A 121,896-nucleotide genomic window follows, 5' to 3' on the forward strand; every position below is an offset into this window, starting at 1 on the left:
GACAAAGAAGTTATTATAAATATATTCAAAGAATGAAATGAAGATATGCCCAAGTCATTAAGGGAAAACATGGTTTAATGAATGAGAAGAAATAGGAAATGAGAACTAGAAAGTGGGAGTGTATAGATGAAAATGGGAAGCAGTTGAGAGTTGCCCCCTACGCCTGATAACTACATTGTCCCCTAATGCAAAGTAGGGGCAATTCCTCTCTAGGACTTTGGGTCTTACTAGGAAAGACTTCATCCACTTAAAAGACTACCTCATGGTTAACAACAGGCTACAGAATATAGATTTTGGAGTAGAAATCTCTACCATCCCATCCTCAAACAGACCATACCTGGCTCAGCTGATGTAGGAGCCCAGACTTGATTCCAGCTTTCAGATTTCCACAATCTTCAATTTATCAGAAACTCCTTTTCATTATACTATATGAGATAAATAAGAATTACTTTATTTTCTTATATTTTATTGCATATAGGCATGTATTCTACTGTGTATTATTTATATCTTCAATTATGTTTTATTATAATGTGTTAAAATTATGTATGTGCCAGGTTACCTTCTGATATATTACATATTATTGTACCAACTATCATTAATCACAGCATTTTCTATCTCAGGCTTGGGGAAAAACAAGCCTGTAACTGAAAATGGGCAGAGAATGAAACAGTCCCAAGAGCAGGCATAGTGAACAGAGACAAAGAGAATCTTAATTCTTAGAAACTATGCCTTTTAGCGGGTCAGCATAACAGGCAAGGAATAATATTATGATTAGTAATAAGTAACTCAAAACTTGAAGCAAAAATAATAGAATGCATTCAACAAATACCAAAAAGCAGAGACTAGAAAGGCGGTTTGCAGAAACTGAGGGGTGGAGGCAAGAGATGTTGATCAAAGACTTCCAAGTTTCAATAATGCCAGATAAATAAGTTCTGGAGGTCTACTATACAGCATAGGGTCTTTGATTAGCTGTGCTGTAGTGCATCCTTAAAATTTTACTTAGTGGATAGATCTTATGTTACAAGATATTACCACAAAAGGAAACAAAACAACAAAAGGGAAGGGGAGATGAAAGGAAACTCTTGGAGTGATGGATGTTTGAGGAATAGATCTTGGTGATGGTGTATGGGGGCATACTTACACATCAAGTTGTGTATATCAAATATCTACCGGTTTTTGTATGCCAATCATACCCCAAGAAAAAGATAATAGTAGGACTAAAAGGCAAGAAAATGAATGAATGAGTGAATGAGTGAATGAATGAATGAAAAACAATTTGCAATGGCCGGGTACTTATCAGTCAAATTTGCCTCCTTTGCCTACCAGCCTTCCCCTACCCCATTCAACTCACTCTCCAGTCCCCACTCCTTTTCTCACTCCCTTCTTCAACTATTTCACCAGTCTCTTTCTCATCATCCTCTGGTGTCCCTTAAATCATTTCTCCAATCTCCCTATAAACTTTCACTCTATCCTCCTTTGAGTCCAGGCATTATTTCTTAGAGCCTGTCAGGCCCAAGTTTATAATGTGACCCCTTCCACAGAGACCATCTGATCCCACAAATATAAATCTGCCATTATGAAATAAAGATTTAGATTTTAATCCTGCTATTTTTTTTCTGTTTCTGACTACTTTGTAATTTGGGGTTGGTGAATTCAAATGATGGTATATAGCTGCCTTGATGTGTTGTTGTTCTGATGGACTAGAGAGCTACAAACATTGTATAAATAACCCACTTCATCTTGCTGGCTTTTGAATTCCCCAGATGTCAGGATACGAGTTAAAATAATTTCTGATGGCCTGACCCTGTTATCACTTGAGGCCTCCAGACCAGACCTTTGCAAATCAGTCAGCAGAGAAGACAGTTTATTATTCTCACATTTTTAAAGCTTTCTTCTGTTAATATTGCCTGGCTGGATTTTCTCTTACTCAAGAGCACGAGATCAGTGCTGAGAGATCTAACAACAGCTTTTCTTCCTGGTCCCCAGGTGTCTGGGGAATTGATTGGTCAACTCTGCCCATGTCTGCTCCCTGTCAGACACTGCTTTCTATCGCTGCCTCCAACTACTCCTCATTTTCAGCACCAAGAAAGGATGGGGTGGGGAGTGGGTTGGCAAGTATCTCCTTTCCAATCTATGTCTCTTTTTATTTCTTTTCTGGGCAGCGTGTATACACCCACTTTTAACTCATTTTTAGCTTTGCTCTCAAATATTTACAGAGTGTCTGCTATGCACAGGCATCAGGCACCAGCAAATCAGAGCTCACAGTCACTTGGGGGTGCGGGATGGCAGAGAAACATTCAGCAACAACTAATCGTTCATTTAATGATTACATTAGAATTGTGAGACGAGTAGCTGGGGAAGATGCTAAGAGAACATACAAGTGATGACCCAGCCCTGTCTGAAATCTCAGGGAGGGCTTCTGTGAAGAAATGATTTTGAATTGAATGGAAATTGAGGGACAAAGTGGCTATACGAGACAGAAAGAATGAGAGGGGCAGGTCAAGAGGTGGGAAGCACATGGCCCTTGCAGGGACCTTATCAGTTTCCAGGATGGTGGTGCAGGGAAAAATGGCAGAGTGCCACAGATGAATGCAGTCGAACAGGCAGGGGTCAGTTTTCACACTGGCCAGCAGGCCATATTAAGGGTTTGGGGCTCTATCTGATGAGTAATGAAATCTGAAAGATTCCCAGTCATCCATATCATCAATTTCAAAGTCAGCTCTCCAACCAAAGAAAACAAATCCACAGATATTGAGATACTGCATGAGTCCAAGTCCTAATACTACTGACAGTTTATAGAGAAATCTAAATCCTCCAGTAGTACAGTTCTGAGGCTCTGGCTGCCCAGGGATGTTTCCAGTTCTATCACATAACTGAAAAGGCATAGAGAACCTCAATCCTATTAAACTGGCTCAGTTTAGTCCCACTTTGGACAGAGATGAGCTTCTGCCTTCATGCCATCATCATCCCTCAATAAGTCTAGACATCTAATGTACAGCATAGTAACTATATATATATATATATATATATATATATATATATATATATATATATAATCTGGGCTATAGATTGACTGGAGAAATCTCAGCATTCTATTCCTATCTTCGGCCAATAACTGTTTTTTTCCTGCTCTTTTGGCAGATTTTGATTCAGACTCCCTGGTGACTGACCTGTGTAGGCTTTCAAATAAGCCCAAGGAACTTGGTAAGTGCAGTGTAAGGAGAGACACACGAATGACAGATATAGATATACAGATATATAGAAAAAGATTATTATAGTATTGATTACTGGAGACTGGCTAAGAGAATAGACTGCCAGATCCTCTTACTATACAGATATGCAAACTAATAACTATATTAGGTGATATATAAATTTGCTTGATTGTAGTAACTATTTCACTGTGTGTGTATATGTACATACACATATATCAAATCATCATGTTGTACATGTTAGATGCAATTTTTATTTTTAAAAATTAGATTTAATTTTTAACAAAAGAGGTCTAAGTCCTCCACATCCCATGGGCATGTACAAGGGAATAGGTGTTGTTCATAAAAACTGGGCAGATGGAGCATTAGACAGAGGCTCGCTGTACAGTAGAATATGGCTGCAGATGAAGCGTGCATCGGGCATTGGGCTGACAACTGACAATGGGTGGTCCTCTCTGGGTAGAGTGAGAGGACCTCAGGCTGCCTGGCTCCAAAGCAGCAACGTGGAACAGGTCATCTTGCCTAGACAAAGACGCATGGTTTCATAGTCTCCTTTCACAGTCCCTCTCTTCTCTCTAGCCCGTAAGGTCCCTGATAGATGTCTTCCATCCCCCACTGCAGATCCACTCTCCATCCTCCTCCACAATTCTGGAAATCAGAAGTTTGACCCCATCTGAACTACGTCACAAGCTCCTTTGCCCTCTAGTTGAAGTCAGTCCACAGGAAGCACTAGCAGGAGAGAAAAGAATGAGTGTGGGCAACTATTATTATGCTTCTGCTCTCTTAACTGACTATACCGTCAACCAAAGGTCACAGCTCTACAGGTTACCCTCCCATACAGCTGTCCTCACCGGTGCAGTAAATGCTTCCTTGCCTGCTGCTTCATGCAGGAACCCCTGGTGTTGCTAACCCCTGGGATATTGCACTATTCCTTCTTGTTCTCCCTACTCTCTACTCTCCACTTGTAAATAGCACCTTTATGACACTCCCAAGGGTACCTAATTTAAGGCTGCCAGCCCATACAGCTCCAAAGTCAGAATGAAGAATTCTCTGCATTCTATTCCAATCTTAAGTAAATGACTGCTTGTTTTCTCTTATTATTTGAAAGATTTGATGCATGACCTATGTAGTGCCTCACACAAACTAAAGGAAACTGATAAGTGCAGAGTAAAGGAGACACATGAACTACGCTTGCTCCTCCCCTCCTCTAAAAAGCCCTACCTATCTGCCTCCTCTACCTGTTACACAGCAATGGGCTCACTGCCCAATGTGCACAGACCAGATTATGACCCCAGGGTTTGAGAAAAGAAAAAGGCTTCATGGTAAATTGATTAGCCAATTTGACGGTAGGAAATAAATTCAAATCTACCTCCTAGATTAAGAAAGGAACTGAGGTGATATAGGTTTGGTGACCAGGGCTGGGAACAAAGGAGTTAAAATTTACTGGCTAAGGAGAAACTTAGAGGCAAAGGAATGTGTATTTGGCTGAAGTTCATTGACTAGCCATAAGGCAGTTCATACATGAGGAAGTAGGAAGAGGCTTTTCTTCAGATAACCGGTGTTTTGAATTTCTGTTGGTGTAACCCTTGCCTCTAGCAGCCCCTTCCTCTGTATTGGTGTCTCTCAACTCCAACAAGCGTTGGAGCTCAGTTCAAGTTTAGTAGATAAACCTCCAGACTCCCCTGTATCTTTAAAGGTGAGTCTTAGAGAAAATTTTAGATGTTTCTTTATCTCTTTTTTTGTGCCCTTAGGGTCTAAGACCAATTTAAGCATTTAGCCTCAATTATAACCTCCATCCTCCAGCCCCACAGGTCTCCTGGCTGTTCCCTGAACACATAAAGCACAACCCACCAGGGGCTTTATATTACCATCCCTCTGTTTGTAATGTTCTTGCCCCAGGAACATGGCTCACTCCCTTGCCAGCTATAGATCGTTCATTTAGTTGTCATGTTTTCAACTGGACTTCTCTGCCCTCCCTATTTAAAATTGTCCCCAGCATCCCCACTGCCTTCCTTCCCTGCCTTATGCATTTCCATACCTTTTGTCACTTTCTAATACATTCTCTAAGTATTTGTTTTCTTTATTGATCATGTACACTCTTGCATGAATGCTCTAGGAAATGCCCCATGGAGGCAGGGATTTGGTCTGTTTTGTTCACTTTATAATCCCAATAACCAAAATAGAAGCTCATGTGAAACTTGTTGAAAGAATAAAATCCTGCTTCCAGAGAGAAATATATATAGAAGGGACTTCACACCAGGGACCATTCTGGTCCCCAAACTTCTGATCAGTCTCTGAGTGTTGCTCCTTCCTGCCAACTCCCATCTTTGGCAAGTATCCTCCATGACTTTCTGCATAACAGAGAACATGAGTTCAGCTAGGTGGCAAGTCTGGTTACATCAGTTTAGCCATGTTCATGGGAAGCTAATGAGTCACTCTTTCCCATCTCCATTTCAGAAGTTGAACACAGCACTGGACAACAAAGACCCCCTTCTCTGAGAAGATGACCCCATTGATGGTAGAGTAAGATATACACTTTGAGCAGATATCTCCAATCACAATCTATATTCATTTTGAAAGTTTCTGCTACATTCTCAGCTTTGGCTTAAGCCAAGAAAACAAAGATGAATAAAATATGGTCCTTTCCTACCAGGTGTGCTGACATATGCTGGAATTGTACCAGGTAATAAAATGAAAAACTTTCTTCTCTGTACTGCAGGGTCAACCCACAAGATTTTGCCATCACCGAGCAATGCAACATTTCTAAACACATGGAGAAACTTTTCATGCCAAGAAAGCAAGGTATGGATCTACAGGTTCTGCTAAATCAGAAACAAGGTCTATTCCAACATGAGGCCCAGAATGAGGAAGCCCAGAATCAAAGCACCACATGCCAGACTTGCAGTAACACAAGCTTCCAGAAGCAGAAACCGAGCCAAAATCCTATTTCAGGTCAGCATCTGTCAAGTCCCTGGCAAAGGAATATTTGTTGAGTAAGAGAATAAGTGAATGAATAAGAAAAAAATGAAGGAGCTTAAGGGTTACAGGTAGGTCCAATAGTTTGTACATGATCCAGGCTTCCTAAAGTATAACATCTGTGGTCCCGGTGTCCATAGGTTTTCTGAGAGTTCACTGAAACTGGTAGGGTGAAGGTCAGAGCCCTCAAAATGGGGATTCAGTGTTGGCAGAATAAGCTTGCTGGTTAAGATTAGAAACAGAACAAATCAGTAAATTCAGTTCTGGATTAGTATGTGGACCCTCAGGTGTCAGCTGAACATTGATTATTCATTAGATAATGCAATTGCACTCGACAAAAGGCACAGCAAGAACCCTGGATGGTTTTAAATAGCAGAGTTGGCTATTTGTACCCTTCAGGCTTGTGCACTCTATGAGAGACTAAATGTAGTTTCTCTGGAATAATGTCCAGACATAGCTATTTAGGATAGCTGTCAAAGTGGCCCAAACATATCATGCTTTCCATATGCTTTCCATTAAATTTCAGTAACTGTCTCCAGGGGCTACACTCCAAGAACCAGAATCAAGGGTGCAGGCTCCAGGATGGCTAAGGGGCAAGAAGTGGGTCACCAGGATGCTGTGGACAATGAATTAATTATCCGAATGATGGGCCTGGAGGCTCTGGAGGGCAGGGCCCCACTGGGGCCCCACTTAGGGACCGACTCTGACCAGCTCCCAGCTGTAGCATGATGGTTCTGCTATTCAGATGGACTGACAAATACTCTTGTTTCATGCATCTCAAGTAGCACCAGGAACCTAGTTCTAAAACAACTTAGTGTAGAAATAACAATTTTCCAAGCAAAGCAGATATGTGCTGCTTCAGCCATTTCTCGGGCAAAAGCAAAACTTACAAGGTGTGAAAACCTCAAAACCTTTCTAAAAAAAATGCAGTTTTTGAATCCTGTTCAAATATCTAAGATGATGGTTGGCACAGTCTTTATGCAATTGATCCTCGAAAGCTTCTATCAAGCCCTCTGCAGAAGCTTTCAGTCCCAAGTATTTCCAGAAAGAGAGGTACTTTTCTTTGAATAGTCTGCCAGCTGGTCTGAGAAGAGCAGGTGCAGATCTGTTTAAACACCATATGTACCTGCACACTTTCCCAGCTGCCCTCCCTCCCTCTGCCACAATTTTGAGAAAGGGGTTGTTTAGGTGGGTTTATTTTCTCTTCTACCTAATGTCCCCCAAGTCTACTAGGGTCAAAAGCAACAGCTATAAAAACATCAAAACGTGCTAATATTAGTGATTTAAACATGAACATGGATTTTTAGCACTTTCTACAAGAAATTCTGTCTGTGTATGATGATCTTCTAACCTAGGAAGTCTTGCAGAGACTTCAGTGGAGAAGGGAAGAAGACATTTACCATTATCTCATGGGACAAGGTGGCTGAGAACAGCACTGTTCTGTCTGCTTCCTGTGCTCCTCTCTTCTCACAATGACTGACACAAGGGGCTGGCAGAGTATCTCTCTTTGGTCCTGCCATGGCCACTCCCCTGTTTTCACCACCATCACATCAACAACGCTATCCTGCCATCACACTCTTCCATGTAGTACAGGAATAAAAATAAAATTGCAAGCTCCTAGCTGTCTTGGATACAAGCCTAGAATAGCAACTAGAGGAATAAACAGATCCAACACCTCACTCATTGCTCTTTCAGGTAGAATCCTATTACATTTAAAAGTATCCTTTGAAATTCTGATTAGTCCAAAGCCTTTGAAAACAGAGAGTTATGCAGCAGCCCATCTAAAGCTCAAATCTCCTGCTACCTGACAGCTCCCCAGACTTCTGACCCTACACCTTCTGAAAGCCTGTGGTCAGCTCCTCCTCCACAACTAGATGTTTTAGATTCATTGAAGTACAAGCCCTAACTGATGAATGTGAAGCTGGGGCCAGAGGGCAGAGTCAGTCATGTTAGAAAAATAGTTATGCAAATTGATCTAAGAGAACAGAAAGCACCAATATAAATACAATCAGAGGGACAAGGCCGCCATTTATTCATTCACCCTACAAACATGTTTGGAGCACTTACTACAGGGCAGTTAGTGGGCTGGCTGCTGCTAAGGATACACGATGGTGAGAAAAGGAGAGAGGGCCCTGCCCTCTAGGCACTGGTGGGGGAGACAGATATTAGCCAAATAGTCCCATAAATTATGATCGGCAGCTGCTAAGGCCAGTGTGACAAATGGAGGTCCATGAGATCCTGTGACTGGGCCAAGAAAACCTGGACAGCTTCCTGAGGAAGCTTTCACCTGAGATGCAGATGATGAAGACATAAAGGAGGGAAACCAGAGAGGTCTTCCCAACAGAAATTGTCCTGGTCATCAGTGCAATCCCCCTACACAGACTCAGGGAACCTGGTGTTGGTCAAGCTGCCTTGCTGGGGTCATTGCCTGCACTGCAAGTGGATTATATGTCATTTCATATTTTCTGAGTGTTTGTTCTGGGTAAGACACTGCTAGCCCATTTTGAACATCATCATATCCATTCTTTGCAGCATCCCTGACAAACAAAACAAGTGCAGGACTGTATGTGGCCTGTGGGCTACAGTTTGCTATTCTGGTCTGGAATGCCTATGTGATGACTGGAGTGAGGGCAGCTACATTGCACCATGAGGTGAAAGTATCTGCTGAGGATGGCAGAGAATCAAGTTAAAAGGAGCCTGGTTCCCATCCTATAAAGTTGCCCTGTGAACTAGGAACTAAGGCACAGAGTGGTGAAGCAACATGCCCAAGATCCACCAGCAAGTAAGAGTCTGTACCAAAATGTGAATTCTAGTCTGTGTGATTCTGCAGCCTGTGTTCCTCCCACCACCCTGAGCCATCTCAGATCGGAAACTTGGCACCTTCACTTCAGCTTCCCAGTCTAGTAGTTCATCACTCTGAAGGCTAAGATTTTCTTCTTTGGGTCTAATTGAAATATCTCTTATTTGAAAATAACCTGTTGCTCCCACTTCTTGAAACACAGGCAACAATTTGTGCATGTCTCATTATCTCTTTAAGTATCATGTTCATGCCTGCACACACACACACACACACACACACACACACACTTAAATGCTGGAAGACAGAGTGTGGGCATGTTGCCACTGAACTTTCTCTTCTCCAGGAATAGCAATCCCAAGCCTCCCCTACAGCAGGAGCCCACCCCCAGATGCTGTAACTGCAGCATTGCTTGGAGCATGAGAGGAGTGGATGCATCTCCCAGCAAGGGATCAGTACAGACATTCCAGTAGCTTTAGGGAAGGAAATATTTTTGAGGTCAGAGCCAAGTAGCATGTTTCTCCACAGCTCTTTTATTTTCTATTACCTTGTCATCCTTTCAGTTTACAAGACTCCCAAATCTTCTACAGACTGGAGTTTCCCCCAAGGAATTCAATAGTCAATCCCTCAGCAACAAGAAACTAAATCATTGCAAGAATTAGCAAAGGGCACCAGAGACTCTCCCTATAGTACTTATGCCAGAGACAGGTTCCAACTGACAGTGTGAATAAAATTTTTAAAAAGTGCTAAAACTTAGCGAACTTGCATTTACACCTTGTAAATCTCATTAGCATGTGTCTGAGTGCCGAGTTCCAGGGTGTGGAGCTGGAGAGACAGCCTACTATAGGGCATGATGCCTTCTGTCAACCCCAGGGTGCTGTTTCATTGACTTTTCTGCCTGTTCCTCACCATCTTCTGGGTCACACAAACAAACAACTATGAACCAGAGACACTCTGTGGGGGGTGGGGTGCGGGGAGGGGAGGAATTGCGGTCAAAATAAGGGGGTCGCAATTGTATGGGGAATATAAAAATAAAATTTATAATTAAAAATAAATAAATAAATAAATATCAATCACAAAGTTTTATTTGTGGCCTTGGTTAGCTGAAATGGGTGGAAACTGCCCAAGGTAGGCAGAGTAAGGAATGTGCACCTAGAAAATGCATGCTTCCTCCCTAGCTAGCGCTTGACACCACCTTCTTCAATAGTCTCCCACTCATGAGTCAGGCTTAACCACACATGAATGGTATATTAGTCAGGATTAGGCTCATTTGCAACTGACAGTAGCTTAAGCAAGACAGAACTTTATTTCTCTCACGTAAATGAAATCCAGAAGGCTCATGGGATGGCTCTATGATGACAGAGACCTGGGCTCCTTCTGGCTTATTTCCTGCCATCCCCAGTTGACGATTTCCACCTCATGATCCAAGACAGCTGCTCCCCATCAGTGACTACCATGCACGCTAGACCAGGGATGGATGAAACAGCTCTCTCAAGCCAAATTCAATCACCACCTGTCTGGGGGCACAGCCACACCCAGTTGTTCATGTATAGTCTGTACTGCTTTGGAAGTTCAACAGCAGAATTAGATAGTTGTAACAAAGACGATATGACCCACAAAGTCGAAAATACTTATTAGCTTGTCCTTTGCAGAAGACATCTGCCAACTCAATCTAGACAGACAAAGAAAGGAGGACACATAAGAATACAGCACCCAAGCACCCCTCATGGCACAGGAATTAATGTCTCAGCACTATCAAGCTATTGCCAGCCACTGCGGCATGAGTTCGCTCCCAGGCCAGGGAGCAACAGACCTCTCCTGTCTCGCCCACTGCTCAGCAGTGTGCCTGTTCTGCTCCCCACTCAGTCTCTAGTGAATCCTCTCACCCCATCCCCCCATCTCTGGCCTACACCCCAGTTGTTGTAGGCATAAATAAATAAAAATAAATCTTCAAAAAAAAAATCACAGTACCCCAGGCCATTACCCCCAAATCACTTAGGACATTTCTGCATATATCCCATTTTCAGAATTTAATCTCAAAGACATATCTAACTTCAGGGAAGGCTGAGAAATGTAGTCTTGATCCTAGCTGGGTATGTGACCAGCTCAAACTTCAGAGTTGTATTTCTAAGGACCAGCTGAAGAAGGAATTTGAAGAGTCAGTTTGCTGTCCAGGACCATTTTTGTGAGACTCAGGGCCTGAATAGACAGGCTAACCGGCTTTCTTGTTCGCTGCCCCAGGTCCACAGGTTGATTTTGGCCCTGGGTTTCAGCTCTCAGTGGGAGAAATCATGGACATACCTGAGTGTATTTGAACCCACTTTATACCAAGTATGGCTGAGCTGGCCCACACACCACTCCTTGCCTCCTTTGATTTGAGTCACTCTACAGAGAGGTTTCCAGACCCATTCTATCATATCAGCCACATGGAAGGAACAAGAAGTAATAAAAAAAGGATATGAGTTGAGAGTCAGAGGCAGAGATAGTCAGAGATGTAACAGAAAGGCCTGCAGAAAGCTCTCGGGCAGGTATAAAACTTTATATACAAATCCAGATGGATAGTTCTTACTATTCATCACTTAATTTTCTTCATTAAATCCAATGCTAAAACACCATCCTGCTGGACTCATAGAAAATTCACTGTAGTCAGTACTGGTGCTCCTCTCTCCAGAGGTAGCAAAGAGGGCAGGGGTCTCTGCAGCAACCCCTCCCATCAATGAGTCACACCATAGAGCCCCTCCAGGAGGCTGAGCAACCCAGAGAGCCAGATTCACTAAAACCCCTGGCGTAGCATACCTATTTCTTTACTAACAGAGAGAATACTCCAATCACACCCCATTCACACCCCCAGAGTGTACCCTCCTCTCTCCTTCCCCTCTGTCTCATCAGCAGTCTCTATGTCGTGCTCAGTAAAACATACTCAAGGTAATACCAAGTGACTACCTATTTGGTATGGAAAGTAGTAAAAAAAAGAATAAAACTTAATGAGAGAGAGATTGAGAGAGACCGAGTTTAATATCTGTGTTAAACATCTGTGTAGTTCCTCCACCCTGCAGCCTAGTTGCATGTTTGTGAATCCCTTTAGGTCTTGGCCCCTGTTGGGGGACAACGGGGAACCTAACGGAATCTTTGGGAAGCTCCGGAGAGACTCCTCTTGAGCGCCCCCTGGAGGAATGTCAGCCTGAAAACTGCTTTGATAATAATCACACCTAAATTTAAGCCTAACCAAAACAATCATTTATGTGGCGGTTCTAGCTGTCCCGAGAAATTGGCGATTGCTAAGTGGAAAATATCCAGGCACCATGGATGAATAGAGATGGATATCCACCTGTGCAGAGCTAATCAGAATAGGACAAGCAGAGTTAATACTCAGCCACCACACTAAGAAGGCTGTGCCAGTTGCTCAAATACTAAAATACTGCCATGCTGGCTGGCGAAAATCCACGAATAGGATCTCCCAAGTGCTACCCTAGCCCTTTCCTACTTATTTCCTGTTTCATCAATTCCCATGTTTCATCAATTAAACTTCCCATGTTTCATCAATTAAAGAGTCAAAGCCTGCCTTCCAGGAAGCCTACAGATCCTGCTCTTAGGTGAAGGCCAGTGTCCATTCTAAAGATGTATTTTATTTTATTTATACAAGCACTGGGTACAGTCAGAAGCGCGGGAGGGTGAGAGAATTCACCAGAGCCAGAGCGGGGAGCAGAACAGGCAGAAGGACCGAAGTACACTGCTGAGGGGAGCAGCGGGCGGCAGGAGAGGTTTGTGTGCCATGTGGGACCCTCGCCCGATGGCCGGGATCAAACCGGTGCTGCAGAGGCAGCGGGCAGCTTCGCAACCCAGCGCTCAACCGCTGCGCCACAGGGGAGGCCCCGTGTCCATTCTAAATGGTCGGTGCCTGTGTCACACCAGCTGCGGAATGTTTTGAAATCACCCGGATGACAAAATTTTGAAAGGGGAGAAACACAAAGAAAGGCAACGCGCGCTTTGGGAGGTGCCCATGCACGGTTGCTCAGTCTGTTTGTAACAGGACTGTTACATGTTCACTGAAATTTCTCCTGCCTAAAGAAGCCAACAGGAATGGAATTCCAGTCTGTGTTCCGCCTGCCAGGCCACGTGCCCTGGCATGGGCTTGCGTCCATCCAGAGGTAACTGAGCCTTTTTCCAATGTGAACAAAGCTGTCCTGTGTTCTAGCAGTCGGTTTACCACAGAAGCTACGTCAATCCTCCACACTTGAGTAGAAGAGGCCTGAAATAGAGCGGGGCTCGCAGGCTGGGGACTCAGAAATAGATGTAAGAGACATTTGGGGCCTAACACAACCTTAAAAAAAATAAGATAAAAAAAATACCTGATGCATTAGAGGGAATGAGAGAGAGAGAAACAATAAACCTGATGCCTGCCTGGGAACTGAGAGACAGTGTGCTACTGGAATGTGGGGGAGAAGGGGGGACCAGTTAGAGAAGTGATGGGATGAATTTTGTTTCCTGCCTGCCCACCGAGAAATTATGATTGGGTATTCAAATAAAATGTCCGGCTTCCAGACAGAGCCGAGCTCAGGAGAGGGTTTAGGGATAGAGGTGGAAACAACTACATACTTGAAAAACTGGAGGGGCCAATGAGAGAGGCCAGGGGAACCAGAAGAGCAGATGATCCCCTTGAGGTCCAGACAGTTGTGACATTGGGGTATAGCTCCACAGACGAGAAAGCACATGGGTCTTGGCACCATTAGAATTATATTTAAGTCAAACTCAAAAAGTGACCTATGAGAGCTGAGTACAGCACTGTGGCATGGGGGCAGGGGCGGGAGGGGTGAGAACAGGGAGAACAAGGAGCACAGTGGACTGGGTGATGGACTAGGGGTGCTCTTTGCGGATGGGAGTGCTGCAGTAACTACACCTGAAGGGGGGGTAGGCTGACTTCCCAGCCTATGACCCTCACCTATACCTCCAAAATACTAACAACGATGGAAACCAATGGTATCTCAATACAAAATTTAAACAAAAATAAAGTAAAATAAAACACATGTGCCTAAAGCAGCAAAGATAGAATTAGATTAAAATTCTTCCTTGCCATTAACCAACTAGGTGCCCTTACAGACATTATTTAATTTCTTTGAGCCTCAGTTTCTTTGAAAATTATCATAATAATACCTAATTTACAGAGCTATTGAGAGAATTAGTATAGGAACTAGCACATTGTGTGGTGAGAATAAGGTACTAAACACCCATAACTAGTATTAGAAATATTATTGCTATTATTATCAGCAGGGAGCCGCAATCTAAGTCTTAGAGAACATCTAAAGAGCCAGCCAGGACATATTAAAAAGTATACGGTAAGTAACAACCTTCCCAAGGTGTGTTCTGGAATCTGCCCCTTTCCCCTAGAGACAGAACTTACTTAATGTATGAATGTGATTTTGGTAAATGACATGTAATGTGGGTTTATCTTTGAATGAACTAGAATTGTATCTGAGCTGAGTTTGGCATCAGGTGAACTGAAGTCCAGGAAGGAGTGATGCTCTAAAGGCCCTGATGAAGAAGAAAGATTCAATGAAGGCCACACCCCAAAGTTGCCTTGACCATCCTGGAGTTGAACAGGTGGGAATCAAGCATCTTGTCTTAGGAAATTCAGTCCAGGAGCTCAGAGAAGAGAGACCCAGTGTTCCCAGGTAAGGAACCGAGAGCCTATAGAACGGTTGGGATGTCACTCCAGTCTGGAATTGGGGCATTGCATCTGGCTTTGTGATTTCCTAACAGTGTTGACCAAGGTATGGTAGCCTCCTGCCTTGGCTGTGAGATGCCCATATTGACCTGAATGACTGGACAGTGCATGTGTCCTGGCCACCACTCTCCCAACCCACACTTAGGAATTAACCAAGAGTGCTCCACACATGGCCATGGACAGAGAGCCAATATGGTAGCCCTGCTTTGTAATGCATGTCCAGCCTCTAGACTTTCATGTCTCCAGCTGGGATAGATCTACCCCTCTTCCTTTTTCACTGTCCCCTACCTCTTGGATCAAAGGTGCCAAAAATTTTCACATGAACTTCAGGGCCTGGCCTCTCTTGCCTTTCCTCAGTTGCCTGAAGTTACTACCCTCATCATCTCCCACCACAATTCTCTGCAAAACTAGCTGGATATTCCTTCGGTGTAAGCTTCCCCATAAGCACTCTGGCTTAATGTATCACTATGCTTTACAGTATGTTCAGGGCTTCCTTTTGTCTTAGAAACCTCAGCTCAACTCTGAGATGGATGGGTTAAGAATGACTTCACTTTAGGGTCTCCCCAGTGGCGCAAGGGGTTAAGATGCAACCTATGAAGCTGTACATAGCCACTGCAGCACGAGTTTGAGCCCCAGCCAGGGAGCTATCCACATGGCACGGCAGACCTCTCCTGACTTTCCCGCTGTTCCCCTCAGCAGTGTATTTCAGTCAATCTGCCTGTTCTGTTCCCCACTCTGTCTCTGGTGAATCCTCTCACCCCCCCCCATCTCTGGACTGTACCCCAGTTCTTGTATACATAAATATATCTTAAAAAAAAAAAAAAAGAATGACTTCACTACACTCATTTGGAATCAGAGTGTTTAGACCAGGGAGCAAACATGGCAAACTTTGTCTCCTCAAACTCTCTAAATTCTTTTTTAAATGACTGTATTATATTATGCATTACCTATACCTCCCCTTCTGAAAAGATATGAAATTATATTTATCACTAACAGGAGGTATTTTAGTCCCTGGGTCTTGTGGATATTGGTGGTTATAAATAGATCTTTGGGGGTTCACAACAGCAATTAATTCCTTTCAAGTCCAACACTTGGCCTAAAATAGCTCCTCCTTTTCACAAGTCATTTCACTGCCTGAGTCATCTCCTCCCCTTCATAATTGAGTTCCTAGAATCAAATCTCACCTTGGCATTTGTCACTAAATTTATCACTATTTATCACTAACCATAATACACTAAAGCTGTGCAATGGTGTGGCTGCCCTCTCCAAAGTCTAGAGGGCAAGAGCTTGTTCCCCAGCACCTCACATTGTGAATGGCACCCACAATAATGCACTAAATCCTTCTGGGTCAATTCTCCCTAAATATTGCTCATGATAATCCTTCAAAAAAAAAAAATAGAAACTTCATTCTCCAGTCTTCTCAAATTGTCAATATCCATACCATGTTGTTCTCAATATTTGCTTAGCAGTCCTGAGTATTTCTGTTCATATAATTATAAACTCCTAAAAGGGAGAAGATTTAACCCAACTATAAGACATAGTTGCATGCTGTGAAAGTTGCTTAGTAAGATGTTTTTGATCCTGGTAGTCAGTTGATGATGGTAAAAGTAAAAGCCATTAGGACTGTGATTAATGAAGATACTTTATGCAAGTTTTCCCCAAGCACAAGCAAGAGTACAGGAAATCCTATTACCAATACTCCATCTTTCATTCTTTGGGGATTTTCTCACCAATTAGTCTGAAGCTATAATTTAGCCTATATTTTAAGGAATGTGTCATATGAGGACACTTCCAATTCATTCTGACCTTCCTCGAGTTTAGAGGCATGTGTGCCTTTGGCCGGCATTTTTCCCAACTGCTATTTCCCTGCTGTCAAAAAAAAAAAAAAGAAGAAGAAGAAGAATGATGGTCTGTCCAAGACTTAAGAAGGGCAGACAAGCTCACAGCACACGCCCTGGCACACAGCATGTCTAAATATTCTGCTGCCCCATTGGCCCTCCCTGTTCCCACAAGCCCTCCTTCTAATGCCCAGGCAGAATGAGCTTTGAATTACATTACCAAGACGCTGAAATAGGCAGAGAAATGTAAGCAGAAGTAAAGTCTGTCACGTCTGGGTGAAAACTTTAAGAGCCAATGAACAATTTGCTGTATGCCCTTTTCCTTCCGTCACAATATGGAGAAAGTTCCATCAATCTGGGTCCCCAAGTGAGGAGAGCATACAGCATATTCTCCAGTCCAACTCTACTGGACATGTAGATGAGGCAAGAAATATACTTGTTGTTCTATGTCAGTAAGATCTGGGGGTTGTTTGTTGCTGAAGCAAAACCTAACCTGGACAATTATCCTACATTAAGGACCTTCTACCCCATACTTTGAAAGTGCTGCTTTGTTATTGCCCCCTCAATTTCCCCTCAGTGGTCTCCTTCCTCATTGACCTCCATGAACAGCCCTTCCAGTCCCTAAAGATGACATATCTCCTTATCATTAGAATCCCCCTCCAAAACAGTGTACTCACAACATTCCACTCCTGGAAAAAGCTATACTCCACTCCTTCTTTTCCAGAAGTCCAGAAATAGCCTCCAATGGGTTTTGATGGAAAGGTGTGTAATCTAGCACACATCCTATATTGTTCCCTCCTCCCAGCGTCCAGCCCTGAAGGATGCAGGGCCCGGGAGGGCCCCCTGGCCACTGAGGGAACAGGAGTCACCCAGTCGCCATGTTCTGACAGCTTGTCACATTATTTTTCTCTGTGGGGGCTCTGATCCCTCCATCGAACCTTCTTCTCAGTCCCCTGTGACCATGGCCTCTATACAAGGCTCCCCAGGCAAAGCAAAGCAAGATTGATGCCCTACAAACCACCGGCCGTGCCCGGGAGGGCTCTCGGTTCAATGCATGGAGCGGCCCATTCTTCCTCATCCCAGATTCCCACACTGGACACCAAAGCGGGAGCAAGGAGCCAGGGCAGCACGAATTCAACCTTTATTCAACCCCAGACATAAATGATCTGCCACACTCCCCTAATCTCCCTCTCCCCTAATCTCTCTGGCCCTCTCACCTCACCTATTCAAAATCTTTATGAAGGTGCCTCAGACCTTCATCAACTAACATGTGGTTCACACTGGCCTTTGAACAGAGGAGCCGGAATCAAGAGAAGGTTCAAAAGAATTTGGTTGTCCTATGGGGGGAAACACTCATTTAAATATTGGCCACAGAAAATCCCATTCATTCCCATCCCATCCATACATCTCTTTCCCCAATTACCCCTCTTAAAACATAGTGTTTGAGGACTGTAGGTTGGGTAATGCTGCTAAAGAATCATAAATTAGCATTAATGCTGATTGTTATTTGCATTCATGGCTCCCCACATGCGCACGTAAAAGCCTCCTAAGGGTTTAGCCCTAAGAGCTGTGCAACGGGGCTTTCCAGGGGCTGTCTGGCAATACATTTAGATTTCATCTAAATTCCCTGAGAGGTTTCACAGACCAAAGCACCTCTGAAGGACAAAAAGACAACTGTAAAATTACCTGAAAATAAATGTTTCTCAAGTGTTCGGAAAGAATCCAGGGTGAGGGGAATTGGGAGGCCGATAACTAATCCATCAGCTCTTTTTTTTTTTTTTATCCCGCAGTTTGACTTTTTTTTTTCCCAAGGCCACAGCCTGTCACCATGCAGTTTATCAGCCGTCACTCCATCTCGATTCTGGGTGACATGAGATCAATGGCCTAAAACTGCTCTCAGATCTACGGAGAAATTTATAACACCAAGCTCCTCCGTGCCCTGGTGGGCTGGGTCCCGGGGCTCCAAGGGTGAGGCTGCCATGCAGACTTCATTTCCATTTCAAAAGTGGAGAGTGACCCACTTGGAGCAGGAGAATTCAAGTCACCAGATGTGGAGGAAGGTCTGAGTCAGAAGTTTTCCCGCACTTACAGAAGAACAATGACTTTGAGGGAAGAAAGAAGCCAGCTAGTCAAAACCCTCTCTGCACTGAAAAGGCTCCGGCTTCCTGATTTAATTTCTTTTGAATCATGTGGGATTTATTATTAACAAAATTCAAAATTTGCAGCAACGTATTTTAGGCTCCAAAAGCAATTAATCCATCCAATTATCTAGCTACAGAAGTCTTGTGCATGGCTTGAACAGAGATTTGTGGTTCTTTTGCTCCTCGCTGAGGGCTCAGTCGGTTACATACAACCTCTTTTTCCCCATCATGAACTCTGTAATATATCCTAATTCTGCCTCAAAGTGCCCATAAACAAGGTCCTAGGAGCTCAGATCACAACCCCTACCCCATTTCCAACCAAACAACTCCAAGGAAATACTTAATCTCCCCCACCCCCCAAACACACACACACACACACACTCACACACAGAGAGAATCCTTTAGTGAAAAGGAAACCTAAACCTCCATCTCTGTCCACACAACCAAGCCACTGCCAGTAGTAAAAAAAACTCATCCACCCCCGCCCCCCACCTTGCCCACCACCATTTGTCTTGAACAGATACACCCAAGGAAAGACATACTGAGGTGACGCCCTGCTTCTGGCTGAGCCCAGGGAAAATAGCTTACTCGGTAAAAAGGAAAATCCTCCCTCCCACTGCTGTCCTCTTTGGATAGCATTCTTTTTGGACCCAGAACTCAAGACCCAGGAGGAACTGCATTCTCCAGAGAACAGATCACGACTGAGCATCACCAGCCAGCTCAGCTACCCCACTTGCTTCAGCAACCCCTGACTGGTGAAGACAGGACTGACACATCAGAAACGCAGTCCTTTGGTCAAACCCAGAGACTGCAAGTGTCATCTCAACGTGCACTTCTGTGCCCTAAGTCTCTGGGGATTCCACCAGATTACTAACTAGCTAGTCACTGTTCCTTACTAGTCACTAGAAAGGGTGACCCTTCACCTCCCTCCTAGGTTAAAGTTCCACCAATTTAGATTTTTTGCTCCACTTTTCTTCCTTGCCAGGTAAAAGGAGCACTATCCTTCCACAACTCCTCATTGCCTGATGGATAAAATTGGAAATCCTTGACATGGCCTATATAACACCTACCTGCTCACCCTAACTTTCTTCACTCCTGTGCCCCTACCACTTCCTGTAATGCTCTTACACGCCGGCTCTCAAACCTAGCACCACTGACCTTGTCACTCCTGCAGATGGGGAAGTCCTTTCATCTCTCCCCTTTAACCCTGAGCTAATTTCTATTCATTCTTCAAAACAGCTCAAATGTCACTTCTGCCAGGAAGCCTTCTCTGAGCATCCCCACGCCTCAGTGCCTCTCTGCACTGCTGCTTTTGACATGTGCTATGTGTCCAGGTATTCCATTCCCCTCCAAAACTGCGGGTAATCACCCACAATCATCAGCAGCATGGCCTTCATGAAAGTTCTTCTCCCACTTAATAGGGTCTCTATCATCTTTTTATTTCCCCTGGCTCAGGGCTGTCAGGAAGAGTGTATAATTTCTTTTGTTCTTTTTTCTTTTAATAAAACTTTTATTTTGAAGGTTTAGATTTACAGAAAAAAAAAATTGCAAAGATAATACAGATTTCCCATAAACTCTATACCCAGTTTCCCTTGTTATTGCCCTCTTACATTCTTATGGCCTATTTGTCACAAATAATGAAGAATAGTGATATATTGCTACTGTCTTAAAATTCATCCTTCATTCTTATTCCCTTGGCCTTTCCTTAATATCATGTTATTTTTCCAGGATAACCACTACATTTGCTCATTGCATAAACTCTTTAGGTTCCTCTTAAGTGTTACAGTTTCTCAGACTTCCCTTGTTTTTGTTTGAGGTTGACAGTTTTGAGGACTAGTGGTCAGATATTTTCTCCTTGAATTTGGGTTTGTCTGCTGTTTTTCTCAGGATTAGATTTGGGTTATGTGTTCTTGAGATTGAGTGCCATTTTCATCACTTCTTATTAAGGATACACATTATTCACGTGACCAATCACTATTGAGGCTGACCTTGATCACCTGGTGGAGGTAAGTGTTTTTTTCAGGTTTCTCCATTTAAATTTACTCGTCCCCCCTCCGTCTTTTCCATATTATCCTCATTGGAAAGGAGCTACGCACAGCTCTCACATAAGAAGTGGGGAGTTATAGTCATCCAACGAGAGTGGAGAGTACATATATTCTTTGGTTTTCTTCTGCATGGGAGATTTGTCTCCCATTTACTTATTTATACAATCATTTATTTATGTCAGTATGGATGATTTTTGTAATGATCTGTTCCCACAGTGCCTACCACCAATTCATTAAGTCCAGCACTTACAAATTCTCAATAGTGTTTGTTGAGAAAATGAATGTATGAGGACTGACTTGGGTGACTTTAAAATTCAGATGTTGAAGCCCAACCCCTAGTACCATAGAATGTGACTTTGATTGGAAACAGGGCCTTTAAAGAGGAAACTACAGCTAAATGAATTCATAAGGATAGGGGTTCAAATGCAGTAAGACTGATGTCCCTCTAAGAAGAAGAAAAAAGATTAAGGGGACATGCACACAGATTTTCTCTGGAAAAGGCCCATGTGAGGAGGCAGCAAAAAAAGGTGGTCATGTGCAAGCCCAGTAGAGAGGTTTCTGGAGAAATCAATCCTAACAGCATCTTGCTCTTAGATTCCCAGCCTCCAGAATGGTGACAAAATGAATTTCTTTGTTTAAACCACACAGTAGTCCATGGTATTTTGTGAAGGTAGTTCCAGCAAACTAATATAGGGGAGAAGCCCAGGGGCAAATATTTTTACATATAAACTCTGTATATGTCACACAAGGTCACATGGTGCTCCTGAGCATCCTAGGAGGGAATGTCCCTGTTCTCCCAGAATTATAGGTTATTGTCCATTAAATATTTGTATCTGTAGGTGGCTTCAGTCGTGATACATGGCTTGTGTAGAAATGGGTAGTGATAAAGTCTACCGGAAGTTTCCTTTTGTCATCGTCTGATCTCAACCAGAGAGTAAGATACCAAAAGACTTTGAAATGACAGGAGGGAGGGCATGAAAATTACTTGAACCCTCACATGACCATTTTTTCCTTCCTTTGGGATTTATGCACCTATCATTATATCATTGTTTTCAGAAGGGGGGGGGAAGGAATCAGAAGGACAGTTGTAACAAAGCAAAGAAGTAGACAGGAAAGGGAGGGTTATTTTTTCTTTCTTTCTGAATAAATCCCTCACCTATAAGAGGCTTGATATTTCTGCCCTGTCCTTTAATAGGAAATTATAATTGACACATGCTCTTGGCCTCCTAAGTGTTATCTTACACAGTCATCTAGACAACCTTATGAAATATATTATCTCCATTTTGTGGGTGAGAAAACTAAGATACAGAGAGCTCAACTTGCTCAGTCACACAGCATATCAGAGGTCACATTCAAACCTGAACCCAAAACAAATGATTCTAGAACCTGCAGTCAACTGCCATGTTTTCTCTCTTAACAGATAAAGCGGGTGTCCTAGAGTAAGTACCCTGACATACAAAAGGATCGTGGCCCAAAACCTGGAAATGGTCCAGGGTTTGTGAGCAGCTGTCACTGGGATCAATGCAAAATCAATGCTTAACCAAGTTAACTTCACCCACAAACTGCCTCATTGTCTGACTGTTGAGTTTGAAGTAGGGATATGAAGGATGTTGCTCTGTGGTTTGGTACTAAAGTTTAAGTCACCATGCCAGTACTGACAGCCCAATGTATATACATACACAGACAGCCCTGGAGAGGAAGCCGCAGTAAAACCCAGTGATTGAGAAATTTCTACAACACGTGCTTTTGTTACAGGGATAAACTGGATGCCCCTGAAAAACAAAAAGTAAAACTGCCTCTGTCCCCAGTTTAGCCATGCACTTGCAGCAAACTTCGTGGAAGGTTCATAGGACTGAGTGAGGTTGTAGGAGGAAAACACGATGGTCCCTAGGCTTTTCTCTTTTTTAACATGAAAGGTTAAAAAAATAACCCCTGTCCCCATCCATCCTTAGAATTACCCTTTCCAAAGAAGTCGAGTTCCCTTTCCTTGTAGATATAATCCTAATTAAAAATAAATTACATGCTGTATAGAACTTGAAACGGAAAAGATAATCCTATTACCCATGAGAATATATCCTGATTTTCTTTCCCGCTAAACTGTGGGAGATATCAGATCTGGCTGAGCCCCCCATTGTCCCCGCTTTGAAAACTTTCCTAGAGCCCTAATCCGTCACGTGACTCCTGTGTCAATCTCCGGATCTGCACGCGAATTCCACAATGCCGGCATTAGATTCGGTAACAGAAACCCAGCTTTGCGAGGGCCCCCAACATTTGCATTGAGAAAACGCCAGTCATTTGTGGGCTGTGTTTGTTCTCAGGATTGAGAGACAGTGGCAGGCGAAGTTGCTAGAACCGAGAGAAAGGAGCTGCTTTGAGCTGGCCCGGGCCTTTGGTATGATAACTAGTCGATTTGAGAGTCTTTTGTGCGGCCGGATCAGCGCCGGCGGAGAGCGAGCGCCCTCCCTTCCCCCGGCCCTCCGGCCCCACCTCCCCGGGCATTTTGCGTCCCCGGGGAGTTGCTGTCGGCGCCGTGGCGCTATTTTAAATCGTATTTCCAGAATCTGGAGGCAGCCGACCCCGGGGTCGGGAGCTCACTTTCCTCGCGTGCCTTCACACCTCCACCGCCCGCCCCGACAGGCCCGCGCGCGGGGGGCCGCGGCGCGGGGCTCACAGCTCGGCCGCCCCGGCCGCCCGTCCCGGGCGGCGCTCGGCGCTTCCTGGAGCCGCCGCCGTGGCTGCCGCTTCCGAGCTGCAGAGGCTCTGTCCGCGGGGGAAAGGCTTCGGATCTGTTACTAGCTGCCTCCTATCCCTCCTCCTGCCTCTTGGCTTCTGCCTGCGCCCCTACTCCTCTTCGCGCCCCCCTCCCCTGTAAGCACGCCTTCGCTGATTTCGAGCGGAGAATGAGCATGATGACGTGCAAGCGCTTTGGGTGAAAATGTCAGGTAGTTCCGATTCTCCGGCCAAGCAAAACGTCAGAACACAAACAGCGAGCGGCCGCACTCCGGAGGTGCAGCCCAGAACGGCTAGGCCGCCCCGTGGGTAGGGCGGGGGGCAGGTCCGGGACGCCGGAGAGAGCGCGCTTCTGGTCCGGCTCCTGCTCCCTCTCAGTGTGCCGCTAGGCAGGTGCCCACTGACGGCGAACAGCTGGAGACATCCTTCCTGCGCGACTCCGCCCTCACGGTCCTCTACCTGCCCCTCCACCCCCGCCCCTACCTTGCTCCGGGGCGTCTGTGCTCAGCGGCGGCAGCTCTGAGCCGGCCTGACCTCTCCAGGTCACGCTCGTGGCCTCTGGGAGGCCGCTGTCCGCCTGCCGAGTTCTGAATCTGTTCGCGTTTGGGTCGACCAGGGAAGGGAGGTGAGGAGGGAAGGTGGGACCACGAGAGCACTAAAGGCCACCAGCAGACCTCAGCACTGTTGTGGGGCTCTGAAGGAAGGCAGAGTGTTCTTTCGGCTGTGCTGAACTTCAGGGAAATGTCTCTTGGGCGCAAATCAGGAGAGAGCAAGACATTAAATGACAGGAGCGGGGAGAGGAGGAAGGAAAGCTGGAAATTAGGCTCCTGTAGGGGGCGTTGGCCCTTCCCAGCCCCTGGGCGGCTGCAGTTGCCTGGGCCCCTTGCTTCCAGCACACCCAAGGCAGCAAGGTGGAGGAGGTGGGGAAGGAAATCGAGAGGCAGGAGCTCTTTGAGAATGTCCCCAACATTCACCGCCCCCGCCCCCATCTTTTATTTATTACCGTCCGGGGCAGCACTTTTTTATTTTTTTTTTTTCACTCTCTCTCTGGCAACTCCGAGCACTTTCTTCATCTTCCCCCAAGGCCCTTTCTCTTCCCACCTCCCTGCTTGGTCTCCCTACTCAGGGGAAACGGTTGCCACTTCTTCGGAAAAGATCCCAGAACATATCCCACGGGTTTGAACGAAAGGAAAATATAGTAAGATGTTGAAAGCAGGACAAAAATCAAATTTTAAAGAACGTTTATTAAAAGCATCAACTCCATCGCCTTTAAAATAAATTCTCTTTCAGTGTATGACTTGACTTGTTTTTGCCTCTCCTTCTTCGCATGTATTTGCATAGCCTGCTCCATAAAACTCCTCAATTAGAGTCAGCAAGAATTCCACCTGTTCCTGCCTGGGGGCCCATCCTCCTGGTCTTCAGGGATGCCGCAGGCAGGCTACCTGTTGGGGCAAGTTAAACGCCGGACCAGCCCCGGGACCCGCCCATCCCAGAGCTTGGCAGTGCCGAAGCTCCACACTTTCGCAGGCAGATGGCTAAGTTCCCCCCAGGTTTCAACGTCATGCTGTGATTTTGTTCTTCTGGAACGGGATGAGTATTGCTTCCCAGAGCGGCCCTATTAGAACAGAAAGAAAATCCTCTAAATAGGCGGAACAAGGCATCAGGAGGGAAAGTTTTCTAAATGCACTTTAATACGAGCCGGGTATTGTGTGGAATTCAGCGCCCATCACAGTTTAGCCAGAGAGTTATGGCAGTGATTGGGGATGAATAGAGAAATATAATGGATACATGTGGCGTTTACTCATTATATTCCAGTTAGCCTAACTCCGCTGTGGAAACTGTTCAACTTTCTCTCCTCTTAGCTTGTCACAGTGAAATAATACAGACATTGGGGCCTCCAGTGGGATCGCCTGCCACGCCATTCTATTTCCACTGCTAACGAGGGCTTCATAAGCCTTTGATACAGTCTGATCTTTGAAACCTTTCCAAATCTCCTCGAGCTTATGCTAAATCCTATTTGGAACTTTTTTTTCCTTGCCTACTAGCGCCCAAGACTTAAGAAAGCCATTTGGACAGTGACATGCATACTAACACAGCGCAGGGCTCTTTGAAAGGGAAGTGGCGGCTCCGATCACCGGGGCTCACGCGAGCAAAGCACAATTGAGTACACAAATTTGAATAAAATCAATTTTCTCTTATCCTCCGGGCTCCTCAATCGAGAGGCTATTCCGAGTGCCACAGGAAGCTGGGAGAGAAGGCGCGAAGAGCCTCGCGGGTCGTTCTGTCACGAGGGGGCTGCGAGCGTTTGGTGAGCCCCGGAGGCGCAAACCGCAGAGCGCGAGAGCGGGAGGGCGGGGGGAGGCCCCAGCCCCGGGGCGCGAGCCCGGCGGGTCGGCTCCGGCCCCCGCAGCGGGCGCGGAAGCGGCACCCGGCACGCAGCATCCCCTGCTCTGCTCCGGGCGCGCTGCGCCCACTCTTCAGCACGCAGGGCGCTGGCAGGAAAGAGAAAAAAGCTGACGGAGTTAAAGAAACAAAGGGAAGATTCTCCAATTTTTCTTTCTTGTTTTCCCCTCCAAGCTTTTCCACATTAAAGGGATTGTCGGGGGCGGGCGGGGGAGCCGCGCGAGGGCGAGGCCGCCATTGGCTGCGGGGCTCGGGTGATTTGCATAGCGGCGGCTATGAAAGCCGAGGCGGCGCTCGGCGGCGCAGCTCCGGTCGCCGGCCAGCGGGGAGCGCGGCGGCGGGAAGGCGGGTCCAGCGGTCCTCGGAGCGCGCCGGAGCCCGGGGCTGCAGCCCGCAGACTTCCGCACCCGGCTTGCAAAGAGCGTGCTCCGCGGAACCCGGGGCTCGCGCTCGCACCTGCAAAGAAGAGCAGTCTCTTCCGTAGCCTTTGGAATAGCACTTGGCGCTGGCGGCATGGGTCCAGGGCGGCGCAGAGGCAGCCCCTGCCTTTTCCCCTTGCAGCTCTTCAGCCTCTGCTGGGTGCTCTCCGTGGCCCAGAGCAAGACTGTGAGGTACAGCACGTTCGAGGAGGATGCCCCCGGCACGGTCATCGGGACCTTAGCCGAGGATCTGCATATGAAAGTGTCCGGGGACACAAGCTTCCGCCTGATGAAGCAGTTCAACAGTTCGCTGCTCCGGGTACGTGAGGGCGACGGGCAGCTGACCGTCGGGGACGCTGGGCTGGACCGCGAGCGGCTCTGTGGCCAGGCTCCGCAGTGCGTGCTGGCCTTCGACGTGGTCAGCTTCTCGCAGGAGCAGTTCCGCCTAGTTCACGTGGAGGTGGAGGTGAGAGACGTCAACGACCACGCGCCGCGCTTCCCCCGGGCCCAGATTCCCGTGGAGGTGTCCGAGGGCGCGGCGGTGGGCACGCGAATCCCCCTGGAGGTGCCGGTCGACGAGGACGTGGGTGCCAACGGACTGCAGAGCGTGCGGCTGACAGACTCGCACAGCCCCTTCCGCGTGGAGCTGCAGACGCGCGCGGATGGCGCCCAGTGCGCCGACCTGGTGCTGCTGCAGGAGCTGGACCGGGAGACCCAGGCCGCCTACAGCCTCGAGCTGGTGGCCCAAGACGGCGGCCGCCCGCCACGCTCCGCCACGGCGGCCCTCAGCGTGCGCGTGCTGGACGCCAACGACCACAGCCCGGCCTTCCCGCAGGGCGCCGTGGCCGAGGTGGAGCTGGCAGAGGACGCGCCCGTGGGCTCTCTGCTGCTCGACCTGGACGCGGCCGACCCCGACGAGGGCCCCAACGGCGACGTGGTGTTCGCCTTCGGGGCCCGAACCCCGCCCGAGGCCCGCCGCCTCTTCCGTCTGGACCCGCGCTCGGGCCGCCTGACCCTGGCGGGGCCCGTGGACTACGAGCGCCAGGACACCTACGAGTTGGACGTGCGGGCGCAGGACCGCGGCCCCGGGCCTCGCGCCTCCACCTGCAAGGTGATCGTGCGAATCCGCGACGTCAACGACAACGCGCCGGACATCGCCATCACCCCGCTGGCCGCCCCCGGCGCCCCTGCCGCCTCACCTTTCGCCGCCGCCGCCGCCGCCGCCGCCGCGGCTCTCGGGGAGGCCGACGCGACCTCGTCGACGGGGTCCGGGACGCCGGAGACCGGCGCCATCTCGGTGGTGCCGGAGGGGGCGGCGCGCGAGAGCCTGGTGGCGCTGGTCAGCACCTCGGACAGGGACTCGGGCGCCAACGGGCAGGTGCGCTGCGCCCTCTACGGGCACGAGCACTTCCGGCTGCAGCCGGCCTACGCGGGCAGCTACCTGGTGGTGACCGCGGCGTCCCTGGACCGCGAGCGCATCGCCGAGTACAACCTGACGCTGGTTGCGGAGGACCGCGGCGCGCCCCCACTGCGCACGGTGCGGCCCTACACGGTGCGCGTGGGTGATGAGAACGACAACGCGCCCGTCTTCACACGCCCGGTCTACGAGGTGTCGGTGCGCGAGAACAACCCGCCCGGCGCCTACCTGGCCACGGTGGCCGCCCGGGATCCGGACCTAGGCCGCAACGGCCAGGTCACCTACCGACTGCTGGAGGCGGATGTGGGCCGCGCCGGGGGCGCCGTGTCTACCTACGTCTCTGTGGACCCGGCCACCGGGGCTATCTATGCGCTGCGCAGTTTCGACTACGAGACTCTGCGCCAGCTAGACGTGCGCGTCCAGGCGAGCGACGGCGGTTCCCCTCAGCTCTCCAGCAGTGCCCTGGTACAAGTGCGGGTGTTGGACCAAAATGACCACGCGCCGGTTCTGGTACACCCAGTGCCGGCCAACGGTTCCTTGGAAGTGGCGGTCCCCGGGCGCACGGCAAGGGACACGGCCATAGCGCGCGTGCAGGCCCGGGACGCGGACGACGGCGCCAACGGGGAACTGGCATTCGAGCTGCTGCAGCAGGAGCCCCGAGAAGTCTTCTCCATCGGCCGCCGCACGGGGGAGATCGTGCTCACCGGCGACCTCTCGCAGGAGCCGCCTGGTCGCGTGTTCCAGGCGCTGCTGGTCGTATCCGACGGCGGCCGCCCCCCACTCTCCACCACAGCCACGGTCAGCTTCGTGGTGACCGCAGGCGGTGGGCGCGGGCCAGTGGTGCCAGTCAGTGCGGGGAACCCAGAGCGCTCTCGCCCGCCCGGCTCGCGGCTCGCGGCGTCGGGGCCAGCGCTACAGTGGGACACGCCGCTGATCGTCATCATCGTGCTGGCCGGGAGCTGCACGCTGCTGCTAGCCGCCATCATCGCCATCGCTACCACCTGCAACCGCCGCAAGAAGGAGGTGCGCAAAGGGGGGGCCCTCCGGGAAGAGCGGCCCGGGGCGGCGGGCGGCGGAGCCTCGGCTCCCGGCTCCCCAGAGGATGCCGCCCGGAGAGCTGGGCCCAGGCCCAACATGTTCGACGTGCTCACCTTCCCTGGCAGCGGCAAAGCGCCCTTTGGCAGCCCCGCGGCCGACGCGCCTCCGCCCGCGGTCGCCGCGGCCGAAGTGCCGGGCTCGGAGGGCGGCAGCGCCACTGGGGAAAGCTCCTGTCACTTCGAGGGGCAGCAGCGGCTCCGCGGCGCACACGCCGAGGTGAGGCCTTCCTTGGGCTGGGCGCCCCCCTCCGTGCTCCGCGGACAGGATGGGGGAAGGGACTGGAGGGGTCCGGGTAGACGTGCGCGGGAGATGCTTAACTTGTTGCACTTTTTTGTTCGTTTCTGGCCTGACCCTTACCCTGCTTCCCCTTTTCCCTGCTGCAGCAGTACGGCGCCTCCCCGGGCTTCAGAAAGGAACCCGCGCCCCCTGTGGCGGTCTGGAAAGGACACTCCTTCAACACCATCTCTGGCCGGGAAGCAGAGAAGTTCAGCGGCAAAGACAGTGGCAAAGGAGACAGTGATTTCAACGACAGCGATTCTGACATCAGCGGGGACGCTCTGAAAAAGGATCTCATCAACCACATGCAGAGTGGTAAGGACTCTCTTCCCAGCCTCTTCTGCCCTGCTGCAGCATTCCTGCTCTCCCTGCCCTGCTGCCACTCTCCTTCCTCCCTCTCCCTCCTCTCCGTCTCTTCTCCCAGCTTCTCCCATTCTTCCCACATTTTCCAGTCCTCCAGTTCAGGATCCTGTACTGCCTCATACAGTGAATCTCAAAATGTCAAGACAAGGCATATACACCACTTGAAAAAAGCACATTCCCATCCTGTTGGGTAGAGGTAAGGGTGACTCTAGCAGTGTGAGCTGGGAGATTCTATCTATCTGCCTATCTCTTTCTTCCAACAAAAGAAGCCCGACAACTCCATATTAAGGTGGCTGGACAGAAAGCAGTGTGTTTTTTGTTTTTTTTTTTTTTTCAAATCTTGAATGCTCATAGGCTTTCCTTTTCAGCCAGCCCTGACATTCTGAAGTTGGCCCTGCGGGTGTACGTAATCTCAATAATGATAGTCATGCACTCTCCCTCTTTCTTTTCTGTTAGGACTATGGGCATGCACCGCTGAGTGTAAGATCCTGGGTCACTCTGACCGCTGCTGGAGCCCATCCTGTGGAGGACCCAATACTCACTCCTCCCCGCACCCACCAGCCCAGATGTCAACCTTCTGTAAGAGTACTTCCCTGCCTCGGGATCCTCTGCGCAGGGACAATTACTACCAGGCCCAGCTACCCAAGACAGTGGGACTGCAGAGCGTCTATGAGAAAGTGCTGCACAGAGACTATGACAGGACAGTCACTCTGCTCTCCCCTCCCCGTCCAGGAAGACTCCCAGACTTGCAGGAGATTGGGGTTCCTCTCTATCAGTCCCCCCCTGGCAGGTACCTATCCCCAAAGAAGGAAGCCAATGAAAATGTGTAATCCCACGCTGCATGTCTTCACACATATACAGGTCACTCCGAGAAGCCCCTAAGTTATTGACCGGTGTCAGTGTTGTATATATAAATATGCAAGATGTGCCTTAAAATGAAGTTGTTGGAAGCTATTTCCAATCACATTGGTACTGTTTGGTATTTGCAAACAAAAATGTAGTTATTGTAATTTTTATGAAATGTGTGCAGTATTTCATTTTTCTTATCATGCTATTGACTTTAATTTCACTTGCAGCTTGCCATTTTCTTAGTGTTTTTAACCTGTACATTGTGTAATGTAATGTTTGTATATAATGAAATTTTGTTATATTTTTATATAATAAAAGCTAACATGGAAGTTATTGCCAAAGGAACTGTCTGTGAGACAAAAAAAAATAATAAAACATGTTGGAATTACTTAATGGAAATTTATCTTTCATCTGAAACAACCTAGTGTTTGAGAAGTTTTGCCTTGCCAAGTTAACTTGTGTATCTTGAGTCTGTGGTAGATTTCAAGTTCAATGTTATTTAATTACATTTGGTTTTCTGTGAACCGTGTCACTTATAAAGCACAGTAATAAAGGATTTGTCATGTGTTTGAAGAATCTGTTAATTGCTTTTCATGAAGTTGCCTACAATCAGACATCCACAAATAATTTGAGTATCAGAGTTAAACCTTCTTTCAAGTGCTAATTATTTGGGCATTATTAATGTCCACGGCCATCTAAAACCTGTGGGATTTCAAATACTGGAATTTCATTCGAGTATTAAAAATATTTGTTGATTTTTATAAAACATGAATTTCCATATGCATCAGGCATGCAAGGAAATTATTGCCCTCATTTATTCACGCAACAAATATTTATGGAACATGTACCAAAAAGTGGAGGAAAACTAAGTTTGACTTTTTCATTCACTAATTAAACAAGCATCTGTAGAGCTTTTACTAACTGTAGTAACTCCTCTAGGAGTGAGGCTCTGGGTTAAGAAGACATAGTCCTTAGCAACTCCTAACATACAGGGATAATAGTACGAAAAAGGCACTAAATCTCAAGTTTATGAGTAAAATGGCAAAATGCTTGGGATTTGCTTTAAGATATTATAGATCAAAACACAGGAGGTGTTACAAAACAAGATTGATTAAATATTGATTATTATTGGTGCTGGCATGGATAACCTGGGGGTGGGGGGGAGGTGGTAATTATACCAGAGATAATTATACCAATCTATGAGTTTGTGTTTAAAATTGTACATAATGAAAGGTTTTTTAAAAGACACTCAAACGACCTTTGTGTGTTATTTTCTATGCATTCATTTCAACTCAAAATGATGATAATAATAAGAGCTAACATTTACAGATCATGAGCAGAGCTTCTTATAAATCAGGCTGCATACGTTATCTTTTTTAACCCTCAAACAACCATGATGAGATGGGAACTCTAATAGCCCCTATTTTAGAGGTTACAGCAAGGCTAAGTAAAATGGCCAAAGGCATACAAATAATAAGTGGTTAGGATAAGATTCAAATCCACATTATTAAAGGCAAACAAAATGAAGCAACAAAAGAATTTTTTTAACTTGAAGAAAAACAAAGAGTGAGGTGGAAAAGTCCCAATGCATTGCTTTTACTGCCTGATTATTGTTTAGCCCTTTATATTTGTGAAGTGCCTGTATTCCTTTATTACTAATTATAGAGTGTGAGGCATTGTAATGAATAGAGGAGCCCTCAAAGCTGCCTGTTGAAGTCATAATTGAAACCAGTGGTGGCTCCAAGCTGAACAGCAGGGTAAGCACACACAAGTACTCACCACCCACAGCCTGTACAAAGTTCAATGGTTTCTGTAGGCAACTGAGCCAAACATGTAACTGGCAAGCTCAGAATGCCAGTCGCCAGGTGCCAGACACCTTCAGAACCATGATCATGACCAGGCCCCAGGGGCGAGTTCACCAGGTAGATCTATTCTGCCATCTAAAGCTTTATTAGTTTTTCTTTTATCAATTGAGGTAATATTTGGATACTCCCATCAAGTATTATCACCACCAACCCACCCATATTCCGCCACCATAGTCCATTATGCTTCCTTCCTAAAGCTTTGTTCTTGAACCAGTCCAGTCTGCTTTTGTCCCTCAAAAGTAAAACAATGTCCTTTTATACTATGCAAGCTATTTTATTAGTCCAAAAATATGATTTTCACATGAAAATGTGACTTCACTGTCATTTTTTTTCCTCAGAGAAATGATCATGAAAAGACCTTATTTTTGCTTGGAACTTTTAAAAAAATCAAACACAAAATTCAGACCTTAAAATTGTTTAAACAAAAAAATATCTAGGGGTGGGGAAAGGACTCTTCTAAGGATCAGCAGCAAAAACTATCAGAAATGTGGAATTAGATGAAAGAGGCTTTCCTCTTTTTTCAAGAAGTACTTTTTCTCAAATGCATTTTTAAGAAAATATATTGTTTTATTAAATCAAATGAAATAACGGATGTGCACAATACGTCCCCCAATGTCTAGCCTGTAGTAAACACCTATTACTTTCTGTCCTACTTCCTCTTTCCCTGCCTCTCTGTGGAGTCAGTGTCCACTAACTATCATTCAGTCCCACCTACTAAGAAGTCAAAACAGACTCAAGCTATCCCGCTTTGCCTTGACATGGGTTTGCTCTCTGTACTTTTTCCTTTTCACTGTGTGGACTAGAGTCTCAGGTATAAGTAAATACTACTACAGACTAATATGGCTAAAGTGAACTTCACAGGCAAACTCCCAAGCCTTGGAGGTTTGTGACTGCACCACAAATACCTCTCCAAAGGTGGGAGCCAAGAACCCTTGGGCACCTTGACTGGAGCACAGGAAGATAGAAAAGCCTTTGGGGAAATGGGAGGTCACCTTGAAAGAGAAAGCTAAAGTCAGACTTTACATATTTCACATTTTTGTGTCTGGCCCCATTGACTTGAATGTCCTACACTTCCTATAATAAAATCTCCATCAAAGAAACCACTTCAGAAAATTAAAATGTAAGTGGTTTCAACATCTACTGAAAAATGCATTCTGAAATCGAGCAAAAACAGGATGCATGCCTCCAAATACAAATATATATACACATGGAGAGAATATATATATAACCAGGATGATTTCCATGCCATAATTAGGTAAATATTTGGCCTATCTCTCTTGGCAAACATAAGCTTTTATCATCTCAAAATTCCATTTAAAAAAACAAGCATATTCACTTTAGTACTGAATTCAATAACAACAGGATAATTGGAAGGCAGTAAGTTTTGAAAGCAAACTGAAGCAAAGTAATACAATACTTGATGGGGCACTGGCTTTGCAACAGCTCAGATGGGCTTTGAAAATGCTGTCTGGTTTTCAACAGCTACACAGTAATTCAAGAGTATTTATTATTCCCTTTCTTCAGAGGGAAATATCTGCAATGGAATTCACCAACAGGTTCAAAGTCAACTAATAAGTGAACAGCAGGTAGAAAGAGACACCAGGCTGTTTTCTAAAATATCTCTTAAACTCCCAGATTAAATATGCTCTTTTAGCAGAGGGAAAAATCTTCACTCATTATCAGAGTACAGGATTTACTCTCACAAAACTTGTTTAAAGAATTTCAATATGTCAAAGTGAAGGCTACATGGTTTAATATGGAATTAGGGAACCATATGACATTTTCCAACCATATGACACTTGGCTGTATCACAACCACAAACAAGGTAAAAACATCAAAATCATACCCGCCTCTGCTGCCCCTGCTACCCCCAAACTATCCCTATGGAAATTCCTTTAAACTCAGTGAGTGAGACTGCAGTTTTTAGTTCAAAACCAAAAATAAAAAAGTCATTTTAAGACTCCACCCTGGGGCCTCCCCTGGTGGTGCAGGCGGTTGAGCGCAGCACTGTGAAAGCTGTCCGCAGCCTCTGCAGCGCTGGTTCGATCTCGGCCACCTGCGAGGGTCCCACATGGCGAGGCAGACCTCTCTTGTCTCGCCCGCTGCTCCCCTCAGCAGTGTATTTCATCAGTCTGCCTGTTCTGTTCCCCGCTCTGTCTCTGGTGAATACTCTCACCCTCCCGAGAATCTGGCCTGTACCCGGTTCTTATATAAATCAATCAATCAATCAATCAATCAATCTTTTAAAAAATAAAAAAAGACTCCACCCTATTTCTTACTTCCTCCTATTCATGTCTACCGATTCTACCTTTTAGATAATGTATAATAGCCCCTTTACCCCACTGTGGCAGATAGTGTTGGGAGGAAAGGATGTCCAGAACAAACTTCACAAACACAGGTTTTATGGGCCCCACACCCACCCCAGACCAAAGAGATCCAAGACGCCAAGAACTAAAATCCCATAATGTCAACACCATCACCACAGAAGGGAGGATTGCTGGGAACTGAGGGTGGAGTTAAGCAGCCAGGCTTGATATAGAACCAGACATGTGGGTCTTGGGGGTGCTTGGTTTTTTGCCAGCTTTCAGCATGCTGTTGGAGTCCCAGTCCAGCAGAACTGGTAGGAGGTATTCACCAATTTATCTCTCTCCCTTTCTCCCTGAATTATTCCTTTCTTCATTTCCCCTTTTTGTAAATAAAATCATTATTAACCTTTCTGTGAGTGCCTGCAGATGAGTCTTATTATATAAGTCCCTTTTAAGCAAGTGGGTGAGGACCCACAGTCAGGCCAGCCCATTTCAGATTGCAGTTGCCCCAAAGCAATAGGACCCTCTGCCCTTGACTCACCTTAGCTTGCACTTCCAGTTGCACCAGGGCATTCTTCAGCTTCAGGCTTGCTGAGGGCTTAAGGATCCCCCAGTCTTGGGGCCATGGAGGTTTGTTCAGCCTGTGCACAGAGCTATATGGAAGTACTGGGGATTGAAAATCTATAGGGGCAACACTCAGACATTTAGGCACAGACATTGCTGGATGAATACCCTGCTTTCCCATTCCTGGAAGGAGCAATTTTGAGTCGTGTTCTACACAGTTCCCCTGAGGGTCCCAAGTGAATTTGAGCCCCAGATCCACAGCAGAAACTCACTCAGTAACTCTCCCCACTGGCTTTCCTGCCTCCCTGTCTCACTTTTGTCACTCAGTCAAGTGTGCTTCCTGCAATCATTTCAGACCCCCAAGTCCTTGTTTCAGTGCCTGTTTATAGGGAGATTATCCAAATCAGGATGGCTGTGTGATAACAAAAATAACAATAAGGATATAATTTTTAGTAATTACTGCTTTTCAGGCACTACAACAAACACTTCACAGTTAATCTCACGAATGTCCGGAGTAAGTACCCTTTAAACTACTTTACATATGGAGAAAGAAAGACTCAGAGAAGTAAGGTAAATTGCCATAGGTCATGCAGCTAGTAATAGGAGGAACTGGGAATAAAATCAAGATGTCTGATTCAGAATAAGGCATACCACCCTGTTTAAACTCTCACTGCCTCATTCCTGCATTCCTGCACAAATCTATCTTCGCTCCCTAGATTCATTACCTGTCCTTCTCCTCTCCATTCTCCACACTGCTGCCATGAAGATCTTTTCTCAGTATCTGATCTTCTCTCTTCAGGATAATACACTCATAATTTCCCATTGTCTTTAAGAAAAAGTCTGCATTGGATCCCACGCCCTTCATGCTCTGACCCCTGCCACCCTTCCCAGGCAGTCCTGTTGCTGCTTTCTCCCCTTCTGCCACCCACACACATTTGGTACTTTAGCCAGAAGGTTCTAATTGTGCTACCCTCCTCCCTCCTAGTCTTTCTGCCTAGAATGACAAAGTATTTTCTCTCCTCTTCTCCCCTCTACTCATTGTCTTCTCTGGTTCTTTTTCTTACCCTTTGTAGGGTAAGTGAGTTATCAGGCTGTTTTCCCACCACTCCCACCACTCCATGCCACCACCTTTGCATTCCTCCCATGATTATGGGCACCTGGGCCCAGGAAGCACAGTGCAGGCATGTGCAAATGCGTGTACTTGGGCCTAGAAGACTCAAGGGAGAAAAGGGCAGAACCACTCTACTATTAGAGGACTATTAGACACCAGAGAGACAAAGATGTTGGGGTGGGGGAATGCTGGGGAACTCAGTTGCCTGCCTGCCTTCCAGCCCCAAGGGCTCCAAGATTCCTTTACCCGTCTGCCCAAGAACTGACAATGAACCTACCCAGCCTGGGATGGCTGCTCAACACCCTTAAAGACTCTGTTCAAGAATCATTTTGCTAGTGATGATCTCTGTGCCTTGTCGTCCCCCACTCCTCCAGCTAGGCCCCAGGGACAGGGCAGGGTGCCTCTCCTGGGTGCTTCCATCACACTGACCAAATGGAGGGTAATTGTTGCTCCACTTATCTCTCTCCCCCTCTGGCCCATGAAATCAAGAACCATCTTTCATCACTCTATCCCCAGCACTGGGACACTGGTACCTTATAAGGATTCAACAAAAGAGTTTGCTGAATGGAATGATTCATGAGCTAAGCACAAATGGTTGTGATTATACACAAAAGCCAAGAAACTCTGCATCTACATGTCAACAGATGTCCCCACAGGGGGTCTGTATTAAATATGCCTCCAAATCAGACATGACTAGCAAATTCAGCATCAGGTCCGCCCCAGCTAGTGAAATGACTGCAAGAGCACTTAGGATGCACAAGCAGCATCAGCACTGACCAAATTTTATAAGCCACCTTATCAACTGAAAGCCAATCACTCTCCATCTTGCAGTCTCAATGAGACAGTATTTCTATATACCCAACTCAAGCAATACCTGGAGTCACATGGTACCTGAAGTCACATGGCCCACACAATCCCAATAACCGTCAAATCACTTTGTTTTAGGCACACAGAGCAAACTGCAAAGTTGATGAAAGCATCATATAGTTTTATATGCTAAATATTGGATATTAGTCTCTTACTGGAATTTTGTCTAGTTGGCCAAATTTTCTTCCTATCAATTCTAGGAAAGTAGTTGGTGAAGGTGAAGGATTTGCTTCTAATGAATTTCACTAGATCATCAGAGTAAGGGCTGGGCTATTGGTAGGGGTGGCTCAGTTGCTGAGAACAGAACCTCAATTTTATTCAGCAACTGACTTTCAGCCGTCACTTAACCTCATTGTGATTCATTCTGCTTATCAGCCAAAAGCCCTGAATTACGGAACGCACTGGAGGTCTGAAAACAAATTAATAAAGATGCTGAAGTGCCACAGGAATGCTAAGGACTGGGTTAGCCATCTTCCTGCATGAAGGAAATTCAATGTCACCACTCTGTCCCTGACGTTTCTCACTGTGCATGTGGTGAGGCATCTCCCAGGTTATGGCCAAATACAAAAGTTAGTGAAAATTACACACTTAATTAACTAGATTTTTTTCAGATACCTCTATGGTATCTGACATATATTTATTTTTTTAAAGATTTATTTATTTATGCATACAAGAACTGGGGTACAGGCCAGAGGTATAAGGAGTGAGAGGATTCACCAAAGACCGAGTGGGGAATGAAACAGGCAGACTGACTAAAATACACTGCTGACGGGAGCAGCGGGCGAGCCAGGAAAGGTCTGCTGCACCATGTGGGTGCTCACTGGCTGGCTGGGGATCGAACTCATGCTGCAGTGGCTGCAGATAGCCTCACAGTTTGCGTCTTATTAACCCTTGCACCACCAGGGAGGAACTGACATATATTTATAAAGCCTTCAATTCCTTACTTAATTTGGGTGATTATCTTAAGACAATTTCCTGAGCAGCATCTAAGCTCTAGAGCACAAATTTGTCTTCTTATGAGGCAAGGGGCCAGCCTTTGGTACTTCGTATCAGTCATTCCTCTGGATATGGGAGGGGGCACATTGCATTATTTTCCATGGTAAGGAGCTCCTGTGAGGTTCCTGTGGGCAGCTGTCCTGGGAATGGGGCCATCATAAGCTTTAGCAACCAGTACTCACAGCAGCTAGGAAGGAGTGCACAGGCTCTGGGTGTGTGTGCCTGGGCACCAACCCTGTTCATTCCAGCAGAGGTTCTCAAATCAGAATCACCTAAAGGACTTATTAAAGCACAGTGCTGAGCCCCAGCCTAGGAGTGTTTGATTCAATAGGTTTGGGTGAGGTCCTACAATTTGCCTGTCTAACAAGTTCCCAGGTGACCCTGCTGGTCCAAGGTCTAAACTTTCAAAACTCTGTGCTATAGAGATTATACAGGGTTGAAAAGACACCCCTCTGACCTATTTTGATTCTGTCAGGTTTTGTCCAGGAGTATTTCAGCTGTAGAATATAATTGTCAACCTCTGTCTCCAGAATTTTTAACTCTGTTGTCACAAACACAAAGAACATGCATAAAACCCTAAAGTAGGGAGGTTCAAAATAGTGACTATGGAAGCTGAAGCTGAAACAGCAGGGTCCTGTCTCATCTGCCAAGACATAATCAACATCATGTTCCCTGCCTTCCTTCCCCCTCCACCACGGCACAGAGGTGAGAGGTGCCAGACGTGATCAAGCGGCATGGAGAAGTCTACTGATATCAGTTCCATGCCGCATCCCAGTGGTTAGGCACCCTCTAAGCATGGTTCAGTTCTGGGTGGCCACCTTGTCAGGGAAATGGACCAAGTGGGGCATGTCCAGAGAGGAAGGATTAGGAGATGAGGGGAATGCATGCAATAATGTTTCATGGGGGAGATTTGGCAAACAATATATAATGATGTAGCTAACTATGATAGGCTAAGTCAAGAAGGAGTTATTCCCTGCCACTGGAAACTTTGAGGCAAAGGCAAAACAAACAGTGGGTGGAATGAGGGGGTAGGGTCATTTGGATTGGAGGTTGCATCAGGTAGCCTTTAAGTTTTTCCCCAAGTCTATTAGTTATTAGCTTACTAGTTATTCATTTGTTGAAACTCCTTGCATGCCCTTTCTTTTACTCTCCAGTTGTTCTTAGGATACTATCTTGTTTTACTGGATTCTCAAATGAGAGAAAGTTTAGTGCTTTAGCTTTTATTCCAGTTGACTTGTAAGAGCTCTAAATTCCTTCCATTTTCCAGAGAAGAGTCAGAAATCTTCCTGCTTTCCTGATTGAATGCTTAGATGATCTGGGAATCTAGCATTTTTATTTTCTATTTTTATGTATAAAGCCCAACTCTTGGTCCTATGAAATAGCCTTTGGTTTGTTGTAAGGTACCTTTCCAAGCCTCTTTCAGTTACTTCTAAAATTTACTCCTCACAGTTGACATGCTCTGAGGACAGATCATCAGAGTTGTCCCATTGTATAGAAAGGCAAGCTGGGGGCAAAAGAATTTCAGAAGCATGTATCTTCCCATCCTTTCTTCAGCCTTATTACTTCACCCTTCTCTTCAATGCTTATTAAATGGATATTTACTCAACATAAGTCTCTAGGCTTATGTTTATTAAATCATTTAAGAACTGAGTCACTGGGGTTGTGTTTTGGCCGACCTCCAGCATTCACTCATCCCAGACCCATGTTGTTGAATACAAAGGCACTATGATTCATTTCTCCTCTTCAGCTTCACTAATCAAAGAAGCCCATTGCTCTTGCCATGTGCTGAGTGATATAATGGGAATTTCTAGGCTGAAGGCATAAGATTCAGACAAACTTTAAAAAAATTGTCAGGCAATCTGATTTACTGTACCTGTGAAGATGTAGCAGGGGAAAAAGCAAAACTGGGTAGATTTTGCTCTCCCATCCTCCTATCTGTGAACACAGAAAAATGCCTATTTTCTTAACCAAGTCATTCACATAGGCACTGCTGGACCACGGAACTCCAAGCAAGACCTGGGGGGAAGAAAAGGCATGGGCTGAGCACAGACAATCAGTTTATAAGGAACATCAAGGTCCCCATTAAATACAACTAGGTCCAGAAAATAACAGTTTCCAGAACTCTCAAAAGGAGTTCTACATGCAGTTGGAATATTGGGATGGGGGAACCTGGCATGGGATGGGGGGAGGTCAGTTGCTAAACTGCCTTCTAAGTCATGAAGCTATCTAGTAGCTGTGTTCATATTTGTTTGCTCAAAGGGACAGGCAAGTTAGGGGAAAGCTGATCTGCTGGGAGGACAAGTAGAGAGTGATTATCTTCCTTAGCTCTATTTTTACAGTCATTCTTCAAAAGAAATGTGAAATGAATATTTAAGGAATCTAGGCTTAAGTAATTTAAATCTTGTTTGTAAAGTTTTACATCTTTTATTTAAATAGATCGACAATGAATATGAAAAACACATTAACATTTGTCAATTCTGGTTGGGAAACCAAGCATTTTTTTTTGTTTGTTTGTTTGTTTTTAACTACAATGAAAGAGCATAGCTTTGAAGGATCATTCCCTTTATTAGCTAGCCCAGAGCATCCATAGCTCTTTATTCCACAATATTACCTCCATGCCATGTCCCCTCTGCCACCCACTTTTTATCCCCACTGAGCACTGCTTTGAACAGGATTCAGATGAGCATATGAGTGGGGACCATAAACAACAACCTGCAGCTATGAATATGTGGAATCTCTGGTCAGAGAGAAGCATACCAGGGTCCAGGCTGTGTGGATAATGCCTCTGGCTGCCCAGCTCTCCTCCGGGACCACCTCTGAGTCAGTGATATCACTCATAGCCCACTAATATGAAGGGCTGTAGAGGTTGGAGATCAACACTTATAGGGCAATATCTATACTATATTGAGCTTGGACCCAGGTCTGGATGTGTGGAGGATGTTAAGAAAGTTCTGACAACAAAGGATGAGCCCTACTTCTGGACACTTTCTTATGAATATTGGTTTTACGATGTTCACACCTAGCCCAGTACAGCCACACCCCTGTGAGTAAATATGGTCTCCCTCTTTTAATTTTGAAGGACCCTATCCTTTCAAGTACCAAATATTTAGCTGCTAGGTCTGGACATAAAGAATTCTGGATGGACTTGAGTTGACTCCTAGGAGATAGAAGATAAAAGTAGTGGTTCTCAAAGTGGATCCTTAAGGGTTCCCTAGAATCTCTCAGATGACCCACAAGGGAAAAAATTTCATCAGAATATTGAGATGTTATTTGCTTTTTTCATTGTGCTGACATTTGCTCTGAAGACACAGAAGAAATAATGGATGCAACTACCAGTTCTTTAGCAAGAATCACCAAATTGATAATCATTATATTTCTTGCACATGCAGAAAAAATGTCCTTAACAGTAACTTTGATGAAGCAGTAAAAATTATTACTTTTATTAAATCTCAACCATCGAATATATACACCTATTTAATATTTTATGTGACAAAATGGGAATTACACATAGAATACCTTTGCTGCAGGCAGAAGTATAATGGTTGTCTCAAGGAAAAGTACAAGTGTGAGTTGCAAGTTGAATTAGCTGCTCTTTCATGGAACACCATTCTAACGTGAGAGAATAAGAAGCAAACTCTAGTTTTTCAGACCTGGGTATGTGACAGAGGTCTCAAAAACTCTAGTTTTTTAGCCCTGGGTATGTGACAGAGGTCTCAAAATGAGCAAAGTTTGTCTGTCATTTTGAGGCAAACAATTGATAGTACTTGTTCCAACAATAAAACTTAAACTTTTAAAGGAAAATTAGAATTTTGTAAAACCTGTAAGCTTGACAGCTGTCTAGTACTTAAAGACTTGTTTAATGAGATTAGTAGTGATATTTGCAAGTGTGAATGTTTCAAAATTTACATGATCTGCATAACTCAGTGAGTGAATCAATATTTTCTAAATGATCAATGCATGATGTTAAAAAGTCATGCATGGGGCCTCCCTGGTGGTGCAAGGGGTTAAGCACCACCGCATTATGAAGCAATCCCCAGCCTCTGCAGCACAAGTTCAATCCCTGGCTGGCCAAGGAACAACCCACATGGCGCAGCAGACCTCTCCTGACTCGCCCACTGCGAGTGTACTCAACAGTGTACTTCAATCTGCCTGTTCTGTTCCCCACTTTGTCTCTGGTGAATCCTCTCACTCCCCCACCCACATCTGGCCTGTACCCCAGCTCTTGTATGTGTAAATAACTAAATCTTAAAAAAAAAAGTCATGCATGGGTAAATGATTCAAAGTGCAAAATGACCACACACACATGATTTTAATGTAACAAAGGATGAAAAGTTCATTGATATGGTTTCAGATTCTATGTTGCAAATAGCCTTTAAGAAACTATTACTTAATAGTTGCATCCAACATGCTATTTTTCCCCACTCTCCTCCGCCACCATTAAAACAGAAACATGTAAATTTAAGCAAAAATATCTTCCATTAAAAAAATTTGCAGTCTGTAGACCACTCAGGGGTTGTCTAGAAATTTAAAATCCCATCCCTTGGATTGTAGGGTTTCTTGTTTTCCCCAAATATATCAGATATCTGATGTTTAAAATAAAAAGTCTACCATTTGTATATTTCTGGTATATCAAAGATAATCACAAACTATATGAAAAGGCTAATAAAATATTCTTTCTTTTTTCAGTTACATATCTGTGTGATGCCAGATTTTCTTCTTATACCTCAACCAAAACAACATATTGCAAGAGTTAGAATATGGAAGCAATTATTAGAATCCCATTATCTTCTGTTAAACCACACATTAAGGAAACTTACAAAAATATAAAAAAAAATCCCTTTCTCATAAATGTTTTTGTTTGAAGTCATTTTCATAATAATTGGGTTATTTTGTTACTAGGTACTGGGTTCATCACTATTATTTAAAATTAACAGAAATAAATAAGCCAATATTTTAAAATTTTTTCTGTTTTAATTTTTCATACAATAAATATATGGACATATAACCCACATGAACAAAAGTTCTTTGGGGTTCTCAAAAAAATTTAAGAGTATAAAGAGGTCCTGAGATAAAAAAATATTGAGAAAGACTGAATTAGGGCACTTTGTGAAGATCGAGTTGATATGTATATATATAATAAAAAGTCCTATTATAACATTAATAATCTGTACATATTTACTATGTGCGCAGTGCTATGAGTGTTCATTTACTCCTCATGTGTATGAGATATTTAATATCACTATCTTGTTAAGAATAAGGAAAATGAGGCACAAAGAGGCTAAGTAACCTACTCAAGGTTGAGTAGTAAAGAATCAGGGTTTGAACGCAGGTAGTTTGACTTCAGAATCTGAGTGCCTGATCCCTATATTCTACAGTCAATATTTGTTAGTGTTAATGTTGATAATGGTTGTAAATTAGATTCTATAGTTTCACTTACTTACTGTAATTATGTTTCTCTTGTTATCTGTAGCCCTTTTGTAAGTCCTTATTTAATTTTCCAAATTAGTCTCAAATGTGCTACAGGATATTAAGGACTGGACGAAAGGGATGGAATTACTGGAGAACACAGTACCACCTCCCATTTCTGTGGTAGAAGCAGTATAAATTCACAAAAAGCTCAAAAGAATCAGGTGAAAATTTCAGTCCAGCTGTCCCTCCTCTTGCAGAGATGTCCCCCTTTTGAGTCATATTGCATTTGTTAAATAAAATGGCACTTTCCCTGAATGTGAACCCCAGCCCTCAAAGAAATGGCAATCTAATTGAAGGGGATAAAACAAACATATGAAATAACAGCTAGAACAGATGACAGTATTTAATTAAGTGCTAAATTAATATGAAAGCAGACTGAACTTTTTTTTTAATTTCTCTTAGATAATTCAGAAATTACTTGGGGGTCTACCATGCCTCTGGGTCATAATTAAGAAGAGTAATTATTATTGTACTCTTGATATCACAGAAATCCAAGTTAAATTCTTTCACTTCTCAGTTTGACAAGCTTTTTTCCTCCACTGGTGATCCTGGATTTGCTTCTCAGTTCTCCTCTACATGCACAATAAAGTGGTTTTTTTTTTTTTCAGGATGTGTTTCACTGTGTTGTCATCAGCCACCAGCCCCACAGTAAGGGAAACTTTTTCTGTGCTCCACTGGCATATTTTTGGTGACTTTTATTACAACATATACAGCCCTTGTTATGGGGGATGCCTGTCAGGTACTGGTGGTGACAGTGATTGGACTTCTCTGAGTTACTGGCCTATTTTTCTTACAGGCACATCATGGATTTTGCGTCTGACCAGGTTTCCCTCCGACTCCAAGTACAGATGTACAGACATTTAGAGACAAGTTTGTGGCTAGCCCATTGCAGGTGGTCTTCTGTTGTATTTGTTTGACCTCACTCTCAACCCTTTTTAAGTTATTTGCTTTCTTCTTTTGTTCCTAATGTAATTTTGCTATCTTATATTTTAGTTGTCCTTGAAATCTGATTTAAATACTTGCAGAAGTAGGGTGAGTTACAAATAGCGGTTCAGTTCTGCTACCAACTATTCACATGGCCTTGAGCAAGTCCTTCAACTCTGGGCTTCTTATCTATAAAATGCTCACCTCCCCGGTTCCTCCCAGCCCATGATATTTATAGCAGATAATGAAGAATTGTGGCCAATAGGTGTTTTAGGGCCAAGTTCACACATTGAAATGTGCACCAGAGAAGTATTTGCTGGGGTCCTTCTTAGATCACTAATCAACAGAGATGTGGAAATCGGTGCAAAGAGTGGAGGATGAATGTTATTGTCACAATACTTCTCCATGAGCTAGGAGCAAGGATGGAGAACAAAATAGGTGAGATCCGGTCCCTGCATTTGAGAAGTTTAACAAGGGAGATAGTTTCAAGGAGTGAGAGGTGAAAGTCCTAAGCGAAGGTTGATTGCAGAGCCAGGGTACCAGGAGCTCCTATGTAGTGCCCTGTGGCAGCATCAGAAAAGCAGCTCTGAGGGGAGCAGCAGCTCACCCTGTGCAGGTGCCAGGGCTCTGCTCATGTGAATCCATAATCATAATAACATCACACATGAGTCAACTTTCTTTCCAGGCTCTACCAAGTTTATGTGCCAGATGGTACATTTGCTTTACTGTAGGGCAGACCAGCTGTGCCTCAGCCCAGGGCAGGGCCACATCTGGCAGCCAGTTGGTAAAACTCTTTCCATCTGACACCCATGCCCTAGTCTCATATTCCCCAGAGCAATTCTCTTCCCAGCTGTCAAGGGTTATATATATATATATAATATATATATATATACATACATATGCTTTTCTCTTCTTGGCTTACTTCTAGGACTACTGTTAGATATCCGTTGGCAGCAGATCTACTTAAGCACCTTTAAGTCAGAGGAAAGTCTCTCACTGTGATATATAAGAAATACCACTACCAGATTCTGTAGTAAAAATACTCATGGATAAACTAAAGAGGCAGGCATGGTTAACAGCACACCCGAGGGCCAGTTGTCTCTTTTTCTGTGTTATTGAAGTCTGATTTTATTTGGAGAAGCAACAAGTTTGAGGAAGAACCTCACCTAACCCCTAACCCCAAAGGATATGAACTGATTGCTCCAAGGTGACTCCATTACTCTTTCTAGTAATTGGTTTCGGAGTGAGGATGACCCAGTGCTGGGTGATACATAAGTGAAAATCTGCTGGGGGGCTCCTGGAAATAGTAACAAAAATAAATTCATTTGTTCACACAAAGACTTGTATCGAAGTGTTCACAGAAGCTTTACCCACATAAGGCAAAAATATGAAATGACTACTCAAACATCTACCAGCAGGTGACTGGATAAATAGATTTGTGGTATATTCAAACAATGAAATAATAATCATCAACAAAAAGGAATGAACTATGGATACATGCAACAACATTGATGAATCTTAACACTGTTAACTAAAGAGTTCCTATTGAGTATTCCTTTTCTATGGAGATCTGGAAAAGATAAGTTTAATCCATAGTAATAGAAAACAGATCAGTGGTTGCTGGGGGCTGGGCTTTGAAGGGGACTAGAAAAGAGCTTGAAGAAAATTTGGGGGTTGATGAAAATGTTCTACATCTTGATTGCAGTAACAAGTATACAGATATACACATATGTCAAAACTCATATAACCATACATTCAAAATAGGTACATTTTATAGTACAAAATTATCTCAATAAACTTGAAATTTTACAAAGATGTAATGAGAAAGTCTGTGTCTCCTCTCTTCCAAGAACATCATTGTATAGGAGTTGAGGCAACATTTTGCAATCATGAAATAATAAACATGCAGTTTCTAAATTATGTGCTGAGGCACCCTGGAGTGCCACAGTGCATTCATAGAGGCATCTTGGGGTACACTTTCAAGAGAAACTTTCAAAAATAGTGATATCCAACACCTGTCAAATATGCAAAGTACCCAATCAAGAGAGTTCATGGTTTCAGTATTAGATTGTGTTACATTCCTCTGATAATGTCATATTTCTACGAAGCTAGGTTTTCAGCAGTTGCTGTGATTTAAAAAAAAAAAAAGTACTTTTTGCAAATCAACATGAAATGGGAATTGAGAGTAATGGTAAGGTTTGAAAAAATGTGCAGTGTCTATCAGGAGCACATATCTCTTGTTAAATAATTGTGATTAGCAATAAATTAAAATATTTTTTCTTTCAATGTATATTTTTTTTCAAATGGCAACTAAGTTGTCAAAACATGCTTATTAAATTGTTTAGACCTAACCCTCCAACAACAGAAGTATTAAGCATCTCTTTCAACTTACTGTGCTGTTATAGAGCAATCCCGATATTAAACGGGTTCCTGGCTGTGGGTCCTCACCCGCGCGCTTTAAAGGGACTTATGAATACCCTACTACAGACACACGCAAAAGCATTAATAAAAGGTTTATTTACAAGAGAAAAAGAAATAAGGAAAATGTACAACTCAGGGAGAAAATAGGGAAATAAAGTCTTTAATGAGTCCTACCCGATCCGACGACCTGGAAACCCAAAGTCACTCTCAGAGCTGGCCAGACGCTGCGAGCTGGCCGAAAGCCCAAAAATGGAGAGCCCCCAAAGCCCACGTGTCTGCCTTTTGTATCCACCTGGCTGCTTAACCCCACCCTCAGGTCCCAGCCACCTTCCCTTTGGTGGTGATGGGATTTGGAGTTCCCAGTGTCTTTGGCTTTGACCTGGGGTGGGGGTGGAGTCCACAAAGCCTATATGGAATTTGCTTTGGGACATCCTTTTCCCCCTAACAATTGCCTTGAAATTTTTTCTGAAACACTAAGGGCACAATGAACTGAGAAAATAACCTTAAGAACAAAAAGTTAACTTTCTGAGGAATGACCAGCAGAAAGAAAGAGCTGGAGTCCCTGCTGGTATCATGGACTTGATGCCCACATATATTCTAGAATATGCCAGACTTCTTAATTAGGTAAAATATGTCCTTATAATCTATGCTGTTATTGTAAGAGAGAAAAATACGAGGGCCTCCCTGGTGGTGCAAGGGGTTAAGTCTCAGCACTATGAAGCTATATGCAGCTATTGCAGCATGATTTCGATTCCCAGACCAGGGACAAAAACCATACGGCACAGCAGACCTCTCACATCTTGCCTGCTGCTCCCCTCAGCAGTGTATTTCAGTCAATCCCCCTGTTCTGCTCCCCACTCTGTCTCTGGTGAATCCTCTCACCACTACACCTCTGGCCTATACCCCAGCTCTTGTATGCATAAATAAATAAAATAAATCCTTAAAAAAATAGTCAAAGAATAGATAATCTACCTAATCTCATGCTGATTCTCCTCCTTGGAATCGAGGTGTGTATCCTTAAGTTCCCCTCCTATGTTGGTATGCAAATAGTTGTAGTTTCTATGTGTGTTTATAACATAAATAAATGTATCTGTTTCATAACCTGGTGTTTTGTTTTTGGTTTTGGGTTTTTTTTTTTTTTTTTTTTTTTTTTTTTGCAACTGCTGCTGTTTATTACGTTGTATGAATGTACCATGCCACTACTGATGGATATTCAGAGGATATTCAATTTTTGAGATAAGCATTGCTGTTGTAAATAACCTTGTAAATGTCTCTTCTACAAGCGCCAGTATTTCTGTAGCAGAGATGCCTCAGAGCGATGATTCAAAGATGTGCAAACTTTCCGCTTTGAACAATACCAAAAGACTGGAGCAATTCATCCTGCCATCACAATGGCGAGAGGACTGGTTTCCTCATATCAGAGGTTTTCTCCCCAAATGATGGAGGTAAGTCCATGCCCCTTTCTAGAAATGGGTGTAGGGATAGGCATGGGACCCAGTTCTAGATTAAAGGAAATCTGTTTGTGGGAACTACTGGAAAGTTTTCCTCACTCCCTAAAAGGGTCACAAGAGAAAGATTTCCCCTTTCTTTGAATATTCTGAGGGCTGGGGGCCATATCTGGAACTGTCCCAACTCTTGCCACCAAAAAGCACAAACTTAGGATAAAATTTGGCAAAGCAAAAGGGAGAGGAAGCTGGGTCCCCGCGCCATCTCTGCTACTGTGGACAACATTAGCTCACCAAGAAACCCTATCCTTGCCCGCAGTGAATTCACTGGGCAGTGAATTTTGTGAAGTAGAAGTTTTTGCTAAAGTATTGAGAGCTTTGGATAAAAGACACAAGTCACTTGTATTATTACAGGCACCATGCCTGAAACTGGTTGTATCGGTAGATTTCGGGTCATGTTAAATACCGAATTCACTGCCTCCTTACAGCAGTTAAGTCTTGTCTTTGCATTACTTCCAGCCAAAAGCTTCCATGTGCCATTATTGAATGGTTTCCTTTTTTTTTAAATTTTCGTCAATCTTATAGGTAAAATTGACATCATATTCTTATTTTAATTTGCATTTCCCTTTTATTAGTAACTTACATTTTTCACAAAGATAGTAACCTTTTGTACTTCTTGTGTTGCAGATTGTCTTTTTCATATCCCTTTAGATTTTTCTATAGAGTTATCTGTTGACTTATGAGTTAAGTGTTACATACATTTATCTTTGGTATATTTTAGATATTACAACCATTTCCTCCCATAACGAAGTTTTGTTTTGGTTTGATCTTAATATAGTCAGATTCATCAATGTTTCCTGAATTTTTGGTCTGTGTTTTTTACAAAAGAAAACCTCCATTTCAGCACAACAGAAAAAAATATATATTTTCTTTCAATAGTTTTATATTTTATGATTATCATTTTAATACATCACTAATTTATTTTTGTATTGGTAGAAGTTGAAAATTAACTGTTTTTTTAATGAATAATAGATGATTTTGCCAACACCCTTTGAACATCATTTCCCCCACTAACTGAAATGTCATCTTTATCATAAAGTTCTGCGAACATTCATCTGTTCCTGATCCTGTATTACTAATCTGGTTTTTTTTTTTTTTTAGTTTTTGAATCAAACACACTGTTTTAATTATTAAATGTTAAGAAGCTACTTTGGCATCTAGTAGGTCAAGTGTTTCTCCTTTTACTTCTTCAAATATTTTTTAATTATTCTAAGTTTAGAATAAGCTTATCTAACAAATTTTTATATGGATTGCACTAAACTTGTAGGTTAGTTTGGGGAGAATAATTGTTTTGCAATGCTGAGTTATTCTACTTCGGAAGTATCTCTCCTTATGTGCAGGGCATTTTTTTTTTATTTTGTAATGTTATCAGTATTATTTCATAGTTTATTTTCATTATCAGTCTTGCCCACTTCTTGTTAGGTTTATCTTATCAGTATTCTTGGTATCCTGTGGGTTTTGTAGCTAGTGCTAATGTGATTTGGATTTTTTATCCTTTCAATTTTCCAATTGATTATTGCATGTATATAGAAAACTATATTAATTTGTGTAGGTTAATTTTTTATCTTGTCATCTTGCTGACCTCCCTTGTTGGTTCAGTTGAGGTGCTTGCACTTCCTAGCTAGCAGGTCATAAAAAATGTTGCTCTTGATTCAATTTAATGCATTTGACCTTGGATTCTTTTACCTGATATTAATATTACCACATTTGCCCTTTTTCGTAGCCTCTTCTTGGGAAATAACTTCCCATTCCTTTATTTTCAGCCTCAGTGTGTATGCATGTGGTGCACGTGGATTCTTTGATTTAGATCGAGTTTCTAAGCAGGATTTTTAAAAAGTCTGTCTTAGAATATCTGTCCACTTGTTTATTCAACAAATATTTGTTGAGAGACTTGGCATTGGACAAAACCAGCCTCTCCCACTGCCTTCAGGATACTTACATTCCAATATTTAACCTACTCACACACTCATTGGGTTCCCTCTAATGTTTGCATTTAGTTTGTTATGTGCTTTCTCATTCCAGGTGTCTTGTTTATTTTCCTCATATTTGCCTTTTATATACTGAGATGTTTTCCTCTTTTTAATGGTCTTTTTTGTATTATTCTAGTGGTTGCCATGAAATTTTGACAATTAACTTTTCCATCAAATGCATTTAGCATCTGCAACTTCTCTCTAACAATATGAGACTTTTAGCAGCATTTCCTTCCCATGACATAGTTATTCAGAATTTTAGTTATTAAGAGTTGTGGATATACTTTTACTCAGATTATAACTTTTAATGATGACTCTGCTCAACATTATTTTCCATATTCTATCTCCCTATTTCTTGTATCCCTTATTTGGGGAGGGGAGATGTTACAATATTTCCTGAGGAATTCTTTCAGAGAAATTCTGTGAATGAAAAACTTTCTAAGTCATTACATATCCTAAAGATCTCTTTTGTCTTCACACTGGAATGCCAGTTTGAATGAACATAAAATTCTAGGTTCAAAATTAGTTTCCTTCAAAACTGTGGAGATTTATCTTACCTTTTGGAAGCTAAGTAGCTAGTGAGAAGTCTAATAGCAATATGATTTTTATTCGTTTGCAGGTGTGTGTTACAAAAACTCAACTCAAACTAGCTTCAGCAAAGTAGTCAACTCATACCTGGGGATCCCAGAGGTGGAGCTGATCTCAAGCATGGCTGAATCCAAACAGCGACACCAGGGTTCCTTTCTATGACTTGTAGATCAATTTGTTTGTTTCTTTCTATACACTGGTTCATTCTGTACTGTTGTGGCAAGTTTCCTCTAGATAAGATCTACACACAGGTGCTAACACCCCTGTAGCCACATAACCCCAAAAGAAATAAACCAACCTCTCTATTAACACATGCAGAAAATTCTGAAGAGGACTGTGAGTGAGCTCTTTCAGATCCTGAGCTAATTATTGTGATTGGTCAGGTCTGGGTCTTTCCCTGCGACCTGGGTTAGGCTGGGGGTGATCCTGTAAAAAAAAAAAAAAAAAAAGAGAGAGAGAGAGAGAGAGAAGGCTCTCCTAAAAAAGAGAAGACATGGGGGGGCGGGGGAGGGGAGGAGAGGAAAGAAAATTGGAAGGGAGAAGAGGGGAGGGCAGGATGAGATGCTCTTACCGGAAGAAAAGGAGAAAGGTAAACAAGAAAGAAAGAAAACGCTACCTACCATTGTTCGCTAAAGTAGATTTCTTTTCTCTCTGGAAACTTTTCAGAACTTCTTTTACTGTTGGGATCTGTTCATTTTACCAGGATTTTCTGGTGTGGATCTTTTTACAATCATTCCTCAGGCTTTTAGTGAAAATAGATGATTATTGTCTCCCATTTTGGTACTGTTTCCTTCCTTCGTCTCTGTCCTCTGAATCTGGAATTCCTTCAATTGATAGTTTTGGTCTTCCCAGATTGAGCCTTTCTGTCCTTTAATTCTTCCCTATATTTTCCATCTCCATGCTCCATGTATTTTTTTTTTTAGATTTATTTATATTTATTTTTTTTATTTATTTATACAAGCAGTGGGTACAGTCAGAAGCATGGGAGGGTGAGAGAATTCACCAGAGCCAGAGCGGGGAGCAAAGCAGGCAGAAGGACCGAAGTACACTGCTGAGGGGAGCAGCGGGCGGCAGGAGAGGTCTGCGCACCATGTGGGACCCTCCTCTGGTGGCCGGGAGCAGCCGGGGATCAAACCGGCGCTGCAGAGGCTGCGGGCAGCTTCGCAACCCAGCGCTCAACCACTGCGCCACCCGGGAGGCCCGCTCCATGTAATTTTGTTCTAAATTCTAATCAGTTTCCTGAGCCATAGCTTCCAGATTACTAATTTGACCTATTCTGTTGCTAAGTCTTAAAAAAATTTTCCATTTCATATTTTTTTTTTTTTTCAAGATTTGGCCAGATGTGCGGGAGCGTGAGAGGATTCACCAGAGACAGAGTGGGGAACAGAACAGGCAGACTGACTGCGGTACACTGCTGAGGGAGCAGCGGGTGAGTCAGGAGAGGTCTGCTAAAGTATGTGGGTTGCTCCTTGGCCGGCCCGGGGATCGAACTGCAACAGAGGCTGTGGACAGCTTCATAGGTTGTGTCTTAACCCCTTGCGCCACCAGGGAGTCCCCATTTCATATTTTTAACTTCATAGAATTATTTCTTGCTCTCTGGGCCCTCATTTTTCAGAGCAGCCCATTTTTTTTATTGTTTTATTTTTTTTAAATATTTAAAGGGCAGGTTTTTTTTTTTTTTTTTAAAGATTTTATTTATTTATTTATACAAGCACTGGGTACAGTCAGAAGCACGGGAGGGTGAGAGAATTCACCAGAGCCAGAGTGGGGAACAGAACAGGCAGACTGACGAAGAAATACACTGCTGAGGGGAGCAGCAGGTGTGGCAGGAGAGGTCTGTCACGCCATGTGGTACACTCGTTGGCGACCTGGACCAGCCCAGCGCTTAACTGCTAAGCCACCAGGGGAGGCCCTAAAGGGCAGGTTTATTAGGGAAGGGATAAAACAGATAAAGACACTTGCATAGACACAAGCAGTCAGGAAGAGCTGCCCCAGAAGGGACAAGTTTGCTAAGAGAGGCCTGCATGGTTGCAGGCAGGTGGCCTTGACAGGTCTTGGGCAGGTAGGAAAGCTGCTGCCTTGCAGAGGGAGAGAGTTGGCGAAAAGAGGCACCTGCATAGTCACACGTGGACAGTGGGATTGCTGCCTTGTTATTTTTTTAATACGTAGACTTCCTTCACAGTTTTTTTTAACTTCTCTTTTCTTCCCTGAGCCATCTCCTTTTCTTCAAGCTCAGCAGTTCTTGTTAGTCATGGTACTTCTCTTATATATTCTTGGTTTTCTTCAATTATCTGATCATCATTAGTTGCCCTTCATACTATGATCAATGTGAGTACTTGTTAAGCATTTCTTCTGTAATTCTGTTGATTGATTTCTCCAAATATCCTCTCCCTCATCTTTGTGAGGGGATATCCTAATTGGAAAGATTGGGTATGGAAAGGTAGACAAGCAGGGGACTCATCCCCAAAGTAAGGAGGGCTCTAGCAAATGAAGAACTTTAGTAATTTCCCTCCTGGAAAGGTCTTTCTTTCTTTCCCCTACAAAGGCAGAGAGAAGTCTGGAGCTGCTTTAATGTCACCTTAGTTGTTTCACTTCCAGGCTGTCCAATCATCAAAGAACCTCTCCCTCATAGCATTGTCTCCTTTGTAGTCACACAGTTTTGTAAGAGGTTAGTTGAGAGTTGCAACCTCACCCTTTAGCCTGAAGCAATTCTCAATTAAGTTCCTAATGGTTGCCCCACAACAATCTCCCCGCTCTTTGTATTTGCTGAAACTGAGCTCAGCATTTCTCTCATTCTACTCTTATTTTACAGTCATTTTCTACTAGGTGAGTCTTGCACTAGATTTCTTGGTTCTTTCGAATCCTATCCACTTGAGGAAGTTCTCGCAATTTCTGATATTAATTTCCTTCACTGCAAAGAGGGAATTACAGAGGGGGAAAAAGTAGCCTCTTATGGTCTGATCCATATGTGCTTCAAAGTATACATTACACAATTCTTTTATAGATTGAATTCTCCAAGGAGCACTGAAAACGGTCAGTTTGCTAGAATTTACTTACTACAAAGGAGATGTGAACCAGCTTTTTAAATTGCCTTTAATATGTAGTGAGTATCAGATATGGTGTTAGTCACTTTTTATACATTTATAATTTAATATAAACTAGTTTTCATTTTAAGAATGTCTATGAGCAAGAGATGAAGGCTGAGATGAGAGAGTTAAACCAATGATACAGAAAAATTGCATAACTTGCCCAAAGTTGCCTAAAACTTTGTGACTAGTAAGTAAACATGACAAGTCCAAAACCCAGACCTCTTCAATCTCAAGAGCTAAGAATACCAAATGATATATATATATACACACATATATAATGATATATATACATACATATATATAGCTGCTGTACTATTATTTAGTGTTTTGCAATAGAGCTTAATAGAATCTACAAAAGAAGACCTTACAAATCTCAGGTATCCTAGGTATAGGAGAGATGGGACATGCAGAGTGTTGGGAATTAGCAATAAAGGAAGATTTTTTTCCTTCTTGGAGGATTGTGCATCTTTAAGTGCATGATGTCCCCTCTCTGCTTGAAATAATTTTTAGTACATGATCTGATGGAAACTAAGAGAAGAAAATTTAGGATGGAAGCATCCCAAGACTAGAAACTGGAGGTGGGAATATAAATAATTAACATAGTAGTTAAACCAGCCACAGATATGAAAAATCCTTAGTTGCCAACTACTGCGGCAAGTATCAAACTTTTATCAAAAGTGTTGGGAGGTGCAGACCAGAGGAGGGGATATGGAGATGGAGACCCTTTGTAGAGAGAATCCCTGGTCCTGACAAATCAGCCTAGTCACACCCTAGAAGTAATTAATTTAACAACAGATAACAATTCCAGAAAGGAATGAACTCCTCCTGAAATGAACACTGTAACTGCAATGTCTGCATTGGCAAGAGGCAGCTCTCCTTCCTGCCCGTGACTCGGCAGGTGCTCTCTCATTCTCCTTTCCCTAATAAACCTGTCTTTTTAAAATGTAACCTTCATTCCCCTGTGTCTGTGCAAGCATTGCCTTCTCCTTTTCTTCTTTTAATGTAATAAACCTGCCTTCTTGGGTATAACCAAAAGTCTCTGCCTCGTGGGGATACTCACCGTGTGCCTCTGAAAGGGAAGCTCTGGTGAGACATCTCTCAGAGGTAACCTAAGTAAGGATCCCATTCACTGAACCCCACATCTCATCAAACGACATCATCCTTCACACCACCTTTTCCATCACTGGTTCTTTCAAACATCACTAAGAAGTCCCCTATCCAGAGAAAAACTCCTGCAACTGCATCTAAGTGATTTCTCCTCCCCCGACACATCTTTTTCTAAGTCAAAACTGTTTCCTCTCTTAACACAACTTGTAATTATTTGGTTTACTTATTTAGGTTGCTGTTTTCTTTTTGTCTGTCTTCCCACTAAATTGTAGGTTCCAGGACAGAAACATATATTCCTTATATCAACCGTATTTGTTAAACTAGTATTTAAACCATAGCTGTTACTAAAAAGTAAAGTGAACTTCAAGTCAACAGGCAGAGAAGTGGTTATGGCTAGGAAAAGGAGGTGTGGGAGCAAAGAACCAGAAAAGCCTATATAATCATTTCATAATCAAGAGTCAAATGCCACACCATTATGTTAATGCCCATTTCTTCACCCCCTGTACATTTTTCTTCCCAAGAATCAGTTTCCTCACTTTCCTGCTAAGACCTCACTAGAAGATGATTAATATAAAAGTCGTCATCTGATTGGACAATTTGGTCAAATAACCATCTTTATGTCTATCTCGTGGTCAATCACAGTTGCCTATTTGGAGGCTCTGGAAATGGGACTGTGGCACTCCTTTTTTTTTTAACTTAAATTTTTTTGAATCGAGGTAATATTGGTTTACATGGGATATTTGACAGGTCAGGGGAGAGGGACATGTGTTTGGTATCTGGGTGAGTTAAGAAAAAAATCTGCAGCGGGGAGCAGAGACCCAGGCTCCACAGGGTAGCTGACAAGGCTCCTGGTGACTTTTTATTTCCTAGATTCAGCCTCATGGGTAACAAATACTCCTTTTTGCCTAAGTCAGCTGGAGCAAATTGTGACCAAATGTTCACTAATTAAGACAAATGTAAAGCGACTGTTATTCCTCACCTCCTCTGTGTGCATGAGCATATTGGGGTCCAGGATAGGTTGAAGGAGGGGTTATTTAACTCCATCCCAAAGACCTCATAGGTAGATAATGGTTTGGTTTTTTTTTTTTTTTTTTTTTTTTACAATCAAGTCTCCTGTGATTTTGCACAGCAACGTAACCTACAGGGTATGATTTTTGAAGCATGGCGAACGTCCTTTGAGCTCCCCCAAATTTCCTCCCCTCTTAAAACTGCAACATTACAGGTTGGTTTTTTGGGCTTAAGCCTTACCACCTGAAAAACTGTACCATGTCCACAACTCAACAGGCTCCTCATAAGCAGACTGGCCCCATTAGTATTTGAATTATTGTAGGGAGGGCCATACAGGAGCCCAACCCACACATACACCTGCTGAAATTAATTAATCAAGTGGGAAAACACGGGCAGAGGACAGGGCGGGTACCACACTCAGCTGTCTTCAACTTCACCATTTTGAGTGAGGTTAGCTGCAATCACAGGTGAGCTATAAAGATGACAGCTACAAAAAATTGGAAAATCCTGCACTAGATGACGGACTCTACATCCATCTTTGCAGTTTCCATTTACTTTTACAAGCATTAATGCCACCTGGCCATATTCATTTAAATGAAGAGGAGCCAAAAGCTTTACATGTTCTAGAAAATTGAAGGGAACAGATGAGAAAAAAAAAAGAAAAATTGCCAGGCAGAAAGTCAGAATTGTCTGAATCGCTCCCTTCTGCTTTCTTTTTCCCACCCTTGCTCTATTTCATAAGTTTTATTGCCATCCTGACATTATCTCTAAATTATGATTTGAAATTCACTCAAGCAGACTAACTCATGGTTGCGTTTGTAAAATTTGAAAAAACAAATTTAATTTCTTTCTTTGAAAAAAATGCAGTATTATAAGTACAACTAAGGGACTATTCATGTGCATCAGTGGCTGGAACAAGCAGATGCATGGTTTTAATATCCATTTTCACAAGCCTGTAGGTTAGTCACCCGACAGTACCCAACAGGATTCCATGTGATCTTTTTTTTTTTTAAAGAGGCATGTATTTTTATTTATTTATTTGTTTATTTTTTTTTATTTGTATGTTTGTTTATACATGCACTGGGTACAGTCAGAAGCGCGGGAGGGTGAGAGAATTCACCAGAGCCAGAGCGGGGAGCAGAATAGGCAGAAGGACCGAAGTACACTGCTGAGGGGAGCAGCAGGCGGCAAGAGAGGTCTGCGCGCCATGTGGGACCCTCCTCCGGTGGCCGGGGAGCAGCCAGGGATCGAACCGGCGCCACAGAGGCCGCGGGGAGCTTCGCAACCCAGCGCTCAACCGCTGCGCCACCCGGGAGGCCCTCCATGTGATCTTTTGAAAGAGGTTTGCTAATGAGCTGCCATCATGTGTGCAAACAGCCTTGGGACAAGGGGAAGGTGTTCCATTTGCTAACAAGAAGATTGAGGTCTGAGGAAGGGAGATGAGTTTTCCCAACTGTACAACAAACCCATAGCGGGGCTCAAAGCGCTGAACTCCCCACGTCTGACCCCCTGAGACAGGTTCCTATTTGAAATGAAACTCCCTCAAGCAATTTATTAAATTCTAACATGGCCATGGGGGTAGAATAAAGATAAAAATTCCACAAATGGAAATAAGCTTAAAGAATATGTTATACAACATCTGAGTACACATATCCGAGTTGAATTTTTTTTCACATGGCTCTTGGGCAAAGGTTTAAGAAAAATCATGGCAGTCTCAGGATGAGTCTTCTCACTAATAGAAATGAGTAGAACACTATTCCACATGGATATAGGGCCCAAGGAATATTTCTTCATGCTATTCTTGGTCTAGCACAGGATATGAATCTAATTGGAACTGTTTTGATTCACATCTAGAATTTTCCAATGAATAGCCCATTGCTTAATTGGCCCCTTGAGTTAGTAAATGGTTGCTATTTTGATGACTGAGCTTTCCTATCTGTAACAACATTTTACTTCATTCAGTTTGACATGTCTATTGGGCAAGAAACAATGACGGATATTGAGCAAGGCAAGAAAGTAGAGGGAAGCTGGAAAGAAAGATAAGTAATATGCGATCTGCTCCCTCCAAGAACATAAAGCCCATTTGTATAAATAACCAACTTAATTTACAATGATGGAAAGAGAACTAGATACTATGAAAGAGTCAAAGATGTCAGAAGGCAGAGGAAGAAACAACGACCGTGACAACAGAATGGCAAGGGGCAAAGGGAGGAAAATTACAAGGCTTTAGGAGGCAGGATTGAGGTAGGTCATGAAGGATGAATAGAACATCAACAAATGAAGATGAAAAGAGTATTCTAAACAGAGGGAACAGAACAGCAAAGGCATAGATGGAAGCAGAAGGACAAAGAGTGGCTGAGTCAGAAGTATGCTTAGGGTCAGACTATAAAGGACCTTGAAATTAGTTCTGTAGGCAATGGGGCTACCAAGCATTTTTAAGTAAGGAGTCAAGAGGTCTCTTGCCAGCCTGAAACAACTGGTTTACTCCAAAGAGAGAACTTAACTATCTTATTGAAAATCACTGTATTTGGGGACCTTTTTGCTACCTCAGCTTAGCCTTACCTTTACCAATAAAAATGCACTCAGGGCCTCCCTGGTGGCCTAGGGGTCTCAGCGCTATCACCACCATGGCCTGAGTTCAATCTCTGGTGAGGGAGCCACACATGGCACAGCAGACCTCTCCTGTCTCACCCGCTGCACCCCTCAGCAATGTATTTCAGTAAATCTGCCTGTTCTGCTCCAAATTCTATCTCTGGTGAATCCTCTCACCCCCTGCACCTCTGGCCTATACCCCAGTTCTTCTACAAAAATATATATTAAAAAAAATTTAAATGGACTCATTTTACAAGGGAGGAATGCAAAGCCTAGAGAAGACCACTTCTTAACCACTGTTCTATTACCAATCTGTTGCAGAACTAGGGCCAGAAAGAAAACTCAGGCAAGGATACTCCTCTGCTTGTGATGATGCAGTGGTGGCAACCATGGTCATCATGACGACAAGGGAGAGAAGGAAAAAGAAAACACTGATAATGATATTGGTGATGATGATGGTGGTAATATGATAAAGATATAGGTTTTTGTTTCCATAAGTTGGTTTTTAGAGATTTTATTTTATATCTCCTATTCTTTACTTTTTCCGATTTTTTTAATGTAAAGTCACAGAACAGATTATCCATGTAACCACTTTAATCAATTATCTATGGGTAATAAGCTCCCTGAAACTTAATTAGCAAAGTTGTTTCTCAGACTAACAATATCTTACAGCATCATCTAAAAGTCACCTCAGAAAGACAGAACAATTCATTAAAAATCGCTAATGTCTGCAGGGTTTAGAGATGCTTAGTGTTCATTTGGAGAACGAGAAATCAACACACACTGGCTCCTGCTGTCCGGGTTTGTCACGCTCTATGTACGTGGGATGACTCACGTTGAAAAAACCCAAGTTTAATTAACATGCTTATTCTATGGTGGTACTTCCATTCTAACAAATTAAATGTTTAAACAGCCAGTGCAAACATTTAGATCTGAGTCAAAATTGTTTGCACTCTGCCAGTTTAGGCATTTAATTTATTATAATCCTTTCCATAATGCATGCCTTGAAAGTCATCTTTTTTGCACTAAAAAATATCGTTAGTATTTCAACCGACAATATTCAATCTGAGACTATCAGAATGTGATGTGAGAATTAGTTTGGACTGCAGACAAGGGCAATAAATAAGATAATAAATGAATTTTCATCTGTCCTGACTTCCCCAATTGACCAGGTGATAACAATGACAGGTGGCCACCCAGGTCTGACTTTTACCCCCCAAATCTCCGTTCTTTACAACTAGATGCTACAACTAGAGGAGACGAGGATCTTGCAAAGTTCTCCAACATTTCATCTTAGGAGCCCTTCCCTAGATTCTGACTTCTTCCTCCCTGCAGATATTTTCTCAGTAGATAGAATTTTGCTAGCTTTTAACATCCTCCCCTTTCCCAGAGCTAAAGAAAGAGAAAATACAATGAAAAGAAAAACAACAGCAAAAGCTCTGTCGAAGCTATTATGCTGGCTGTGCTGATAAAGATCTCGGGCTAGCAGCCAAAGTTAGACAGCCCCAAGCTCCTGAGCAATGACCCTTTGTGACTCCAGGGGACCACAAGGTGGCAGTGAAGGCCTTCTTCACCCTGGCCCTTGCACCACCCCCAAATCCCACCTCGCTCCAAATAACCTGCCATTTACCCACCATCTCCCAAGGAAACAGATGGGTGCACCTAGATCTGAAGAGCTGACACTTTTACATTTTTAATAAAGATACCTCTGTTGTGAATAACATAAAAACTGGAAAATGGCTGAAGAGTCCCAAATTATCTCTTGCCTGAAGAAAATGGAACACTGTTTGGGGACCAAAAAGAAAAGATCAGTGTCACAGAGTCTGGTCATACAGACTCATTAAAACTCAGCTTTCTCAGCCACGGAAGGAGAGGGTTGGCCCTCCTCGGCCTTGAGGTTTCCTGGAGTGATCTTCCAGACAGAGGACAATGAATCAACATACAGGGTGAAGGACAGGGTTGCTATGTGCTGATCAAGTTCGCCCAGAAACTGAAAACCTGAAGCCATTCACACTCTGGCTCTTCAGACTCCTTTTCTGCTCAGAATCTTTTAAGGGCTTCCCCAAAACATTTCACATTGTTTATGCCTGGAGACTGAAATGGGGTCAGATTTCATAATGAGACTAGATCTGCCCCCAAATTGGCAGCTCAAGGAAGAGAAGAAATAGTTGAATCCATCAATTTGTTATTTCTAAAAACAATCAACTCAAGTCAGCTTTGTTTGCTTTTCTAAATAGTTTGGGTTGTTTAGATACACAAGGTTCTCTCAGCACCACCTCCAGGAACTACTCATTCAAAATAGCTCTGTGGGGCCTCCCTGGTGGTGGTGGTGTAGCAGGTTGAGCACAGTGCTGTGAAGCTGTCTGCAGTATCTGAAGCATGGGTTCGATTCCTGGCAGGCCACGGAGAAACCCACATGACACGCAGACCTCTCCTGTCTCACCCGTTACTCCCCTCAGCAGGCTCTGTATCTGGTGAATTCTCTCACCCTCCTGTGCCTCTGGCCTGTACCCCAGGTCTTACATAAATAAATTAATCTTTTTTTAATATTTTATTTTATAAAATTCTTACATCATTTTTCATCTTTGCACAATGTATGCATTTTCATTTTGGATATATTCCCCATACCATTGCACCCCCCCCTTATGTTGACTCTAGTCCTTCCTCTCCCTGCCCCTCCTAACCCCCCCCATAGTGTGTCTCTGGTTTATAGTTGCTGGCTGATTTTGATTTTTACTTTGTATTGATTAGTCTTTTTCCTGGTCTCTTATTTAGGTTTCCTAAATTCCTGCTATGAGTAAGACCATACGTATTTTTCTTTTTCTTTCTGACTTATTTCACTGAGCATGATCCCTTCCAGCTCCATCCATGTTGCTGCAAACTGCATGTGTTTATCTTTTTTGATTGCTGAGTAATATTCCATTGTGTACATGTACCACATCTTCTTGATCCAGTCATCTTAAATAAATTAATCTTAAAAAAAAAAAAGAGCTCTGTGAAACTAGAATGGAAGTCGGCCCCTTAGTTATATGTTTACTGTTCAAATGCCAGAAGGGTTAACTGAGAAATAAAAGACAAAACTCCTGAAAGCATTTATGTTTCAGAGTTTGCAATGTTTTCAATATCTATGCATTGCAACTAAATGAGGCATCAGCTTTTAAAAAATCTTTAAAATTAATCTTAATAATTAGAATTAATTTAGCACTTGCTACATGCTAGGCAATGTACTGCCTCGTGGTTTCTTATCACAAACCGATACATAAGGAATTGGTAATTCCCCCATTTTATACATGCATAAACTGAGGCTTTATGGAGATGGGTCACCTACCCAAAGTCATGGAGCTAGAAAGCATGTATGCATATCGGATACAAAGTCCCAGCTCTTCAAGGCAGGCAGTTTATCCAACTCCAATTCTGTTTTCAGTTTTCTCATAATCCTCAAGAATGAGCCCTCTTTTTTGCTGGGACCAAAAGAATAAAATTCACATAAATGAGACCAATTCTTTAAACTTTGCAGTGGGAAACCCAGACTTCTTATGGTAGAAATGACACTAAGGATCATTAGGGTCGGTCTTGGCCTTTGTGTCATTTGCACATAATGGCTGCTGGTCCCTAGATCTGCTTCCAGTTGGGGCTTGCAGTATCCAGTGAAGGCCTTCTTCCAGGCTGCAGACTGCTGACATCTCACTGTGTCTTCACATGGTAGAAAGGGGGAGAGAGCTCTCCCAGTCTCTTTTATAAGAGCACTGACCCTACTCATGGGTGCTTCACCTTCATGGCCAAACCTCCAAGGACTCCCTCCACCTCCAAATATCATCACACGGCACTAGTTTTTCAACATATGAATTTGGAGGTGGTAGAAAGAAACATTCAAATAGTAGCCAGCAGTTGCCTGGGTTACCACCTAAGGGTCGTCCCTTCCCTTCATGCTCAGTGGACACAGAACAGCCAACTACCACATTGCTTTTGATACTGAATTGAAAACTATCAAGAAAATAGGCAATTCTTAAGCCAGATAGGACATCAAGTGATCCTCTAGTACTGTCTTCTGCTTCCAGATAAAGATCGTATAACTGAAAACAAATTCACAAATCATAAAATATTAATGATAATGGCTAAATTTTCTGAACACTCACTCCCTGCAAAGAGCTTTACTTTGTTAACTCATTTCTCAGTGGGGGAAACTGAAGGATAGAAAGGCAAAGTGACTTTCCAAAGCCATACAACTAGTGTATGGTGACTCTGGGATTTTAATCCACTGCATTCTAAATTTAATTTGCTAAATCCCTGCTCCCTGGGCTAGGCTGATTGCAGGAAGACAGGACAGTGCCTGCAATAGTAGAATCATGGACAAAGTACTCAAATGAGACACACACAGGCCCTGAGAACACTGGCAGTGTTTCCTTAGTCACATTCCTCACCTTCAGAGGTCCCTAAGGATTCTTTTATAACTCCGAAATCTGCAATTTGGATTCAAGGAGGATAGCTGAATTGGAAAAGGAAGCAGGAAAGTAGCAAGTTGGGAAACCAAGGGACCAGCTGGTGGTCATAGGTTCCCAGTTTATTCTGCAGGAACTCTGTGCCCACAGCAAATTTTTCTTTCATTCTCCACATTATGCATTCAGCATTAGACCTCTGTTTTATCTTCAGCGTGTTAGTATTACACATTTATATTTTGCCAGTTATCTCTTCTATTAACCCGGGCACTCTGCAAAATGACTTGTCATTAATAACGTGAACTGGCTTTTTCAGTTTAGACAGAAAGGAAGATATGGAATTGAAGGAACAGTGTTATCTAATGCATTTTCAAAGAGATTTGTTTGGAGAGAGTGCTTGTTAGAAATACCTAAGCCGAGAACATCAAATCTTTGACAAAATATATATTAGAAATATTGCTTAGAGGACTTTCAGGGATTAAAGTCTACCAGCATGCATTGCTTCAAATTTTCTGACAAAGTTTTAGCAGCAGCCATATTAGAATCTTACAACCATTTTCATAAATGTCAATATCTAAATCACAAATACCATCCCTATCAGATGTGGATTTGAGGGTATTTTTGTTCAAGGAGGTATTTCTGACTTTATTATTTAGTTTGCTTGCTTAGTTTTATAAAGAAAAGCACAGAATTTTAGCATTGGGGAGCCCAAGATAGATGATTCCCAAGCCCTTTTTTTGTGTTTTATGAAGAAATTGGACCCAAGGGGAAGAGAGTTCCCCAGGTCAGACAACACCACATATAAGATAGATTCATCTTTTGAATCCATGCCCCTTATGAGTCCCAGGCCCTCACTTTCCCCACAACGCCAGTTCTCAGGTTCCACAAAGGGACAGAACCAGAAAAAAAGGAGTATCGGTCCTTTTAGTCCAGTTATGCCTGCATGTAGCTTACAGGATGCTCATCAGAGCCCAAGGGAAAAATAAATAGATCTGACAAAGGGGACCTCTGCAGGACATAGACAGCCCCCTAGGTCTAAGCTGATAACTGCACCCAAGTACAGGGACCAGCCAGGTGACTCACTTGGGGGCAAAGATTTAAATGGTACAACAATCTTCCCTAGAAATTGACAGACCCTTAATGGACAATACAGTGGGGAAAGAAGAGATATGGGGTCATGGACTTGATTGTGAACCCCAGCTCCGTCTCTCATTGCTGGTTACCTTGGGCAACTAACTCATTCCTCTGAGTCTCAGCATCCCCACCTGCAAATTGAGTTATCTCTGTGTGCTGTGTGACACTATGAATGAGTAAAATTAATATTATGGCTTTCACTTACAAGTTTTTATAATGCAGTGTGCAACTAGCCAACCAACTATGATTTGCTTTCTTTCCAAGGACACAAGCAGCAAACTCTGACTCAGGGACCCAGAGCTGGGCTTGGATTCCCACAACCAGAAGTGACCACAAATTATGTAGCTTCAGCCAGAACCCCCAACCCAATAATTCATCCCACCAGCTGCTCTGCCAGCATTTGCTTAAGTTAACTCAAATGCCATCGAAGTCAGGGAAAAAACACTGCTGATATTGTAAGGGGGACCCAAGACTGGCAGAGCAAATGCACCAAATACCCCACCTGGCCTCTACAGTCGTCCTCTGTGGGGAGGAAGGGCCTGTGGAGCGCTGTCCCCAGCAGATTGCAAGAAGCCTGTCACACCCTGAACTTGGGAAGCAGGAAGCTGGCAAAAGGGGACTGAATGCCCTTCTCAAAGGCATGCAACACTCCAAGGCCCTGCCAAAAGGTCAGGGTACCCCAGAGGAGCTGGGGAGAGCCCATGGTTCTTTAGGACACATTTGCTATCAGTGTGACAGTCTAATAGCTCACCTACTGAAAGCAAGAAGTCTGAACTGCCAAGTCTATGATGAGGTACATGAGGAGAGGAATAAAAAAAAAAGCCAAAGGGAACATAAAACCCAGAAACATCACTGACTAAATAACCCCAGTTTTGATGTGTAAAGAGATAAACTGAGGCATATTAAAAATAGAGCATATTTGAGCAAAAATCTACTTGAATCAGGCAGCATCCAATCTCGCAGGTAGAGAGTTGCTCTGAGCAGCTGGACAAGATGAAAGACTTCTATTGGCAGAAGGGAACAGGAACAAGCTATCCCACACAGATAAAAGGCAGGTTGGTTCTGGCTAGCCTACTTTCCTTTAGAGGATGGCAGGTTTCTATCCTACAGATTACCGAACTAGTGCCAGTCAGGTGACACCTCATTGACTGGTTTCAGAATTTTAACAAGTCAAGCCTGAATTTGTAACAAGTCAAGCCTCACTTTGGTGACTTGAGAACCTAGTATAAGTGACTCCATTTGGAACCACTGTTTTGCTTTTAACAGTTATCACAGGATAATTTTTTCAGTGGAGGAAAACCTGCAGTCCAGTCACTAAACAAACAGAATATAGGCCTCAGATTAACCTCCCATTCTTGGTCTCAGTTTATTTCCTGGGGTCTCAATTTTTCTCTCAGATACAAGTCAAGCTGTCAAATACACAATTTCTTGATTATCTTTCAGCTCTAACACTAGAGCTAAAAGATTTGATTAGAAGTGAAAAGAAACATAAGCAGTAAGTAAACTAAACAAGTTATCTTGAAATATTAATTGTGCTTTTCCTTTTTGTGACTTTTATTGTTCCATTAGAGGCATTCGTGTGGCCTCAGGAAAAATTAGAATGCTTTAGTGGGAATGTAAAGGAAAAAATTAACTTTTTACTTTCAAACTAGCCTTTAAAGTTCCAAGTGAAGCCCTTGGGGAAGCTGGAAAGAGAGTTTTGTCCTAATAATGGATTGGAAAGAAGAGTTGGATGGTCACCAGGTGAGGGTTACTTGCACTGGGATGGCAATCAAGACCCAGTGTAGGTGCCCCATGGGGTTGAGAGAAAGACAGCAGAGCTGTGGGAAGTAACAGTCCTCATAAGCAGGGACCAGGTCTAGGACACCACCTATTGTTGCTCACACCCCACATCCACCCCATCAGGAAACCCAATTCTACCTGCAAAATAAACTCAGAATCTGAAGACTTCTCAGCACCTCCACTGCTATCACTCTGGTCCAGCCACCAGCATCCTGATTTTGGGATCCCAGGGGGCCACCATGCTTCTCTATTTTCTCTCTGAATTCAATCTATCCTCAACACAGCAGTTGAAGGTATAAGCAATGTAAGTCAGAGCACCTGACTCCTCTGGTCAAATCCTTCAAACATTCTTTATCTCATGTAGTATCAAAGCAAAGTCCTTAATAAAAACCTCCAGGGCCTACCATGATCAGTCACTGTTACCTCTGTGACCTACTTTTCTCTTTGCTGTGCCCTGAACACACCAGACACACCTCACCAAGGGCCTTTGCACCAGCCCTTCCCTCTGTGGATTCTTCTCTGCTAACCTCATTTATTATTGTCCATTTCACCCCTTTGGAATATAACCCCATGAGGACATAGATCTATGTCTGCGTTATTCACTGATGTATCTCAGATGCCTACAAGAAAGCCTAGAAGGTAATTGATGTTTGCTGAATGAATGAAGACCACTCCCACCTCCACTCCTGGAGTGGTTCAGGCTATTAGATTTAGTATCTCCCAAATTTTGTTGACCATAGAATCTTTTAATTTTATTTATTAAATAAAATCCCACCTTGTGAGTTTTTTCTCGTAATGCCGTGACATGATGTGATATGCTAAACTGGGAATTGCAGAGGGTATAACAAAGATTTGAAACACCACACCCCAAAAGCAGTAAGCAAGCAAGCCAAAGGAAATTTATTTAAAGACACAAACCAGCTCTTAGGAACAAAGCCACAAAGGTTAAAGAAAGAGGGTAACTCCTGCCAGCAGTGAGCAGGCCTGAGATTTATGCAAGGACAGATAAGAAGCAAAAACAAGCTCCCATGCACGTACATGGGAAGGGTCCTGAATGGGCTGCTTTTGGTGAAAACAACTTTGGGGCATGCTCATGTTTTGGGTCTAGGGGATAAGTCACAGTGATTGTGCAGTTTCTTCATTGGTCAACCTTGGCCAATGTCCTGACACAGAGTAACCAGTGATAGTGTCATGGGTTTTTTTCTTGTTATTGACTTTTCTCTCTTGTTATGTCTCCCTGGGATTCCATGTCTCCCTGGGTCCCAGTCCTTATCCCTCCTGTTATGTCTCCCAGTGCCCTGTCCCTATCTTTTTGTCAAGGTCAAACCCCTCAATGCCAATCACTATACCAAGGAATCCCAAAATTTCAGTATAAAATCTATTCCTTACTCACAGGGGCCATTATTACAATGCAGGTACTAGGGGTCAGCAGGTGCCCATCCATATAGTGATTCAGGGCCCAATTTACTTTCATTTTGTGCCTTTTCCATTATCCAGGACTAAGACTCCTCAGACTCTAAGACAGCATATCAAGAATGGGGAACAGAGAAGCAGGCTTACCCCTTCCTTGGCTGTCTCAATCACTGGTGAGAACTAGTTACACGATCCCACCTGGAAGTAAAGGCGCTTAGGAAATGTAGCTCCTGGCTACACAGCTAGGCTGGTTTATTAAAGGGACAGCATGCATTTTGGTAGGTTGTCTCTACCACATCCAATAGCTAAATATATTCCCTAAACCATTGCTTTTTAACCACTGTGATTTTTTTTTAAAAAATAAGCACGCCATCATTTTATAATAAAATCAGAAAACAGGTGAACAACGGGATTAAACATTATTATATATTACACAGTCACCCACTTAACTTTCATCTGATGACCAAACACTTTGTTTTCATAGTTGTAGGTGCCATGTGAGCAGGGTCCACCCTTCAGAAACAAAAGTGGTTATCAGGGTCCTCCCTAGTGGTGCAGGGGTTAATCACTGATTTTAATCACATCATTCCTTTGTTTAGGAAGCCCCTTTCATTCCCAAAATCCTCTTTCTCCAATTGGCAAATTCCCACTCTAGAGCCCAACTGTAAGATTGTTTGCTCCATGGGCCCTTCCTCATCTTGACCTTATTTCTCTTCTCTGTGTGCCTATAAGAGTTTGGACAGTGGTCATCAAAATCTTGTGCCTATTTCCAACCAGAAGGGGCACTCCATATGGGCAGGGTCTGTACCTCAGACACCTGCAGGTTTCTAGCATCCAGAACCGTGTTTGATAAATGGTAAGGGCTCAGCAAATAGAGAAGGAAGGGAGTAAAGAAAGGAGGAGAAAGGAAGGAAGGAAGAAACTGTAGAATAGTGAGGAATATAGTGGAGATAACACCCCCCTCCAATCTGTTTCCTATAATTAACAAGGGCAAGGGGGCTTTTTATAAACTTTTTTTTTTTAAAGATTTATTTATTTTTATTTATTTATACAAACACTGGGTACAGTCAGAAGCGCGGGAGGGTGAGAGAATTCACCAGAGCCAGAGCGGGGAGCAGAGCAGGCAGAGGGACCGAAGTACACCGCTGAGGGGAGCAGCGGGCAGCAGGTGAGGTCTGTGTGCCATGTGGGACCCTCCTCCGGTGGCTGGGGAGCAGCTGGGGATTGAACCAGCGCTGCAGAGGCTGCGTGCAGCTTCGCAACCCAGCGCTCAACCGCTGCGCCACTGGGGAGGCCCTTTATAAACTTTTTTTTAAGATTATTTATGTATGCATACAAGAGCTGGGGTACAGGCCAGAGGTGCTGAGACAGCGTGGGGAGCAGAACAGGCAGACTGACTGAAATACACTGCTGAGGGGAGCAGCGGGAGCGGCAGGAGAGGTCTGCTGCGCCATGTGGGTTGCTCCCTGGCAAGGGATCAAACTCATGCAGTAGTGGCTGGCAATAGCTTGATAGCACTGTGTCTTTAATACCTGCGCCACCAGGGAGGCCCTTATAAGAGTTTTGTGCCAGTTAGGCATTCAGAAACTAAACATATGCCACTGTAGGCAATTTATGTTCTCATCTTCTTCTCCAAGTGTTTTTTATATATGGCCTTTAACAGTATGCAAATTAGTGACCCTTCACTCTTTCAATCTGAAGATTGATGCTAATGTAAACAGTTACTGGAGATCCATATCTGGATGATGCCTGCATTATTGTCTTAGTCTGAATGTAGTCCAACTGAACTTGACGGTATATAATTTCAAACAGCATAACTAAAACATCCTTTTTTGTAAATCTGGACAAGATTTATTTTTTTAAAAAGAAATTTTCAAAATGCAATTTCACAATCGCCTCATTGGTATTCTATGGATAAAACATTATGCCCAGAGAGGTATGTCAATCTTGTTCCCTGCATGTCAGAGGAAGCACCTGACCCAGGTATGGGCACCAAAGGAGCCCCACCTACTTTAGCCTTTGATGACACAAAAGTTGACGACCCCCTTCCCAACCCCTCCCCCAGGAGCCTTGTTCCTGATTCTGCATTCAGTGTACACAGCTCAAGGGGGCTAGAAACCGCTAAGTAAGCATCTCATCAGGGCTGGTGTTCAGTCAAAAATTAAAAAAACAGGGCCTCCCTGGTGGCGCAGCGGTTCAGCGCTGGGTTGCGAGGCTGCCCACAGCCTCTGCAGCGCCGGTTCGATCCCTGGCTGCTCCCCAGCCACTGGAGGAGGGTCCCACATGGGGTGCAGACCTCTCCTGCCGCCCGCTGCTCCCCTCAGCGGTGTACTTCGGTCCTTCTGCCTGCTCTGCTCCCCGCTCTGGCTCTGGTGAATCCTCTCACCCTCCCGTGCTTCTGACTGTGCCCAGTGCTTGTATAAATAAATAAACAAATAAATCTTTAAAAAAAAATTAAAAAAACACCAGGTCCTGAGTTCAGCTAGGTAGACCTGCAGCATTCCACTTGGCTGGTGGGGAGAACATAATGGTCCTGATTTTGTTAGGGTGAAAAGGATGTCCAACAATTTGTCTCTAAAACAGCATAAACAAGCTACCTTAGCTTGTTCTCTTTGTTTTTTAGAAGGAGTTAACTATATGCTGCCTGATTATGTCATGTATTTACACTGGCCAGCAGAAATCAGGATGAGAAGAAGGGTTCAGAAGTTTTTGCTACCCTACGAGCTCAGCATCTTCCAAATAGGGGTGCTGTGCCACACTCACTCTCCTCTGGTTGTCCTTCTGGCATCTCAGTTATTGCCCATCCACACAAAAATGACACATTCGGAAAAGCTGCCATGACTGGCAGCTGGATCCAGAGCTGATGACCGTGACCAGCTTTGATGGCAGGTATGTGTTTGGCCAGGGTATCATGTGCAGTACCGGTGAGAGTCATGTCCTTAATGCCTGATCCTTCATCTCATATTTACCTAGTTTTGAACAGAATCAGCCCCCAAAAAGCCAGTTTATTCTAGTGTTTGATGGCCTTGTTTTCGGCAGCTTTCCTTCCCAAGACACACTGACTTCATTGATAAGTGTTGCTAGCTCTTTATCTACATCATTTTAGAATAGGTTGTCAAGGCAACAGGATTCAGAAATGATTCTCATTACTGTACATTCCCTGACAAATGAGTGTCTGCATTTATGTGGTCTCAACCAGTATTAGCTCTCCCCTCTCTGAGTTAGAACGCCAACACTTGCAGTTTGCAGCACACAATTCAACATGTAATTATATATTGTCTCCTAATAATTACACATTGTCTTAGTGAACAATACAACTGTGGGCATCCATGCCAGCCCACGTTACACCTCCTACTTTAACATGCTTTCAACTGATGGACCAACAATACATACTCTTAGATGCCATAAAGAAAAGCCAGATATTCACAAGAGTACATTTATAGTTCAAAGCTATATTCTGGTTCATGAACACTGCCTCAGTTTCCATTATGTGAATCCCCGTGATTCCCTGTCCTGAAATTGACTGAACTGTTATTATTTTGCCCATTGGTTTCCCTAAAAGGAAATATCATTATTCTCAGTGTACCCAGGGTTTAACAAAGACCTATGAGGCAATTCAAACTCGGATGGATTCCTGCATATTTTCTAAAAGTATGGAATGGGAGTGAAGCCACATGTCAAAATAGTCTCCAACTCGACAAGGATGCTTCATTCTATCTTCTCTGTACTCATAACTATGAAATTCACACTAGCCTCTTAGAGACACCACATCTTACTTTTCCCCTTTTCTGGGCTATGAAGGAAATCCATGGTGACAGTATAGCTGAGGGGGGAAATTTAAATAATTTAAAATCTCTATGTAGATTATAATATATAGCTCTTTCCCAAACTGCATGCACTTCTCTCCACCCCCAACAAAAAAGCTTTTTAGTAGATAACTGGACTATGCAAGTCTGGGGTGGTGAGCACTGAGTTGCATTTTTAAAAGAATTTGTGGCTGCAGGTCATTTTAATCAAGTTGCATGTCAGCTTGCAAATTTTCCAAATTAGCTGTAGCTGGAGGAGAACAAGATGCTGTTCTTCTTTCCTAAAGAATAAAAACAGATTGTTGTGACATGCTCTCAGTCATAATGACAGATTGGAGCCGCTGTTTGTGGTACAAGTCAGAAAACAAAGTGAGGGTTTTTTTCCAAAATTGTAACACTTGATTGATTTGTGTTGAGATTTGGGCATCTCCCAGTTTGTCAGTGATGTTGATGAAGTTCACAAAAATCTTGAAAGCCAAATGCAGACACAAAGACTGACTTAAAACTACGGTGATACTCACTGGATATTCACTGGAAAAGGAATCCTCCTAGTCTTGAGGACAAGGCTTAGGGATGCTTAGTTCATATACAGTTTAAACGTTACTCCCTTGAAAACAAAGGAGGGCAGTGAGGAAGGGATAGCAACATTCCCACAGCCAGGCACCTCTCTGCAACTGAAGCAGGAATATTCCAAAACATAAATGATTTCAGGCATCCTCAGTAAGGCTAACTCCGCACATGAATCCAAAGGCTCGCTGCCCAGCCAGGATTTGTGTATCCCTCCATGGAAAATCCATCTTGTATCAAGGCCTCTTAGGCCTGGGAATGTTAATTGCCTGACTCTGGGAGGACAGCCAATTTTCCCATTGTTTCTTTCATACATACTAACCTGTCCTCATGGCCTATACCAACTCTAATGATCTTGGTAGAACAAAGATGCACACGAAATGCCTCACGTCATTGGTCTCACAAGGGAGATCATAAGCCCTACACAGGGTATAAGACGACTTATACCCAGTGGGAGAGCAGCACAGACCCTGCCTCAAACCGAAGCCTGCCTACCAGTTCTGGTGGGAGGATCCCTGTACACAAGGTACCCATAATAACCTTAACATGCAACTAATGGACATGTCAGCTTTGTTCTTCAATCTCAAGTTACCATCTCAGTTGCAGGGAACTTATTTGTTCTCACAGTAGCACACCCCACCAGTTAATCATGGTTGATCCTACATCACAACTAGTCAGAATGGCTGTGGCACAGAAGAATGGTTTTCACAAGCTAGACAGGAAGGCTTTTAGAACTGCCATTCATCTTTCAGTAAACCAGTAAATAACACGGCTTAAGACTACAGTTCCAGAATCCAATAAAATGGAATGTTTAATTAATATTTGCATCATGTGAAAAAAAAAAACAGGAATCCAGGGAATGAATAATTATGGACTACACTGAATCAATCCTTTAAAATGCCAAAATCCCCCCCAAAATCAGCTTTTTCCATATTATCAATATTTCAGCTTCCATTACCAATTCTTCTTAAATCCACTCCTTGACCAGTCCAGCCCCCCCTTTTTTTTTTTAAGATTTATTTACTTATTTATTTATACAAGCACTGGGTACAGTCAGAAGCGTGGGAGGGTGAGAGAATTCACCAGAGCCAGAGCGGGGGAGCAGAACAGGTAGAAGGACAGAAGTACACTGCTGAGGGGAGCAACAGGCGGCAGGAGAGGTCCGCACGCCATGTGGGACCCTCCTCTGGTGGCCGGGGAGCAGCCGGGGATCAAACTGGCACTGCAGAAGCTGTGGGCAGCTTTGCAACCCAGCACTCAACCGCTGCACCACCGGGGAGGCTCTGTCCAGCCCTTTTATATGCATACATACCTTTATTAGGTGTAGAATGCAAACACCAAATCTCAAGAGGAATTCAAGGGGTTCCCTTCCTCACCTTTTTAGATATTCACAGTGAATGGTAAATGTGATGGTTTAATTACTTGGCCAAATGGTCATTGTGCTGGGAGCAAGACACTGTACTGGGAGCTAGCACCCATTTTCCAGTCTTGAGGGGCCCAGGGCTTCCACTCACGAGATAGTTGTCTATGACTACAGTCCTTTAATGAAGGTCTTGGAGTGTGAGTGAGTGCTCTAGGCACTGGCATGCCCAGGGACTTCAAGAGAATGAATGACCAGGGACTTCAAGAGAAAAGAGACGTGAAGAGGGTCTGAAGGGTGAAGGTGGAATGAATGACTTGTGTCTATAGAACACCTAGACCACCTGGAGCAGTTTGAGGGAGTGAAAGCCAGAAGACAAGATGGGAGAAAGAGGTTGGATTTAGACCATGGAAGACATTTTCCTATAAACAAAATTACATAAAGTGACCTTTATACGAAGGTCACACAAAAGTGGGGTTTAAAGTAATGCGTAGGCTAGACTGAGCTGAAGTGCCTAGAAATGAGACCAGTTCAAAGTCAAATGTATCAAAGCAGCCTGGAGCAGTGCAGACCTAGGTACAAGCAAAAGTTCTGCAAAAACAAATGTAAGATGGAGACATAAGATGGGATGAAATAAAGAGAAATACATCCAAGGGAGCACACAGGTTTCTGAAAATGTACACTTAGTGACATTTAGCAGACACTGTTGGTAAGAACTGTGTGTTTTTCATTAATTCTCACAACCACTTGAGGTCAGTTTTATTATCCCCATTTTACAGATGGGAAAACTGAGGCAGAGAGAGGTTCAATAATTTGCCCTTTGTTAAACAGTAATGGCAGGAAGAGGTAAAGGGAGGCTTTGAAAATAAACTGCCTGGCCTCAGCCCTTGCACACTTAACCATTCTGTTATACTAACTGTGTGATTTGGACAAAGAATCAGAAAATGATCCACCTTTGCCCACACCCCTTGTGACATTTTGGAAGCCTACTCAGGTGGAAAAATTCTTGGAGTTGTTTGAGATATAAGTTTAGAACTTGGAAAACAAGTCAAAACTAGAGACACCACCTTGAGGGTCACCTTCCTATAGAGGTTAGAGATACAAACTTTCAAGCTTAAGAACAGAGGTATTTTCAAAGGAAGAATAGAACACATGAGAAAAATATCATAAATCCTAAAGATCATGTAGCTCTGTGCTGACAAAAGCATTGAATGTCATGGAGACCCATGGAGGAAAGAACTTCATGGCTGTTAAGAGAGTCCCACATACAGAAATAAGCCAGAAAGAAAAAGAAAAACACTGGATGGTCTCACTCATAGCAGGAATTTAGAAAACCTAAATAAGGGATCAGGAAAAAGACTAATTATAATAAAGTAAAAATCAAAATCAACCAGCAACTATAAACCAGAGCCACACTACACGTGGGGAGAAGGGAGCAGGATCAAAACAAGGAGGGGTGAGAATTTTACGGGGACTATAACCAAGATGAAAATGCATACATGACACAAAAATGAAAAATGATGTACAAGTATATAAAATTAAAAAATGTAATAATAAAAACAAAATAAAAAAAGGGTATCCACATACAGAGCACTGAGTGATGATCTCAAAGCAGCTTGACCATTAGCTAGATAGATCTGACCTTCAGGGAATCCATTTGTGTAGAATCTAGGGAGGTAGTCATTGAAAATTTGAAGGCCCCCAGAAGTTAGAAAGTGGTAGTGACAGATATGCAAGATCAGTAAGAAGTTTACTAGTGAAAAGAAGTAGAAGTTTGGGGAAGCACCATCTTCCAATAAGTCACCAAAATCACCAACACAAAGGGAAAGAGAAGAGGCCCCCACTCTATATTCTCTAGGCCTTTTAGAAAACACAGTTGTTTCTTTGGCCACACACATGTGAATCTACAAGAAACGTGATGTTGTTGCTATCAAGTCACTGTTCAAAAAGGAACACCCCACAAACGTTACCACGGCAAAACTGGAAGCATCTATAATGTTACCCAGCATGTAGCTGGTATTGCTGTAAACAAATAAGGGCAAAATTCTTGCGAAGAGAATTCACATTCATATTGAGCAAAATAACACTCTAAGAGCCAAAATAGCATCCTGAAACATGTAAAAGAAAATGACCAGAAAAAAAGGAAGCCGAAGGGAAAGGCACTTGGGTTCAACTGCAGCGCCAGCCTGCTCCACCTAGAGAAGCGCACTCTGTGAGAATCCATGGGAAGGAGCCGCAGTTGCTGGAACCATTCCCCATGAATTCATGAGATAAAAATGTGGGAAAAAATAAAGGACCTCTGGACTATTAAAAAAAAAAAAAAAGCATCAGAAAGAAGACCTTGGGTTGAGTACATGTCTGGGAGCCCAGAAGGGATCAGTGGAAAGAAAGACAATTCAGCCTGGGGGAGAACCCAGGGTCCAGATCAAAAGGATGGCACCAGGATGGGCTCTGTTGAAAAGAAAGCCCACCTCATCTTCTGAATATGGAAAAGTAGAGGGTATGTCACAGATCAGAGACATTACAGTAGAGAGGAGATGACCAGCCATATGCTGATGAGTCCCAATCCTCTCAGGGAAACCAAGGCAGGAAAATGTGCTATGTTGAGGTGGGAGCATGGAGCACCTGAAGGGAAGGGAGTTTATCTTTGAATACCTTGGGTGGAACAGAATGGAAGGTGCCTGAGGTAAGTTTTAGTATTGAAGGCAGATGGTAAGAAATAGATAAAGAATCAAAGTGAATGTGATGAGAGAATAAATGGATGGAAAAAAAAACCCTGAAAAATCAGCAGTGGGAAATACTCCCAAGCACTCTTACTCACTTCTCACACTGGTCTAAAATGAGGCCACAGTCCAATCAGACCTTCTAATGTTCAATAAGATCAGCAACACGCATCTGCTCCTCGGGGCTCAAGTCCTAGACTCATGCCTTAATGAGTCACCTGCTCAATATTTTCCACTTCAGGCCTTTGGCTTTCTGGGACCTCAGTCCACTCAGCTGCAAAATTGACTTACGGGATCGTGTCAATCGCCAGATGCTGCAGAGCAGAGCAGAAGAGTCCAGCTTCGCAGGTGAACAACTGCCTGAAAGGAAATGAGCAGTGATTTCCCAGGGAGTCTCTCCTGCAATGTCGTTATAATGTCAGCTTTTGACAGCAAAATGATTTTGGTGGAAGACTCTGGAGTATCCCGTGGAAATACCTGAGCCTTATTAAAATGATGTCAGTACATGCTACATTTCATGTCTCACACACATGAAAACCCCACTGGGGGAGAACAAGATACCATGATACCTGGACCCTGGTGTGCATTTGACCTATAGGGTCTCCAATGACCCCTTAAGGACTTTCAGATGGAAAACAATCAATGTTGAGCTCAGAGTCAGCCATCACAGAGGGAAATGTTCTCAGTTTTAGCTGCAAATGACAGTATCTGTGTATCTGCAAAGTTATAGATATTGGAACAGGGTGCCTCTGGGCCCCGTACATTTTATTGAGGGCCTTCTCTGTGGCATCCACGACAAGCTTCACTTGCATTGTCTCATGTCATCTTCATGACCATCCCATGAGGTTGGTGTTCTCATTCCCTTTTTTACAAGTGGGGAGACTGAAGCACAAGGAGATTGGATTACTGGCCATGGTCACATGGTCACACAACCAGTCAGTGAGGGAATGAACTGATGTCTGTGTGGCTTCAAAGTGCCTGCTATTAACATTGCATTCTAGAATGACCAAAGTATGGAGTGTGTGTATGGGGCGGGGGAGTAACCAAGCACTCAGGGCTACATTTCTGTTTGCTCTCTCCTCATAGCCAGTCAACAGCAAGTGTTTGCTACTTTTTTTAACACCTTTCAGGCTATGAGGGAAACCAAAAAGAAGAGAGGGTATATTACCTTCACTGACATGAGAAACAAAGATAAAAGAGAACACTTGGAAGAGGAAAGAGAATTTTTCTTCAAGTCAGGAGCGCGCGCACACACACACACACACACACTCGCGCGCGCCTGCGCCTGGAGGCTCAGTTCTAGTTTGCTTGTTGCAGAAGGGCCCCAGACTGAACAAGAGACACATTTCCAACCTCATTTATTAGAACCTAGGGATTGTCTAAAATTAATGCTTCAAGTAAAGATACTTCAATCCCCTAGATGCAACTTTTAGACACAACTTCCCTGACCATTTCAGATCCTTGTTATACAATTTGCTGCTTCTTCAAATAGTTTTCAATTACTAGATACCAACTGGCTGCTGATATAGGGTAATGTGAAAATGAACAGTATCCATCTTCAAAGGGGGGGTTAAGATTTCTGTACTTGCTAACAATAAGGGATCAAGGAGCTGGAAATAAAAGCTCTGGGTTTAGTTATCTAGTAGATGGCACATGACAGCTCTAGACAAGCACTCTTGTTCTCTGCAAGAGAATACAGCACCCAGCAGCTCTTAGGATGAAAACTCAAATATATAAGGATGTATATACACCACTCATTTTTCTTTAAAGCTATGTTGGCAATTAGTTATTAGGCTACTAGGAGCCTAACCCATGATTTCTTCCTTTTCCCCTTCTTCATTTTCCTCTTCCTCTTCTCTTTTCTCTTCTCTCTCCTCTCTTTCTCTCATTATTTTTCACCTATGATTAGGATAGCCTGGACACTGTACTACACACTAGGGATATAAAATAAAGATTAGTCCTGCCCTCAAGAACTTACAGCCACTGGGAGAAGAAGATACACAGGAAATTCAAATATAGTGAGGAAAGTACAAGGCACTCAAGGAGCACCAAAGAAAGAAGCCTTTGTCAAACAAGAGTAAGACCAGCTCCACCACGACGAAAGCCCCTAAAGAAGGGACCAGCCTGAGGGCCCTGTAAGGGCCAGCTCTCACTTGCTTCATATACTGGGACTCTGGAGCTATACATGATCTGAAAGGGTGCGCAGAAGGCAGAAGTGCAGCCAGCAAGATGCTCAGTGGCATCAGTCAACAACTAAGGGAGTGAGCCAAGCCCACCTGAAGCAGCACCTGACTGCCCCACCGCTCTTGCTTAGCAAGTCTGTAAGAACACTCCTGCTATTTGAGACAGCAGCCTCATTCTTACAGGAAGCCCTTAATGGGCATTGGGAGACTGCAGAGCAAAGCTTCAGATAGCATCTCTTCTGTCTAAAGGAAGTGTGGGAAATTCCACCATGGAAATTTCGTTCTTTCAAATCCAGAAATCTTATCCTAAGTGCAAAGTTCCCTGGAAAGCCCTGCATTCAATGTAAGATCAGGTCCTGCATGAAGAGATGAACAGCTGATAGTAACTTCCTGTGAGATCCCAGAGAGGTCAAAGACACTTGGTAGGGCCCCTGAAGGACATGAAGAAGGACAGGTTGGATGGGAGAAGAAATATATCCTCAGAAGCCAAATAAAACAAAAATGGGGGGAGGGGGAGAAAAGGCATTTTCCTTCTGTAATTTCAAGAGGAGTGGGCATTATTTGTGGTTCTCTCCTTATCTCCATCTGACGCAAATGCAGATACTTCAGCCTCATTGTTCAGAGCATTTCATCCTTTCACCATGCAGACTTTATAGCACACTCACTGAGCGCCAGGCTCTATGCCAGAGGCTGGTGGCTGGAGCAGTGCAGGCGTGTCTGGAGAGCTTCTTCCTGCTCTTGTGTCACCAGTTGAGGTTGAAACTTCCCTGGCGCCCAGGATCAAAGATGCTATAGCTGTGGATGATAAGCTCCTTCCAGTTGACCTCTCCCGAAGGCCATGTAGAGAGTGCCCAGCAGAGAGGGCTGAACAGCTACAGGATGTGCAAACAGCATCCTGTCAAAAGGCTTACCTGAAGCCCAATGCCTGCAGGTTAGAAAAATAAACCAACAGGTGAAATGAACATTAGAGTAGCAGCCTGCCGAGCCTCTTAATCTGTCACTTAAATATAGGGCTTTTAGCTATAATTGAACATCCTACTGTGACTATTATAAAGAGGAGGAGGAGGAGGTGTCAAAGTTGTGGTTTAGGAGGGCAGAGGAAAATAAATTTCCCTTCAAAACTAGTCAATAAGGTGCCTTTGCGTTCAAGGAATGGAGTGCCCGCCTAGTCACTGCAGAGAAAACAATGCATCCGGGGCACTTAAGAGACAGCCGAGTCACTGCCCAGGCTGCCATTATTTTGTGCAAGTCTAGAGGACTGCTGAGCGCTCCCACCACTGGAAAAGCACCGCTGAATTTCTAAAAATTTGAAAAGCAACTACATGATAGATGACTGTAACATATTATCCTAACTGTTCAATGATACTAGAAGGAAGAAAGGGAGGGAAAGAGGGAAGAAGAAAACAAAGGAGTAAAGGAGGGCATGATACCCCCCAAATTAAAACAATGATGGGGTATCACTGCACACCTACTGGAATGGCTACAATCCAGTACACTGAAAACACCAAATGCTGGTGACAATGTTGAGCCACAGGAATTTTCATTCAATTTTGGTGGGATTGCAAAATGGTTGGGTCACTTTGGATAACCGTTTGGTAGTTTCTACCAAAACTTACCATACAGTCCAGCAATTGCTCTTCTTGTTATTTATTTATCCAAAGGACCTTAAAACGTAACCCACACATAAAACTGTACTTGGATGTTTATAACAGCTTTATTCATAATAGCCCAAGATTTGGAATCTACCCCCCCATCCTTCAGTAGGTGAAAGGGTAAATAAACTATAGTACAACCAGCCAATAGAATTACACTCAGCACTAAAAAGAAATGAGTTTTCAAGTCACAAAAAGACATGGAGGACTCTTTAGTACATATTACTAAATGAAAGAAGTTGACCTGCAAGCCCTACATATTTTATAACATTCAGGAAAGGGAAAAACTATGGAGACAGTAAAAAGATCAGGGGTTGGAGGGGAGGGGAACAATGAATAGATAGAACACAGACGATCTGGGGGATAGTAAAATGCTTGCATGATACTATAACAATGGATATATGCCATTATTCATTTGTCCAAACCCACAGAATGTACACCACCAAGAATGAACCTGAAGGCAAACTATGGACTTTTGGTGATTAGGATGAGACAAGTTAGGCATAGCAGTTGGAATAAATGTACCATCTTGATGGGGGTGTTAACAGTGGGGGGAGGTATGCATCTGTGGGGGCAGAGGATATATGGGGACTGTCTATACCTTCCTCTCAGTTTTGCTATGAACCTAAAACTGCTCCAGGAAATAAAACTTTTTCTTTAAAAAGGAAGGAAGGAGAGAAGGAAAGAAAAAAGAAAAAAATTTCAGTAGAATGTAGCATCAAAAATTCCACTGACAAGCTCTTAAAAGATCACAGTGTATGGGGATGGTTTTGTGAAGATCAAATCCTTTAAGGTGAATCACACTGGGCCTCCTGGGAGCTCAAGAGGGAGCAGTGGTGCCTTGCCTTCTAGAACCAGAGAGGATCTTCAAAGCAACCCGTCCTTCTGGAAAGGTAGAGTGATATAAATATATAGGACAGGCAGTGATGGTGTCTGTATTACTATTATTACTGGGCAAAAATGTCTTGGAAAGATTGTTCCCTGACTAAGAGGGAAATTAGACTGAGGGAGTGAATTGTTTCTCCAAATTTCTTCTTTTGAGAAATTGGTCTCCTGGGGTTTAAGAAACACAGTGACAGCCTCTGGCAGATACCTCAGCAGACAGGCTCAATGCATCCTGATCTTCACAGAGAACCAACTTGAGCACTGGATGTCTGACCTTGTGAGAAGTTGGGTGGAACTGAATTTGCTGTAAGTCTCTTCAGAAATGATCAAAATGAATATTGTTCTCTTCACATCAAAGCTTTTGCTAAGAGTGCCAAGAAGGACCACTTTCCCGTCCATCCAGCCTCCTGCTTTTCAAGTGATTAAGATCCTAAAATCATCCTGCCTTCAAGAATCATGTTCAGACTCAAGGCAAGAGGCGTGGTGGCCTCCTTCAAGCTTCCTTTGAATAAATCAGAGCCACTCAAAACACTCCCTTCACTCATCATACCAGAATTACAATCACTCATGGCGTGTGTACAATCCCAGTCTGAATTCTCATCTACCATAACACCTCTTGGCCCCCATGCTGTCAGAGAAGGAAGCTTCCTAAAGGAGTGAATGGGTTATATAATTTGGGTTTAGCCCTTAAAGCACTGGATCATAAAAAATAAATAAGGAGGGCCTCCCCTGTGGCGCAGCGGTTGAGCGCTGGGTTGCGAAGCTGCCCGCGGCCTCTGCGGCGCCAGTTCGATCCCCGGCTGCTCCCCGGCCACCGGAGGAGGGTCCCACATGGCGTGCAGACCTCTCCTGCCGCCCGCTGCTCCCCTCAGTAGTGTACTTCGGTCCTTCTGCCTGCTCTGCTCCCCACTCTGGCTCTGGTGAATTCTCTCACCCTCCCGTGCTTCTGACTGTACCCAGTGCATGTAAAAACAAAACAAACAAACAAATAAAATAAATAAATAAAAACATGCCTCTATAAAAAAAAATAATAATAATAAATAAATAAATAAATAAATAAATAAGGAGACTGGTTGTATTGCATACTTTCCTGCTTAAATAAATAGAGTACATTACATACTTGAAATTTTACAATTCAGGCCATCATCTGCAATGAGAATTATATTGTGTGGTAGTAATTCACACATGGAAGGTAATAAAAGGTTAAAGGTAGTTGTGATTTCTGCCTGTCTGGCTGATATCTTTAATATAACTTGATTTCTGAGGAATTACATAGTATTAAATGCTTATCCATATGTCTACTCCAGGTTTATCAGGATTCATAAAGTGTTAAGAAGACATGGCTCAAAGTGAAAAGCTCTATGACAGAGATTAGAAACTGTGTCAGTAATTAGTTCCCAGCATAGGTCTCATTGAGGGTAACTGAATAAATGTTCTTTTAGATAATGATGATGGTGGCCATGATATAGAGGGACAGTATGTCAGTTAAGATTCTTTAGTCAGCAATAGAAACCAACTTCTGGTAACTTAAGCCAGAAAAGGGATGTATTGGAAGAATTCTAAGTAGGTCCCTGTGTTGAAGTTTTACTGAGCAATCAGACTCCAGGAAGAACTGATTGAGCATTGGTCCAACAAGCTCTAGGATTCTGACATCCATGACTACAGACTCTATATACGTCAAATGCTTGTGTGTCACCACTCAAGAGTCAATTCCTGGGAGACAATCTAATTGGCCCATTTGGGGTCATGGGTCTATCCCTGTGGCCAGTGGGTAGAATTTTTGATGGACAACCCTATAAAAACCACAGAGAATGAAGAAGAGCTATACCCCCTAAAGAAAGGAATGTTGGGCCAATAGATGGAACAGGGGTCCACTGGAGAGAGCTCACAGTTCCAAATCTACACAGTCTCATTTCCTCATGCCTAATTGCTCCTGGTTTCATGTGAAGGTGGCTTCCTGCCTGCACTTCACTCAGAAGCGTTGGTAGGCAGAGTGCACCCCTCCCATGATGTCCATGCCCTAGACCCCAGATTCTGTGAGTGGGGGACTTTGTGAATGTGATTAGGTTTACTGACTATAAAATACACAGATTAACCTGGATTAACCAGGTGGGCCTCATGGCTTATCTCCTCACCAGATGGGTCAGAGAGATGCAGCAGAAGAGAAGTTGGGGTAGTTCTGAGCATGAGAACTTGAGCCCTTGTTGTGAGGGTTGGGATGGGGGATAGTTTCACATAGAAAATATGAAAAAAAATCCAAACAGCCTCTAGGAAAGATCTTTAGCAAAATCAACCTCTGACAGCCAGCAAAGATACAGGGACCTCACACCTACAAAAGCAAGGAACTTGATTATATTCCCCATACAATTCCCACCCCCCTTATTTTGACCAAGATGAAAATGCATACATTTTGCAATAACCAAAAATGATGTAAAAATTATATAAAATAAAAACGCAAGGAACTTAATTTAGCCAATAACCCGAATGAGCTCCTACGCAGAGCTTCCAAAGAGAACCCAGTTTTACTGATACTTGTTTCAGACTCATGAGGCTCAGAGCACAGAGCCCAGTTGCACTTCTGACTACAGATCCCTGTAGTAATAAATTTATGTTGTTTTTAAACCACTAGGTTTGTGGTAGTTTATCATGGCAGCAATAGGAAACCAATACCTCGGTAGGATATGCCACCTACCACAGTATTAACACCAGCATCTTGGGACTTTCCTGACAACTATCTAGGGGTAAATTCTCTGGCTTACCAACCAGGGTATGATTCTTGTTCCACATCTCAGCAATATTAACAACAACAAACAAACAAAGGTATTTATTGAACACCTACAGAGTGACAGGTATTTTATATCCATTATAACCTTCACCAAAAAAAAAAAACCAAACAAACTGTCCTACAGGTAAAGAAGCTATCCATGCCACTGCATCCTAGAACTTGGGGAAGTAATCATGCCAACCTCACCAAATTCTTAAAAGGATTGAATAAGATAAAGAGACGTTGCTTAGGGCCTCCCCTGGTGGCGCAGTGGTTGAGCACTGAGCTGGGAAGCTGGCCGCAGCCTCTGCAGCACCAGTTTGATCCCCGGCCACCGGCGAGGGTCCCACATGGCGTAACAGACCTCTCCTGCTGTGCCCGCTGCTCCCCTCAGCAGTGTATTTTATCAGTCTGCCTGCTCTGTTCCCTGCTCTGGCTCTGGTGAATTCTCTCACCCTCCCACGCTTATATAAATAAATAAAGAAATCTTTAAAAGAACAAAAAAAAAAAAAAGAGATGTTGCTTGACTGTCCCAAATTCACACAAATAATAAGAGATAGAGCTGGGATTAACCCCAATCTGTCTGATCTAATCCCATGTTCTTTCTACCATGCCACATGCCTCAGGAGCTCTGCTGTGAAGCACCAAGCAACACCGAGTCAAGCTGACAGCCAGTTAAGCCTCGAGCCAGAACCTCGAGGTTCTCCAGTTTCTCAGTGGGACAAGCATGCAACCAGGAGTGACCTGGTCAGGTCTCCAGCCCTCTGCAGGCCCTGTGGGCTTGAGGAACACATTGAAAGGTGCAGGCAAACCTCCGTTTCCCTTGGTTTTCAGTTTTCACTCTCTTGGGCCCCCACCTCATGTACACAGCATTTTCTGGTCAGTCAGGAATATGTTGAGAATTTTGCTCAGTCTCTCTGCAGCACTCCTTCCTTTCCAGGACATCCCCCATACATTTCAGGCAGGTCCATCTCTCATTTCATCCAAGAACAAAATCTTGGGCTAGTGAAGTCACAACTTCTCCTCACTTGTTCTCGTTTGAGTCCTCCACTTATAGCCAGCAAAGCCATAGGTTTACACACACACATACATATACATACACACACACACCCCAAACTGAGTCTGTCCTTTCTGGCCACAAAGTTGCTCATTTTCATAGCCAACCCTTAAAACTACAGCTGTCCAAATGAACTGGCGGAAGGGCAAAGAAGCAGCTCTAGACAAGGAGGTCATAGACTCCTGCTGTGCTTACCCAAAAGTTTTTCAAAAATAAAAGCTTCTCAATTTGTTGTCTGCCTTTGGTCAATTTATAGTGCTTTAAATGGTTGTTCTTGACACTTTTCCTAGTTTTAGGCTTGTTTTGTGGAAAGGACTCCCTCACCTCTCATTCTGCCATCACCAAAAATCCCTCCCCCATTTTCTCTCAAGACATGGCCCTGGAGGCCTCAGGAGAACCCCATGGTGGGGCACTTTCACTCTACCTACCTCCTTTTCACTGACCCCAGCAGCACCAAATATCAGATGTCTATGCCCTTCAGAACTATCTCCCAGAAACACCCCTGTCTATCTACCTTTCCCAGCCCTTCCGTGGGATAGGAAAAGCAAGGATTTGCAGCTTGAATCTATTTCTGTCCTATGCATATTATCTAAAATCAGAAAGCATGCAAGTCTGACTGCTGGAACTCTAGCTTCGACAGTCACTCTGTGTTTTTCACTGCAGTTAATGAACCATAACTGTCCCCAAATACTTTGGCTCTCAGACTAGTGGGGCCAACATTCTCAAGTGGGTATCAATTTACCATTGCATTTATAAGACAAGAAGGAGCCTTGTGTGTTTTTTCCCCCTACTAAAGCCTCATTCCTTGTAGCTGAGAGCTTAACCTTGAACCATTTTAGAAAAAGAAAACCCAAAATGTTTTAACCTGCTACACTCTTTACTTTTACTACATTGCCCCTACATTATTATCTTCCATTTGGAACCCTCAGAAAATAAAGGTAACCAACAACTCCCTATGGCAGTGGATGTGAAACTCATCTAGCCAGGTAGTAGAGTTTCTGCAAGCTCATGAATCTAAATGTCATCCCGTCACTATTAGTAGTCTGAGTAAATAATGTGGATATAATCACTTTTTGAATGCATGGACATCTTCATTGTAAAGTGCAGGTATGTTTACAGTAGCTGGTATTATTGTACACTTTCTTTGACATTAGCTATCAAGACTACAGCTACTATATAGTGTTGGAAGGGGGAAAGTCTGACATTTATTGATGTTACAAAGTATTTGTCATTCTCAAAAAGATTAGGAATCATTGCTCCAGGGAAAATGGATCTCTAGCAAAATAACATCTCTATCCCTCTTTGACATAGAAAAGTGGCAATATCGGAGACAATGTGCTCCCCAATTTCCCCCACCTCTGGCTCACACTCATGACATTGAGCGTGGGTGGGTGCGAAGCCCTTGTGGAATAGGCAAGATACTGGTCAGAGAGACTGCACATTCAGCTTTCTTTAACTTTTTATTATTATTATTTTTTAAATCTGCCTTTGGCTTGCTGGAAACTCTTGTTTCCTGTACTTCAATTTCTTGGATCTTCATTTCTTCATCTCTACAATTATATTACTAGATGATGGCATGAGCCTTGTCAGTTCATTCATTATTTAGTTCAACAAATTGTAATTCTAGGCACCTTGCACACATCTTCCTCCTCATAAACCCTTGAATGGCCACAGACTTTTACAGAGAATTGTATTTCCCAGCTAAGTGCCAACGGCTTCTTCATTTTGCTACTGATCATAAAATATCACTCAGTTCAAAGTGGCCAATAACATCAGCTCTCAGATTAAGGAACACAGATAACATCACCTGTCCCAACAACAGTCACCATTCTCAAGCACACACTTTGTGCCAAGCACACTAATATGCACTTTTTATGTATAAATTTACTTGCTCCTGACAAGTCTATGGGGTATTCTATTATTTTCCCCCCTTTTCAGGTAAAGAAACACAAATCCTTCTTTGGTTTGATTTTGATTTTGTGTCATCTTTACATCCTTCAGATCATCTTTCACTCACAGAGAAATAATGTGTGTACCTGTTCTTGAGGTATAATCCATAAACACACAAGTCATTACCACGTGGCTCTCTGTCATGAAATACAGCAGGATTCAGGGAGGAAAATAAAAAGTTCACTTAGCTATTACTATTTAATATCGCCTTCTCTGCAACAAACATCATGCCTATGTAATTATACTTAAGCTTCACTGGGACAGAAAAGAAGTTGGTGATTCAGATTTTGCCACTCCTTTCAGCTAATCTTAAAGGGAGAACAGACAACACAGTGAGGAAGACTTCAACTAGAGGACATTATTCACAGCTGGAGGTCTTCGAAGTTGAGAGATAATCATCACTTCCGCAATTGAGTCAACCAGTCCTAGCCTGAAGCCTTTTGCTAACTGTCTCACCAGCACCCAACCCAAAGAAAACTGGGTTCACCCTCAACACACTAAATTAGAATAGATCTAAGCAATGACAACACAAGAGGTTGTTGACATTGCTGTGAATCATCATTCTCCATCTGGAATCCTTGTATCTGTAATTTATGTCTGACCACAGACTGGTGCAGAACTTTTGGAAAAAATATGAAAAAACTAAATAACTGTTCTCAGCAATCCCACTCCTGAATGTCTATCCTTAGATAAGACAACCATATCCACAAAAAGAGGGATGCATGAAAATGCCCACTGCAGTATTATCTAAGATAGCAAAAAACTGGAACCAACATATATATCCATCAAAGACCCTGCTTTTTTGAATAGTCAACAAACAGTATACCCTGAAACAAATAATACTCTTTCTAAAGAGGGCTGAATAACAAGGCTGTTCTGTCTTGGTTTTGTTTATTTTCAACAATTAATATACTCCCCCTTCTGGCCCTCCTGTATATAATGGGGCTGTAAAATTGGGAAGGCCACCGCATCCAGAATCTTGGATGTGATTTGCATTCCGCCACAAGATGTGTTCACATGAGATTTGGAAGCAGAAAGAAGGGAAGCAAGAATGCCGTCTACATTGTTTCAGCCTAAAGGAACCACACACAACTTCCAAGACACCATAAAAATAACAAATAACATATTTGTGAGTTCTTGCCACCTGCCAGGCACTGTGCTAAGAGCTATGCACACTTAATCATGATTTAATCCTCCGTGAAGCTCTGTGAGCAAAGTACTAGTTTAGGCCCATTTTATAGATAAGAAAACCAAGGAACTCAAAACCTTACCTGAGGATTTATACCCAGCAAATGATGGAACTGCAATCCACTCTAAATCTTTAATCTAGAACCTTGTTCCTAATCGCTATACTATTCAGCTGCAGTAAAAGTTTGCTCACTGGACTGGAAGTGGAACAAGAAAGATGTAATGACAGTCGGTAAACTGTCAACACCCAGTTTTGCCAAATTCACAGATTGTGGAGGTTGGACCTGAGCAACACCAAACAGTGGGAATGACACTGACAACAGGGACCATGATGTGTGTGTGTGTGTGTGTGTGTGTGTGCTCCCATGCGCGCGTGCGCGCGCGCGCACACACACACACACACACAGAGCGGCCTCCTATGCACACAGGAACATGGGGGAGGGGTGTACAGGGGCTGTGTTACTTCTGAGAAAAAGGAATCTTTCTTAGGTAGAAGGTGCTGTTACCATGGCGACCACAAAATCTTAGCCCAATCCTAGAGCAGTAGCGTGAGTTTTGGTTTTTAGGAAAAAAATAAAACAAAAAAGAATGTCTCTCTTGGCCACAGCAACCTTCCACAAAGGAGCAGTGTCTCTGCTGGGCTCAGAACCTAAACAGATGAACCGCAAATGCCTGGAGGCCAATGAAAAACCTTTCCAGAAGGTGAAGCGCCCTTTCATACCTGACAGTATCCCTGCCGAGGCTCAGTGTAGATTTACCAAGGAAACTGCCAGAGTAAATACCTAACGCCTTTCCGACGGCATCCACATGCCAGGCCTGGGCCTCTGCAGCACTCTGCATTTGGACCCTCACAATGCTGGCTTTCTCCCTCTCGTCAACCCTCATTTACAGAACTGAGCTAAATCCTGGCAGCTCTGGGTGCTTTCCTTTCAGCCTCCCTCCATTCTGCCTGCAGCTCAGCACATTGCTAAATGCCTTCAGTTTCAACAGAACCTGGGTTGTAATCCCTCCCAGACTATGGTGCACTTACTCTAAGTTGGTCCCCCAGGCCTGACATAGGGGTCCTGCTGCTGCCACCCTGTTGGTCCAGGTTCCACTGGAACCTATTTACTGTTCCCTCTACACTGCTGTATCACACCTGGAAGGACACTCCCAAGTCCTAGGGTGAAAAAACCAACTGCAAGAATTTCTTTCCCAGTAGGGTAAACCCATGACCACCCCCATGCTATTCCAGGACACAGCCACCACCCAGAAATTATACAGTCTGAGTCCTGCTTTTCCATCCTGTTCCCCTCCACTGAGATGCTCTAATGGGAGTATTCAATACCTAAAAAAAAAAGAACCCATCCAAATTCTATAGTTTCCTACACTATAGAAGGGGTGACGTGGAGCCTAGTAGTTAGAACTCATTGACAAATAAATATGATAATATTAAAATATAGTCGTAAGGGCCTCCCTGGTGGCACAGGGGCTAAAGACAGCACTGTGAAGCTCTCACCATCCACTGCAGCATGAGTTCAATCCCCCGCCGGCCAGGGAGCTAACCCACATAGCACAGCAGGCCTCTCCTGTGTCCCTGCTGCTCCCCTCAGCTGTGTATTTCAGTCAGTCTGCCTGTTCTGCTCCCCACTCTGTCTCTGCACCTCTCTCACCCCCTGCAACTCTGGCCTGAGCCCCAGTTCTTGTATGCATAAATGGATAAATCTTTAAAAAAATTATCTTTTGTTTTTACATTTGTTTTAGTTTCTGCAGAAATTATTGAAGAATTAAACAGAATTCTAAATAAGTGAAAGAAAATATTTATCGTATTTTCAGACCCCATGGGTAAACTACTTTCATTTGTCTATATTCAACCACTGTTGCATTTTTAACTTTCCAGAGAACTTTTGCTATTCTAGCTCATCTCCAGTTTAATAAGCATATTGGAAGAGTTGCTAAAGTGAGCGTCGTTGCCTCCATTCCAGAAAAGAAGCCTGGATGACCCAGGCAGTGTCAGGAACACAGTTGTTCTCTTCAGACGGACCAGAGCACAACTTTAGCAAGTCTTGATCAAGGGCTCTATCCAAGTTTCCAGAATATCATATTACCAGCAGGGCTCATGTCCTGAGTTGAACCAAGGCCTGAGTGGGTCGGGAGATAGGTTTCCTTTCATAACCAGGAACAATGATTGCTTCTAGTAAGGTGAACCGGGAGACAGGCGGTCAGGGTCAGAGGGAGATGATATTTTCACTGTATTATGCCCTTCTATGCCTTTCAGTGGAGTACCACCATAGGCACGAATCAACTCTTCAAAAAATTACCAATACTTAATCTTAAGCATTAGTTTAAATGTAATTTAAAATTTAAATGTAATTTTAAAATTTCTTTTATAGATTGATTTCATTCTACACTCCAAATTAACAGAGTTGAAACACATGGTGATTACTGTGGTCCTGGAGTGGGGTTAGACTATGCCCTGGATGCCCTAACAGCCACAGTCATGGGGAACAGACTTAGAAGGAAGCGCTGGGCCCACGCAGTTACCTCTCTACACCACAAAGGTGTATAGTTCAGTAGAAATAAATTAGCCAGCTCACAGTTATCTGTGTTAGAAAAGGAAAGGTGTGGGGTAGATAATAAAAGTAAAGTTACATTTAATTTGTAGTCTGCATTGGAATGTGTTTGTATACTTTTAAACATGGATGTTTTATTTCCTGAATTTACAACCTTGTAACCTAAACATAGAAACATCAAAATGTTTCCCTCAAAATGTTAGAATGCTTTTGACTGCAGGAGTCAAAAATCCTGACCAAAGCTAACTAAGTCATGAGGAAATCTGCAAAACAGAGAGACCACAGCTCAGGGGTTTGTTGATTCAGCAGCTCAGCCACATCATCAAAGTCCCAAGTCCCCCCATCTCTCTGCTCTGCCGTTCTCAGTGCTGCCTTCATTTTCAGGGTCACAGCAGTGTGGTGGCAGGACTTCCAGGCATCTTCTCCAGACATGATAAGGTGAAGGAAAAAAGAACCAGTTTTTTCATACGACAGGGAACACTCTCCCCAAATTCCTCTACAACACCCCCCAGATATCACTGTATGTCTTGTGTTATCACCCACTACTCCAGAACCACTTACTAGCAGGCGGATAGGATCATTGCAATGGGTTTAGACTAATGAGGCTAAGTGAACAGAAGCTGGCTAGTCAAATACATCTATTGTTTATACTCTCTTTCCCCCCAAAAAGCCCCTTCCTGCAGGCACTTCTTGAGAAGCATTAGAGGGGACTAGACTAAGATTTTTTTTACTAATACTAAGCATCAGTTTACACAGAGATGCCTCTCTCCCATCTCCTTCCTTTTGGGCTTATTCTTCCTGAAGAGTGGTAAGAAGAAAATGTTTTTGGCTTCAAGTTCCTGCTACCCATGTGCTGTAAGTGATGGGGTTAAGTAGAAACAAAGATGATGCTGACATCACTAAGAGGCAAGGTGGATCCAATATGTGTAGTTTGGCAAGGCTTTATAACCCAAATTCACCACGAGGGAACATGACAATGAGCAGCCAGCCCATGTTCCAGGTGAATGTGTCTGTTCAGATGGATATCATGTCTGTTACTGTTATTTCCAGAAATCTACCTGAGCCAAAGGTATTTTTTCAAGTCTGATGATCAGATGAGATATGTAGGTTACAGGTGTCAGGGGAACGTCTCAGTGACTCAAAGCTTCCTTGTGCAGAGGTCTTGCCCTTGGCTACTGCACCTGCCCTGGCAGCTTAGACATGGACACTAGGGGAGTGTTCTTATTAAAGGTATGTGATCCCACAGGAAAAGGGATGCATTGATGTCACTAACATGCTGCGATAATAACCACGTCAGCTGCACAAAGCCCAGTTGGAGGTTAAGAAGAGAATGGCTTACAAGCAATTTATGCGAAGCAGCTAAGAAATAAAACATAGTGTCAGATGCGCCACTAAAAACCAGTGTGGGAATATGTTTCTTTTCTTTTTTCTGGAACAAAACAGAAGGTACAGCCACGGGCTACATTTATTTTTGGAGCAGGGAGAAGGGAAAAGAAGAGAAATAGATAGAAGGAGGTGTAGACATATGGATTGATCTGATTCAACCCTAGAGAAAAACAGCTCAGCATGTCAGGGTTAAGAAGGGCCATACACTGTTACTTTGCCATCATAACTACACAGTTTGGTCTTGCTTTTTAATACCAGAAAGGGCAAGACCCCAGGAGGGGTTCATTCTATAATCAAAAACTAGAAAAGAAAATGCCTGATTGATCTTCCATCTTACATAGCCACACTGTGTTCTTGAGCAGCACTTGTCAAGATTGATGTCTATGAATGACATGGGCACAAGGTACAAGAACAGGTTCTCACTCAGAAGATCTGGGGTGAGGCCTGAGATTCTAACATTTCTAAGCATTTCCAACAAGCTCCCAGATGAAGCTGATGCTGCCAGTCTGGGACCACATTTGGAGTAGCCAGGTTCTAGGCTCTCCATGCTTTATGAAATTAACAGTTGGTGTGGTTTCAAAATATATAAATGTTAAGACAAGAAGGAACTTTTTAAAAAGTCATATTACAGGGATTAATATCCAGAGTATATAAAGAACTTCTATAACTCAACCCAAAAAAAAAAAAATACTATCGTAAGTGACTAAGCAGTGAAGCACAATTGATTGGTGATGGGGACCAGACGGAACCCCTGAGACCAGGTGCCCTATTCCATGTTCTGTGTCCTCAGAATTTTGATGCTATGTTGAGTTTGAATGAAACACAGACATAAAATTGTGTAAGGAAAGGAAAAGGCAAAACTTAGATACTAAGAGTAGTTCTGCCATTTCTGGCTGTGGCACTTTAGACAAATCCTTGATTTCCCGAGGATTAGTCCACTTGTGAATGAAACATAAGACGGGCAACATTCATCAGTAAAGTAAAAAGAATGTCTCCCAAAATATTTTGCTTGGAATACTGGCCTCAAGAGATATCTGTGGGAGAAAATATGGTCTTGTAGTCAAATATTTAGGAAATGCTACAGATTTAATCTCCCTTTTAGATAGTCACAAAGCACATTAACATGTTAAAGGCTCTGGAAAGTTCTGTAGTAAAGAAATCTGTTCAATTTTTTTCTTTACCCAGCTATTTCACTTTGGGTTCCCAAAGCAGATGCTGAGACAAGGATTTGCATGCAAGGAGTTGATTTGGGAGTGAGGGGGATTATGGTAAGGAAATTGGGAAGCAAGATAAGAGAGGGAAGGCAGGCTTGAACAATATCTTACCAAGCCAGCTGCCCCAGAAGACAGGTGGATCTCTATCCTACTAGGGAAGTAACAAGAACCAGTGTAGAACACACACCTGAGTCTTCCCACCTGAGGAGTAAGATTGCTGTGTGTTTATACACCAACTCTCACCAGTCAGAGTTAGACTACATAGGGTGAGTGTCAAGCTCCTGGACCTCAAGCCATAATTCCTGGCAGGTTAGGTAAGGACAAATGGGTGCTTGTTAGGTTCAGGAAGGGCCTTAGACTAAGAGACAGACACAGGCTACTGGAAGTCAGTTTCTTGTGCTACAGAGGGCAAAAGGGATAGAGCCAAGCACCAGCAGCCCTGCTACCTCCAGCATTTCCCAAACTAACAAGAGAGAGGAATGCCTCTCTCTTATTTCTAAACAACTAAAAATACCCTACAGAACTAAACGATTGTTTAGATCCTTCTGATTTTAATGCTCCAATTTAATCTGATTTATGATACTTAAAAATAACTTCGATGCCTATTCAGAGCTGAATTACCATTCTATTTCTAAGCCTTGACCCTACTCTCACATGCTACACAAGCCTGGGACACCTACCAGCGCTGATGGAGAGCAGACTGTCCATGCTTGGCAGTCAGGAAATTTCAGATGCAGGCTCTATGCTCCCGGCCTGGTCGTCCCTCAGGTACATGGCTGTCTGTTTCCCAGGCTTTCCTCCCAAAGATGGACTGAAAAGCTGGCAATCTCATCATTAAGTACACACACGCCTTTGAAATGGAGAGTTCTTGCCTACGTCCCCAAGTTTGCATATTTTTTTAATTTAAATTTTATTTTTATATTCCCCATACAATTACAGCCCCCTTATTTTGACCCCAATCCCTCCTTTCCCCGCCCCCCACACCCCCATAGAGTGTCTCTGGTTCATAGTTGTTTGTTGATTTTGATATTTTCTTTCTTATAGTTATTCTTTTTCCTGGTCCCTTATTTAAGTTTTCTAGATTCCTGCTATGAGTGAGACCATCCGGTATTTTTCTTTTTCTTTCTGGCTTATTTCGCCGAGCATGATCCCTTCCAGCTCCATCCATGTTGCTGCAAATTGCATGTGTTTATCTTTTTTGATTGCTGAGTAATATTCCATGGTGTGTATGCACCACATCTTCTTGATCCAGTCATCTATTTTTGGGCATTTGGGTTGTTTCCAAAGCTTAGCTATTGTAAACAGTGCTGCTATAAACATAGGGGTGCAGGTGCTCTTTGGAATTAATGTTTCTGTGTCCTCTGGGTAAATACATAGGAGTGGAATTGCTGGATCATATGGAAGCTCTATGTTTACTAGGTCAAGAAATCTCCACACAGCTCTCCATAATCATCAAAACTGCATGGTATTGGAACAAGAACAGACACACAGACCAATGGAATCAAATCGAAAATCCAGAAATAAACCCACAGATTTATGGTCAACTAATCTTTGACAAAGAAGCAAAGAATATGCATTGGAGCAAAGAAAGTTTGTTCAATAAATGGTGCTGGGAATACTGGGTCGCTACATGCAAAAGAATGAAGCTTGACTACTACCTAACACCACGCACAAAAACCAACTCAAAATGGATTAAAGAACTAGACATAAGACCTGAAACCATAAAATACATAGAAGGAAATATAGGTGAAACACTACGGGATTTGCACATCAAAAACATCTTTACAGACACATCACCCAAAGCAGTGATAGTGAAGGCAAAGATAAACAGCTAGGACTACATCAAATTAAAGAGCTTCTGCACAGCAAAAGAGACAATAACAAAAACAAAGAGAAACCCCACCGACTGGGAGAACATTTTTGCACACAACCCTAATGATAAAGGACTGATCACAAAAATCTATAAAGAGTTGATGAGACTCAACAACAACAAAGAAAATAATCCAGTCAAAAAATGGGCAGAAGAGCTAAAAAGAAACTTCTCTGAAGAGGAAATGCAAATGGCCAACAGGCATATGAAAAAATGTTCAACATCACTTGTAATCAGGGAAATGCAAATCAAAACTACAATGAGATACCATCTTACACCAGTGAGAATGGCACATATTAAAAAAAAAAAAAACTAGCAACAACAAATGTTGGCGAGGTTGTGGAGAAAAAGGAACTCTCCTGCACTGTTGGTGGGAGTGCAAACTGGCCCAAGTTTGCATATTTGAGTTTTTTCCTCCAATAGCAAATTGATCACCTGAAATATTTTGTGTTCAGAAAAAGGACTCTTCTCTGAGCCTGTGGAAAAGGTGAGATCAGGGATACATTACACTCAGGTCTAATATTGTAGCTGTTTGTAACCAAGAAAAGAAAGAAGGACAAACCCTTAACCAAGAAACGTGGCCAACCCTGCCAGACAAATGGGCTGTCTTCAGAGAAGCATACTGACGAGCAGGCGACCCATCCTTGGGGCTGTCAGCATTCCCTCTCCTAGCCAGGCAGTTTGAAGGCTTGCCTGGGCGGAAAAATTACATTGGCCTTAGTTCAAGCTTCCTTATTCTCTTTAGCTGACAAGTCTTACAAAGAAATCAAGAACCAGAAAAAATTAAAGGTTTGCCTATTTTTCCTCATTTTCAGAGGTTGTACTGCTTCTAGGAGTCATCTTGAAGTTCTATTCTCAGTCTCTTTCTCCCTGCACAAACATATCAGTAATTGTCCTATTAAATACACACCTGAACTAATTTACAAAATGTGAATATAAATTATCCAGCAAATCATATTAACACTGTGAATAAATGTAAGGATGTTCATGTGAGCAGCAAGCCAGCCTATTTCTAGATACCAAACACCAATGTAAAATCAATTCACGTCAGTGCAATCAGGAGCCTGGCACTGTGCTGTACACTGACATTATAGGACTGCAGGTTTCAGAGGCCAAAAAGGGTCAGATATCAGCAATTTAATATGGTTCTATTTCATACAAAAGTCAGTGACTTTACAAGAGACAAGCAATGTGCTAAAAGGGCTGATGGAAGTAACTGGGGAAGATCCCAGAAGGAAGTAGAGTTTTTGCCCACTTAAAAAAAAAGTCAAATATTATACAAGTATTGAAAAAAAGAAAAAGTTGTCCATAATCTTACCTTCTAAAGATAATTTGTGTTAACTACTGTTTAGGGTATTTCTAGACTTTTCCTATGCTTATGCATTTATTTCTTTTCTAAGACAACGTGTTCATACGACTTAATGTTTTGTGACCTATTTTTTTTTAACTGAGTCACATATATTGAACATCATTCTGTGATTTATCAGTCTCATTTTTTAAAATTTAGGACATTTAAAATGTTTATGCTTGACACTTCAAAAAGAGCTATAGTGCCCATTTTTGCACTCAGATCTTTGAATCCTTGTATATCTTCTTATAACTTAAAATTTCATTATGGAATTGCTAGATTAAAAGATGCAAACATTTCATATGGAACAAACATTGTCAGATTAAAGGAAATAGATTTTAAACTGGCCTTGAAGATCAAGAGGAAAGAGGGGGAGACAGGATTTTCAGACTTAGGTTATTGTGCAGGCAGGAATGGACACAGTGCAGGTTTTCTATGATCCAGCAGACCGGGTGTAAGGGACAGGACTGACCACAGTGCGGGTTTTCTGATCCCATGCAGACCGGGTAAAGGAGGAGTCAGAGTCCTCAGTAGTTTTGCAGGTCTTTTATTGGGGTTCACCAGGCATATGGCAGGCAGGGGTGCTGGCTGGGGGGCTGGGAGGCTGGCAGGCCTCCCAGCCCCCAGCAAGTCTTTACTCTATCTGGGCTCTCTGGTGTTCTCTGCTTCTGCGTCGGCTTCTCCTTCAGGTTCTGCTGCTGCTGGCTGGGGCTGCTGGCGTCCCCCCGTGACGCCGCCCTTAAAAGCACAGTCTTAACTCAGCTGAATCCCATCTACCTATGCCCACACCCTATTCCAGGTGCCCGCCATCAGGCATGCATTCAGGACAAGGATCCATCATCTATCCTGATGGTGGAAGGGCAGAAAAGCCTGACATTTTCTTTACCCTGCACCGGGTAAAGGAGGAGTCAGAGTCCTCAGTGGTTTTGCAGGTTTTTATTGGGATTACAAGGTACACGGCAGGCAGGGGTGTTGGGGGGCCGGTAGGTTGGCAGGCCTCCCAGGCCCCAGCAGGTCTTCACTCTGGGCTCTCCAGCCTTCTCTGCTTCTCTCTTGGCTTCTGCTGGCATCCCCGTGACGCCGCCCTTAAAAGCCCAGTCTTTGCCCAGGTGAATCCCATCCTACCTATGCCCACACCCTACTCCAGGTGCCCGCCATCAGGCATGCATTCAGAACCGCAAGGATCCATCATCTATCCTGATGGCGGGAGGGCAGAAAAGCCTGACATTTTTCCTTACCCTACAGTTAGGCATGAGAAAGAACACAGACCCATAAAGGGTCCATGGCGTGCTGACTCCTGTAACCTACAATTTAGGGCAGTGGCAAAAGAGGCCAAAAAACATAGTTTGGGGATAGCTGTATCTGAAAGAACTGGGAAGCACCAGGTTTTCATTGCATCTCACTTCCCATCCCTGCCTTCTTTCCTCAAACTCATACCCATCACGGTTATTAGTGACTGAGCTGTGACCAAGCTGAAGGTAGTGGGTGTGACTGCAGCCCAAAGTGATGCAGAATCTGTGCTGGCTGTCAGCTTGTGAGGAGGGGGAACGTCCCCATTCCCTCTACCTAATCCTGAGCCCCTGCCCCCCAAACACTGGCCCTTAGCTAACCACCTGGACCTGATATCCAGGGTTTGCGTCCAGCTCCAACATTCACAACAAGCCATTACCTCCTCTGTGCCTCCGCTGGTAAATGGGGCTGATGATAGCATCATGCTCTATAGTGTTGCCATGAGAATGACACAGAGGTTACACCTACAAAGCTTCAGAAGACTGCATCTGAGAGCTCCAGGATAGTGAGTTCATGTGATTATTGATATTCTGTGGCAGGCTGTAAAGGCAGGACTGGATACAGGGCAGGTTTTCTGATCCCATGCAGACCGGGTAAAGGAGAGTCAGAGTCCTCAGTGGTTTTGCAGGTCTTTTATTTGGGTTCACCAGGCATATGGCAGGCAGGGGTGCTGGCTGGGGGACTGGGAGGCTGGCAGGCCTCCCAGCCCCCAGCAAGTCTTCACTCTATCTGGGCTCTCTAGCGTTCGTTCTGCTGCTTCTGGGCTTCGGCTGCGGCGGCTGCTGCTGCTGCTGGTGCTGGTGCTGCTGGCGTCCCCCCGTGACGCCGCCCTTAAAAGCACAGTCTTAGCTCAGCTGAATCCCATCTACCTATGCCCACACCCTATTCCAGGTGCCCGCCATCAGGCATGCATTCAGGACAAGGATCCATCATCTATCCTGATGGTGGAAGGGCAGAAAAGCCTGACATTTTCTTTACCCTACAGTCCACCCCCTCAGGGTTTTCTGCCATACAGTCTATACATATATACACAATTTTCTAAGCAAACAAACAATGCAGCCATGGCCCACAAAAGCAAATACATCAAATAACAAAATACAACATAACAAAATACAACAGAACACAAATAAGTCCAGGCAGGGCACCAACCAAGTGCAAAAGACAATTATTGGTACCAGCAGATGAGCCACCAAATCTGCTGCCGAAGGCACTGCTCATACGAGGGAGGGGAAATCACACACGGCATCTGCTATAACACACCAGGAGCCGTCAGGCTTCCTGGCCTTCTCTAGCTGTAGTCTCGGCTACAAGGCACACACAGCATCCACCCCCAGGATGCACTAGCTCTGGGATTGGCAATTTTATTCTGTTGGGGGTAATCGCCAACCCTCAGGGTTTCTGTCTGCAGTCGCTCCAACATTCGGCCTTCACAGCCACCCATGCGACTCACAGACCCCTGCTCTCAAGCCAACCCACTGCACAAGCACATGGGTTGGGGATCCAAACTTTGCATTTGGCTTGGGCTCCACCCCAAGCCACATTCCCCACCCGTCCCCCAAGGACGGGCTCCTCAGCTCCTCACCCTCACTCAAGAATGAGCAGGGCATCACCCATAGGTGATTTTACGAGACTCACAGGGCTTCAGCATACCCAGGCTGCTTAACAGCCGCTTTAGGGCTTCTCAACTTAGCATCAGTACCAGCTTTTGCCACCTTAGTTGGCTTTTCTCCTCCACCTGGCCACTGGGCATACACAGGCTGCTTTTGGCCATCTAGGCCCACTGGCCACCCCCAGATTCTCAAAAAATAAACATAACCTGCTAAGGTCCTCCGCCTTCTGGCGGGATTGTCAGTCCAAAATCATCAGTTCATCAGTCTATCAGTCCATTGGCCTCTCCCTGCTTCAGCAATGGCCTGCTGCCTCAGGGGTCATTGGCTGGTCCTTTCCAGTGTCGTTGGCTGGTCCTATCCGGTGTCGTTGGCTGGTCCTTTCCGGTGTCGTTGGCTGGTCCTTTCGGGCGTCTCCTTCACGCCAGGTCTCATCCTATAGCTCGTGGACGTATCCATCTTCTATACCGCCATGGTGCCTCCAGCGTCGTCACAGGCAAAGTCTGTTCTCCTTAGTCCCTCCAGGTCTTCGGAGGGCTCCAATACCCATCTACATGGATCCTGCTGACTTACGCCAATTGTAAAGGCAGGACTGGATACAGGGCAGGTTTTCTGATCCCATGCAGACCGGGTAAAGGAGAGTCAGAGTCCTCAGTGGTTTTGCAGGTCTTTTATTTGGGGTTCACCAGGCATATGGCAGGCAGGGGTGCTGGCTGGGGGACTGGGAGGCTGGCAGGCCTCCCAGCCCCCAGCAAGTCCTCACTCTATCTGGGCTCTCTAGCGTTCGTTCTGCTGCTTCTGGGCTTCGGCTGCGGCGGCTGCTGCTGCTGCTGGTGCTGGTGCTGCTGGCGTCCCCCCGTGACGCCGCCCTTAAAAGCACAGTCTTAGCTCAGCTGAATCCCATCTACCTATGCCCACACCCTATTCCAGGTGCCCGCCATCAGGCATGCATTCAGGACAAGGATCCATCATCTATCCTGATGGCGGAAGGGCAGAAAAGCCTGATATTTTCTTTACCCTACACAGGCCATCTCCAACCCCTCTCCTTTTCTATGACAACAATTCAACAGCTCTTAACATGTAATAAAGGGATGAACACAGGCTTCAGCAATCAGAGGTCTCACATGTAAAATAGAGATAACACTACAGGGCTGTTATAAGATTCAAGATGAGGATCAGAGGGGCTTGGAGCCCAGCTGGAACTCAAGAGCTATGGCTGTTAATATTACCACTGATGTTATGAGAAATGCCCATTTGCAACCATACTGGCATGCATGAGTCTGCTGTGTGTCTTCAAAGGCCATTAATGCCCTGAACGTCCCTAAGATGACAGATAGAAACAAAGTCCATATGAGAAGCCATTCATCAAGTAATAAAGCCAGAAGTGTTTAAGGTGGAGAAGAGCAGCTTGGAAATCAAGGAGGCCATGACGGGAACAGAGTGCAGGTAATAGAGGTATGATGGTTAATTTCATGTGTCAACTTGACTGAGCTACATAATGCTCAGAGAGCTGGTAAAACATTATTTCTGGGTGTGTCTGTATGGATATCTCTGAAAGATATTAGCAAATGATTTGGTAGACTGAGAGTTCAAGAAGAGTACCTTTGTCAATGCAGGTGGGCATCATGCAAGCTGATAAGGATTTGAATTGAACAAAGAGGCAGAAGAAGGATGAATTAACTCTCACTTCTTGAGTTAAGGTCTTGAGTTAAGACCTTCTCCTGCCCTCAGACATTGAATATTAGCACTCCTGGTTCATTGGTCCTTCTGAATCAGGCCAGGATTCTCAGGCCTTTGAACTTGGATTATACACCACTGGCTTCCCTAGTTCTCCAGCTTGCAGACTGCAGATTGCAGGATTTCTTTGTTGCTGTAATCCCATGAGCCAATTCCTATAATGAAGATCCTCTTCTACGATAGATAGATGATAGATAGATAAACAGATAGATAGACAGATAGTTATAAACATAGATTGTCCGGAGCCGTCCGGAGTATGTGCCGTGTTGCATATACGTGCCATGTGTTCGCTTTACCGTTTCGCCTTCGGAGAACCACAGGTTTTTCCTGTAAAGCACATGAGACTGGGAGGTACGGGGGGAGGAGCTACAAGGGTATAAGAGGAGAATGCGGGAGAGAGAGGGGAAGAAGAAAAGAGATTTAAGAGGAGAACCACGAGAGAGGAGGCCAGGGAAGTAAGAAAGACAGGGAAAAGTAAAAGAGAAGGAAAAGGAAAAATAAAGAAGCAAATGCTAGCGTCAAGTTGTCAAGCCCCTCATTTCGATCCTCAGCCCTTCTCTTTTTGTGCCTCCGAATCCCGCGGGTCGGGACAATATAGATTCCTTTTGCTTGGAAGCTATGTAATGGGTCTTTCCTTAAATTTGAATGGAGATGTGGTGAAAGAGAATACACAATCCTTAGATGCAGAGAACTTGGGAAACAAAGTGTGTATGGAGATCAGCAATCTTTAAACCGGGGAACCTGAGCCGTGGGGTATACAAAGGCTTTCCAAAGAATATGTGGGCATAGATGGTTCTGAGGAAATTAAGCTCCATGTCCTCCATTTCCATGCAAATTCTGTCCTAAAATTAATCCTCCTAAGAATGTGTCTATGTCTAGGCCAAATGTCCTAGAGATTTTCTTTTCCACCTCCTCCTTCACAAGCACCATCTCTCTTTCAGCTATTATTTTGTTGTTGTTAAAATACCTAAGAGCATACATTTTCTATATTGGGGCACAGTTTGCCCTAGAGAGGACTCTTGCAAGTCTCCCCCAGGGAGCACAGGAAACAGATACCAGGAGAGGTTTGCTGACATCGTGTGTGTGGTGAAAGGTAGTCAGATAAGCCTGTCACCACCCTCCATCACATCAGTGGATCAGAAGGGCTCCTAGCACACGATGAGCCGTGTTCTGTAATCGATGGGAAGTTGTCAGAAACGATTTTTTAAATGAATTGCTTCGACTACATTGTGCCTTGAGAAAAATAGCCCTGTATTCAGAAAATCTCTTTTTTTAGAGAGGCAATTTCAGTAGCTAAATATTTGAATGTAGTTAAATATTTATAGATTCACAATGTTAAATATTCAGGTTACCTCTGGTAGGCAGATATTTCATATCATCAGTCATAGCCTCACAGACTCATGTATCTCTCATTACCTGCTTCTTTAGTTATTCTTTTAAACCCTTTCAAGTCATCTAATTGCTCTAGCAACTGAGACATTTTTATCAACTCCTGTTAATTAAAAGGCTTGGCTTCCAAGGCTCTATGGCTGCAGCCAGAATTTTTCAAGGACTAGCATTCCCTCCAGCATGGCCTTTCACCCACCTTGCTCCCTATTTCCCCCATCACAGCTACCATCTGCAGTCCCAGCCTGAACTCTACGCTACTTTTTCCTTCTGGGGAAAGCTCCTACTCTCCTCTCTATTTGAAAAAGGAAGGGACAGGCTTCGCATGTGGGTCCACTTCCTCTACCATCTGCAGGAGGCAGAACACAATTTAGGGAGTCTGGAAGGTGTTCCGTCAATCTTACATTTTGAGTCGAAAGTAACAGGACTGCTATTTGTCATCCACGTAATCCACTTTTTTGATAATATAATGACCAAGGTGAGTCCTCCCCACATTCCTTCATCCTTCTCACAACTCATCCTCCCGTTCTGATAACATTCACTTCCAGAGAGAAGCATGATGAGATACAAAGAAGGTCTAGCCAACACACAGACTTGTTGGTTCCAGTCCAGGGTCCCTGAAACTAACCCCAGTTCCTTTATCTTCCTCTTTTATTCTGCAAACAAGTGTCCTTCCAAGTGTCCTTTCTAAAAAAAAAAAAAAAGATTTATCTATCTATGCACACAAGAACCAGGGCAGAGGCCAGAGGTGCAGGGGGTGAAAGGATTCACCAGAGACAGAGTTGGGAACAGAATGGGCAGATCTACTGAAATACACTGCCAAGGGGAGCAGTGGGCAAAACAGGAGCAGTCTACTATGCCGTGTGGGCAGCTCCCTGGCTGGCCAGGATCGAACTCGTACTGCAGAGGCTGTGGACAGATTCATAGTGCTGTGCTTAACCCCTTGCACCATGAGGAGGCCCCCAACAATTTCCTTTTTTACTCAACTGGTTTCAGTTGGATTTCTGCTCCTGCATGGCACACTGTAATAATCAATGAACATATATGCAATGCATAAACTTCTATTCCTTTATAATCTCACTGCTAGAATATCTAAGTGGTCTCAATTTTATTTTTCCACAAAGCAGTAAGGTGCCTCTGATATGCATCACATATCAGGCAGGCACAGAGGAATGAGATCCTCATTCAGCAGAATTAGCAGGCTCTCTTGCATGTCTGATGCAAGTCACTGCGTTCGTGAACTTGCTGTCCAGAGAGGGCACTCACAACTAATTATAAGAACTGTCATAACAGAGGGACAAAAGACTGGCCTTGATGGCTCAGGATGGGAACAATGACATCCCACTGTGAGAACAGGAAATGCTTTGTGAAAGATGAACCAATTTCCTGGGGTCCTAAAAGATAGCTGAGCTTCCAGCAGGTGAAGATCACTAAAAGAAGTATTTCAGCCAGAGGGCTAAGGGAAGCAAAAGCAGAAAAGCAATGAAGTACTAGGCTAGCTTGCAGAACAGAGTGCACCCAACTGGCTGAAGTGTCAGGTGTGTGAATGTCAGGAGAAAACTCAAGGAGAGGAGGCATGCCATTCTGTAAGGCTGCCTTGCATGAGCTCAAGAGTGTTCTCTTAATTTAATAGACAATGGGAAGAAGTCACAAAATGTTTCTGTGTCAAAGAATGACGTGATCTGAGGCATGCTTTAAGAAGATTAATCCAGCAGCATTATGTAGGGTAATTTCAAAGGCAGAAAGAATGGGGGCAGAGAAACTAGTAAGAAAGCAGATGCAATCATCTTGGGCAAAAGATAATAAGGGATTGAACGAGGACGATAGAGATGGAAGCAGGGAGTTGATGGATGAGAGAGACACTGCAGAGATAGAAAGCTGACAGGATTTGACAACTGTAAGTATAAAATCCTTCACACAAGTGTGTATCATTCTTATTTGCTGTTACTTAAGGTAGTCAAAATTTGCAGGCCATCTGTCATTGGTGCTAAGAATTCAGTCGGATTTTATCCTCACTTAAAGTAGGTTGCCATAAACCCAGAGACATCAAGCTCACAGGGTTGTGCTGCAGGGGATTGTCAAAGACGAGCATGACCACAGTTAGTCACCTATGGAGCGCAGCGCCTGAGACAGCATCAGCCTTCTACCCCCAACACCTCCCTAAGCGGTACACCTCAGTAGTATCACTGAACTGCATCACTGCATTCATGAGTTGTCCAAGGTTCCAGAAGGGCTGTGTTGCACTCAGAGACAAACCTGCTTCAGAGCTGCCCCCAGGGCAAGCCCAGATTTCAAGCAGGGGGGCAGAGTATGGGCTTGAAAGGACAGGAAGCAGGACATTGCAGTTCCCAACACAGAGCAAGTAGCAGATGCACAGTAAATGAATGAAAGAATGATTCGATAACTGAACAAATTGCAAGATTTCTAGAAAGTTCAAACTTTCCGTGAAAATCTCAACACCAGTTACCCCATCCCTCTACCAGCATCCTAGCAGCTCCCATCTTCTGAAGCACCCCAGAAAAACTGAGCTCTCTATGGTTTAGTCACAGCTTGAGAAATGACCCCAACTCCAGGGGAGAGAAGCAGGGAAGAGGTAAGAGGGAGGGAAGAGCAGGGATTTGCATAGATGTAAATCCAAACCTGCTCCACCTCCACCAAGAGTAGCGAGAAGCACTGCATACATTAAATAATCATTTTTTAATTTAAGTTGGTAAAGCATTTGGGAATATCAACAGTGAGAACGACTCTCACAACCAAATAATAGTCAGGGCGCCCACCACAGTGACTACTTATGTCTCAACACTTGTTTCCTTCCTTATCATCTCTCTGTTGCTTCAAGCCCCGATTTGATGAATCTCTGCACCAGAAAAAAAAAAAACTTATTAAAATTATGCTGTCAAACTGTGTAATTTTACTTTATCTTGCTTTTAGCTATTTGCCAAAAAATACTTCCTCCCCAGACCCAGAACTCCAAGCTTGGAAACAACACCTGCCTCAGGTCCTTCTGCTTCCTACTTGTGCAAACAGAAGTATCTCATATAATAGTGAGGTCTTCAAAGGTTCAGAGAGAGAAATCTCTTGTTGTTCCCCCTTCTCTAACTACATACAGGTAGTTAGAAAGCAGATACATACACAGATACCATACACAGGAGGCATTTTGAGGGTGAAAATTTACAGTGATCAGAATTCTGCCAGATCACATCCCAGAAGCCCCTGGGGCCCGTGGGAAAATAAGAGAAACACACATGAAAGAGACTTTGATCTTTATCAAGTTGTGGCTGCATCACTGATCTCGGGTCTGCAAATGAACTAAATGGAAGAAATTCAGGATCTTCCAAGGAGACCCTACATGAACCTGGACCATGAAAGGTAAGGAAACTAGCCAGTCTTCAGGTAAAAGAGGGCCATTAGCAAGAGGAGATGGTACTCTCCCTGGAGATCATGTGGCCACTGGTGAGACTTGGCCTTCAAGATAGACGAGACAAAACTATCCCAAGGTGGCACCAGTTTTAAGAATGAGTTGGTGAAAGTGCCTTTAGGAAATCCTGCCAGGCAGTGCTGGGGCAGAGGAACCAGGACAAGAGGTTTGGGGGTTTAGAAAGCAGTAGCAGCTAAACCAATTGTGTTGGTGAATGTTAGTGAAACTAAGATAAGGAATCAGCACTCTGATCATATTCATCTCCTCAACCCTGAAGTGTTGTTAGCTTTGGATTTGTTTCTCCATGCATTTCCTAATAAGATTACTTTGGCAAAAGTCCAATCTCACTTCAGCTGAATGAAGGGATGTAAGGATGCAGACAGATGGACTAACCGTAACCAACAGAGACCAGGCTACTCCCCAGCCACTTGGAGGACTGGTCACCATGGCAGCTGCTTAGGTAGAAACAGGGTGGAGTTGGTAGGAGATAAAAAAGAAATACAAGAGCTGGAGGCTAGAGATCCTGTCATTTTGAGATGCTCCTTATCCCCTCTTAGTTGCTGTAGTCTCTCACCCTTGTTGACTACAATGAAGAATGTAGGCGGGGCCCTAAGGAGAGAGGTCAGCGTCCTAAGCACTACTGCATTCAGACAGAATCAGGCTCAAGAACTTGCTCAGTCACACTTTGCTGAGTAATCTTAGATATGACATTGAATACCTCTAAACCTGATTTTTTTTTTTTTTGTTAAAAGGGAGCAGCATTAGTGTCTACCTCATGCTATCTTTGCTAGAATTAAATGAGATAATATATATAAAAGGTGAGTGGAATTTTACTGCCTGGTCAGCCCTTCAGCCTTTCCCTCCTCTTTTAGGGAAACACCCCCCCCACCCCAACACTCTCACCATGGCATCCTTATGGGAATTGCTACCTTTTAACATGACCTTGACCATAATGACTGACGAAGGGGCACTCACCCTTTCCAAGTGTACCAAGCACAGATACAGCCAATAACTCTAGTCATTGGTCCCAGGATGAACACGGGTCCAGAGCAAGTTATGGGACTCTTCAGAAGAGACAGGACGTGCAGAAGTTGAAGTCTCTGGCCCCAGTCACCCTGCCTTTCTGTGGTTTGACCATGTGCTGACTTGAATTGTGTTTATGCAACCAAAAGAATCCTACATTGGCCAGACGTGGTATGTTTAAAGTGACAGATTATAAAATGTGGAACTGGTTGAGTTAAAGTCAGGTAGTTTTAATGAAAGTCTGTAAATTCTTTGACCGGCCAAGAGATGGGTTTTTATTCCCTGTCCTGGGGAGGGCTTAGTGACTGCCTTGATGAATGGAATGTGGTAGAAATGACACCTTATGGCTTCTGAAGTTAGGACAGAAAGAGTCAAGGAGCTTCTGCAATTTCTGTTGGGACACCCACCCGGGGAGCCTTCAGTTGCCATGAAAGTTCAGATCCACAAGGCTTTGGAGAGAGACTAAGAGGAGAGGGAGGTGCCTGTGAATCCCAAGCAGTTCTGGCCCCAGCCACTGGGATCTTCAGCCCAGGTGCCCCTCACGGGATGAAGAAGACTTTGAGAAGACTCCAACCCCACAGGTACTCTGAGACCATGTGTGAGGACTGCCTAGATGAGCCCAGTCATCCCCAGAATCATGAGATGATAAATGATTGCTACCACTGGTGTAGGGTGATTTGCTGTGCAACAACAGATACACCAAAGAGCAAAAGGCAGTTGGTTCCCTTCATTCTGACTGCAATCTTGGGTAAGAATCAGTTAAGCTGTTTGTTAAATGATTACCTGCTGTGTCTGGGGACTCATTCCAATGAGACTAGAGCTTTAGGGACTTGGGTAAGCTGTGAAAAATTAAATGTTCATATTGCAAATAAGCTGCAGGATCATTAGACGCTACATTTGGAGTTGATGAAAAGGAATGGACATCACCCAAGTTGTGGGACTGTGGGGTGGTAGAGAAGCGGACAAGTTCATATGGTGCTTGAGTCCCTATTTATTGATGTAACAGCTTCTCTTTTATCTTATACCTATTTTCCACCACTATTATCAGCCAAAACTTCACTGCCAAAGCTGTTTGATTTGATTATGTGCAACCAAAAGAATCTTTAACACAGTTTCAGGGACACAGAAAGCTGCCAACAAATGTTTTTCACACGTATGTTTCCCACTGCTGTGCTTCCAGCAAGAAGAAGCAAAGTCAACTATGCGTGAAAAAAGTCCACGCTCCTGTAGCAGTCAGACCATGAAGTCAGCTGACCTGTCACCCTACTGGGAGCCCTTCAAATGTAGGGGTGCCCAGCTCCCAGCCCAGATCCCTGAATGAGGGTTGTTAGGGATGAGGCCTGAGTGCCTTGTGTTGTTAAAATTCTATGAGTGGGCTTCTTTTTAAATAAACACAGGTGTTTTTCTTCACTTCCTCCTAAAATCTGATAAAATGCCTGCAAAAGAATTAAAGAGCTAAAAATATGCAAGAAAAAAAAAACCCAGGAGGAGAGCCAACAGCAGGTGAGAAACATCAATAACATTTTGTCACATGGAAACTATATGGGCACGTCAACAAAGGAAGCTGAATCTAAGTGCCTTCTGGGGGATGCAACCAGAGGCAAGCAGATTTGTACCCCAGGACCCCAGAAAAGTTCAGGCATGCACGATCTTATTATGTACCTCTGAAAGCAGAGGTACAAAGTTGAACTGAAAAGAGGGAGACTGAAACTCTGCCAAAGAAGCAGTTTGTTCCCCAGAGGTGTGCTCCATCCAAACAGCCAGACAAAAACACTCACCCCACTAGACAAAAGAGGAGGTTCACTCTCTGGAGAGGATCAGCGAGCCAGGTGGTAGAGTCTAGGCCATAGGCGCAGGAGGGCAAGACAGTGCATCTAGGAAAAAAGGAACATTAAAATATTGCAGGCTGAATGCAAAGAACATCCTGGCCCCTTCCCTTCTTGCTGCCCAAATGCTAGAACTAAATTTAAATCTTTTAGAGTACACAAAAGGATTTCCCTTTGTAAAAACTGATAGGCCCAAGGGAAATACCCACAGATTAAAAACATGTGGGTGTCCCCAACAAAAAGACTAGTCCCCATTCATCGGCAGCACCAAGTTTTCCATTTAGCTTCTCAGGGGCCCTCACTTAAATATCAGTGAAAGTCAAGGATTCCAGACAAGAGTCCACTATAGGAAGAGACCAAACCAATAGCCAGACCAAAGGAAACTGGGAGAAACAAAGGCAATGCAGAGAATGGAAGAAAACTATTCTAAATAATTAATGGGGACCTCCCTGGTGGCGCAAGGGGTTAAACACTACACTATGAAGCAATCCGCAGCCTCTGCAGCATGAGTTCGATCCCTGGCTGGCCAGGGAGCAACCCACATGGCGAAGTAGACCTCCTCTATCTTGTCCGCTGCTCCCCTCAACAGTGTACTTCGGTCAATCTGCCTGTTATGTTCCCCACTCTGTCTGGTGAATCCTCTCACCCCCCGCATCTCTGGCCTGTACCCCAGTTCTTGTATGCATAAATAATCTTTTAAAAAAACTTTAATGTCTTTACTGATATGAGAAGGCATTACATCAATGAAAAATGCTATTTTTTAAATAAAATTTTTATTGTAGTACCATTTTATTGTAGTAGCATTGTTGTTGGTATTTGGAAGTACAGGATGTCCCCCCGCTCAGGTGTAGTCTCTGAGGCACGCCCACTACCCAGGTGTCCGCAGTACCCCCATAGTCCATGCGCTCTCTTTCCACCTTATTTGAACCCCTCTCCCACCCTCTCTAGATGCCACAGGTCTATGGTCAGCTTTCAAAACTCTGTTTTAAGGTTTGTTTTTGTCTGCCCCTCTGTTTGGTTTCTCTATATTCCATGTGTAAGTAGCACCATCCAGTACTTTTCTTTCTCCTTCTGGTTTATTTCACTTAACATAATCCCCTCCAGTTCCATCCACATTGCAAATGACATGAGTTTATCTTTTTTGATCACTAAGTAATATTCCATTGTGCATATATATCATGTCTTGTTGATCTAGTCATCTGTTTTGGGGGCACTTAGCTTGTTTCCATAGCCTTGTTATTGTAAATCGTGCAACAGGAAACATAGAGGTGCAAGTTTCCTTTCAAATTACTACTTTTGTACTCTATGAGTAGATACCTAGGAGGGAAACTGCTGGATCATATGGGGAAAATGCTTTTTAAGAACCATCTGAGAACAAGAAATATTGTATCAGGATAAAAGTAGATGAAAAAATTGTGAATTATATTTTAATGGAAAATAAGAAAAGATGAATGGTCATTCAAAAGATATTGCAAAAAGTAAAAACATAAAGATATTGATGCCACCCCTCAAAAATAGTACAAGAAAAATTCTTTAAACTGAAGGATGCACACTTCCCTTTTATGAGGGTAGGAGTCAGAAAACCCACTGTCAAAAAACACTGGGTTATTATTCATCTTATCTTACCTGCTTTTGCAAGAAATACATGGAATGATAAATAGCTACTACTTACTGAGGGCTTGCTCTGTGCCAGCATTTACTGTGTTAAATATACATTATATCTCATTTAATCCCTTTAAAGCAGATTAAAAAAACTAACACTATAAAATGTTACATAATTTTATAGGCAAGATTCAACCCAAGACTGTCTATCCTCTTGTTATGCTATGCTATTTCTTGTCTATTAATGCCAACTGTACGTACACACACACTCTCACATACACAAAAAGAGATCTTTATCTGTGCGTCCCTTGCTCTTATTTCTTGGGTGGCTGCTAACATGTTTTATTATTTGCTGCTCTTTGGTTGTTTTTTACTTTTTAGAAAGACTTAGTCCTTTATGTCACTTCGTATTTTCAACTAAATTGGCAATTTTCTGCTTTATTCTTGGAAACTTTGCACAGAGAAATGTAAAAAATAGATCAGTCCTTGGGTCTGTCACACCAAATCATATGGCCCTTTAACCTTGCAGTCATTTCTTAGAAATCAAAACCCTCTAGAAAAGGAAAGTCTTCTCTTTGTCCCTGTTTGATTAGGTAAGGATCTGCTAAGGACTTTTCAGCGATGTAGAAAAGTACAAATACTTGTTCTTTGCATCCTCTGTGAAATGCAGAAGCCAGCTTGGGAGCCAATATTCAAAGATCTTAGGATAGAGAAAAGACTACCTTCACCAAGAAATGTTTTATTTGAAACTACACAGATAGTGTCAATAGTGTCACTTTGGGCTTCTCTCTAAAAAGTGGACTGAGGCACCCTCTCCAAAAAAAGGTAATGACAGAAACATTCAAGACATGTTGGCTATTATGTGACTATTATCCTACATTGGCACTAAAAAGCATTTAAAAAGCCCATAAAATGCCTCAAAGGTTACAATGTTGCTACACAGCAAGAAAAGGACTACCTTCAAGGACACACATTTAGGTGATTTCTTAAGCTCTATCTGTCCATTTGGGTTTCTGAATGTGTGTGTTTCCATAATGTCTCTGAGGCTACCTCACGCTCCACCAAGAGTCTGCATAACCAATGCCCAACTTCTAGCAGAGACCATCTCTTTTGAGTTTCAAAGGTGAAAAGAACAATGAGGGCATCAGGGCTGGCTCCAAGCCACTAAGTACCAGCTGTATGTTGCAGAGAGATCAGAAAACAAGGGAAACATCAAATACCAGGAGAAAAGGCGGTATAATGATGGACCAACTTTCAAGAGTGTCCTGTCCTGTAAAGTGGCTGAAAATAACACTGTGGTAACATGAGAATAATATTTTCTTTTTTTTTTTTTTTTTTTGGTGGGACCCTCGCAGGTGGCTGGGGATCAAACCAGCGCTGCAGAGGCCGTGGGCAGCCTAGCAACCCAGCAGTCAACTGCTCCGCCACCAGGGGAGGCCCGAGAATAATATTTTCTTAAACCACCAAATTACAATTATTTTTATTACTTAAGGGATTACTAGAATCCTGGAAATCACCCGCAGATTGAACTAAATGACAACACAGGTATAGAAGTTATTAAATTATTCCAAAGTGACATTTCACTTGAATGTTTTTAAATTTTGTTCTGTTGCTAAAATAACAAAGTACTTTGCAATTTACCAATTTTTTCACCTCATTTTATTATGTCAAGATAGCTTTGTAGGATGAACATGTCTGCCATGATTTTCTTCGTTTTTCAAAAAAGAAGAAAATTAAGGCCCAGGAAAGTCAAGAGCTATGTCAGAGTTCATATAATTAGTAAGAATAATGGCTAATCTAGTATAGTATTTTACAAGATACAAGCACTTTCAAATTCATTATAATCCATGAACTCTTCCTCACAGTCTTATGAGAATATTAAGACTAGTAGGCTCATCTCTCAGAAGTAAACTGAGACTCTGAGGGATGAGGTTTTCACAGTTGTAAGTTACAAAACCTATCCCACATCCCAAACCTCACCCTCTTCCCATTTGAATTGGAATACAGATCTACTGACTACAAATCCACTGCACTGTCTACTAAACCAATCTCTTGCAGATGATGGAGAAATGAATCCTCTTCATCCTTGACCAGCAACTGTTGAACCAGATAGTTTGCAAGTCTTTTCTAAATGGGGTATTAGAACATTATACCCAAAGGTTAATTTAAATCAATTCACATATAGAAGATGCCATCAAAAATGTAGACATCTTAAGATGTATGTAGATAACCAGTAGTTGGCATTTTATATCCAACCAAGAAAGGTCATGGCTTTAGAAGACCAAAGACCTAAATATATCTTGTAAGGCATGCTGTCACTAAGCTCTGAACCAGGCCAACATACTGAATTGAAAGCACAAAGGTAAAATAGTGTGAGTGACATTGGGGGGGCCTCCCTGGTGGGGCAAGGGGTTAAGTCTCAGCACTATCAAGCTATCACCAGCCACTATGGCCTGAGTTCTGTCCAGCCAAGATGGTGCAGCAGACCTTTCCTGTCATGCCAACTGCTCCCCTCAGCAGTGTATTTCAATAGATCTGCCTGTTCTGCTCCTCATTCTGTCTATGGTGAATACTCTCACCTCCTGCATCTCTGGCCTGTACCCCAGCTCTTGTATGCATAAATAAATAAATCTTGAAAAAAAAAAAGAAAAAGAAAAAGAAAAAAAAGTGACTAGTCACCATCTACAAAATGGCGAGCTGTCCTAAGTACCCTCAGAGTACCCTAAATCAAGATCCAGTATGGGAGACAAGAGTACATCTACTAACAAAGCCCAAAAGTTAAGTCTTAAGTTGGCATTCCGTCACATTCCCTGGTTTTTTGTTTTGTTTTTTTGTCATTTCAAGTTAACTTTATTTTGGCATTGATTTTGGTGTCTAATATAATTTCATTTTTCAAGCAAAATTTAAAGACTGTCATTTCTACACACTTGAACCAAATGAGAAAGAGCTTTGGTGACAACTATTTTTATTAAAGTTCCTTATGCCCAAACAATAGAGCTTCATTCATCTGAACTGAAAGACAAGTTTATCAGAAAATCTGTAAGTTGTTTCACACAAATCCCCAAATGCTGTGAATTGTGCCTCTCTCCAACTCCTTTCACAGATCTGGCTTCAGCACAAAACCTGGCTCAGTGGGTTTCATGAAACCAATCACCAGATGCCATAAATATCCGGTGAGTTTTGTGTTGACTCTGAAAATACCATACACTGTACTTAATCTTTTTCATGCAATATGTTCATTAGTTTAGTTTCCACATTCCGAAAGATTAGAAGTTTCATATGTGTTAAGAGTATACATTTGAGGAATCAAAAAGACTTATTGCTTTTCAAATTTTATACAAAATGATAAGTAGTCCTTTCCATTTCAACAGTTTTACTTTCCTAAATAAAATGAAGGCAGAGATGAAAAAAGCAAAATTTAATACTGGATTGCAAAAGTCTAAAGGTTTTGTTTTAGTTTATTGAATATTTTGTAACTAAAAAGATAGTCTTTGAATTAACACCAAATCTCAATGTCAATGGAAATCTTGGTCCCAAGAGAATTGATGGGTATTTAAAACAGGAGATAGTTCATATGCTATATGTAGTATAAATCTGAGAAGCCACTTTCTTAGGGAATTTGAATTGTGGCTTAGTTGCTATAGAGGACTTCTTTACTTTAGAGAAGGTAAAGCAGGTGCCTATGGTGATTCTCAGATTATGCATTTGAGTTTTGAAGTTAAATAAAAAGTTAGGAGACTTTTTTTTTAAAAGATTTTATTTATTTAAACACGCACTGGGTACAGTCAGAAGCACGGGAGGGTGAGAGAATTCACCAGAGCCAGAGCGGGGAGCAGAGCAGGCAGAAGGACCGAAATACACTGCTGAGGGGAGCAGCGGGTGGCAGGAGAGGTCTGCGCACCATGTGGGATCCTCCTCCAGAGGCTGGGGAGCAGCCGGGAATTGAACCAGTGCTGCAGAGGCTGCGGGCAGCTTCGCAACCCAGCGCTCAACCGCTGCGCCACTGGGGAGGCCCAAAAAGTTAGGAGACTCTTGATTGCTCAGATTTGTTTTTGTTACAGCTGTTTCCAGGAGAAATCGTATTTTTTGCCATCTGTGAATTGGCAATAACTTCCAGCTTTGCTTTATGTTGCCACATATGTTATCAGCTGTCTTCTATTTCTCATACTTGATATGCTCCTTTAAATCCCTAGTAAAGATACTTTTCTTGTGCTTGCCTGTGTTAAAACCCATCATCTTGCTTTGGCTATTGTGTGTCTCTAGTTTCCTGCATATCTGAACCCATTTAATTCAGCACCTACTATGAGCCTGCCCATTTCTGTGCCCTCAGTAACCCTTCAGAGATAGGTTTTGATGTCCCAATTTTACAGGTGACTACCCTACGGTCCAGAGAGATAATAAATACTCATCTGCAGTCACAAAGCTGATCAGTGAAAAAGCTGGAATTTAACCCCAGGGCTACCTGACAATACAGCCTGGCCTATCTATTCCAGTGTGCTGCACCTAAATGATGTTTGCATCTGACTGGAGCAGGAAAAGGGCTATGAGCAACTAAGAGCCTTAACCATGTGTGTATAAAGATCACATGCATCACAAGCAGGTTTCCAAGATCATCAAGGTCAAACTTGTACCCCAACCAGCAGTTCTCTCTACAACAGTCCAGGTACAGTTACCCAGTCTGGCTAGAGTTGCTCTTGAATGAAAAAAAAGAAAAAAAAATGCGGTAAATGGCTCTGGATATGATCATATATCTGCATAAATATTCATCCAGTGGTTGAGTTTCTGTAGCAACCTTCTATTTGGGAACAATTGTGCAAACAGCCAGGCTCAGGTTGGATCTGAAGTATTCCCACCTGCAGAAGCAGGCACCCAGGAGAGATACAGCAGCAAAGTATAATCAGGAATTGCAGTCCTTGTTGCTGTTTATGTGCCTTCCTGGGACTTACAATCTTGAAAGTGGTCCCCAAAAGAACTGAACAGCATCCTTTTGAAAATGTGCAAACAACATCAAAAATATAACGTAAATTCAAACCAAAACTCCACAATTGCACCAACCAAACTAATCATGTTTTCATTCTTCTTGCTTCCTGCTAGTCTGTGCCCACATGTAAACATAATTTTTAGAGTTCTAATCAAGTTTACATGCAATTTGCTATTCCACTTTGCATGCTTAACATTATATCATAAGCATTTTCTGTTGCCACACAGTCTGCATAATTATAATTTTTAGTGACTGTACGATAGTCCATCAAATTGACACACATAATTTACTTAACTGCTCACTCTTAAGTTGTTTCTAGACTTTATTATAAATTACTCCACAATGATCATCTTCATTTGTATTTTCTTCCCTTCTTTTGGGTTATTTCCTTGGAGTCAGTATACTCTTTTAAAAAATAAAGTCAAGGGCCTCCCCAGTGGCACAGCAGTTGAGTGCTGGGTTGCGAAGCTGCCCGCAGCCTCTGCAGCGCCAGTTCGATCCCCGGCTGCTCCCCGGCCACCAGAGGCAGGTCCCACATGGTGCGCAGATCTCTCCTGCCGCCTGCTGCTCCCCTCAGCAGTGTACTTCGGTCCTTCTGCCTGCTCTGCTCCCCGCTCTGGCTCTGGTGAATTCTCTCACCCTCCCACACTTCTGACTGTACCCAGTGCTTGTATAAATAAATAAATAAATAAATCTTTAAAATAAAATAAAATAAAGTCAATGCAAATGGATTCTGCTTTTAATTTTGTGGCATACAAAAGATTCAAGTTCCTAGAATGTTAAATGTCAATTATATCTCAATTAAAATTTGCAGATGCTGATGCTAATTAGTAGAATTAACATCAGGTGTGGTTGTTCTTGCACCTATTACTTAGCATTTAGGTATCTCACAACCTTGTGTCATATATAAACTACTCTCAATGAGCTTACTTTCTGAGGAAAGTAAAAAGAGAATTTTAAAAAGAGTAAAATAATTTTCAAATCTTCCCACCCCAAAGAAATGCCCTTAATTTTTGTTAGTTTTCTCTTTTTTAAGCCTGCCAAGTTTACCTCCTGTAACTCTTTGAATATTTTTAAGCTGGAGATTGGGGTCACTGGATTTGTTGCTCAGGCAGGTTACTCTGACTCCAACCTGGAAGGTGGTCTGGAGGGATGGAGTGTATCGATGTGGTTAGGAAACCCCAGGGCTAGTCCAAGCAGGATATGCGAGCAAAGCAGGGGTAGTCAGAAAGGGCCAAATGCAGGTGACACTTAGAATGGTCAGGGCTTGAAGAGCAATTAGCTTCATGGATTAAACAACTATACTTGTTTGCCAGTGCTTTGGAGATTTTCAGTGATCCTGCCTCTTCAGGTATGGGGATAACAGATATCTGCTACCCATTTGAAGTATTCCAAACCTCTGAGTTCATCTGCCAAAAAATGCATCCATAAAAGAAAAATATATCATTTTAGTTGGCATCAGCCTCTGGTTATAAGGTAACCTGCTCCTGAATGAATGACACTTTAGGATGTCATCCACAACGTGGACCATTGGTCTGTTTTTGAGTATCACATGAAATCAGGCATGTGAACTCTCTTGGTAAGCTTGGAAGTACTGATACACTGATGTTGGAGGCATAGGGGTGGGACCAGAATGAGGAGGCGATCTTGTCACCAACTGTTGCTGACTGATAGAAAGCAGAGCCTGAAATGAATGGGACTCAGCATAGATAAATCTTGATGAGTGTGCCAGAAGTGCTGTCTTAGTCACCTTGGGCTGCCATAGACTGGGTGATTTAAACAACAGACATTTATTTCTCAGTTCTGCAGACAGTCTCCTCACTATGTCCTCACACTCTATGAAGAGAGAAAACTCTGGCGTTTCTTCCTCTTCCTATAAGGACATTAATCCCATCATGGGTCCCCATTCTCAAAACCTGATCCAAACCTAATTACTTGCCAAATGCCCAACTTTCAAGTCCCATAGCATTGGGAGTCAAGTCTTCAAAATATTAACGTGGGGGGGGGCAGACAGCATTCAGCGCATAACAAAGCACAGGATAGGGGCCTCCCCTGGTGGCGCAGCAGTTGAGCGCTGGGCTGCGAAGCTGCCCGCAGCCTCTACAGTGCCAGCTCGATCCCTGGCCACCGGCGAGGGTCCCACATGGCGCAACAGATCTCTCCTGCCACGCCCGCTGCTCCCCTCAGCAGTGTATTTCTTCGTCAGTCTGCCTGTTCTGTTCCCCGCTCTGGCTCTGGTGAATTATCTCACCCTCCCGTGCTTCTGACTGTACCCAGTGCTTGTATAAATAAATAAATAAATCTTTAAAAACAAAACAAAACAAAGCACAGGATAACAGAGCACAGAGGGAACAACCGGAGTGGGGCAGGGATTGAGGGGAATTCTGAACTCCCAGAACAGGAAGAGACCTGAGGTGGGTGAATGAGGGTGTGAATTCTGGTACTGTCACTTGCTAGAGCTGAATGACTTGGATAGGTTATTTTGTCACATCTCAACTGTCTGATATAAAATGAAGACTCATTCATTCGTTCACCAAATATTTCATTGAATAGCTGCTGTATGTCAGAAACTTTTCTAAAGGCTGGTGATCTAAAGGTGTACAAGACAGACTGAGTTCCTGCCCTTTCCAGGTATACATTCCCATGGGATGGTAACAGCATCTCGAGGAGTCGCTCTGAGGAGTGCATGGTATGATTTACATGGCACAGTAATTGTGCATAATAAATGCTCTTGAATTGTTGGCTGCTATTATCTGTTTCACAGTTTTTCCTGGGGCTGGTTCCATTAAGACTGTGTGAATAGAACAAATGAATAGAAATCAGGGGCATTAACCTGGAGGTCCGTTCATTCCTCGCATCTGTTTGTATTTGCTGTTGTTGATAGAACTTCCAGGGTCACCCCCACATTGCCCATTTCACTGCGTAGCCAGTATCTGGGCTATTTAACCATTCCATGGGCTCCCTTCTCCAATGAGTCCAGAAGGGCACTGCTTATTTAGGAAATGACATGTTCTAAGTTATTAATACATCCCAAATATTAAAATTTCAGTTGAAGCACTGGGAAAATCATGGCAGGATCATAATTTAGGGAGGCCAGGTGGCTAATGAATGCTTGGTGCCCAGGAATATCTTGATTCCTCTGCCCCTCTCTCCCAATTAACAAAAGCGCTGATGATCTCAGGGCTGTTTTTGGCCAGCTGGGATAAATCAGCCCGCTGGCAGCTGCCCAAATGATGTATTTTAAGGGCACAGGCCATGTGGCTCTCCATTGCAAAGCGATTGGGGTCACTGTGTTTGCATATGGATTAACTTGCTGTGCAGGGATCCTACCCACTTACTGTGCCCGTTGTGGGTTGACATGCAATAGCTATTTAGCAATGATAAAGAGATGGCAGACCTAATGACCCTTAAGGATGCCCCCATCTTCATTTCTCTCCATCCAATTTTTACTACTTTCAGCAAAGAGAATTGTATTTTTACAGTCCCTGTTCTTGGGAGGAATTTCTCACAACTGATAGAAAAATGTACCTGCGTGAGCATGGGTGAAGAAAACCAAAAAGATCAACAAAGATGGGTCTTGAAAATGATCAGCTAGGCCTGTTTGCTTTAGTGATTTTAAGTTATAGTTATTTTACATACACTGTTAATTGGATGAGCTGTCCTCTGGAGGAAACCCAGGGCAAATCCCAGTGAATGGGCTCAGGTGGTAATTGCTCTGTTGTGAACAGTGTCTAGAAGTTCCTGAATATTTTGTCTCCATTCCCCTGAGCAATCATGTGTAACACAGAGGAGATGACTACCTTACTCCCTATTCAGCCATTCAATAAGCATTTACCATTGACCTATCATGTTTAACATGACATACTGAACATTGGAAGGGTCCAAAGAGGTACAAGACTGTCCCCAAAAAGCCAGGAATTCGCTGTCTTAACAGAGGGATTAGGAATTCACAAAATAACAAAGCCAGGAATTTGCTGTTTTACAAAAGGGAGTAGGAATTCACAGCAAATAACTATTCACAAGACAGGGTCAAATATTATAGTTTAGGCCAACTGGTCTTTGACCCTTGTGATCTGTGATCATAGGTCCTGGGTTTTCTGGGCATGATCTAATACTTCACTTTCCATGCCCCATAAAATACTGAAGTACTCCCGCAGTCAGAATTCAAATTCCATCTCTTAGGCTACCTTTTCTATCTGGAAGAAATACAAAAATCCTCTGCCAAACCACGAGTTCTTAGTTTTTGCTAAAAATGATAGTCACTGAACAGTAGTAGCTCAGACCATAAGGTGACTGACCACTCATAATTCTGCAGAGGCAGTTAACTAGGAGCATTAGCCCTTTCAGTAAGATTTTTTGAACCTTGGCAAATGTTTTCAATGGCCCTTGCACTGCTTTTGTTTTCATTTATTAATGAACTGCATCTATTCAGTAAACAACAATGACAGTCTTGACCTCCCAGGAGCTTACATGACAGTCTGATGGGGAAAACAGACAAGTAGGCAAAGTGGCAACTTAGAAGGTCATCGAAGACTGTGTGCTTTGAAGGAATTTGGATTTTACTTTTATGGCACTGAGTCATTAAATGGTCTTAGACAGAGGGACAAGGGGATTCAAATTGCACTTTACAAAGCTGATCTTCCCACAGTGCAAAGAAATGGAAGAAAATAAGCATGTAGCAAGGCTGGCAGAAACTGAGGATGTTCTTGTGTCACTCCTGGCATTACTGCCACAGAAAGCTCCACCGAGAAGGATGTCAGTACTTGAGAGTGTAAGGGTGAAATAAAGTCACTGACAAGCTGATAAATAGTCATCTAGAGGGGTGTAGGGACAGGCCATAGCTCTAATTATTTATATACAGTTCTATATCCTGTACAATTTCTATATATCTGGCCATTCAAGTGAAGGAAAAGAGGCAGGTTAGGGAAAGTGCTTAAAGATAACTTAAAAATTAACCTATCTATGCAGATTAAAGTAAGTTTAAGGGCCTCCCCGGTGGCGCAGCGGTGGAGCGCTGGGTTGCGAAGCTGCCCGCGGCCTCTGCGGTGCCGGTTCAATCCCCGGCTGCTCCCCGGCCACCGGAGGAGGGTCCCACATGGCGCGCAGACCTCTCCTGCCGCCCGCTGCTCCCCTCAGCAGTGTACTTCGGTCCTTCTGCCTGCTCTGCTCCCGGCTCTGGCTCTGGTGAATTCTCTCACCCTCCCGCGCTTCTGACTGTACCCAGTGCATGTATAAACAAAACAAACAAACAAGCAAACAAATAAATAAAGAAAACATGCCTCTGTTAAAAAAAAATAAATAAATAAAGTAAGTTTAAAAGGCTCAAAAATGGATAAGTTAAAGGGAGGAAACCCTTCTTTGATAATTGTGAAAGTCAGGTAACAAACCGATCTGTGTTATTTACCATTGGAAAGTGACACTTTCTGGAATGTATGCGCCACCATGCAATGTTTTTCATTTAGCTGATGCAAAAATATTCTCTGCACTATCTCCAAATTGACTGGGCAGCATGAAGTAAGCAAGGAAAAGCAAACAGAACTCACAAGCCAGGTCACGAGCCCAGTGATGTAGGGCTAATACAATTAGCCCCACATCTATGCACTCTTAGCCCCCCTAGGTTGAGGTTATTAGTGTCACCATCAGAAAAATTGAAAGGCTCAGCTGAATGAGTGAATGGAGTAATTGTGTGTTAAGGACATTGTGGGATCCCTCGTCTATTTTTAAGCACTTGTTCCTAAACTCCCTCACTTAAGTGCCAGGGTGCTCGGAAAGCAGTAGTGATAGAAAACTGTGGATATAAGTAACTACAATAGTAATTGGCATTCTATGCTGCTCCTTTGTCCCTCCACCCTCCTGGAAGGCGGCAGCATGGGGTGGGGGGGGCGCTCTACCTATAGTCCCTGGAGACCAGAAGCTGGTTCATATTCTCCAGGGCACTGTCCATTTCCCTCCTTCCCAATTACCCTAGTTCTGACTGAAACAAGGCTCTCAAAGGACAGTGCCCAATGGAGGACAGGTCACTATGGGTTCTCACCCATGTACTCAGGCTCGGGAGACAACAACGGGGTTCATTTAACAAACCGGAAAACAAAGCGTTTCTAAGGCCACTAATAACTGGCTAGCTCACCCCAGAAAGTGTCCACAGTGTCCAGAAGTCCCGAGCAAAAGGTCACTCGTCCAAGATGGCGCCACCCCGCCAAAGAGGGCCTGGAGCTCCCGGCACAGTGGCCAGAAACAGGCCGGGCTCCAACTCACCGCAGCGGGCGGCGCTCGCAGGCGGCGCGGAGATGACGTCACAGCAGCCGCTGCGACGGTCTGAAGGTCTGGACACTCCGGGCTCTGCCCGGGACAGCAGTGCGGGCAGCAGCACCGGGAAGGGGGCAGATGGCGCGCCATGTAGCAGGGGCCGGTGGAGCTGGCCATGCGGTCACCAGAGGCGGTGCTGGCAACACCGGCCTTACGGCTCTTGGTGAGCCGCTGGCCCACACCATCAACAGCTCTTGGAGACAGCAGGCCCGGGCCTTTGGTCCTCCTTTCAGGAGGTGGCAGTGGCAGGATCAGAGGCAGGTGCAGCCGCCCCATGCCTGCGAAGCACTTTGGCGTCTCTCTTTGACGGCCCGGCCGCTGGATTCTGCTGCTTTTGTCTTTTTTTTTTTTCTTCAGAGGTCAAGTTATCTTTAACCACGTTCCCTAACCTGCCTCTTTTCCTTCACTTGAATGGCCAGATATATAGAAATTGTACAGGATATAGAACTGTATATAAATAATTAGAGCTATGGCCTGGCCCTACACCCCTCTAGGTGACTGTTTATCAGCTTTTCTTCAGGGAGTCCCAAGTCCTGCCTTATATCCTCTTTCTGGGTCTCCCAGATACTTACTGGACACCTACGTGAGGGAACCATTTTCAATTCTTCATCACCAATTGGACCATTTTAGGGCAAATCGCCCTTCTGCTTCCGAATAATTCAATAGCTGATGAACACGATTGGTTCACTTAGCTCGCACTTCATTGGTCCATCCATTCTATGATCCAGATGCCAAATATACATAGTGCCAGGCTAGCCACCAAGTCCAACAGGCGCCGGGCCTCT

The 121,896-nt window shown here is 43.6% G+C and overlaps 1 protein-coding gene and 1 long non-coding RNA gene across 4 annotated transcripts; one reads left to right on the forward strand and one right to left on the reverse strand.

Annotated features, from left to right (window-relative positions):
- Positions 1-24,699: 24,699 nt before the first annotated feature.
- Positions 24,700-121,075, reverse strand: LOC119258508 (uncharacterized). Of its 2 annotated transcripts, XR_008554197.1 has the most exons (4): positions 120,933-121,075; positions 108,175-108,270; positions 39,866-40,008; positions 24,700-25,073 (listed from the first exon to the last, which is right to left on the reverse strand). It is a non-coding gene; the product is annotated as an uncharacterized LOC119258508 (long non-coding RNA). The 2 variants fall into 2 exon arrangements; XR_008554196.1 differs by lacking the exon at positions 24,700-25,073 and having other exon boundaries at positions 39,503-40,008.
- Positions 26,188-30,859, forward strand: PCDH8 (protocadherin 8). Of its 2 annotated transcripts, none has more exons than XM_037526917.2 (3): positions 26,188-29,011; positions 29,179-29,386; positions 29,891-30,859. In XM_037526917.2, the coding sequence occupies exons 1-3, from the start codon at positions 26,375-26,377 to the stop codon at positions 30,262-30,264; spliced, it is 3,219 nt and encodes a 1,072-aa protein (XP_037382814.1). In that variant the 5' UTR covers positions 26,188-26,374; the 3' UTR covers positions 30,265-30,859. The 2 variants fall into 2 exon arrangements, with proteins under 2 accessions (XP_037382814.1, XP_037382815.1); XM_037526918.2 differs by having other exon boundaries at positions 26,188-28,720.
- Positions 121,076-121,896: the final 821 nt, after the last annotated feature.

This window comes from Talpa occidentalis, unplaced genomic scaffold (genome assembly GCF_014898055.3).
Source record: "Talpa occidentalis isolate TD23 unplaced genomic scaffold, MPIMG_talOcc4v2.1 talOcc4.5, whole genome shotgun sequence".
Taxonomy (NCBI): domain Eukaryota; kingdom Metazoa; phylum Chordata; class Mammalia; order Eulipotyphla; family Talpidae; genus Talpa; species Talpa occidentalis.

Coding starts and splice junctions, on each gene's coding strand:
- PCDH8 (XM_037526917.2), top strand. CDS start 26,375: ATGGGTCCAGGGCGGCGCAGAGGCAGCCCCTGCCTTTTCCCCTTGCAG. Junction 29,012..29,178: donor TCCGCGGCGCACACGCCGAG/GTGAGGCCTTCC, acceptor TCCCTGCTGCAG/CAGTACGGCGCCTCCCCGGG. Junction 29,387..29,890: donor CATCAACCACATGCAGAGTG/GTAAGGACTCTC, acceptor CTTTTCTGTTAG/GACTATGGGCATGCACCGCT.